The sequence below is a fragment of the Lissotriton vulgaris genome, chromosome 1_1 (assembly GCF_964263255.1).
Source record: "Lissotriton vulgaris chromosome 1_1, aLisVul1.2, whole genome shotgun sequence".
NCBI classification, from domain to species: Eukaryota; Metazoa; Chordata; class Amphibia; order Caudata; family Salamandridae; genus Lissotriton; species Lissotriton vulgaris.
The window spans coordinates 170,350,489-170,494,667 of NC_141685.1; the positions used below are offsets into that span (position 1 = coordinate 170,350,489).

General features: G+C 49.4%; 3 protein-coding genes across 3 annotated transcripts; 2 read left to right on the forward strand and 1 right to left on the reverse strand.

Annotated features, from left to right (window-relative positions):
- Positions 1 to 7,181: 7,181 nt before the first annotated feature.
- Positions 7,182 to 84,057, reverse strand: LOC147738028 (uncharacterized). The gene is made up of 2 exons (XM_086952085.1): positions 83,837 to 84,057; positions 7,182 to 12,339 (listed from the first exon to the last, which is right to left on the reverse strand). Exon 2 carries the CDS (start codon positions 11,221 to 11,223, stop codon positions 9,655 to 9,657), a length of 1,569 nt encoding a protein of 522 aa, XP_086808211.1. The 5' UTR covers positions 11,224 to 12,339; positions 83,837 to 84,057; the 3' UTR covers positions 7,182 to 9,654.
- A 46,980-nt stretch (positions 84,058 to 131,037) lies between these two features.
- LOC147738029 (uncharacterized) lies at positions 131,038 to 133,731 on the forward strand. Its single transcript, XM_086935720.1, is given in 1 exon segment — positions 131,038 to 133,731. A coding segment is annotated over 1 exon segment (2,694 nt).
- Positions 133,732 to 134,465: 734 nt separating this feature from the next.
- Positions 134,466 to 137,532, forward strand: LOC147738030 (uncharacterized). The gene is given in 2 exon segments (XM_086925017.1): positions 134,466 to 134,501; positions 134,503 to 137,532. Coding segments are annotated over 2 exon segments (3,066 nt in total).
- Positions 137,533 to 144,179: the final 6,647 nt, after the last annotated feature.

Sequence of the window (144,179 nt, forward strand, 5' to 3'; positions counted from 1 at the left end):
GGTACCTCTCTTACTTAATCTAGTGGATATTCGTATTTTGCTAAAACTACGGTAGATAAAAGGGATCTAATACTACTTTTCTATTTGATCAGGAGGAGATACACGTATTCTGGAGGCCGCTATACAACTGTGGAGACATAATTTGGTGAGCAATAGGGAGATATGATTTAGCTACCTTCGCATATTCATTATTTCCATTTCTGAATTCGGCATTACTATTTTCCAGCGTACTTTTTGATATTAGGATGATAGCGACCTCCAACTACAGGCTGCATATAATCGGACTGTAGGTGAGTGTACATAACTCTTCTCACGAAGAGATCGAATATGAGGAAAGGATTGGTTTTGATTGATGAATCGCCATTAGGAACGACAAATAATACGAGAGATATAAGTTATCACATTCCCATACCTAAGTGATGTACGTTATAATGTTATGATGGGAAGACAAAAATACATTAAATATGAGGCCAATATTCTAAATCTTGCACTTACTTTTTACTGGATTTATGGTGTTCTAAATACTGGGAGAATCAGAAGAGATATGTTACAGATCCCTGTTAAAGTTAAAAAACAGAGAAATACAATTTATTTGATTTAAATATGTATCCAAGAGTTTAAGAAACCGCGAATAGATAGCCCTGAAGAAGCCAGTGTGTTATATTGTACACGACGAAACACGTGTTGGCTGTTGTACCAATATTTGGTGGTTGTATCATCATTCTGAATATTGAAGCAAGAAAATAAACGACAAGAAATATTCATCTATTTTGATTTATGGACATTTCTATCACAAGTTGGTGATTCGAGACAAGTGACTCTTGCCTGGAACATTTTCTTTTATTTACAGACTGTTTTTCGATAAGAGTGCTCAGAGGTTACTGTAGAATTTTGTAGCTTTCACTTTGTTGAGAGTTGTTGATGTTGGATACGCATCTTACCTCTAGAGGCACCACTTTACAGTAACGGATATACTGTTATCCCGGATATTATACGGTTGAGCGCCCACTAGCCTGTTGGTATCCCAATCAAGTTTTTGTATTTCACAGCAAGGTGCTGCCACCCAAAGGGATTTGCATATATACTTACTTCCATGATGAATAGGGATCAGGAAGCACAGGATCTATTTAATAATCTGCAAACTAGGAGCAGACAAGACAAGACTGTCAGTGCATCGTTACCTGCTAAGAATGTAGGCTTAAGGGAGAAATTTATGAAATTGGAGAGTTTGAAGAGACAGGAGCTTAACAAATGGTGGGATGCCGCGACCCTTAAACAGTATCTCACCCTGAATAGAATACCTAGGGGTTTAAGATCTCAAATCATGCCTACTTACGAGGATTTGGAACCTGATTTATTAGTTAATTGGGAGCAAGAACTGACAAACTCTTCTAGAAACCTTATTAACATACTCATAGAAAACGCTGAGAGAAAGATCAAAAAATTACTAGAAGAGATTCAGAAAATTGAAGAGGAGATAAAAGAACTCAATATGCCTGAGGCAACAGTTAAGAATTATACAATTCTAGATAATTTCCTCGCAGACTTACAGGCAGACATAAAACGTAGGAAGGCGAGGAAACTACAAAGGGATGAAAATGATTGCAAGGCAGGTCGCGTCTTCACGTTTGCTAAGCACTTTGATTACTTGGTCAAACAAACACGGGGTTCCAAACAAAAAACGGTGAACACACCTAGCCTTAGTGCTAGTGATACAGAAGTTTCAAAAATAGTGAGCAGTGAAAATGAAGAGACTGATGTTGTACCGTCAGCCGGGGTTGGGGTACAAGGAAATACTTTTTTAGAGGAAGTGAAACGGCTCAGGATTGGAAATCGGGATTCTATAACCAGAGGCAGAGGTGGCGGGGTTATAAGACAAGGAGAGGAACAAGGGGCAAGGGGACAACAGGGCACCAGAAGAGGGATGAGAACAAGATCGTGGAAGGACTGACTGATATATCGGTCAACCCAGAAAATGAAATAGAAATCATTAATCTGTCAAATGTTGTACTTACAGATGATATGGTCAATTTGTTGAAGAGGGGACTAGGCTTTTGTCCTAATGTAGTACCGGATTGGTACATGACCAAAATTGATTTATACAAGTTTGTAAGACTACTTAAGATTAAGAAATTCTTTGTTCATGCACCTATTAAAGACAAAAGAACTGAACAATTGAGACACATGAGTGACCTGACTATTGAGGGGGCAAATGCAACGAGACTACTACTCTCATTAACTGAGAGTGAAGACGACCCTATCACAATTGCGAAACTACTAGAAGACTTGGAGATCAATAGATTTTTGAGCGAGAGCAGCGGTCTCAAACTAAAATCTAAATGGACTCCGCAGTTTGGTACTGGTAATACCATTGATGCATTCCACAAGTCAGTGGAATTGGATATAAATAGACTTATAGATAACAAATCCAAGAGTGGATATTGTAGGAAATTGGATAACTTGACGCAGGGAGAGAGATCAGCATTAAAAATATTGAAAACTAACGACAGCATTACCATACGCATGGCAGACAAGGGTTGTAATGTTGTCGTTATGGATACTGAGAAATATAATGCAGAAATTAAATCACAACTTGAGGATCGAAGATACTATCAACCCTTAGAGAATAACCCATTAGAAAAATTGAAGTGTACTATCAATGAGAAACTAAGAGTATGGTATGATATGACAATATTAGATGTTGATGAATATAATTGCATGACCTTATCGACACCTAAAGCTCCCTGCTTATACACCTTGCCCAAGGTACATAAAAATCGAGAACACCCACCAGGTAGACCGATAATTTCGGGGATTGGGGGACCTACAGAGAGGATTTCTGAGTATATTGATATTTTTATGAGACCGTATGAAGAAAGTCTGCCCTCATATATTCAGGACACTAAACATGTATTGAACATAATGTCAGATGTTACATGGCAGGAAGATATGTATCTTGTCACATTAGACGTGACCTCCCTTACGCTGTAAGAGGCGGCCGCTCACTCGCTCTCTGCCGATTCCCTGCTCTCTGACTGATTCCCTGAGTGAAAACTGACGGCTGGTATCGTAGCGCTTCTCATTAGCACTGCTCTTCTTTGCTTGTATCGCAGCGCTTGTCCACATTGTTACCGCCCGCATTTGACTGCTCACATTTGCATAAATCATTTAGCACTGCGCTCGCTTTGTTTGGCTTCCACCTTATATTTTACTGTTCGTTTTACCTGTGCCTTCTCTCCATTGCATTATTCACTTTTTGGCCCCAAGCTCGGCCAGCTCGTATTTACCTCTGCTGCCATTTTGTTTGTTGTGCTTTCGAGCGAGCCCCTCCTCTCCGCCCCGCACCCACCTCCCCAGCTGCTCCTCCCTCCCAAGGATTGATTAGCATTGCCCCGTAGACTAAAGCGTTGTGACCTCCCTTACGCTGTAAGAGGCGGCCGCTCACTCGCTCTCTGCCGATTCCCTGCTCTCTGACTGATTCCCTGAGTGAAAACTGCCGGCTGGTATCGTAGCGCTTCTCATTAGCACTGTTCTTCTTTGCTTGTATCGCAGCGCTTGTCCACATTGTTACCGCCCGCATTTGACTGCTCACATTTGCATGAATCATTTAGCACTGCGCTCGCTTTGTTTGGCTTCCACCTTATATTTTACTGTTCGTTTTACCTGTGCCTTCTCTCCATTGCATTATTCACTTTTTGGCCCCAAGCTCGGCCAGCTCGTATTTACCTCTGCTGCCATTTTGTTTGTTGTGCTTTCGAGCGAGCCCCTCCTATCCGCCCCGCACCCGCCTCCCCAGCTGCTCCTCCCTCCCTCCGCCCCCCCCTCTCCATTTATGTCGGATGTCCACACGCGCAGCGTCCACGCGCTATGGCCGCGCCGAAGGTGCGCCAAAGGTAAGCCCGTCTACGCCCGTCCGCGCCTGGACCGCGCCCAGAGCCAGACCCCCTGGTCCCCGCATCACCCATCCTCCCCGCATTACATACGACGCCTCCTCCCTCCTTGCACTCAACCCCCGCCGACTCACTAACTGCGTCCAAGCAGCACCAGGACACACCCATGGACCCTTCACCTGCCACTCCTGCAAATTTACCTGCGTCAAGTCCCAAACCAATTCCACAAACACCAAACAGATAACCAACACCAACCACCTAAAATGCATCCTTCTCAACACCCGCTCGGTTCACAAACACGCCATCGACCTTTGGAATCTACTCGACACCATCTCTCCGGACATCGCCTTCCTAACAGAAACCTGGATGAATGCCTCTTCAGCTCCAGACATCACCATAGCCATCCCGGACGGCTACAAGATCATCCAACACAACCTCAACATCATCTCCTACGCTGATGACACTCAGCTGATCCTCTCACTCACCAAAGACCCAACCACCGCCAAAACCAACCTACACGAAGGGATGAAAGAAGTAGCCGAGTGGATGAAGCACAGCCGTCTGAAACTGAACTCGGACAAAACGGAAGTCCTCATCTTAGGCTCATCCCCTTCCGCCTGGGACGACTCTTGGTGGCCGACGGCCCTAGGAAAAGCCCCCATACCGACGGACCACGCACGGAACCTGGGCATCATCCTGGACTCCACACTCTCGATGACCAGACAAGTCAACGCCGTCTCATCTTCATGCTTCAACATCCTACGCATGCTCAAAAAAATATTTCACTGGATCCCCACCGAAACAAGAAAAACGGTCACCCACGCACTGGTTACAAGCCGCCTGGACTACGGAAACACCCTTTACGCTGGTTCCACCGCAAAACTACAGAAAAAACTTCAACGCATCCAAAATGCGTCAGCCAGACTCATACTAGACATCCCCCGAACAGACCACATTTCCGCTCACCTGAAAGACCTTCACTGGCTCCCCGTCAACAAGAGAATACCGTTCCGTCTCCTCACCCACGCACACAAAGCCCTATACGAACTTGGACCGGACTGTCTCAACACACGCCTTTCCTTTTACACCCCCACCCGCCAGCTGCGTTCGTCCAACCAAGCCCTCGCCGCTGTTCCGCGCATCCACAAAGCCACCATGGGAGGAAGATCCTTCTCCTACTTAGCGGCTAAGACCTGGAATTCCCTTCCCATCCACCTCCGCCTTACTCAATATCACCTAGCCTTCAGAAAACAACTTAAAACATGGATATTCGATAAGTAAACCTCCCCCCCTCCCTCAAGCGCCTTGAGACCCAATGGGTATGTAGTGCGCTATATTAATTTTGACTTGACTTGACTTGACTTGACTTTATATTCCAATATAGACCATACTTTGGGGACAATCGCAGTTGAGTCCTTCTTGAACAAATGACCGGCTGAATTACTGGAACACACGAGGATGATACTTGATATGACGCTTATTGTACTGAAAAATAATGTTTTCATGTTTGATCGGAAATGGTATAGGCAATGCCTTGGGACCGCGATGGGTTCCAGATTCGCTCCGTCCTTTGCGAACCTCTTTATGGGGTGGTTCGAGGCGGAGTGGATCTGGGGACGTCGCGGTCAAAAATGGATTGAATATATACATTATTGGGGTCGCTACATAGACGACTGTCTCATGATCTGGACTGGTACCCTAAATGACCTGATGTGCTTCTTTGACTATCTTAATGATAATGATGTTAATTTGAAGTTTACTACACAGTATGATAAGAAAAGGATAACTTGTTTAGATTTAGAACTGTACACCAAAGATGATAAATTATGTTTGAAGATGTATAGGAAGGAAACTAGTTGTAACTCGATCTTGCACGCGACTCGCTGCCATCCCAGCTCTCAGATTAGATCTATCCCTTATGGGGAGATGGTAAGAGCCAGGAGGAATTGCTCAGAGGATGAGGAATTTGAGAATAACATCGAAGACATGACCAGTAGATTCAGAGCTAGAGGCTATGACAAGGCAGTGATAGATAAAGCAAGGAGACGAGCATCTAAACTTAGGCGTTCCCAAACTCTGACACATAGAGCACATACTGATAAGGATGAACAGAAAGTACGCCTAGTGACTTGTTACAATACTGAGTCTCATAGACTTTATTCTATTATTAATCGTCACTGGCATTTACTTAAGGCTGACAAGGACTTGTGCCCCTTTATTGGAGAGAGACCATCCATAACTTTTAAGAAAGGAAAAACTTTGGCAAATGACTTAAGCCCTAGTTACCCAGTTAGGACCAGTACATTTTGGCCCAGGAAGACATTAACAGGATTTCATAAATGTGGACGCTGTAATTGCTGCAGATGGGCCAGAAAGAAAGTACAGAGTTTCAGTTATAATGGATCTGAATCTTACAAGATTGACACTTATATTAACTGTGAGACCACCTTTGTAATTTACGTGATAGCTTGTACATGTGGACAGATCTATGTGGGCAGCACTATACGTAGGCTCAGAGATAGAATTATGGAACACATCAGAGCTTGGAAAAATGGAGACACAAGGTATCCCATTGCTGCCCATTATATCCAAAATAGTGAAGATCCAGATGGACACCAATTCAGCTACCATGGGATTGAACATGTGATGTCTGACCCAAGGGGAGGTAACAGGTTACTGAAACTCAGACGCAAGGAGCGCCCACTAGCCTGTTGGTATCCCAATCAAGTTTTAGCCCTAGTTTGTGATTACCTTACAGTGCTCAGATTATCATCCGCGCTAGAAGAGATGGGAGCCTGGGGTGTCTGGTCACAGTAGCTCATTTACATACAAAGGGGGTGACAACCTGTTCACAACGCACAGCACAACTTGTTTACGTAAAGTGCTTGTACACAGAAAACGGGTAAAGTCTTGTGTCTCTTTTTTCATTTTCTTTAATACATCCTGCACCTCGCTCTCTTCTTCTCTTTCTCTCATTTCAATTCATCATAAATTACTCAAATTCACTATTGCTTTATCAGCACGGCACAAGTCGGGGGTAGCCACAGTTTGAAGGGGTCCCCGTACTATTATCTAGAAACGGGACTCAAAACCACCTAGCTCCTTAGCCTGCGACTGATGATTGTTACTTTGTGCCCCAGCACTGCAGACACAGGCCTCTGAGTGTTTGTGTGAGTGGCGCAAGAGAGGAACAGAGAACTTGACAAAATTAGCCATTCTATTGCTTAATACATTGTAAATGTGAAATACTTTGGGGCTGGATAAAGAATAACATCAGGAAACAACCGCAAATTAATGCACATTTTATTTATTCACTGAAAACTGTTTAAAAATGTAAATTCCAAGTTCCACATATCTGTTTAAAAATATTTACACTTTCAGTCATTTTCGAGTTTAGTTACAAACTAATATGGGAAAAACACATGATGTATAAAAACTGAAACCAAAAACGTATTTTTACATTATTTTATGTTTCTTGTTTTTTGTTTTTGAAGTGATGTCACTACATGTGACGTCACTGTGCTTTGCATATGATAATGGGCTCCTTCACTATTTTCCTTACTTGTGCAATGTTTATTGGCATGACATGGGTCTATAGGTATTAAAAATAAATATATAAATTCACAGGGGTTCAGCCCGTTTCTCTGGTGATGTCACACATTGACATGTATTTGGCTGCTTCTTCTATTTTTAGGTGAGTACAAATAACGTGCCGTTCCCCCTCCTTCCATTTCTCTCATGAATGTCACTGCCACTTCTGGAATTCATATGACGAATCATTTAGAACATTTGTGGACAAGGGACAATCTAGTGTGGAAGACAAGTTGCTGGGAGTGCAACGGATTGTCCCGGCACATATATGCTTTTGATGTGGGATTTCGCTATTTTGCTTCATTCTTCAAACAGAGTCTACTGCTTACAATGGCTCAATTCTGGTAAAAAGTAGAGTTTGGCAAGTCACAAAATGAATAGGGAGAGCCAAGTCGGAGAGGAACAACGGGTCACACTTAATTATAAGGCCTGAGGCACGAGCTGATCCATCAACCGATAACAGTCAAGGTATATGCTCTTTTATATCTAAAAATAGGTTATTTCTTGAACACCTGTGCTTCGCTTTAGTTCATTACATATGCTGCAGTGGCATTTGTTAATAGTAATACATGCATTTTACCAATGACGTTTCCCATCTCCAGAGCCCTGACAACATGTCCACTCTGGGTGTGTTGGGTTTATAGGTTTTATCACTAATCCGACAAGTTAGCTGAAAATACTGCTGTTAGTCCCAGTATTGTTCAGTGTTGCTTTTACAGGTAGTGTGGTCAGGTGCGATTGAATGTTTTTCTTTGGATCTCGTCTTCACCAAATAAAAATCAACAATGTTTATTTTCTTTTAATCCACATTGTGCTTGTCTCCCACTGTGTATCCTGGTGCATCATGTCACTTTACTATGTGTACAGAAGTGAACAATCACTGGAAACAAACACTTTTATAATTCTGCAAATACTGTTATCTGTTTTTCGTCTTTACTGCTTGTCGGGTTTTCTATCATTTGCTATTTCAATGTCCCACATAATTAGAATTTTATCTTTTTCCTTAATCCATTCCTCTCACAATACCTGCACTGTTCTGCTCTTGTCTATGTCCGCACACAAGTCTCTCCACGACCTGGGCCCCAAGTACCTCAACGACCGCCTGACCTTCTACACGCCCACCCGCAAGCTACGGTCCACCAGCCTCGCCCTCGCAGCCGTACCACGCATCCGAAGAGCCACCGCCGGAGGAAGATCCTTCTCTTACCTGGCTGCCAAGACTTGGAACTCCCTCCCCATCCACCTTCGGCTGACCCAGGACCATCTCGCCTTCAGGAAACAACTCAAGACCTGGCTCTTCGAGCAGTAGCATACCCCTCCCCCCAAGCGCCTTGAGACCCTCCCGGGTGAGTAGTGCGCTATACAAATGGCATGATTGATTGATTGATTGATGGGCCAATATTATTTTTGTCTGTTCTTAAGTTCATTCCAGAGTCCCTGCATCTATAGGATTATTTTCATGTGAGTTAAATGAAGGAGTGTATTCACTGAGGGCTGTGTGGGATCAAAAATTGACAAAAGCCCTTCACACTTTCAGTGCCTTCTATGTTTTCTCCCTGTGTGTTCGCTGATGGCGTTGTAGCTCTGATATTTGACTAAAGCTCTTCTCACATTCATTGCACTTGAATGGTTTTTCCCCTGTGTGTGTTCGCTGATGACTTTGAAGGTGTAATAACTGACTAAAGCTCTTCACACATTCACTGCACTTAAATGGCGTTTCCCCTGTGTGTGTTTGCTGATGTCTTAGAAGGCTTGATAAATGACTGAAGCACTTTGCACATTCATTACACTTGAATTGTTTTTCCCCCGTGTGTGTTCGCTGATGACTTTGAAGGTGTGATAATTGACTAAAGCACTTTGCACATTCACTGCACTTGAATGGCTTTTCTCCTGTGTGTGTTCGCTGATGTCTTTGAAGGCTTGATAAATCACTAAAGCACTTTGCACATTCAGTGCACTTGAATGGTTTTTCTCCTGTGTGTGTTCGCTGATGACTTTGTACCTTTGATAATCGACTAAAGCACTTTGTACATTCACTGCATTTAAATGGATTTTCCCCTGTGTGTGTTCGCTGATGTCTTCGGAGGGTTGATAACTCACTAAAGCTCTTCCCACATTGATTGCACTTGAATGGTTTTTCTCCTGTTTGAGTTCCCTGATGATACCTTAATGCTCAAGAGTCGTGAAAACTAATGTCACATTCACTGCAATGATAGGGTTTTTCTCCTGTGTGTGTTCGCTGATGACTTTGTAGGTTTGATAATCGACTAAAGCTCTTCACACATTCACTGCATTTAAATGGCTTTTCCCCTGTGTGTGTTCGCTGATGACTTTGAAGGTTTGATAACTGACTAAAGCACTTTGCACATTCAGTGCACTTGAATGGTTTTTCCCCTGTGTGTGTTTGCTGATGACTTTGAAGGTGTGATAACTGACTAAAGCTCTTCACACATTCACTGCACTTAAATGGCTTTTCCCCTGTGTGTGTTTGCTGATGTCTTAGAAGGCTTGATAAATGACTAAAGCACTTTGCACATTCATTGCACTTGAATTGTTTTTCCCCCGTGTGTGTTCGCTGATGACTTTGAAGGTGTGATAACTGACTAAAGCACTTTGCACATTCACTGCACTCGTATGGCTTTTCTCCTGTGTGTGTTCGCTGATGTCTTTGAAGGCTTGATAACTGACTAAAGCACTTTGCACATTCAGTGCACTTGAATGGTTTTTCCCCTGTGTGTGTTTGCTGATGACTTTGAAGGTGTGATAACTCACTAAAGCTCTTCCCACATTGATTGCACTTGAATGGTTTTTCTTCTGTGTGAGTTCGCTGATGATACCTTAATGCTGAAGAGTCGCGAAAACTATTGTCACATTCACTACAATAATAGGGTTTTTCTCCCGTGTGTGTTCGCTGATGACTTTGTAGGTTTGATAATCGACTAAAGCTCTTCACACATTCACTGCACTTGAATGGTTTTTCCCCCGTGTGTGTTCGCTGATGACTTTGTAGGTGTGATAATCGACTAAAGCTCTTCACACATTCACTGCATTTAAATGGCTTTTCCCCTGTGTGTGTTCGCTGATGTCTTCGGAGGGTTGATAACTCACTAAAGCACTTTGCACATTCAGTGCACTTGAATGGTTTTTCCCCTGTGTGCATTCGCTGATGACTTTGAAGGTTTGATAACTGACTAAAGCACTTTCCACATTCACTGCACTTGATTGGCTTTTCCCCTGTGTGTGTTCGCTGATGTCTTCGAAGGCTTGATAACTCACTAAAGCACTTTGAACATTCAGTGCACTTGAACGGTTTTTCCCCCGAGTGTGTTCGCTGATGGCTTTGAAGGTTTGATAACTGACTAAAGCACTTTCCACATTCACTGCACTTGAATGGCTTTTCCCCTGTGTGTGTTCGCTGATGACTTTGTAGCTCTGATAATTGACTAAAGCTCTTCCCACATTCACTGCAGTTGAATGGCTTTTCCCCTGTGTGTGCTTTATTATGTCTTTGAAGGCTTGATAAGTGACTAAAGCACGTTGCACATTCACTGCAGTTGAATGGTTTTTCCCCTGTGTGTGTTAGCTGATGACTTTGTAGGTCTGATAATCGTCTAAAGCTCTTCCCACATTCATTGCACTTGAATGGTTTTTCCCCTGTGTGTGTTCGCTGATGATTCCTTAATGCTGAAGAGAAGCGATAACTCCTGTCACATTCATTACAATGATAGGGTTTTTCCCCCATGTGTGTTCGCTGATGACTTTGTCGGGCTGATAATCGACTAAATCTCTTCACACATTCACTGCATTGAAATGGCTTTTCCCCTGTGTGTATTCGCTGATGTCTTTGAAGGCTTGTTAAGTGACTAAAGCACTTTGCACATTAAGTGCTCTTGAATGGTTTATTCCCCCTGTGTGTGTTCGCTGATGTCTTTGTAGTTCTGATAATTTACTAAAGCTCTTTACACATTCACTGCACTTGAATGGTTTTTCCCCCGTGTACGTGTGCTGATGAAGCTTGAGTAGTGATGTCAAACTAAAGCTCTTGCTGCATGTGTATGATTCTTCTTTCTTGGTTAGTGTCTCTGGGTCGGGTATATATTTGTCTACATCCCATGACTGTATTTCCTGATGGGCCAACCTGGATGATAAAGCACTTGTTTTTTTCTTACACACTTCATATGTGCGCAGTATTATGCACGTTTGATTTCTGTTTTAACAATAAAATGCAATAGCCACCAAATATTTGCCACACTCCTAATACGTAGAAGGTGTCTTTGTAGGCGATTGTGCCTTTAGATTAGATTATGGCTATGCACGATTGCGGGTAAAGATGTATCTTCCTTTTGGCCGGTGCAAATCGGGACAGTCTGTTGTATTGTAGATATAAGAACTCCTCTTTCCTTTACCCGTCAGTTGTCCAGCTCCGCTCTGTTGTGCTTGTATCTGGTTACTGTGGTTTGGCCAGAAAGAATTTACAATTCACCTAGAGCAGGGAATGATGGCTTGTCATCATTTTAGAAAACAGAGCACTGCGGTAATCACATCATACCGATACCATGAACAAAGTTGGTATTTGACACTTGTTTATACAGGAGGCGGTTTGTTACTGTTGTTTCCTTGATTTTCCTAAGGTCATTTCTTCGTCTTGTGGCGTGGAGGTGCACAGCTCAGACTCTTACAATCACTGAACTGCCCTTGATACTTGATCCGGGATCTGTCAGTTTGTGTGCAGGTTCCTCTGTCGCCGACTGCGCTGATGTTTTCCTGAATACTGAAGCTCATTAATTCTGCTATTATTGAAGATTTACAGCCTTCGCTTCATTATTGATGGTCATTTCACACATTCAAGGTTTGTTTTCTGTTGGATGTAAAGATATTTAAAATTACTAAATTGAAACATAATGGAATGAGAATTCACAATATTTAACTGGTTGTAAAATACATTTTGGGGGAGATTTACCAAATCTCCACGCAATGCAGCGCAGCCCCCCGCTGGAGGCTGCATTCTGCGACAGGGAGGGAGCAGGAGAGCACCATATTTTCAAAGATATGGCTCTCTCCTTCCCTTTCCCTTGCGCCGGCACTGATTACAGCAGCCGTGCTCCATGCACACACCTTAGCACAAGAGCTCTAGGGTGTGTGTGAGCCCAGCATAGGTTTTGTACAGAAAGGACACCCTTGCTGTACTAACTACTATGCCAGACACGAGGGAAAGCTTTTCCCACTTTGTATGCATGTTGCGCCGTGCAGCACGCATGCAAAGTCATAAAAGGAAGGAGAAATTAAAGAATTTCTCCTTCCTTGCACCTAGTTTAGAAGGGTGCAGTTTTCTCATGCTAAACCCAATCTACTGTATTTGGTAAATTGGGTTTAGCGTGAGAAACCATGGGTGGTTGCACGGGAACGCCCATGCACCACCCTTGGCAAGTCCCCATGGTGCAAGGTAATGCGAAGCTGTGCTATGCAATGCTTCATATTACTTTTACGTTATTTGCTGGAAAGAGAATTAGGAAAAAAAGATTTTGCACTGTTTTGTGCCACTTTTGTGACACAAACACGGAGCAAAATCTTAGTAAATCTCCCCTTCTTCTTTACCGCCTTTGAAACTTAGCAAGGAACATTTCATCACACACAGATATTTTACTAAAAGTTCTGTTGATCAGGTGATATCTTATTACTGTCTGAAAAGAAGGTGATTCACCAGTGTTCACAGAGTACCTTAGCAAAGTAAAGGCGCTCACGGAGCACCCAAGTGCTTGAGGTTTTGCTTAAGATAGACGCATATGGTCAAGATTTCTTTGAAACAACAATAGATTTTAGAAAAAGAGATGATCAGGCTGGGCTGCAAAATTTTCAGTAATCATTATGAAGTATACAACAAAAGTAACTCCAGTCACACACTTCTTATTGTTTCTTTCCTATCCACTTAAGAACATCTCAAATGCCAACTCCTGTCTTTAACTCGCTTTTCATAAGTCACCTCTGACACTTTCAGCAGCTCCCTTGGTTCAAGCATTTCTGGTTTCTTCTAACCTGGGAGATTGGAAGATTATTGTGAGTAGAGGGGGGTTTCCTATCGCCATAGCATCTGTCCATCTCCCTGAAACTAACACAGCTTACAGAGCCTGGTTCTGGCCCTGAAAGACAACTTTAAAAAGCAAGTTTTTAGTTCTTCCTAAAGTAAATAAAGTTCTGTAAGATACAGCTCCTTCCGGGGCTTTTGTTTAAAACAGAGAGAGGGGCCTGTCCTTTACATTATACGCACAGATAAGGCAAACAAACGTTGATTCATAAAATTTAATAATCAACAATATCAGTCATTTAGTACTTCTTGAGAATCCATCACAACCAATAATTTACCGGACATATCCCCGCATCAGATGTGTGCATATTACTCTTTTTTCCCCCTCTTCCACCATTACATGGGATCTGGCATGATATTGTCCGTTTGGGGTTCAGGATGCCACTTTGTGACTGGATCGCCATTTGGCAGAGCGGGAGGAGTTGTCAGTTATCCACAGGTGATTCCACATTTCTACCTTTCCATATTTCTCATATTCAAGTTTACTAATTTCTTGTCCTAGACCCCCCTACTGCCCTCTGACTGCGCACTCACTCTGTGGGGCTCATAACCCACCGAGACCAGGAAGACCGTCACCCAGGCACTCGTCACCAGCCGACTGGACTACGGGAACACCCTCTACGCCGGAACCACAGCCAAACTGCAGAAAAGACTCCAACGCATCCAGAACGCCTCCGCATGACTCGTCCTGGACATCCCTAGACACAGCCACATCTCCGGCCACCTGAGAGACCTGCACTGGCTCCCCATCAGCAAGAGGACCACGTTCAGGCTCCTCACCCACGCACACAAGGCTCTCCAGGACCTGGGCTCCAAGTACCTCAACGACCGCCTGACCTTCTACACGCCCACCCGCCAGCTACGATCGACCAGCCTCGCCCTCGCTGCCGTACCACGCATCTACAGAGCCACCGCCGGAGGAAGATCCTTCTCCTACCTGGCAGCCAAGACTTGGAACTCCCTCCCCATCCACCTTCGGCTGACCCAGGACCATCTTTCCTTCAGGAAGCAACTCAAGACCTGGCTGTTCGTGCAGTAAAGTACCCTCCCCCAGCACCCTGAGACCCTTCCGGGTGAGTAGCGCGCTATACAAATGTCATGATTGATTGATTGATTGATAAGAAGTCAGATAACGGCCTGATAGTCACAAGGCCATGGATCTCACTTCTTGTACAACACTTATTGCCGACTTAGGGCCTAGTTTAGAGTTTTTCCAACAGATTATTGCCTCAAAACTAGGAGTTGGTGAAGAATTTCACTCTGCCGGCGTAGCTCGTGATGCAGAACAGAGTTTTTTTCACGGAACGCAAACAATGCAATATCACAGGCCAGGCATTAGGAGAATCCGACGCAAACAATGTAATAACACCGGCCAGGCACTAGGTGAATCTGATGCAAAAAATACAATAACACAGGCCAGGCACTAGGGGAGCAAGCTATCTTATCACCAGCAAGGGACACAACAAGCTCTGTGCAACACACTGGTGGCCAACGGTAAGGTGGAGAGCGCTTGTGAGAAAATATAACGTGCTAGACCTCCTGCTGGTAATAGTTCTCAATGCGGGAGGTCACGGTAGGTCGCGACCACTCGAGGGTAGAACTCTGTCATTCTCGTTGATGAAGCTGCCACTCGATTAGAATGTCAATTAGAGAGGCAGAGGCAGCAGCGCCCTCTGGCACAAAGGGAAGTGCTGTTTGTGCTGATTTTACAGTACGGGACAAACTCCTGGCACTAAAAATCAGTGAGAGCAGCGCAGCTTAACAAACTCTGCCACTAGCGGAAGTAAGCGAGTACGGCAGAGTTTTCCTGGTGCTTTCTGGAGTTGCGCGGAGTAAAACTCTGCGAACTACACAAAGGCCTAATCAAAACGTGACACATATCCTGTCTGCCTTATTATTATTGCCACAGGATGTAATGCATTTTTAATGGGGCGGGCAGGATACCTGTCACCTTTGTGATGGAATAAACCATTAGCTGAAATCTAAATCAGGCATTTGGTGTACATGGTGTCCAGTGTGGCTAGCAGGGCTTGAAGGATCTTGTGGTTTGTGGGTCTCTCATTGATTTGAGGTCACAGCCAGGCAGAACTTCTGCCAGCGGTGCCTTGTGCAGATCTTCCTTTCTAGGCAGGACTTTTGTCAGCTGCGCCTTGTGCGGATCTTCCTTCCAGGCAAGGGCTTCTTTCCTCAATGATTAGTTCAAAGGTCAGTAGAGGTAAAACTGGTCCGGGTCCTCTTCTTTATTGGAGTTCAACTGGTCAAGCAACATAGCTCGAGCTCTGAGATGAAGGAGAGTCTGGATTTTCTGAGCTCCGTAGAACATTAAGACAGTTCTTCCGCATCTAACACATACTACAAGACTCCAAGAGTCCACGCTACAAGTGCTGCTGCATGGTTTAATTAACCCACTGTATCTGAACATCCCCTGGCAAATGCCAACTACAGAATAAACATCCTACCTGCACCAGCAGAGTGCAGAAAGCTTTTGAAGCACCCCGAGGTACATTGACTTTCTCTATCTGTCGTAACTGAAGATGTTAATTCTTGGTAACATCTATCCCCTTTGGACATGGTCCTCCATTTTACTATCAGAATGTAACTCATCCTGCGCAGACACAAACCCTCAAGTCTGTATTGCACGAAGCTGGGTGGTTCTCACGCAAAAGAGGGCCCTCCACAAATTGCTGAAATTTTCTTACACTCCCTGGACAGCCGTGGCAACACACAGACTAACTACAACCCCTCAGGGATCACCAGTCCATCTACCAGGATGAAGACTCAGATCTTTCAACCTTCTCTGTTACCGTCTTTGGACCGGCCCATCTCTGAGATTCGTGCAAGCTCCACACTCAGTGAGCTCAGATTTGCCTTGTAAAACCATCTCATGAGAGTGGAAGAAAAGAACATTAAGTGACACGCACTGCACAGAAGTGTAAATATATCTACCATTATTGTTCCATGTACTATTGTCCTAATGCTGATGTTTTGACATGAATTTTTTGCCGTCTATCACAGCAGCTTCTTCGTTTAAAATGTTACCCAATAGTTTGTTTTCCATCATACCTACTTACCTATGTACTGTTTCTGACCTTACAACATCTCTTGCAGACATGTTGTGCTGTCTGTTGCCACATAAATAGGAAGTAGATTGTTACTGCAGGAAGTGTCCTTGCAGTCAGATGCACTTGATTGAGATAAAAGGTACCATGTTTGTTAGAAAAGCTGCAACTATTGGAATAATAACATACCAAAAGCCGCACATACAGTGCAATAACACAGACCAGGTACTAGAAAAAAGTGATGCAAACAATGCAATAACACAGGCCAGGCATTGCAAGAATATGACACAATCAGTGCAATAACACAGGCCAGGTACTAGGAAAACGGGACTCAAATAATGCAATATCACAGGCCAGGCATTAGGAGAATCCGACGCAAACAATGTAATAATACAGGCCAGGCACAAGGAGAATCCGACGCAAACAATGCAATAACACAGGCCAGGCACAAGGAGAATCTGATGCAAACAATATAATAACACAGGCTGGGCACTAGGTGAATCCGAGGCAAACAATGCAATAACACAGGCCAGGCTCGAGGAGAATCTGATGCAAACAATGCAATATCACAGGCCAGGCATTAGGAGAATCCGAGGCAAACAATGTAATAACACGAGCCAGGCACTAGGTGAATCTGATGCAAACAATGCAATAACACAGGCCAGGCATTAGGGGAGCAAGCTATCTTATCACCAGCAAGGGACACCACAAGCTCTGCGCAGCACCCTGGTGGCACAGGAGTTCCAGGGTCCACGTCGGAAACGCCGCTAGTGCCATCAGCCTATCCAGGCGCTCAACCTCAGTGTGAGGACTGCCTGCCCCAGCATCCCTTGATGTCACGGCGCTTATAGCGCTGCCTCTCCCCCCACAGTGCGGGACCCGCGCGGGCGAAGCCCGGGCCAAGGGCTGTCCCGTCCTTGCCCTCATTGCCAGGAAGAGGCAGGGCAGGGCTACCCCCCTTTCCACTGGCATTAGGCATCTTGCCTTCTCAGATTCGCTGGACATTCAAGAACTGTCGTGGACTAGTCAAGGTACTGTTAACGCGGTTATCTCCCAGCATTGCCCAAACTACTCTCTTTGATTCTAAATAATTACGCTCTCTCTCCTGAGGGGTTTGTGGGGCCGGTATACGGGTGGCCTGCTGGTTCTCATTGTCCACGGGGCCAAGAGGCCTGTTCATTGCTGATTGTGTAGACAGGTTGCTTTAGACTTAACTTGCACTATAGAGGTAGCATGGGGAAAGGGAAAAATATGGAGGGCAGTGGGGGAGGGGCGGGAGGGATAGTAAAGGGAAAAAGGCTAGGAAGATACAGAAACATGCAGGGAGTAATTGTGTACTGGATAGGATAGACACCCGCATTAGCGAGTGCGAGGACATATTAGTGACAGATACAACCACCCATGTAGCAAATACTAAATCCCCACAACGCTCTACCCAACCAGCTAGTTTAAACAACCCTACTACGGCCCGCCAATTAGCTATTCCAGCTATGTTTCATAACCCCCTAAAACAAGCTTTGTGATAGCCAATGGGTCTCGCCTTTGGGACCTTATGTTTTTAGCCAGAACTTTTGGCTATGTTGTACAGCGTTGTGGCTGCTGTGAATTTTGTTGAAAAGTTATAATAAAAAGTGTTAAGCATTTTTGTTAAGTTTATACAAACGAAGACAACATTATATACAACTGAAAAACCTGATAAAAAAGATTTTAACATAAAAAATGTCTTCTATTTTTTTTGTACTTGCACGGCTGGCAACATTTTCCTGCCTGTTCTCATGCTTGTTTGTTATAATTTTTTTATTATGGGAAAGCAGGACATAAATAACGGGGGAGTGCAGGTTGGAAAACAGTAATTTAATTAGAACACGAGCAGCGGACGGACACTAGGGGAGAATCAACAGATTCCAGGGCAGACTGACGTGATGATTAGGTGATGCACTGATACAAAATGGTGGTGGTGAATGATGACTGGTGCTCAGGAGGTGACAATATATGGTGTGGATTGGAGGTATGTTGTGGATTGTGGAGTTGAAACATGTTCTTTGGTGTGTAATTAAGCAGTGTGTTTTGGAAATGTGGAGTTTAAATGTGTGGCCTGGAACTGTGGTGTTGAGTGAAATTATGCTTAGGAAAATTGTGTCATGGTGTGGAGTGTATTTATGCTAATTGGTGGTATGTGGTATAGAGTGCATTTATGTGGAGTGTATTTATGATGCATTGAGTACAGTGCAATTATATGGCGTGTAGTTATCTGGCACTGAGTGGTATTATATGGAATGTATTTATGTTGCATTGAGTAGAGTGTTATTATGTTGGTTAATTATGTGGCACTGAGTGGTATTATATGGAGTGTATTTATGTTGCATTGAGTAGAGTGTTATTATGTGGTGTTTAATTATGTGGCACTGAGTGGTAATATGTGGAGTGTATTTATGTTGCATTGAGTAGAGTGCAATTATGTGGCTTGTAATTATGTGGTACTGAGTGGTATGTGGAGTGTATTTATGTTGCATTGAGTAGTGTAATTATGGGCGTGTAATTATGTGGCACTGAGTGGAATTATGGGGAGTGTATGTTGTATTCAGTGGAGTGTAATTTTGTGGCATTAATTGGAGTGTATGTTGCATTGAGTGCAGTGTAATTATGTAGCATATAACTATGTGGCACTGAGTGGTATTGTTTGGAGGGCATGTTGCATTCAGTAGTGTAATTATGTGGTGTATAATTATGTGGCACTGAGTGGTATTATTTGAAGCATATGTTGCACTGAGTGAAATTTAATGTGTAGCATATAAGTATGTGGCACTGTGTGGTATTATGTGGAGTGTATTAATGTTGCATAGAGTAGAGTGTAATTAAGTGGCGTGTAATTATGTGGCACTGAGTGGTATTATGGGGAGTGTATATTTTATTCAGTAGAGTAATTATGTGGCACCGAGTGGTATTATTTGGAGTATATGTTGCATTGAGTGCAGTGTAATTATGTATCAAATAATTATGTGGCACTGTGTGGTATTATGTGGAGTGTATTTATGTTGCATTGAGTGGAGTGTAAGTATGTTGTGCGTAATTAAGTGGCACTGAATGGTATTATTTGGAGTGTATGTTGCATTGAGTGAAGTGTTATTATGTAGCATATAATTATGTGGCACTGAGTGGTATTGTGTGGAGTGTATGTTGCATTCAGTAGAGTGTGATTATGTGGTGTGTAATTATGTGGCACTGAGTGGTATTTGGAGTGTATGTTGCATTTAGTGCAATGTAATTATGTAGCATATAATTATGTGGCACTGAGTGGTATTGTGTGGAGTGTGTTTTATTCAGTAGAGTGTAATTATGTGGCGTGTATTTATGTGGCATGTAATCATGTTGCACTAAGTGCTATTATTTGGAGTGTATGTTGCATTTAGTGCAATGTAATTATGTGGTATCTATTGTGATACCCCAAAGCGGACTCCATCTATGCATGCACCCAGGATCTGGGGACAACACCCTTAATTCTGCTCGAGTTTAGCATAGTGCAGAACACAAGTCACCTTAAAAAATAACACTACATCACAATGCAATAACAATAGACTTCTGTTCTGTTCCCTGAACCCAGTCACCCCTCCGATCACTCATGGATTTTCCTTTACCTTTGCCCGTGTATAGTGCTCAGCTGCCTTTAGGGTAGGTTTGCGCTCTACAGATACCACATAAGTACATAAATATTGAACCAAAGCCAATCAGGGAGGTTCAGTGCTAAATATGTCAGACAATGAGTGCATTTCACTTGTGCGAGCATTGTGCGCAGCCTCTCGTCTGTTGGATGGGGTGACCAATTCTCTGTGTTGTTGGGTTTATTTCATTTACTGAACTGACTGTGTTCTTACAGAATACTAACTCTGGTGTGTGACTCCTTCTGCGGCACAGTGACTGAATCGAATCATTTGACTCTATTTACAGTGAATTAAAACCAAATGCGTCTAATTAGTAAACGTGAGAACTAGAGAGAGGGGGGGCTTAGTTCGAATAAAGGACAAGAGATGGGAAGAGATAATAGAACATTATAAGGAACACAGAAGAGCAGGTTTAAGGAACAGGGTGGAAGAAAGGGTGAAACCAGGGTAAGAAAGATTGCCCCTTGAGCGTCAGTTTCAGGAGCAAACTCAGAACTTTTAGAAGCTGCAGCGTCCCGCGAGTGGTGCGCGCACTCGTGTGAAATCTGACTCAAAACAGATGGCACACTGCGTGCCGCTGCTCGTAACCGCAAGCCGTAGGCCTTTTCACACGCTTCCAGAGCGATTCCAAGAGGTCATTTTCCTAGAGCAGCGCATGCGTACATGGTTTCAAAGGTCAACGCACATCCACTGGTTAATGGTTGACAGGGTACCAGTGGATTGTTTTAAAACCAACAGCGTCGAGGAGGAGCTACGCAACGATCCAAGATGGCCGCATAAGCTCCCGGCTCCGTCGACCTCCGCCGGCGGCTCGTATATCCTGCTATTCATCCTGTACCACCACCGGGAGCCTGGGTGTGTGAAGTCTGCCTGACACCGTAAGTGCAAACCCGGTCTTCCTAACTGCTTGGGTGACAGAGTTCTGTCGTGTTTTGTTCTTGGCCTATTCCAGGGCTGCCGCCGGGACCTCGATTTCCGGCCCACCCGGGTTGCAGTAGATCGACAGCGGCTGTGAGTCCGGGGTCTAGTCCGGTCCTCCGACTTCGGATTTTGAGACTTTGCATCGCAATCCAGTCTTTAATAGGCGACGAAGATATGTTATCGTGACGGACGGCGATCATCCTGAACCACGGTCCGGGGACGCCGCCCGGAGACCTTGCTGGGGAGACGGGGTCGAAGGGCTGTCCCCCGCGGCCGAAGAGGGTGTAGTGTTTGCCGGTGGTGAGAGCGCCCGCAGTTTACATCTGCTCTGTGTGTGCCTAGAGCCTCCGAAGTGAGTCCGGGGCTCGAGTCCTGCTTCGTCCCTGTGGCCCGGGGGATGGAGGGGACGGATGGCGCACCATTGTTGGGGTCCATCATGGCCGCCATAGGGGCGCTCCATATCCAGCTTACCGTCACGTATTTCCGCCTCGCGGTAAAGCTGGAAAACATTTGCCTGGGACCGGACGACGACCCTGTGACATGTGACCTGCATCCGTTGATACCGGTGGAGGACTTGACCCATCGTTCTGAGGTTCCCGAGCGGTGGCCTGCCTTGGCTCATTTAAGATTCTTTTGGCCCGATTTATGCTACACCCGCAACTACCAATGGTTTTCCCTACGTGCTCCCTGCCCGGCGGACCTTCGCTGCCTATGGTCCTGATCGCAGTAAAAAGTCCTTCCGAGACTATTTGAGAAGTCGGCATTTCCTTTCCGTTTTGCCCTGCTGGCTCTGTGGACTCCGCCATTTTGTATCTTAATTAACAAAATAAGGAGTACCACCAGAAAAGGTGCTCAAAGAGCGATTCCGGCGGGATGATTCAATATCAAAAAGAAGAAAAGTCCTTCTTTGGTTATTAATAACCCCTCACTCACCGACCTGGTCGGTGACATGCTTCATCATCGGGGCCACCTCGATGACCGAGTGCCATCAAGGTGTGCTACAACACCTGAACTACAGTGGAGCTGGTATGTGAGTGATGGGTGTGAAAAAGAAAAAAGTAGGTGAGTTAAAAATTGTCCTGGTATGACTTATTGGAAAAAACTTTATTCTTAAGACTACTGGACAATAATAAAATGTGGGTGTAGATACAATAACAGGTATGTTTATGACCAAATGTATCTGGAGAATATGTGGTGGGTCTACATGTTTCAAACCGTAATGGGAATTACCGTTTTTTCTTCAGGACCAAATCAAAGAAACGGGTGGTCAGGGTACACTAACACCCTGCCGTGCCGACATTCCTTTGTGCCTAGGTAACAAAATTTGTGGTACCACGCAGAAAAAACAAACAAATAAAGGTATAACCCGGTGGTGGTTATCCTAAAAAGACCTGTGGAGAGAGAAAGGTAATAATCACAATAAAACTCGTTACAAGCCTGCAACGTAGTGAAGTGACGGAGTCTCCTGTCTTTGTGCTTCATGAATCATCCCATACTGAGTTCATGCGGACTATTATAGTGCATTATTCCTGGGGTGCACAGTGCAGCTCAAAAAATATCGTAATCAATTATTGGCGCAGAAAAGCCTCAATGTCTTCCTAACACACCTATCAATCGTAGTGTGCTTTGTGGTAGTAATCTGAGATTAATTAGTCATTCACACGCATCCGAAATCTATAGGTGCGTGACTATGCAACAATCATGTCATTATAGGTGAAGGACATAGCGAAGTGTGATAATTGTCTCTTGATTCAACACATGACAATACCGAACAAACACAACATCAAACACAAAGTAGAAAGGCTTACTCCTAATGAGGGGTCATTGGGCAGCACGGGATAAGGGAGGGAAGGCCTGTATTTGAAGACATATTCTGCAAGATAAGGCGTAGAAAAATGCTGAGTGCCTGATCAAGGGATTAAAGGCACTCGAAAAACTCGAGTCAAGAGGCATAGGGTTTCATGTTGCCTGGAGGTGCGGAGGGTCTCTACTTACAGTTTCCGCAGGTCTAACAAGGCAATGCACCTATGGAGTCCCTCCACGCGCCCGTAATAGGACTGAAGACGGGGCCGGTGATAAGGCGGCCGCCATCGAGGATGTGATGGGCGTGGCCGGCCTGGCGTGATGACGCCACGCCGAAGCTCAGGCGTTTACTACGGAAGCCTCGCGGGTGCCGAATTTTGAGTTGCCATAGTTACGTCACCAGGAGGACGCTCGTACTCCGGTGTATGCATTAGTATAGGGGGAGTAGCGCCACAAGTAAATGATTCCGAGGAGATCTAGGGGGTGACGTTTGTACTCCGATGTATGCGTTGGATTGAATTTAGTACAGGGGGAAGTAGCGCCACAAGTAAATGATTCAGAGGCGATCTGGGGGGTGATGCTTATTACTTCTGAGAGACTCTCATTTGAGGAGGCACAGTCAATAAAGCACATGACGTGTCTCAGTTCAAGATAGTAAAGCTTTTCATGTGAGGAAAAACAGACGTAGCAGAACAAAAGCCTATATCAGACAAGGGAAGTTAATAAGCGGCTGCTAAGAGGGCTAAGAATTAACAGTCCTGAAGTGCCTGGAGTGTAAAGGCATGTTGTAAACATCTGGGAAGGGAGTGTTTTACAGGACATTAGCCCATTGTATGTTATCGTTGAGACCATTGATATGTGTGGACAGTCTGTACACCCATCTTTGTTCTTTTTCATACAGACGTTTCTGTAGGTTTGGCCCAGTAGGTAATTGTTCAATGATAGTCCATATCATGTCGTTTGGCGTGTGATTTTTCTCTAGAAAGTGGTCAGTCAGTCTGGTTGCACTTTTTTTTACAGCGAATGGTGCTGCGGTGTTCGCAGATTCGTTGCTTGATCTTGCGGGTGGTCATTCCTACATATTGTTTTTTGCAGGTGCATTCAATTAAGTAAACAACATTGCTGCTGTTGCAATTTGTGTGTGCAATTTGTCTCCATTCTTTCCCTTCTTCCAGGTTCAGTGTCTTTGTATTCCTCCGCCATTTTGTGCCTGGTCTTTGTTCGGATTTAGCTGCCCCGCACCTCCGCAGACATTTTGACTGTCTCCTGCCTATAGTGATTCGGAGAACATGGGGCTCTATGCGGAGTCGCACTGGCCAGGGCTGACTTCATCTGGTATCCTGCATTGACACGTCACCATTGCTTCGAACGGACTGTTGTATTTTTTCCCTCGTAATTGCTGTCACTTGGGCGATATGTGTCTTAATGCGGATTTGAACTCGCCTGGGCTTCACCGGGAGATGGGTGGTCTTGGCTGATGTCCTCCCCAGTTGGACACTTGTTTCTTGCTTCTAATGGTTGGTTGATATGCTTTGGGGAGGTCGCCAATGGTGGAGGGTATGGGTGTCCGGGAGTGTGTTTGTCGCTCTCCTCCTCCATTTTATATTTTTCCCTTCTGTGGGGCAGTTTCTGGGCGACAGGCACGCTGTTAGTGGGGTTAGCCGTAGCCATTACATGTGTGCAGGGTGGTGGGTGTGGGGGGGGATTTGTTGTTTTAGTTTGTTTTGTTCTATGGTCCTTTTTTCTTTTCTGTCTGTTCTTGGGAGGGTACTCTGTCTCTCCAGTAGGGTTGGCGGTTTCTTTTACCTCCTCTCCTTTTTCTATCAGGCGTCTCCACTTGCCTATGCCTTTCTGTCATTAGAGGGTGGGTTTATGGGATGGTGCTCTGCTACATTGCTTGCTGCCGTAATGCCTGTTGCCCTGTGGCTGCCTCGGCGACCGTATTGTTCGCATGGCTGTGTGGGTTCTCACCTGATTTTGATTGCTTTGCGGGGTATGTCCCCCTCATCTCTTCTTTCTCAAACTGAATGGTGTGATGCCTTAGAGATAGCCGCCGCTACTTCTTCTTTATAATTAAAAAAAGAAAACCTAATGTATCCTGTTGCCCTGAGGTGCCCATGACCACGTGTGGTAGTCGTACTGCTTATCCTTTTTTAATTGATTTTTGTCTGAATCCTGGTTTCTTTGATTCGTTTGCAGCCGGCCCCTGTGGTTGTGGGCCTGCGCATGTAACAACTTGCATATCTCAATAAAGGTTTTTAAAAAAACAAAACAAAAAAAACCCAACAGCGTCCGTCCCAAAACCGGGGTGACCCAGTAAGATAACTCCAACATTTATTACCCTTTGCCCATCACTGTTTGATACTTTAATTTAAGTAGGGAACAACATGAGATATCCCTGAAAATAATGGTGCATATTACTCTGATGATCAAACAAGCTGTGAAGGCGTGCTTGAAGCAACATTTTCTGTCACACTCTACTGACTTTGAAAATAGTGAATAAGAAACACCTTAAGTCAAACTCTAGGACGAAAACAAAGGGTGTGACTGGCACCAGAATTTTAGCTAAAAAGAGAAAGGAATGAAGCACATTGGCTGCCACCAGGGCCTGATGTCATTCCATGCTCTTGGCTTATGGGCAACATCAGAGGAAGAAGCTCCGAAATACTTGATGGCCTAATGATGCCCGGACAATCACTTCCAAGCTTGTCAATCCAGCAAGCAGGACAGGAGGAAAGGGCAAGCAAAAATCACCCTCCACCAGCCAAAGTGATAAGGGCAAATTAGTAAAAGAATGATTGGCCACCAGAGGATGAACGCCGACTCACTGTCCTGCCCCATTTCCATTGACAGAAGGCTATGGATAGCCTCTTCCACATCAGCACTTCAGACACTGTCCTGTTGTGTTTGTTTTCCTATGAGACTCTGGCTTAGGTTGCCCTTTTAGTGAATTACATTTCAAAAGGTTCAGCTATTTATTTAGTACGGAATAAAAACCCACTAATAAAGTAAAAATCGGTATCAACCAAATACTCCCTTACAATGTATCCCTACACTTCAAATATACAATTTTAATGGATTTAAAGTACAGAAAAGTGAAAGTTGTAGATGTTTGAAGTGGGGCACTTTCCTTTTTAGGTCTCACTTACCAGACATTGCTGGTGCGAGTCTATTGCGAGTGGTGCGCGTGCGCTGGTGTGAAAAGTGACACAAAACAGATGGCACACTGCGTGCCGCCGCTCGTGACCGAAAGCCGTAGGCCTTTTCTCACGCACAAGGGCGAGAAAAGTCCACAGCAATTCCAAAATGTCGTTTTCCTAGAGCAGCGCATGGGATGCTCTAGGCTTGACCTAAAAAGGGTGCCCAGACATAGGCTGTGAGGGAAACCTAGATGCTGGAAGTGATAGCCAATCCTCAAATAAGTCATCTGGGAGTGACCTACAGAAGACAGAGTCGGAAATCCCGTACACTAATAGGTTTCTACCACTGGTTGAGTTGCTGGAGGAGGACACCGAAACGGGGCCTAGGTGTCAACCACCTCATCAAACACAGCATCCCGAGACATGTATCCTAGAACCAGATTGTAGATCTACCAATGTTCCCCAAGAAATACACCTCATTAATACTCTCAGACTAGAGGTCAAGGATATGAGAACCATAATTAAGGGTCTTACTTCCCTGGTAAATCAGATATTGAATAAGGCCCCTTCCCCACTGACTCTACATCTCATCAGGTGGTTTATCCAGAGCGGGAGATACCCACTGTAGGTAAAGCTCCCAAGTTGGCATCTTTTTGCAAGCTAGCCCCCGCAGCCATGCCACGTATAGTGGTTCCAGCACCCTCCAGGACCGAGCGCCCTATAGCCCCTAGTCATGCCCAATACATGCAAATTGCAGTAGTGTACCCCCAAAGTTGGCACACCCACTGGTCACTGGACCCACCGAACCACCCCCATCACAGCGCTTTACACAAAACCATAACGCACGACTACCTGCGCTGTCTAATATCCATTTTCCTCCCAAAATTTACATGATTAACGTACCCAAATATGACCCAAGCAAGGGCCATGAAAATAATCATTCCCTGACCAGCAAGGTCATACACTGGATACGCCATGTTAGAGGCTGTCGCTCTGTAATTCGCGAAGACATCTCAAAGGCTTCCAGGTTTACCTCCCGAACCTAATCACTAGATTGTATCGAGCTTACACTGAATGAGATTAATGTTGCAGAAAATCTTCTTTCCCTGGAATATCGTACTTTCCCCCAGATTGTTCCTTGATCCCATTCAGACGGTTCTTACAGAACAAGTACGTGCCACTAAACACTAGAAAATACACTTTCGAGGTTAAGAGTTTTTTTCTTTCTTGAGGCTAATGATTGACTGCTTTGTAATACCCAGAACAAACTAGATGGTCTTTTTGCTCCCCATATGATTATGGAATCCCCTCTCTTACCCTTAGCTGGTACTCAACTCCCTTGTCTTCATCCAGGAAGGGAGGCTACTGCCTCTCGGGAAGCGCCCTCCTAACCTGTAAGAGAATCAGGCCCAAATGATGTACTTATTGATGTTACAAGCGGACAGCGGCTACGTTCACCTGCTACCCATGGGACATCCATGTTATCCTGGAATGTAGCAGGATTGAAGACGAAGACCGTCTCCCCTGATTGGTTTGCTTTTATTGATCAGTTTGATGTCTGTTGTTTTCAAGAAACCTGGGAAATAGACCCCCTATACTGCTTAGGTTGCTTAAATTACTATACCCCTGCAACATGTGGGGGTAAGGGTCGACCCTCAGGTGAATTGGTTATCTGGGTGCGCCAAGCTGGCGGTTTTAATATTGGGGCCTTGAAACACAGAGTAATGATATTGTTGCGATCAGGTTGAAGTGGGGCCAACAAGGGGCTGTGGACGTTTCTAACGTTTATGCCAGGGGCTCAAAGGGGAAGAAGTCTAAAGTTATAGCGGCTTTAGACAACTTATTAGATCTACCGTGGTTCAAACATTCTGATTGCGGGGGATTTTATTGTGACTTTTGAGCCCCTCACTCTTGAACATTATTGTAGGAAGGTGTCATCTGACTGCATGGTTGCCCCCACTTTTTTCCTGGTGTTTTGCTGGTTTTCGACTTAGTTTGGCTGTGATCCTGCAATTCAGGACCCCAGCCTATCTGCCTTCTCCCTAAAATTGATTCCATGTACTATGGATATACTCCAGTTTGGTTACTGGGATACCCTTTTGAGTCCCTAGTACATGGTACACTAGGTACTAAGGGCATAGGTACCCCAGAGGCCTACCAGGGGCTGCAGCATGTATTATGCCACCCCTCGGAAGCCTTCCAAAATGACATGCACCCCTTACTGAGATATGGGTTACGTATATCTACTTTAAATCACTACACAGAGACCTATCAGTCACCCCTATGGCAGGCCTTATCAATCTTGAAGGCAGGGTGCTTGGTTTCATGTGAGAGGGTGCCCATGCATGAGCAGAGCCCCTCTGCAGCTTTCGGAACCATTCTCTGGGGCTGCCCTGAGATGCAGCCTGACCATATACTCTGCATTATATCCTCGCGGTAAATGCTAACTTTGGGATGGCTGCACGGAAACATGTTGTGTTTGGTGTCAAACACTTTGGAATCTTACTCCCCGCCAGTCCTGGCGGCGGGGGTAGAATTCCACCCTTCTTGAGGGAGAGACATTTACACACCGGTCTACCCGGTAACCAGTTTAAAGAGCTATGGCATCACAAAATGGATGCTGCAGCCACAGACACAAGTCTGGCCTACTGCTGCTGACCGAAACTCCGGCAGGGGAGGCCTGGACAATAGGTTTCCTGTCACAGGGAGGCGTAACCACCTCCCAGACAGGCCTTGGTGGATTAGGGCTGGGTGGTTACACTCCCGGAGTGCTTGAAGTCTGCACTGGGGGCACATTTGGTGTCCCTGTGCATAGTCCAGCTCAAACCAGTTGCAGGGGCTACCAGCCCCTGCTCTGGCACGAAACTGGACAAAGGAAATGGGTGTAGCCATCCCTCTTTCCAAACCCTCCCATAGGTGGGTCCCCAGAGTTAGTCCAACCCCATTCTTAGGTATAAGTAAGGAACCCCTGGCAACAGGACTTTAGATATCCCTGGAGGAAACTCTGCAACTGAATCCTGGAACTTTGACGCTCTACTCAAGACTAGAGGACTAAAGAAATCTCCCTTGGGGTCAAGGAGTAACTCCTCTGCTTGGCAGGCACCAACAAAGCATTTGCCGGTCTATATCTCCCAAGCTCCAGACGGACTCTGAAGTATCTGCAGCCCAGGAAGAGGATTTCCAGACTTCTCAGAGGCTGACCCGAGTCCCCAGCAAAGCTGAAACCCACAGCCCTCGTGAGTGACGTGGAACTAGAACTCCTGGACACCCTGCACATTTGCAAGTGCATTGACTTCTCGACACCTCTTGCTTTAGATGTGCCCTGACTCCCCACCAAGTGGTGAGTCCCTCGGACCTTGCTGGCCCACACTGAAGCATCTTTCTCTTTTCTGCGTGGGTTGCTGTTGCCAAGGCTTGTTGGGTCCAATCCAGGCACCGATACTGCAGCACTCTACATACTTCGTGGGTCAGCTCGTATCTAGCTCCTGGTTGTCGTCGACGCCTCCTGGTCCTTGTGGCTGAAGAGTCAATCTTCACCTCCTTCACCTGAAATCACCCGACATCGGTGGGCATCTGCCTATCGTGTCCCTGGTCACTGGCAAGTGACCCAGACTCTGTCCCCTCTTCTTTCAGGTTCTTCTCATCTTCGATCCAGACTTGGATCACTGTGGACACTTTCCACTCTGACAGCAGTAGCACTTTGCAGCAGATCGCCATTGGAAACAGCGACGATTCCCAACACCAAAAGACACCTATGCACCCGGCTTCCCTGGGTGAGGTAACTCGAGTACTATATTGCTCCTGTGGGTGTTGGCTCTAGAACCCCTTAAGTCTAAAGGGGTTTGCTCAAAGTCCTCCTCTAAGTGTCCATTTTCTTTAAATTTCCAACCGCGACATTCCCATTTGAAGTTTAACGGTGATCAGACTTATTTGCCTGCTACGCGCCGCTATTACCTGCTGTTTTAAATATTTTAAATAACTTGTTAGGCTTAAATCTGTTTTTGCACTATTTTGTTTCGTGCTTGCGCTGTTAGCGCTAGAACGCCGTTGCTCTCTTCTTGTGTGTGGGGCTCTTCAGCTAGGACTTACCCGCATATTAATTGTTTGGCACCCGCACTTGCTGGGATAGAGGGATAGCTGGGGGGCTCATCAGGAACTCGCCGCTTTTGGCCGCCATATTGGGTTGGGCTCACGAAGGTCAATACCATCTTTAGGCGCCTTCTTGTGTGAGGGGCCAGTGGCTTGCCCTCACAGGACTTTTGTATTGGAGGAGGAGCCTACTTAAGCGAGCCGCCTCCCCGTAGTCAGGTAGACTTATTTGCCTGCTACGCGACGCGCGACGCACGCCGCTATTACCTGCTATTTTAAATATTTTAAATAACTTGTTAGGCTTAAATCTGTTTTTGCACTATTTTGTTTCGCGCTTGCGCTGTTAGCGCTAGAACGTTGTTGCTCTCTTCTTGTGTGTGGGGCTCTTCAGCTAGGACTTACCCGCATATTAACTGTTTGGCACCCTTGCTGGGATAGAGGGATAGCTGGGGGCTCATCAGGAACTCGCCGCTTTTGGCCGCCATATTGGGTTGGGCTCACGAAGGTCAATACCATCTTTAGGCGCCATCTTGTGTGAGGGGCCAGTGGCTAGCCCTCACAGGACTTTTGTATTGGAGGAGGAGCCTACTTAAGCGAGCCGCCTTCCCGTAGTCAGGTAGACTTATTTGCCTGCTACGCGACGCGCGACGCACGCCGCTATTACCTGCTGTTTTAAATATTTTAAATAACTTGTTAGGCTTAAATCTGTTTTTGCACTATTTTGTTCCGCGCTTGCGCTGTTAGCGCTAGAACGCCGTCGCTCTCTTCTTGTGTGTGTGGCTCTTCAGCTAGGACTTACCCGCATATGAATTATTTGGCACCCTTGCTGGGATAGAGGGATAGCTGGGGGCTCATCAGGAACTCGCCGCTTTTGGCCGCCATATTGGGTTGGGTTCACGAAGGTCAATACCATCTTTAGGCGCCATCTTGAGTGAGGGGCCAGTGGCTTGCCCTCACAGGAATTTTGCGATACTTCGGTACATAAGATGGCCACCCCCTTAGCGCGCAGCGTTGGCGCGCAGCGGGCGCGACGTAGGCGCGCCGGAGGTGCGCCAGAGGTAAGCCCGTTTGCGCCTGTTCGCGCTACGGGCGCGCGTAGGGTCGAACACTCTGTCTCTTCGACTAGCCCACGCATAGTATTCTCCAGGACAGATCTTTTGCAGCTTAGACCCCAGCAGGCTGCTCCTTCGGTCAAACCAGAGCAGCTGTTATGTGGACTACTTAACGTCCGGTCCCTCTGTAAGCACCATATGGAGATTGTTTTTCTTATTGAGTCCTGTGGACTCGATGTGCTTTTCCTCAAGGAAACATGGACTCGGGCGGACTGTGAGGTAGAATTGGGTCTGGCGTGCCCCCAGGGCTATACAATCAGGCACACTCCTCTCTTGAAGAACAGAGGTGGTGGTATAGGCTTCATTTTTCGGGAAACTCTAGCTCTTTCGCAGCTACAGATCAAGGAGGTGCCGGGCTTTGAGCTTATGGGCTTCTCCCTTAAAGGGCAGGAGAAAACGCTATATTCAGGGGTGCTTTGCTATAGACCACCAGGCAATGCCCCTTCTACTCTACCGGATTTTATTGATCTTATTTATGATCTTTCTAACTCCCACAATAGACTGCTAGTTCTGGGAGATTTTAACCTATGGCCAAACGGGCCTTTAGACTCTGCCGACCATGACCTCTGCCAGGCCTGTAATAATATTCAGCTGCAGCAGCTGGTTCTCTCTGCGACCCACCACCAGAAAGGCCATGCTCTGGACCTGGTGTTTGCTGACGCCCAGCATGTAGTGGTGAATGACATCATGCCTCAATGCAACAGGTTCCCCGCAGAAGCTGGAACAAGATCACAGCCGACCAGCTCGCGACTTCCCTGAGCAAGAAGCCTCCCACCAGCACAACGAACCCCAGCCAAGCGGCCACCAACCTCACGAAATGGATCAGCGACTGCGCAGACGACCTCGCCCCTCTGAAGACCCCACCGAGCAGACCCGGCAGCAAGAAAGCCCCATGGTTTAACGACGAACTCAAGAGCTCCAAGAAGAACTGCAGAGCACTCGAGAAAACCTGGCGCAGAGATCCAACACCGGACAACATGACTGCCCTCAAGCTCGCCACCCGAAAACACCACCAACTGATCCACGCCACCAAGAAAACCGCATTCAAGGAACGACTAGACAACAACGCACACAACAGCAAGGAACTCTTCAACATCGTGAAAGAGCTCTCCAACCCAAACGCCGGAAACAACGACATCACCCCTTCGCAAGATCTCTGCAACTCCCTCGCCTCCTACTTCCACAACAAGATCGCGGACATCCACAACAGCTTCAGCACTCAACTGACGCACGCAACGACAGAACCACCGTCCCCCACCACCACCCTCCGCGCCTGGACCCCGATCAGCATCGAAGACACCACCCGCACGATGAACTCCATCCACTCCGGATCTCCGACAGACCCCTGCCCTCACCACGTCTTCAACAAGGCCGACACTGTCATCGCACCCCACCTGCGGGACGTCATCAACACCTCCTTCGACACCGCCACCTTCCCGGAGAGCTGGAAGCACGCCGAACTCAGCGCTCTACTCAAGAAACCATCAGCCGACCCCACCGACCTTAAGAACTACCGCCCCATCTCGCTGCTCCCGTTTCTGGCTAAAGTCATAGAGAAGACCGTCAACAAGCAACTGGCCGCCTTCCTCGAGACGAACGGTTCCCTCGACCTCTCGCAGTCTGGCTTCCGGGCCAACCACAGCACCGAGACCGCCCTGATCGCAGCTACCGATGACATCCGAGCCCTGCTCGACAACGGAGAAACGGCGGCCCTCATCCTCCTGGACCTCTCCGCGGCCTTCGACACCGTCTGCCACCGTACCCTAGTACAGCGCCTCAGCAACGTCGGAATCCAGGAGAAGGCACCGGAGTGGATCATCTCCTTCCTCGCCGGAAGGACACAGAGAGTCCGCCTCCCCTCGTTCAGATCGGAGGCCACCGAAGTCATCTGCGGCGTTCCTCAAGGCTCCTCGCTCAGCCCAACACTCTTCAACGTCTACATGAGCCCCCTCGCAGCCATCGCACGCCAGCACAACCTCAACATCATCTCCTACGCCGACGACACCCAGCTGATCCTCTCCCTCACCAACGACCCCACCACCGCCAGAGCCAACCTGCACGAAGGGATGACAGACGTAGCCAAATGGATGTCGAACAGCCGCCTGAAACTGAACTCGGACAAGACGGAAGTCCTCATCCTAAGATCCTCACCCTCCGCCTGGGACGACTCCTGGTGGCCCCCCGCCCTGGGCAGCGCACCCAAACCAACAGACCACGCACGCAACCTGGGCTTCATCCTGGACTCCTCCCTCTCCATGAGCAGACAAGTCAACGCCGTCTCCTCGTCGTGCTTCAACATCCTGCGCATGCTACGCAAGAACTTCTGATGGATCCCTTCCGAGACCAGGAAGACAGTCACCCAGGCCCTCGTCACCAGCCGTCTGGACTACGGCAACTCCCTCTACGCCGGAACCACCGCCAAACTCCAGAAGAGACTCCAGCGGATCCAGAACACCTCAGCACGACTCATCCTGGACATCCCCCGCCGCAGCCACATCTCCGGACACCTGAGAGACCTGCACTGGCTCCCGGTCAACAAGAGAATCACCTTCCGGCTCCTCACCCACGCACACAAAGCCCTACACAACCAAGGCCCAGGATACCTCAACAGCCGCCTCAACTTCTACGCTCCCAAACGCCAGCTTCGATCGACCAGCCACGCCCTCGCCGCCGTCCCCCGCATCCGAAGAGCCACCACAGGAGGAAGGTCCTACCTGGCCACCAAGACTTGGAACTCCCTTCCGACCCGCCTCCGCCTGACCCAAGACCACCTCGCCTTCAGGAAGCAGCTCAAGACCTGGCTGTTCGAGCAGTAGCGGACCCCCCCCGCCGCGCCTTGAGACCCTCCGGGTGAGTAGCGCGCTATATAAATGCTCTGATTGATTGATTGATTGATTGAATGCTGGACGGATCATGCGCTTGTTTCATTCCATCTTTGCCTACCTGCAGTCCGAGTGATACAGGGCAGAGCAATATCAAAATGGGTAGATCTTGGTCTAGACTTTTAAAATCTTCAGTCCTGCCCACCCTTCTCCCTGAAGGTTTTGCACTTGGAAACAATGTCGATGAAAGCTACGCCAGTTTATGTCGGCAGATTTCCGACTCCCTGGATAAGGTGGCCCCATTGCGCTGCTCAAGGAATAGACAGAACCGCGCCATGCCTTGGTTCACTCCTGACCTCTTGCAGCTGAGGTTGAGATGCAGGCGGGCAGAAAGGGTGTGGAGGAGGCACTATCTGGAGGCTGCAATAACTACTTTTAGATTGACACTACAGGAATACAAAGCACAGATTAAGTGTGCCAAAGCAGTATATTTGGAGGATACGTTAAACCAGGTGACTAATAAGTCTCAGTCCCTATTTAAGATTGTGAATGATCTTTCCCATCCAGCTGGTGCCATGAATACTATTCCAATCTCACAGGCCTTGTGTGATTCCCTGGCAGCCGCCTTTGAGGATAAGATCGCCACGATTCTGAGTGGACTTGCTGGGGAGGCTTTGTCTCTGTTGACCCCTTTGGACAGTCTACCTAGTCAGTCTACCTTGGGAGTTCCGGAAGAACCTTCCAGTCGACCCCGGCCTAGTCGCTTGCATTCCGGCCTGGGAGCTCCGGAAGAATCCTCCAGTCGACCCCGGCCGAGCTGCTTGCACCTCGGCCTGGGAGCTCCGGAGGAGTCCTCCAGTCGACCCCGGCCGAGCCGCTTGCACCTCGGCCTGGGAGCTCCTCCAGCCGACCCCAGCTGAGCCGTCCCTCTTTTAGTCCGGGAGCTCCGGACGAATCTTCCAGTCGACCCCCGCCGAGCTGTTTTTCTCTCGGTGTAGGAGCTCCGGAAGAGCCTTCCAGTCGACCCTGACAGAGCTGTTGGCCTCTCAGCCTGGGAGCTCCGGAGGAGCTTTCAGCTCTTTCCAACTGAATGATTTTCCTCCTGGCCCAGCTGCGCCGGGAGTACCATCCAATGGTCTCCTGCTGAGTTGCCCTCCCTCTAGTTGGGAGGTCTCGGAGGAATCTCCCAGCCATCCCCGGCGGAACTGTCTTCCTCTCAGTCTGGGAACTTTGGACGAACCTCCCAATCATCCTCAGCTGAGTTGTTTCTCTTTGCCATCTTTTAAGGAGTTCTGTAAACTGGCACAGACTGTATCATCAGGCTCGCCGCTGGATCCTCTTCCGCATAAATTCTGGAAATTATTCCAGGACGAACTCTTCCACCCTCTGTACTCCAACTGTCAGCAGTCGCTTGCTACTGCGACTGTCCCGGAGAGCTGGAAGCTGGCGGTGGTTTCCCCCCTCCTGAAAAAACCCACACTTGACCCGACCTGTTTGTCAAATTATAGGCCTATTTCCCTGCTTCCTTTTCCGGTTAAGATCTTGGAGAAGTTGATTACCCGCTCTCTATCCAGTTTCCTAGAGGATGACACCTGGCTGGATGTGGCCCAGTTTGGGTTTCGGCCAGCGCACAGGACGGAATCGGCGCTGGTGGCCGTGTTAGACAATCTTCGTTCGCGGGTCGACACAGGACGGGCAGCCTTTTTAGTGCTGGTCGACATGTCGGCCGCGTTCGACACGGTCAGCCACTCCACCCTCATTAAGAGACTGGAGGAGATCAGAGTTACGGGGTTGGCAAGGGACTGGTTAGTCTCTTACCTTAACAACAGACAGCAGGTAGTGGCTTTGCCACCTTTTAAGTCGGACGTGCGGAAAGTTGGGCAGGGGGTACCGCAGGGCTCGGCCATCAGCCCCATATTATTCAATCTATACCTCCATCCTTTGATCCAATTGATAAAATCTTTCGGTATCTCGGTGTTTAATTACGCCGGCGATACCCAACTGGTCTTTTCCTTGGAGGGCAAAGACGCTGTCTCTTTAGAGACTTTCCACCGCTGCCTGACTGCCACATCGAACTGGTTGTGTTTCAACTCCCTCCAGTTTAATGGATCTAAGACGGAGGTGCTGTACTGCTCCAATGACCGTGTACCGCGTGCTCTTCCGGATGATTTCTGGCCTCCTTCTTTTTCTGGGACAGTGACTGCTGCACCTGGACCTTTTCGTTAACAAAACCGTAGCCACTTGTATGATGTTGCTTCGGATGTTGCGGAAGGTCCTACCACTACTCCCAGCACAGGCTAGGCCAGAGGTAGGGCGGGGTTTGATCCTAAGCAGATTGGACTACTGCAAAGCACTGCTCCTGGAGGCGCCTAGAACGCTGGTGGGCAGGCTGCAGCGGGTCCAGAATATGGCAGCCAAGCTGGCACTTTCTCGACTGCGCACTGCCTCATCTACCTTGGCACTACAGGATTTACACTAGCTGCCGGTTCATCAGCGGATCCTTTTTAAAGCATCCTGTCTGGTTTTCAGAGCTATACATGGGCAGGGCCCAGTTTTGTTACAGAATCTTTTCTCCTGGTACTCTACATCTCGGAGCCTTCGCTCCTCTTCTGCGTGTCTGGTGTCGGTCCCCAGAGTCCAGAGGGTAAGGATGGGAGGGCGGTCGTTTAGTTTTGCGGCCGCCAGACTCTGGAACTCTCTCCCGCTCTTGTTAAGGAGTCAGGGTGAATTCCCAGCTTTTAAAAAAGGGCTGAAAACTCATTTGTTCCCTAGAGTAGCCTAAGCTCCGCATTGGTGGTTCGGCCTACTGAGTCAAAGCGCCAGGATGCCCTCTGGGTGACAGAACAGCGCTATATAAGTATGCAAAATAAATAAATAAATAAATAAATCCGCGGCTGTGTTCAGACACTTGGGTGGTTCCTGGTGGCCCCAGCACTTCTACAGGCTCTAGTCCTTGTGTCTATCAAAGTCGTGGTTCTTATACGACTTTATTGATATATGGTTTGGTACGCCCCTAGGGCTCAGCATATATTGTGGTAATTTACTGTGTGCTATTACGTTTTCTGTATGTACTTTTGCCTCTAGCCTCATAAAGGGACTAGAGAGATGTGTTAAGAATAAATACATATATTTTATATATATTCCTTGAGTGGTTCTCCTTTCATTTGGTCATTCACGAGATTATAGACTGGTAAAACAAGCTGCTTCACATTCCTCCAATACATAGCCTGAAGGCTGCTCCATAGTTACCACAAGGATAGCTTTCAATAAAGGTTGCATGGAACCTATCATCAATAAGGGTTGTTTGGTCTGGTGCAAGGTGCCCACTAGAATAGTGGACAGCATATGCCAGGCCAACTTCTCAAATATTAATTCAAGTCTTACTAAAGCAGGCACGACAAAGTGCACAGCATTGGCGCCCTTCTTCTTTGTATTTGCAGCAGCGTGCCATGCGCCCTTCCACTTTAATAACGCCTGTCGCTTATTTGAAATGCAGCCCACACAGCATTCGTGAGACGCCGCTCGTTTGTATTTGCAGCGCCATGCAGGATCTCACTTTGGGAGCGGCTGCCGCCCCACACAGCATGCGTGTCCTGCAAGTGCTGTGTGGGGCGGGGGCTGTTCTTGCAGTGGGAGCGTGCAGGGCCCGCTGCAAATGCAAACAAGCGGGCACCATTGCCCAATTAATGGATAACTTATCCTATGGCTTCATCAGGACCTTAAGTATTGCTACTGCTCTCCGTCAGTACCTCTGGCGGTTCCAAAAGCCGTCTGGGGCTTTTGGAACCGCCAGAGATACTGACGGAGAGAGCGGTGCCTCCCATGTCCTGATCAGTGGCCAGGTGAGGAGAGGTCTTATCCTCTCAAAAAACGGGAAATCGTCATTTACAGAGGAACTGTTATCTTTATTTACAGATAAAGAGGTTGTATCAGTTCCAACTCTTTACACACATTATATATTGTGTATTTATAACACTCACTTGCAGTAGCAATACTTAAGGTCCTGACGAAGGCATAGGACACGTTATCCATTAATTGCTGAAACATGTTGACCCTTCACATCTAGACAGTTACTTGTTTAAGACTGTCGTTTTGCACTGTTTTTATGTCTTGATCTCTGAGAGGCACGAATAAATAATTTTGCTTCCCATTGGTAATTTTAATTCACATCACATACACACTACTGCACTGCATTCACGATTCCCACATAATCGAGTACTCGCATCTAGAGGTCCAAATACAGCGTGTTTTATCAAAATAGGTCAAAACATCTACGAGCTCCCCTTTCCTGAAGCAAGGGTTGCAGCCCTTAGTGCCACTAGTGTGGCATTAGAAGGAGACACAGATGATGAAGCATGTCACCACTAGTGAGTTATGGGAATCCGTCCTTTTAATAGAATTTTCCTTCACTGAGTTGTAGAAACCCGATTAGTCCTGTTGCTAGTTTCTTACATTTATCTTGCTTATCAGACCCATGGATATTTGTGTTGTTTAGACAACAACCCTAGGCCAGACAATGGAAGAGGCATAGTCTCTGAAAGGGGGGCGAACAATAGAGCACAGGGTCTGCATATGATTTTAAACCAGCCGAGACTGCTTATTAATAACAACAACAAAAACACCCACCCTGCAATGGAAGAGGCATGGTCTCTGAAAGGGGGCGAACAATAGAGCACAGGGTCCGCATATGATTTTAAACCAGCCGAGACTGAATATTAATAACAACAACAAAAACACCCACCCTGCAATGGAAGAGGCATGGTCTCTGAAAGGGGCGAACAATAGAGCACAGGGTCCGCATATGATTTTAAACCAGCCGAGACTGAATATTAATAACAACAACAAAAACACCCACCCTGCAATGGAAGAGGCATGGTCTCTGAAAGGGGCGAACAATAGAGCACAGGGTCCGCATATGATTTTAAACCGGCCGAGACTGATTATTAATAACAACAACAAAAACACCCACCCTGCAATGGAAGAGGCATGGTCTCTGAAAGGGGGCGAACAATAGAGCACAGGGTCTGCATATGATTTTAAACCAGCCCAGACTGATTATTAATAACAACAACAAAAACACCCACCCTGCAATGGAAGAGGCATGGTCTCTGAAAGGGGGCGAACAATAGAGCACAGGGTCCGCATATGATTTTAAACCAGCCGAGACTGATTATTAATAACAACAACAAAAACACCCACCCTGCAAACAGCCTCCTCTAACAGGCACCTTCCATTCCTTTGATAATTAAAACAACATATAATGCACATGTGTTTAGGTGTTTCCCTTTCTTTATTTCATAATAATACTGAGTGGGATTTCTTTTCAATTGGACTTGGTAGTGCAGTGTATTGGTCTCTTGGCTTGGGGAGTCAAGTTAAATAAATAATGTAATTCATTCAACGGCTTGTGTTTTGCTTCAGATGAGTAATCAACAGATTGTGCGTTTCCGATACCCCAAAACAAAGTATATTTATCACATAAAAGTTATACCCTCTTATATTAGGGCACAGAATACAAGTTCCCGAATAAAAAAGGCAGGATTTCGTTTTGTTTGGAAGCTACGTTTATTTAGCTGTCAGATGCGTTCTCCCAGTACTTCATTAGCCGTGGACATGACCATACTGTATAGAAGAACATAGCCCATGCCAAAGCATGTTTTTGCCACATGTTTGTCTTTCCGGGGTCAGTCATGTGTATCATTTTGAATGTGCCATTAATGCAGTGAAATCATAACATGTTTGAGGGCAGTGTCCCACTTGTATCTGTGAATTACAACTAGAGTCCCTTCCTCATTTCCCCCTCACCATCAAAATAATTTTTGGCATGTCATCTTGTAGTGTTCTTTAGTATCTTGTGACCGATCCGCTCGACATAGGCAGATCCAGCATGTCTGTGAGGGTGCTTGTGAACCAGGTGTCCCTCAATGCTTGTGGTTTTTCCTGCCTGTGACTGGAAGCATTTAACCTGTTGAATTGTGAGATTTGCAGTCCAAACTCTGTAGTTTTTCCCTCTCATTCCCCGCGACTATCAGTTTTTCCCTCCAAATGTCTCCTTTGCTCTGTGCTAAGACGTGTATGTTAAGCAGTGGACCCCCAGTAACCATTTTGTGATAACAAGTAAGTGAAACCAGCCCCCCTTCCCCCATGAGACAGCAGTAATCTGCCGTAAGATGTTTAAACTGTGTTTAATAGGGACTGTGCACTTTGTTTTTTGGCCAGGAGAGGGAGTCCAGTTTTATACAAATAGTGTTGTTAGAGGACAAGTTTGTTAGGGCCTTACCTGCAGAAGTCCAAAGTGTGGATTGAGCCTGTCTGTCTCCTAGGAGATTTCAGAATAGAGGAGCAGCTTCTAACTCAGCAAACCTTGTCTGAGGTATCTGGGACCTAATATAGTCTGATAATGTTTGATACATTGGACACTGATTGGTGGTTGTATCTGATGTTTCTATTGGATTAGGGTTAGTGTCTTCATTGGTTGGGTATTTGAGGGTTCTGATTGGTTTCTGGGTCTGTGATTCAATCAATGTAGGGTTGGGGCTAGGGTTAGGATTTCTATTGGAAGTAGGGACTAGGGCTTCCTGTGTTATTGGTTGTTGGGACTAGGGTGGGACTAGGGCTAGGGTTAGGCCTTTAATTGGAAGTAGCTATTAGAGCTTCTGGTGTGATTGGTTCCTGGACTAGGTGTGGGACTAAGAGTAGGGTTAGGCTTTCTATTGAAAATAGGAACTAGGGCTTCCTGTGCCATTTGTTGCTTGAACTAGGGTTGAGACTACTGGTAGGGCTAGGGCCTCTATTGGACGTAGAGATCAGGGTTTTCTAAACTGATTGGGTGCTTGGACTCGGGTCATGATTGGCTGTAAGGTCCTGGTTCCAATTGGTTCCAATTGGTTCTAGGGTTTAGGGTTAGTGTTGTGATTAGATAGTGTTTGGGCTAGGGTTCCCAATGGCTGAAGGGGTCACCTGACTACTAGGGTCATAAACAACCAAGGCTTAGGGCATCGCCGCTTGGGAGTCGGAGCTAAGGGTGAAGAGGACATGGGTGAGTGCCTGTTTAAAGCTGTTAGAGACTGGCCGGGACCAGTGCCAGGAATGCTGGCCATTCATTAATACCCACCCTACGTATTTGTCACTCTGTATATATACATTTATTTTCACTATAGATATGTGCCTATCTTTGTGTATTGCTTTGTATAAACATGTACAATACTTATGTTATAAAACAACAAAAAAGACAAAAATCATCTTTGGTCTACATGTACTTGCTTCCATTGTGCATCTATGTACCGCCATGTACTTGGATCTATGTGTCAGTTACTTTTCTCCTTAAAAAGCATATCCAATGCACTACCCTATTTCTCATCCTATACCTCTATCAATATCTTTAATCTGCATATACTTACCTCCTTTATGCATCTATATACTTTCAATTTACTTATGTATCTATATATTTATCACTTTCTTCTAATTTAGCATTTTCAATGCACTACCCTATTTCTCAGCTTATACTTCTCTCAATATATCTTCTAGCCCAACTTTCTGACTCATTTCAAACTTCTTTCTACTACTCTTTCCAATTCACTACCCTATGTCTCACCCTATATATCTATCAATATATCCTCTACACCCACTCTCTTTTATCCCAAACCCCACACCACTATGTTTCACAAAATAATCCTCTCTCCTACTCTGTCCCACCTTGTATCAACAGACATCTCTTTTACTATACCGATCCCCCAAAAGAAACCTTTTTAAACTCTCCCCTCTGACTCTTCCCCTCCAAAAACACTTTTTACTCATCCAAAGCCTCCTCCTACTGCTATGACCTAAATTTTCCCTCATTTGGGATTTTCACACAAGGTCCAAGCTACGATCTCCCTTGTTCTGTCCAAACTCGATTACTCCAATAGCCTCTACCACGGATCACATTTAACGACCATGAAAAGACTACAACGGATTCAGAACTCGGCTGCCAGACTACTCTTGCATATCAAACCGGGAGACCACATCTCACCTGCCTTGAAAGCCCTGCATTGGTTACCAGTTGCCAGAAGATCCACGTTCAAGCTACTTTGTATCACCCACAAAGCACTACATGGAATGGGACCGCTCTTCAACAGGAATAAAATCACCAAACACATTCAACAAAGGAACCTCTGCTCTAAAGGGGCATCTTGCCTCAAAATCTTAAGATACCAGAAAAAACATGGGTGGCTCATCCTTCTCTGTTCAAGCAGCCAAACTATGGAACTCTTTACCCCCAACATAAGATCCACTGACAACCACCGTATCTTCAGAAAACTACTCAAGAATTGGCTCTTACCCACAAAAGCACCATATACAAACAGACATTTACAGCATATCTCACTGTAAATAAGCATTTATTTCACCATAGATATGTACCTATCTTTGTGTATTGCTTTGTATGGACATGTACAATAATTATGTTGTTAATAATGAAATGTAAATATGATCTTTGGTCTACATGTACTTGCTTCCATTGTGCATCTATGTACCTTCCATGTTCTTGGATCTGTGTGCTATTTACTTTTCTCCTGAAAAAGCATATCCAATGCACTACCCTATTTCTCACCCTGTACCTCTATCAATATCTTTAATCTACACATACTTACCTCCTTTATGCATCTAAATACTTTCAATGTACTTATGGATCTATACATTTATCACTTTCTTCTAATTTAGTATTAATGCACTACCCTATTTCTCAGCCTATACCTCTCTCAATATATCTTCTAGCCCAACTATCTGTCTCATCTCGACTACTATTTCCAATGTGCTACCCTATCTCTCACCCTATACTGCTATCAATATATCCTCTACATCCATTCTCTCGTTTATACCAAACCCCATACCACTTCTATGATCCCCAAAATAACCCTTTCTAGACTCTCTCCTACTCTACCCCTCCCTGCATCATCTGACATGTTTTACTATACCGATCCCCAAAGCAAACCTTTCTAAACTCTTCCCTCTGACTCTTCCCCTCCAAAACCCTTTTACTCATCCAAAAGCCCCCTCCTACTGCTATGACCTAAAAAAGAAATCCTTCACTTTTCTATCCCTCCACTATCCTTTTCAATCAAAATAACAGACTAACATGTTCATTTCTCTAATTCCATATTCCACCATATTAATTCACCACTAATCCTTTATGGGTTCCAGAGTAGCGTGCTACTGGCCATTAAAGCATTTCAACACCTCATCAGGCTTACAAGCGCTATATAAATGCAAACCTTTTTTCCTTTTTTACCTCTCCCCAACCCTTCTCAATCCAAATAACTGACTAACATATCCACCACTCAAATTACTTCATATTTCACTATACTAATTTTCAACACTAATCCTTTATGGGTTCCTAAGTAGCCTGCTACTCGCCAGAAAAGCGCTTTAACACCCCATCAGGGGTAACGGGCACTATATGAATGCAACCCTTTCTTTCCCTTCTATCCCTCCGCTATCCTTCACACTCCAAATAACAGACTAATATCCCACACTCAAATTACTTCCATGTTTCACCATACTAATTCACCACTAATCCTTTATGGGTTTCCGGAATACCATGCTACCCGCCAAAAAAAGCGCTTCAACACCCCCATCAGGGGTTAGAAGCGCTATATAAATACAAACCTTCTTTCCTCTTCTATCCTTCTGCTATCCTTCCGAATCCAAATAACTGACTAACATATCCACCACTTAAAAGTTACTTACATGTTTTACTATACTAATTCAAAACTAATCCTCAATAGGTCCCGGAGTAGCTTGCTACTCGCCGAAAAAGCGCTTCAACGCCTCGTCAGGGGTAGTAAGCGCTATACAAATGCAATTACAATACAATACAATACAATATTGTGATTTTATTGCAGATGCTGATGAGCAATGGGGGATCTTAAAGTTAGAACTGCCACCAATTAAAAAATGGCCTGAATTGGCAATCCAAATCAATGCCACTTATCTAGAGAAGGGACCACGGGCGGCGAATGTCAGATCCACATTAGATAGGCAAGGAGCAAATACTTTCAACAATGGCAATTGAGCCAGTCGCATAGACTACTTATTAATCAATCTGCGACTGTGGCATCCCTTAAGGGATGTGGTAGTAAGAGAGCGGCCAGAGAGTGACCACAAACCCCTGTGTGCAACTCTTGATTTGTTACCACAACGGGAACACACGCGATCAGAGAGTAATTTTCTCACCAGTGATGCGGTTCCATCAAACGACATAAAACGCCTAAAATGGGCTAATATACTCAAGCACCGCGAACCTTTAGCTTCAATATCCCAAGACTTTGAAGGGCGATTTCAGAGTTGGAAGTATGCATGCTAAACTCAGCGGCTCTTGACCCGGTGATCGGTACCCATGTTAGCTTTTTTGCGAAGCTACGCACTTATTTCATTAGATGCCATAAGGCCAAGGGAGTCTATCCTAGGAAAGGCCCACAATGGTTCAATATGGAATGTAAAGAGGTGCGTAGACAACTAGGAGCTGCAATTAAAGAGTGAAATCCCAGTGCTGTACGGCAACTAAGGTATAAATACCGAAGAGCACAAGTTAAGGCAAAAAAATCCTGGGATGAGAATAGATGGCAGGAACTCAAACTAGCATGCGTAAACAAAAATCCCAAACAGTTTTGGAACATAGCTAAGTGGGACAGGGGTGGTCTGCCAACCCAGCCGCAAAACCACGTTTCACAGGATCATTGGGTCACTCACTTTAAGCCTCAAAATGAACGTAGCTCAGGGGAAGGGACGGAAGAGAAGCCCCCGTGCCGATACTACACAGGCACAGTTTTTGAAGATGCTGAAGTTAGTCTAGCCCTAGGGGCAGTAACAGGAGGTAAAGCACCGGGCCCAGATGGCATTCTGCCGGACACATTTCTGTATGAAAAATCTAAATGGTGCCACTACAACGCGATGGTGGCTAACGCAATTGCGCAGGGTGCTCCAGTTACTGATTCGTGGAAAGGGGCGGAGATTATCCCCGTTTTTAAAAAGGGGTTAAATCCCTGTCAGGCAACTATGGGCTTATCAGCCTGATAGACTCACTCCAAAAGATAATTCTGCATCTAGTTTTGAACAAACTGCAGGATTGGGTGGGAGAGACAGATAGCTTATCTCCTCTACAGGCAGGCTTTAGGGCATGTACTAGTACCATTGATCAGGTATTTCGTTTTATTATGCTCTACTGGAAGACTGTGGTCTTGAACAAGAGTAGCCTTTATGCTGCATGCTGAGGTGTGACGGAGGGCAAGAACAAGAAAGATGGGCTTGGATGTGTCCCAGAGTAATTACCAGTGGCAGAGATGAACTCAAACGATCCACCCATCATTTTCCATATTCATAAATATGCCAGGTGTGCCCAGATGTGGGTCCCGTGCTCGCTGCAATGCTGGAATCAAGCCGCACCCTCCAGTCAGGACCCAGATGTGGGTTCAGTATTCGCTGCACCGCTGGAATCAAGCCGCACCCTACAGTCAAGACCCAGATGTGGGTCCTGTGCTCGCTGCACCACTGGAATGAAGGCGCACCCTACAGTCAGGACCCAGATGTGGGTTCAGTGCTCACTGCACCGCTGGAATCAAGCCGCACCCTACAGTCAGGACCCAGATGTGGGTCCTGTGCTCGCTGCACCACTGGAATGAAGGCGCACCCTACAGTCAGAGCCCAGATGTGGGTCCCGTGCTCGCTGCACAGCTGGAATCAAGCCGCACCCTACAGTCAGGACCCAGATGTGGGTTCATTATTCGCTGCACCGCTGGAATCAAGCCACACCCTACAGTCAAGACCCAGATGTGGGTCCTGTGCTCGCTGCACCACTGGAATGAAGGCGCACCCTACAGTCAGGACCCAGATGTGGGTTCAGTGCTCACTGCACCGCTGGAATCAAGCCGCACCCTACAGTCAGGACCCAGATGTGGGCCCTGTGCTCGCTGCACCACTGGAATGAAGGCGCACCCTACAGTCAGAGCCCAGATGTGGGTCCCGTGCTCGCTGCACCGCTGGAATCAAGCCGCACCCTACAGTCAGGACCCAGATGTGGGTCCTGTGCTCGCTGCACCACTGGAATGAAGGCGCACCCTACAGTCAGGACCCAGATGTGGGTTCAGTGCTCGCTGCACCGCTGGAATCAAACCGCACCCTACAGTCAGGACCCAGATGTGGGTTCAGTGCTCGCTGCACCGCTGGAATCAAGCCGCGCCATACAGTCAAGGCCCAGATAGGCTGAAACCAGTCTTGGGTTGGTTGAGTTCTGGTTCAGAAAAGATCTGCATTGGCTCTTCAGGCTGGACTGCTTCTATTGGAATGAGTCTAAAGCTGATTTGCATATGGTGCTTCCTGTTTGAGGTGGCATTGTGGGCGTACAACCAATTGATCTCCCTCTTCTGCTTGGCCTGGGGAGGACCTGGACGTGAGCCAGAGTCTAGTGAGGATGAGGATGTGATACGTGCCTGGTGAGGACCAGGGCTTGAGTCGGGCTTGTGAAGCTCAGGATATATGCCAGGGCATTGTGAGGACCAGGACTGAGCCAGGGTCTTGTGAGGACCAGGACATGAATCTGGGCCCTGTGAGGACCAGGACGTGAGCGGGAGCCTGGTGGACCAGGACGTGAACCAGGGCCTTGTGAGGACCAGGACGTGAGCCGAGGTCTGGTGGACCAGGACGTGAACCAGGGCCTTGTGAGGACCAGGACTTGAGCCGGGCCTGGTGAGGACCAGTACGTGAGCTGGAGCCTTGTGAGGACCAGGACGTGAGCCGGTGCCTGGTGGACCAGTACGTGAGCTGGGGCCTTGCGAGGACCAGGACGTGAGACGGGGTCTGGTGGACCAGGACGTGAACCAGGGCCTTGTGAGGACCAGGTCGTGAGCCGGGCCTGGTGGACCAGGACATGACCTGGGGCCTGGTGGACCAGGGCCTTGTGAGGACCAGGATGTGAGCCGTGGCCTGGTGAGGACCTGTTATGTTCCATATAGGTACCCATATATAGGTCCGGGTAATATCATATACTTTCACCTTTTAGGATTGAACCTTTACCTAGTTCAAGTCCTGGGTGCAGCAGGAGGGTTTTTCCCTGAACAATAGCCTCCTATAACTTCATCAATGGACTCACACAGTATGAATGAATATTCATGAGGGTTCTTGGAAACCAGGTAGAAGCTAAACCGCCTGCATAATATCTACGTACAAGGTTCATCCCCTACGTCATGCTCAAATCCAAACATGGCTAATACACGGGACAAGGGACAAAGAAACACTAGATCATTTTTGTATAAATACAGCACATCTTACTGAGTTAAGAGAGAGGAGATCAGGACTTCCATGCCGACACACTAACGTGAGACGCTGAAGTTCCTGCATGCAGACACTCCAGCTCGCAGTGGTCTGAACATCCCTTGCGGGTTGTCCAGTTCGAGACCAGAACGGGGGTCCCACACTCTCTCAATTCAGGTAATGGGGTTTGACTTATCCTAGGAGGATTCTTGGCTTAACACCTACATACATGCTTGGTACACTTAGGTACATCTAGCTAGGATTACATCGTAGGAGTACGCATTTTACTGTAATGTATTTTATATGCTGGCATGCATTCATTATTTTAGCAGAATGGTAGAAATCTATCATCCTTTTACGTTTCTAGTGCTTCTAGTTATGTATATCCTCTACTGTCTATTGATTGTCTCAGCACATCTATTTTACACTAGAATAACGACTGTTCATAAAATACACATTGAAAACATCCCAACCGTATATTCTGTGTATCTATCTGATAGGATCAGAGTTGTCATGTTTGATAGTTGCCAGAAACTCTTCCCTCCTTGGTAAGAGGAGTTTCCATTGGCACTGTGAGCTAGGTGGTATACACGCCAACATACCAGATAGAAGTATCCAGAATCAGTCTAACACCAATCCTATAGTCTATGTTGTCTAAACGCACAGAACCCATGTGACAAGCCAGGACAGGCCTCTATGTCTACACGCCTGGACAGACCTCCCCTCCTCTGCACCCCTGGACAGGCCTCTCCTCCTCTGCACCGCTGGACAGGCCTCACCTCCTCTGCACCCCTGGACAGGCCTCTCCTCCTCTGCACCCCTGGACAGGCCTCACCTCCTCCTCACGCCTCTGGACAGGCCTCTCCCCCTCTGTACCACTGGACAGGCGTCTCCTCCTCAGCACCCCTGGACAGGCCTCTCCTCCTCACGCCTCTGGACAGGCCTCACCTCCTCTGCCCCCTGGACAGGCCTCGCCTCCTCTGCACCCCTGGACAGGCCTCGCCTCCTCTACACCCCTGGACAGGCCTTTCCTCCTCTGCACCCCTGGACAGGCCTCGCCTCCTCTGCACCACTGGACAGGCCTCACCTCCTCTGCAACCTCTGGGCAGGCCTCGCCTCCTCTGCACCACTGGAGAGGCTTCACCTCCTCTGCACCACTCCCAGATATGCCTCACCTCCTCTGCACCCCCAGGACAGGCCTCACCTCCTCTGCACCCCTGGACAGGCCTCACCTCCTCTGCTCCCCTGGACAGGCCTCTCCTCCTCTGTACCCCTGGACAGGCCTCTCCTCCTCTGCTCCCCTGGACAGGCCTCACCTCCTCTACACCCCTGGACAGGCCTCGCCTCCTCTGCACCCCTGGACAGGCCTCACCTCCTCTGCTCCCCTGGACAGGCCTCTCCTCCTCTGCTCCCCTGGACAGGCCTCTCCTCCTCTGCAGCCCTGAACAGGCCTCCCCTCCTCTACACTCCTGGACAGGCCTCTCCTCCTCTGCACCCCTGGACAGGCCTCACCTCCTCACCACCCCTGGACAGGCCTCTCCTCTGCACCCCTGGACAGGCCTCACCTCCTCTGCTCTCATGGACAGGCCTCACATCCTCAGCACCCCTGGAAAGGCCTCTCCTCTGCACCCCTGGACAGGCCTCTCCTCCTCTGTACCCCTGGACAGGCCTCACCTCCTCAGCACCCCTGGACAGGCCTCTCCTCTGCACCCCTGGACAGGCCTCACCTCCTCTGCTCCCATGGACAGGCCTCACCTCCTCTGCTCCAATGGACAGGCCTCACCTCCTCTGCACGCCTGGACAGGCCTCTCCTCCTCTGCACCCCTGGACAGGCCTCGCCTCCTCTGCACCCCTGGACAGGCCTCGCCTCGTCTGCAACCTCTGGACAGGCCTCACCTCCTCTGCTCCCCTGGACAGGCCTCATCTCCTCTGCACCCCTGGACATGCCTCTCCTCCTCTGCACCCCTGGACAGGCCTCTCCTCCTCTGCACCCCTGGACAGACCTCTCCTCCTCTATGCCCCTAGACAGGCCTCTCCTCCTCTGCACCCCTGGACAGGCCTCCCCTCCTCTGCACCACTGGACAGGCCTCACCTCCGCTGCACCCCTGGACAGACCTCACCTCCTCTGCAACCCTGGACCGGCCTCAGCTCCTCTGCACCCCTGGACAGACCTCATCTCCTCTGCACCCATGGACAGGCCTCTCCTCCTCTGCACCCTTGGACAGACCTCACCTCCTCTGCACCCCTGTACTGGCCTCGCCTCCTCTGCAACCCTGGACCGGCCTCAGCTCCTCTGCACCCCTGGACAGACCTCATCTCCTCTGCACCCATGGACAGGCCTCTCCTCCTCTATACCCCTGGACAGGCCTCACCTCCTCTGCACCCATGGACTGGCCTCGCCTCCTCTGCACTCCTCTGGACAGGCCTCTCCTCCTCTGCACCCCTGGATAGGCCTCACCTCTGCTGCACCCCTGGACAGACCTCACCTCCTCTGCAACCCTGGACAAGCCACACCTCCTCGGCACCCCTCAACAGGCCTCACCTCCTCTCCTCCCCCTGGACAAGCCTCACCTCCTCTGTACCCCTGGACAGGCCTCCCCTCCTCTGCACCCCTGGACAGGCCTCTCCTCCTCTGTACCCCTGGACAGACCTCACCTCCTCTGCACCCCTGGACAGGCCTCACCTCCTCTGCACCCATGGACATGCCTCTCCTCCTCTGCACCCTTGGACAGACCTCACCTCCTCTGCACCCCTGGACAGGCCTCACCTCCTCTGCACACCTGGACAGGCGTCAACTCCTCTCCTCCCCCTGGACAAGCCTCGCCTCCTCTGCACCCCTGGACAACCTCACCTCCTCTGCACCACTGGACAGGCGTCACCTCCTCTGCACCCCTGGACACACCTCATCTCCTCTGCACCCCTGGTCAGGCCTCCCCACCTCTATACCCCTGGATAGGCTTCACCTCCTCTGCACCCCTGGACAGGCCTCATCTCCTCTGCACCCCTGGACAGGCCTCACCTCCTCTGCACCCCTCTGGGCAGGCCTCACCACCTCTGCACCACTGGACAGGCCTCCCCTCCTCTGCACCACTGGACAGGCCTCACCTCCTCTGCACACCTGGACAGACCTCACCTCCTCTGCACCCCTGGACACGCCTCTCCTCCTCTGCACCCCTGGATAGGCCTCACCTCCTCTGCACCCCTGGACAGACCTCACCTCCTCTGCAACCCTGGACAAGCCTCACCTGCTCGGCACCCCTCGACAGGCCTCACCTCCTCTCCTCCCCCTGGACAAGCCTCACCTCCTCTGCACCCCTGGACAGGCCTCACCTCCTCTGCACCCCTGGACAGGACTCACCTCCTCTCCTCCCCCTGGACAAGCCTCGCATCCTCTGCACCCCTGGACAGGCCTCACCTCCTCTGCACCCCTCTGGGCAGGCCTCACCACCTCTGCACCACTGGACAGGCCTCCCCTCCTCTGCACCACTGGACAGGCCTCACCTCCTCTGCACACCTGGACAGACCTCACCTCCTCTGCACCCCTGGACACGCCTCTCCTCCTCTGCACCCCTGGATAGGCCTCACCTCCTCTGCACCCCTGGACAGACCTCACCTCCTCTGCAACCCTGGACAAGCCTCACCTGCTCGGCACCCCTCGACAGGCCTCACCTCCTCTCCTCCCCCTGGACAAGCCTCACCTCCTCTGCACCCCTGGACAGGCCTCACCTCCTCTGCACCCCTGGACAGGACTCACCTCCTCTCCTCCCCCTGGACAAGCCTCGCATCCTCTGCCCCCTGGACAGCCTCACCTCCTCTGAACTCTGGACAGGTCTCACCTCCTCTGCACCCTTGGGCAGGCCTCCCGATGAAGGATTCTCATTAAGGACAGAGGAGCCCAGAGTTCATTCCACCCCATACAGCGCCTCTGACTCCACTCAGAGCCTCGGGGCGCTATGCACAGGCCCCAGAGGGACACTGCTTCCACGGACAGGCCTCGCCTCCTTTGCACCCCTGGACAGGCCTCACCTCCTCTGAACCCCTGGACAGGCCTCTCCTCCTCTGCACCCCTGGACAGTTCTCTAGACAGGCCTTACCTCCTCTGCAACCCTGGACCGGCCTCAGCTCCTCTGCACCCCTGGACAGACCTCATCTCCTCTGCACCCATGGACAGGCCTCTCCTCCTCTGCACCCTTGGACAGACCTCACCTCCTCTGCACCCCTGTACTGGCCTCGCCTCCTCTGCAACCCTGGACCGGCCTCAGCTCCTCTGCACCCCTGGACAGACCTCATCTCCTCTGCACCCATGGACAGGCCTCTCCTCCTCTATACCCCTGGACAGGCCTCACCTCCTCTGCACCCATGGACTGGCCTCGCCTCCTCTGCACTCCTCTGGACAGGCCTCTCCTCCTCTGCACCCCTGGATAGGCCTCACCTCTGCTGCACCCCTGGACAGACCTCACCTCCTCTGCAACCCTGGACAAGCCACACCTCCTCGGCACCCCTCAACAGGCCTCACCTCCTCTCCTCCCCCTGGACAAGCCTCACCTCCTCTGTACCCCTGGACAGGCCTCCCCTCCTCTGCACCCCTGGACAGGCCTCTCCTCCTCTGTACCCCTGGACAGACCTCACCTCCTCTGCACCCCTGGACAGGCCTCACCTCCTCTGCACCCATGGACATGCCTCTCCTCCTCTGCACCCTTGGACAGACCTCACCTCCTCTGCACCCCTGGACAGGCCTCACCTCCTCTGCACACCTGGACAGGCGTCAACTCCTCTCCTCCCCCTGGACAAGCCTCGCCTCCTCTGCACCCCTGGACAACCTCACCTCCTCTGCACCACTGGACAGGCGTCACCTCCTCTGCACCCCTGGACACACCTCATCTCCTCTGCACCCCTGGTCAGGCCTCCCCACCTCTATACCCCTGGATAGGCTTCACCTCCTCTGCACCCCTGGACAGGCCTCATCTCCTCTGCACCCCTGGACAGGCCTCACCTCCTCTGCACCCCTCTGGGCAGGCCTCACCACCTCTGCACCACTGGACAGGCCTCCCCTCCTCTGCACCACTGGACAGGCCTCACCTCCTCTGCACACCTGGACAGACCTCACCTCCTCTGCACCCCTGGACACGCCTCTCCTCCTCTGCACCCCTGGATAGGCCTCACCTCCTCTGCACCCCTGGACAGACCTCACCTCCTCTGCAACCCTGGACAAGCCTCACCTGCTCGGCACCCCTCGACAGGCCTCACCTCCTCTCCTCCCCCTGGACAAGCCTCACCTCCTCTGCACCCCTGGACAGGCCTCACCTCCTCTGCACCCCTGGACAGGACTCACCTCCTCTCCTCCCCCTGGACAAGCCTCGCATCCTCTGCACCCCTGGACAGGCCTCACCTCCTCTGCACCCCTCTGGGCAGGCCTCACCACCTCTGCACCACTGGACAGGCCTCCCCTCCTCTGCACCACTGGACAGGCCTCACCTCCTCTGCACACCTGGACAGACCTCACCTCCTCTGCACCCCTGGACACGCCTCTCCTCCTCTGCACCCCTGGATAGGCCTCACCTCCTCTGCACCCCTGGACAGACCTCACCTCCTCTGCAACCCTGGACAAGCCTCACCTGCTCGGCACCCCTCGACAGGCCTCACCTCCTCTCCTCCCCCTGGACAAGCCTCACCTCCTCTGCACCCCTGGACAGGCCTCACCTCCTCTGCACCCCTGGACAGGACTCACCTCCTCTCCCCCCCCTGGACAAGCCTCGCATCCTCTGCCCCCTGGACAGCCTCACCTCCTCTGAACTCTGGACAGGTCTCACCTCCTCTGCACCCTTGGGCAGGCCTCCCGATGAAGGATTCTCATTAAGGACAGAGGAGCCCAGAGTTCATTCCACCCCATACAGCGCCTCTGACTCCACTCAGAGCCTCGGGGCGCTATGCACAGGCCCCAGAGGGACACTGCTTCCACGGACAGGCCTCGCCTCCTTTGCACCCCTGGACAGGCCTCACCTCCTCTGAACCCCTGGACAGGCCTCTCCTCCTCTGCACCCCTGGACAGTTCTCTAGACAGGCCTTACCTCCTCTGCACCCCTGGACAGGCCTCTCTTCCTCTGCACTCCTGGACAGGCTTCCCCATATCTGCACCTTTGAACAGGCCTCTCCTCCTCTGCACCCCTGGATAGGCCTCTCCTCCTCTGACCCTTGGACAGGCCTCTCCTGCTCTGCAGCCCTGGACAGGTTTCACCTCCTTTGCACCCCTGGACAGGCCTCACCTCCTCTGCACCCCTGGACAGGCCTCTCTTCCTTCGCACCCCTGGACAGGCCTCACCTCCTTTGCACCCCTGGACAGGCCTCGCCTCCTCTGCACCCCTGGACCGGCCTCAGCTCCTCTGCACCCCTGGACAGACCTCACCTCCTCTGCACCCCTGGACAGGCCTCTCCTCTGCACCCCTGGGCATGCCTCTCCTCCTCTGCCTCTCCTCCTCTGCACCCCTGGACAGACCTCTCCTCCTCTATACCCCTGGACAAGCCTCTCCTCCTCTGCACCCCTGGACAGGCCTCTCCTCCTCTGCACCCCTGGACAGGCCTCCCCTCCTCTGCACCACTGGACAGGCCTCACCTCCGCTGCACCCCTGGACAGACCTCACCTCCTCTGCAACCCTGGACCAGCCTCAGCTCCTCTGCACCCCTGGACAGACCTCATATCCTCTGCACCCATGGACAGGCCTCACCTTCTCTGCACCCTTGGACAGACCTCGCCTCCTCTGCACCCCTGGACAGGCCTCACCTCTGCCCCCTGGACAGGCCTCTCCTCCTCTGCACCCCTGGACAGGCCTCTCCTCCTCTGCACCCCTGGACAGGCCTCACCTCCTCTGCACCCCTGGAAAGGCCTCTCCTCCTCTGCACCACTGGACTGGCCTCGCCTCCTCTGCAACCCTGGATCGGCCTCAGCTCCTCTGCACCCCTGGACAGACCTCATCTCCTCTGCACCCATGGACAGGCCTCTCCTCCTCTATACCCCTGGAAAGGCCTCACCTCCTCTGCACCCCTGGACTGGCCTCGCCTCCTCTGCACTCCTCTGGACAGGCCTCTCCTCCTCTGCACCCCTGGACAGGCCTCACCTCCTCTGCACCCCTGGACAGACCTCACCTCCTCTGCAACCCTGGACAAGCCTCACCTCCTCGGCACCCCTCGACAGGCCTCACCTCCTCTCCTCCCCCTGGACAAGCCTCACCTCCTCTGCACCCCTGGACAGGCCTCTCCTCCTCTGCACCCCTGGACAGGCCTCTACTCCTCTGTACCCCTGGACAGACCTCACCTCCTCTGCACCCCTGGACAGGCCTCACCTCCTCTGCACTCATGGACAGGCCTCTCCTCCTCTGCACCCTTGGACAGACCTCACCTCCTCTGCACCCCTGGACAGGCCTCACCTCCTCTGCACACCTGGACAGGCCTCCCCTCCTCTGCACCACTGGACAGGCGTCACCTCCTCTCCCCCCCCTGGACAAGCCTCGCCTCCTCTGCACCGCTGGACAACCTCACCTCCTCTGCACCACTAGACAGGCGTCACCTCCTCTGCACCCCTGGACAGACCTCATCTCCTCTGCACCCCTGGTCAGGCCTCCCCTCCTCTATACCCCTGGATAGGCTTCACCTCCTCTGCACCCCTGGACAGGCCTCACCTCCTCTGCACCGCTGGACAGGCCTCACCTCCTCTGAACCCCTCTGGACAGGCCTCACCTCCTCTGCACCACTGGACAGGCCTCCCCTCCTCTGCACCCCTGGACAGGCCTCACCTCCTCTGCACACCTGGACAGACCTCACCTCCTCTGCACCCCTGGACAGGCCTCCCCTCCTCTGCACCACTGGACAGGCCTCACCTCCGCTGCACCCCTGGACAGACCTCACCTCCTCTGCAACCCTGGACCGGCCTCAGCTCCTCTGCACCCCTGGACAGACCTCACCTCCTCTGCAACCCTGGACCGGCCTCAGCTCCTCTGCACCCCTGGACAGACCTCATCTCCTCTGCACCCATGGACAGGCCTCACCTCCTCTGCACCCTTGGACAGACCTCACCTCCTCTGCACCCCTGGACAGGCCTCACCTCCTCTGCCCCCTGGACAGGCCTCTCCTCCTCTGCACCCCTGGACAGGCCTCTCCTCCTCTGCACCCCTGGACAGGCCTCACCTCCTCTGCACCCCTGGAAAGGCCTCTCCTCCTCTGCACCACTGGACTGGCCTCGCCTCCTCTGCAACCCTGGACCGGCCTCAGCTCCTCTGCACCCCTGGACAGACCTCATCTCCTCTGCACCCATGGACAGGCCTCTCCTCCTCTATACCCCTGGACAGGCCTCACCTCCTCTGCACCCCTGGACTGGCCTCGCCTCCTCTGCACTCCTCTGGACAGGCCTCTCCTCCTCTGCACCCCTGGACAGGCCTCACCTCCTCTGCACCCCTGGACAGACCTCACCTCCTCTGCAACCCTGGACAAGCCTCACCTCCTCGGCACCCCTCGACAGGCCTCACCTCCTCTCCTCCCCCTGGACAAGCTCACCTCCTCTGTACCCCTGGACAGGCCTCTCCTCCTCTGCACCCCTGGACAGGCCTCTACTCCTCTGTACCCCTGGACAGACCTCACCTCCTCTGCACCCCTGGACAGGCCTCACCTCCTCTGCACCCATGGACAGGCCTCTCCTCCTCTGCACCCTTGGACAGACCTCACCTCCTCTGCACCCCTGGACAGGCCTCACCTCCTCTGCACACCTGGACAGGCCTCCCCTCCTCTGCACCACTGGACAGGCGTCACCTCCTCTCCTCCCCCTGGACAAGCCTCGCCTCCTCTGCACCCCTGGACAACCTCACCTCCTCTGCACCACTAGACAGGCGTCACCTCCTCTGCACCCCTGGACAGACCTCATCTCCTCTGCACCCCTGGTCAGGCCTCCCCTGCTCTATACCCCTGGATAGGCTTCACCTCCTCTGCACCCCTGGACAGGCCTCACCTCCTCTGCACCCCTGGACAGACCTCACCTCCTCTGAACCCCTCTGGACAGGCCTCACCTCCTCTGCACCACCGGACAGGCCTCCCCTCCTCTGCACCCCTGGACAGGCCTCACCTCCTCTGCACACCTGGACAGACCTCACCTCCTCTGCACCCCTGGACAGGCCTCTCCTCCTCTGCTCCCCTGGACAGGCCTCACCTCCTCTGCACCCCTGGACAGACCTCATCTCCTCTGCACCCATGGACAGGCCTCTCCTCCTCTATACCCCTGGAAAGGCCTCACCTCCTCTGCACCCCTGGACTGGCCTCGCCTCCTCTGCACTCCTCTGGACAGGCCTCTCCTCCTCTGCACCCCTGGACAGGCCTCACCTCCTCTGCACCCCTGGACAGACCTCACCTCCTCTGCAACCCTGGACAAGCCTCACCTCCTCGGCACCCCTCGACAGGCCTCACCTCCTCTCCTCCCCCTGGACAAGCCTCACCTCCTCTGCACCCCTGGACAGGCCTCTCCTCCTCTGCACCCCTGGACAGGCCTCTACTCCTCTGTACCCCTGGACAGACCTCACCTCCTCTGCACCCCTGGACAGGCCTCACCTCCTCTGCACTCATGGACAGGCCTCTCCTCCTCTGCACCCTTGGACAGACCTCACCTCCTCTGCACCCCTGGACAGGCCTCACCTCCTCTGCACACCTGGACAGGCCTCCCCTCCTCTGCACCACTGGACAGGCGTCACCTCCTCTCCCCCCCCTGGACAAGCCTCGCCTCCTCTGCACCCCTGGACAACCTCACCTCCTCTGCACCACTAGACAGGCGTCACCTCCTCTGCACCCCTGGACAGACCTTATCTCCTCTGCACCCCTGGTCAGGCCTCCCCTCCTCTATACCCCTGGATAGGCTTCACCTCCTCTGCACCCCTGGACAGGCCTCACCTCCTCTGCACCCCTGGACAGGCCTCACCTCCTCTGAACCCCTCTGGACAGGCCTCACCTCCTCTGCACCACTGGACAGGCCTCCCCTCCTCTGCACCCCTGGACAGGCCTCACCTCCTCTGCACACCTGGACAGACCTCACCTCCTCTGCACCCCTGGACAGGCCTCCCCTCCTCTGCACCACTGGACAGGCCTCACCTCCGCTGCACCCCTGGACAGACCTCACCTCCTCTGCAACCCTGGACCGGCCTCAGCTCCTCTGCACCCCTGGACAGACCTCATCTCCTCTGCACCCATGGACAGGCCTCACCTCCTCTGCACCCTTGGACAGACCTCACCTCCTCTGCACCCCTGGACAGGCCTCACCTCCTCTGCCCCCTGGACAGGCCTCTCCTCCTCTGCACCCCTGGACAGGCCTCTCCTCCTCTGCACCCCTGGACAGGCCTCACCTCCTCTGCACCCCTGGAAAGGCCTCTCCTCCTCTGCACCACTGGACTGGCCTCGCCTCCTCTGCAACCCTGGACCGGCCTCAGCTCCTCTGCACCCCTGGACAGACCTCATCTCCTCTGCACCCATGGACAGGCCTCTCCTCCTCTATACCCCTGGACAGGCCTCACCTCCTCTGCACCCCTGGACTGGCCTCGCCTCCTCTGCACTCCTCTGGACAGGCCTCTCCTCCTCTGCACCCCTGGACAGGCCTCACCTCCTCTGCACCCTTGGACAGACCTCACCTCCTCTGCAACCCTGGACAAGCCTCACCTCCTCGGCACCCCTCGACAGGCCTCACCTCCTCTCCTCCCCCTGGACAAGCCTCACCTCCTCTGTACTACTGGACAGGCCTCTCCTCCTCTGCACCCCTGGACAGGCCTCTACTCCTCTGTACCCCTGGACAGACCTCACCTCCTCTGCACCCCTGGACAGGCCTCACCTCCTCTGCACCCATGGACAGGCCTCTCCTCCTCTGCACCCTTGGACAGACCTCACCTCCTCTGCACCCCTGGACAGGCCTCACCTCCTCTGCACACCTGGACAGGCCTCCCCTCCTCTGCACCACTGGACAGGCGTCACCTCCTCTCCTCCCCCTGGACAAGCCTCGCCTCCTCTGCACCCCTGGACAACCTCACCTCCTCTGCACCACTAGACAGGCGTCACCTCCTCTGCACCCCTGGACAGACCTCATCTCCTCTGCACCCCTGGTCAGGCCTCCCCTCCTCTATACCCCTGGATAGGCTTCACCTCCTCTGCACCCCTGGACAGGCCTCACCTCCTCTGCACCCCTGGACAGGCCTCACCTCCTCTGAACCCCTCTGGACAGGCCTCACCTCCTCTGCACCACTGGACAGGCCTCCCCTCCTCTGCACCCCTGGACAGGCCTCACCTCCTCTGCACACCTGGACAGACCTCACCTCCTCTGCACCCCTGGACAGGCCTCTCCTCCTCTGCTCCCCTGGACAGGCCTCACCTCCTCTGCACCCCTGGACAGACCTCCCCTCCTCTGCAACACTGGACAAGCCTCACCTGCTCGGCACCCATCGACAGGCCTCACCTCCTCTCCTCCCCCTGGACAAGCCTCACCTCCTCTGCACCCCTGGACAGGCCTCACCTCCTCTGCACCCCTGGACAGGACTCACTTTCTCTCCTCACCCTGGACAAGCCTCGCATCCTCTGCACCCCTGGACAGGCCTCTCCTCCTCTGCCCCCTGGACAGCCTCACCTCCTCTGAACCCTGGACAGGTCTCACCTCCTCTGCACCCTTGGACAGGCCTCTCGATGAAGGATTCTCATTAATGACAGAGGAGCCCAGAGTTCATTCCACCCCATACAGCGCCTCTGACTCCACTCTGAGCCTCGGGCGCTATGCACAGGCCCCAGAGAGACACTGCTTCCACGGACAGGCCTCGCCTCCTCTGCACCCCTCGACAGGCCTCACCTCCTCTGAACCCCTGGACAGGCCTCTCCTCCTCTGCACCCCTGGACAGTTCTCTAGACAGGCCTCACCTCCTCTGCACCCCTGGACAGGCCTCTCTTCCTCTGCACTCCTGGACAGGCCTCCCCATATCTGCACCTTTGAACAGGCCTCTCCTCCTCTGCACCCCTGTATAGGCCTCTCCTCCTCTGACCCCTGGACAGGCCTCTTCTGCTCTGCAGCCCTGGACAGGTTTCACCTCCTTTGCACCCCTGGACAGGCCTCACCTCCTCTGCACCCCTGTGTGGTAAATAAAATTACCTGGTACTTAATTTCTATGCAGTAAAGTTCAATAAAATAGCTTAATCAAAATAAGAGACACAGAGTCCGTGGCATCTGAGTTTTAAGGGGTTTTATTCCATAAAATGGAATTAGTATGGTCCGGACCAGGATATCATGTTCCTTTCACCACTGGGGTTCAGGAAGGGACAGAGCAATGCTTTATTAACAAGGTACAATATTTATAGTTCATTCATGCAGAAGGCGTAACAGCTGAGAGAAGCGAGATAGGAAACATGTGCGTAGCAATACGTAATCAGAAGGCGTGCACTAGGGCGTACACGGAGGTGGGTACTAGAAACGTCACATAAAAGTGTCACAAGTGGGTGGATACATAATGAAATCTTGCAGTGTCAGCAGGAATCTGTAGCAAGGATGCGTGCGCAGCAGCATGACGTGTGACTAACGTAAACAGGAGGGTGCAGGGGACTTGACATTTAGCCTTAGAGGGGAGAGACAGAAGTCTGGTGGGTCAGATCAACTTGTTCCTAAATCATATCTGGTATCTTGTGTTTGGAGTACATGTTGCTGGAAACTAAAGGCTATCGGGACAGAGGTTACTTGTCACTAAGGCTAGGAGATGCATATATTTCTTTAAGTAACTGGAGTTTTCTATGGAAATTGGTACAGTAATACACTTGCATGGAGACGGAAAGACTGGACTGTATCTATTGCAGGCAGGATATGTTTATCCTACTCGTTAGCTAGGAATGTGGATTCACGGAGCAGAACTGATAACATAAAGGCAAAATACCATCTTGGCAGGCAGGCCGGACTGAGCCAGGCCCCGCGCTGCTTGGCAGGAAGGAAGGCAGAGTTCAGAGATGCAGGTGGGGGCTGCCGTTTTCAGAGGCAGAAAACAGAAATGAGCTTGATGGCAGAAATCAGGAAAAGGCTCGATGGCAGGCCTTCGCCAGAGCCATGAAAACATGAAAGTGCACCATGTAAAGACGGTGGCACGGCATACTTAGGAACTGAATTATTGATCCATTCATGGCGGATCTGAAAGAGGACATGTTAACGTTGGACGCAAATGTATTTGCGTCTTCATAGCTGGCACAGGAGGGAAGTTACATGCACTTTAACTCGTACATGGAGACGTTGGGGTCTACGATAGGGAACATAACTTGACCATAAAATTTATATTTCCTCATTCCCTCCTTGTTCCCTACGGGACCCTTCATGATATATCAATCTTCATTAATCCATCTATCTGTTCATATAACATCATTTGTTCTTCTTTCTTTAACCGGGAACTAGAACGTGAACTTGGACTAGAACGTGGAATACAGGATGTGGCGCACAATCCGCAAATCGATGGCCCACATTGTAAACATAGGCAACTACTGAATACTATGAGCAATATGATACCTAGAAATGACAGTACTTTCCATCCCCATGCAGAGATTACATTCCAGAACCAACCGGACCATGTCCAGGAGCCTGGATTCTGATGTATCAGATGAACTATTTCGTGAAGCCTAGTGATGGCTTTGTAAACCGATGGTGCGTTGTCTGGAATGAAAACGCAACAGCTCGAGTGGATGACGGTACAAGCCCCGCCCCTATCGGCCAGGATGACGTCAAGAACAAGACGATTTTGAAGGACAACAAGTCTCATAGCAGACTGTTCCTCTGTTAAGTTGCCTAGGGTGGAAGTAGTTTCATTCACTACAGCTTCAAGAGTTCTGGTCAATCTACGTATCAGTTTACTATTCGAGACAGTACCTAAGTAAGGAAAGAAACCTTTATTGAAATCTGTATATTGTTCCCATGCCGTTTCAGTATAATCGGGAGTTCTCTCTTGGGTCCAGTATATACTAGGTGGGAGTTCCTATGATAATCAGGTGGGGCTAGAAAAACAGGTGGCAGAAGGAATGCAATGTAACAGGTGCCATCCCAATCTAGAGGTAAGCGTATATATGCGGTATGACCACAAACGAAGTAGGAATGACGTGAAGCTTTAAAGGTAGACTATGACCCAGGTGTACTGAACCATTCTTTCTGACACATAATTCACCCTTAACTGGTAATACTGACATAAAGGGCAGGACTGATTCGGCTTCGGACTGAACATTCAGAATCATGATGTTAAGTGTAAAGTTACCTAATCCTTATACTTCGTTTTCTAGATCGGTCCCTGTCCTTTTGGGAAGACCCTCCTTGTCAGGGAAACATACTTTGTGCAGAACAGTGTTCAGATTTCCCCATACCCAATTGCCTTGGTAAACTATGGAATCAGAATCTACGGAATTAATTAGACTAAACCATGCACCTCAGGTGCCATTGTGTGTGAACGGGTACGGAAAGAGGGGCAGAACTCCCTTGTACTTCTGATAGGGAGGGAGTCGGCCACATATCCAACAATTGGTAGCATTGCTGGTCTGATGGGAATGGTGTAACATACTAATGAATGTATTGTTGCGCAGCGCAAGTCTGTAGGAGAGTTCATGTGGAGGTAACTCGCTAAAAGTGTGTTCAGCAGAAACATTGTAAGCAGATTGTTCACGCTTGAAAATAGGGTAATATATAGGGAGAAGTACACTTGCAACTATTATCAGAAGACTTAGGAAAAACATTATTAACAATGTCACTATACAGTGACTACGCAGTGATTTGCAGTATGTACGTTTCTTGAACTCTTTCTTTCTATCTCTCTCTCTATTGGGGTCTAACGGGTACATGTCAGAATCAGGTTTAACCGATTCACCTAGGGGAGGACTTAAACAATTAAACTGTCTGACTTGCTAGACCGTAATTTGGATTAATACTCCTGATGCAGAGTTTTTCTCGAAAAGGGGGTTTTGAGTCACTAGTTTCAAGGCAGTCTTTTAGGTGTTATCAAAGATTTGGGCAAAGAGAAAGTTCCAAATTGTCCATAGAATTTCCTTTTCGTCCTTCGAGCCGGATAGCAGTCCTTGTGGTGTGTAGCACAGGCTTCGGCGTCCTCCAATGCGGCTTAAGGGGGCTTGATCGGTCCAAAGTTCCGCTCATAGATAACATCTCCAGGGACTATGGCAGGCTCCTGGACTTGGATGTTGTCAGGGAAGGCGGTGGCAACCTGTGAATGAAGAGAGAGTAGTGCAGATATCAAGGAAGCTAGGTAATCTGTCAGCATGTTATTGTCAACATCAGATATTATCTTGGCATAGGAGATAGGCCTGTTCTGGAATGGACTGTTCTGGAATGGTCTGATTATGGCTTTCTACAAGGCTTGCTGTAGTATAATCTGGGACTGGGTTCGCTTCTGTCCGTCTGGTTAGTGCACACACTACTAAAACATACTTATAACCTTTACATCTGTCTATTTGGATATAATCCATCTGGAGGACTTCAAAATGATGGTCAGGAGGATGAAATCCACCTTGCTCTACGGGAATGCCTTTACCTGGGTTGAACTGACAACAGATCAGGCAAGTACGCACTTTCTGTTTTGCTGCTGCTCGTAAATGTTTATTGAACCAAAGGTTTTGAATACTGTCTAAGATGGGTTTTTCTCCTAAATGTGCAGGACTATGTGCTGTCTTAATGATAACTTGAACCATAGAGTCGGGGAGAAACCATGTGGCTTTTCCCTTCGTCATCCATCCCTGTTCTGTCTGGATCCCTCCTAGTTCAGTCCATTTCTTGATTTCGTCTGGTGTAGTATGTGTCTGTATGTCAATTACATCTAGGGCGGGATCCTTAACTGTCATGCAATGAGTTGGCGTCGGGACTATTGTCTTTGTCAAGTCAGGTGTGTGAGTCTGTGCTGTAAGCTTGGCTGTTCGGTCTGCCAGGTCGTTGCCCTGGGAAATGTTGTCAGTGACTTTAATATGTGCTTTACACTTCATAATGGCTATTGCTGTAGGCAAATGTATTGCTTCTAACAGAGCTTGAATGAGGGGACCGTGCTGGATCTTGGCCCCATGTGAGGTCAGGAAACCTCTTTCTTGTCAGAGTACACCGAAGTCTTGTACGACTCCAAATGCATAACGGGAATCTGTATATATGTTAACTTTCTTGTTCTTGGCTAGAATACAGGCTTGGGTCAGAGCAATGAGCTCTGCTGCTTGGGCTGACAGGGTGTCAATATGATGTGTTTCTATGACATCAGTTTCTGTTGTTACTGCATATGCAGCCACTAACTCTCCTGTACTTGTTCTCATACATGAACCATCCACATAAAGTGTCAGGTCTGGATCTGGTAACGCGGTGTCTGTCAAGTCTTGTCTGGGTTTCGTCGTGATGGTAACAACTTCAACACAATCATGTGCCAAAGGGTCTATCATATTTAATGGCAAAAGTGTAGCTGGATTCAAGGTGTTACAGCGTCTGATTTCTATGTGTGGCTGAAATAATGTCAATTCATAACCTGTCAATCGTGCTATAGTCAAGTGTTGTGTCTGGGTTCTGTTTAAAAGAACTTCCACTGAGTGTGGAACTTGTACTGTCAGAGGGTGTCCTAACACTATGGAATCACTCTGTCTGATTGCTAAAGCTGTAGCTGCCACTGATTTTAAACACGCAGGCAAGGCCTGTGCTACTGGATCCAATGTACTTGAAAAATAGGCACACGGTTTGTGTGACCCTGCTTGGTCTTGAGTGAGGACTGATAATGCAGTTCCCTCACGTTCTGTGACAAAAAGTGTAAAAGGTTTGCTGTAACATGGTGTCGCTAAAACTGGTCCTTGACATAAAGCTTTCCTTAATTCGTCAAAAGCCTGTGTATGTTCCTGAGTCCAAGGGAGGACAGTCGATGACGCTGCCTCCTGTGTTGTCAACTGTAAAAGTGGCTTGGCTAGAAATGCATACTGACGGATCCATTGTCTGCAGTAAGAAGTGAGGCCTATAAAAGCTTGTACCTCCTTCTGTGTTCTGGGCTGTGACAGGCTAGTAATGAGCTGTATGATTCTTGTGTTAGCTGTCTACCGTGTTAGCTGTATACCCTCCTTGGAAAGCAAGTGTTGTACACCACTTGCTTTACACAGAAAGTGCAAGACTGTCAGAGATGCAATGTCACAGTCTGGTTCTGATCCTGCTGTAGTTAGAATGACGTTTATGTTGGTAGGCATGTAAACACCGTCTAGCTGTCTGTAGTGTCTGACTGTAAATGCTAGGGATCACTGTCATAAATCCAGCGAAAATAATTATGTTAACATAAATAAATAAATAAAAATGACTTCTCAATTCAAAAGCACTATTTTATATTGGGGAACCTCTTTCCAAAACCTCTGCAAATTTACAATAAATCCTACTCTAGATCTTGTATGACCATACTACCTACAATACGCTCTCTAAATGTATTTGAATAAACCCAAACTAAACTTGTCATAGACAGAAGGCTGGAGCCTCGATACTCCTTTGAGAAACAGCCCCTCCCTCTAGAATTATGTTCGCGCTCGGAGCTTGAATCTGATCCAAGCATAATCAAGTAGCAGCCGAGCTTCATTGCGATCTAAAATTGAATGACTGCCAAATGTTGATCTCATCGCAGGAGCAAAGCTTCTGCCAATTATCCTGTTTACACTACTGAGGGAAAAACTATTCATTTGCAAGCATGCTCTTATCTGGAGTCAATGAAGCTTTTAGTACTGACTGTGAGGAAGAGCCTGACTCAGCTGGAGAACAGCCAATAATTGTCCGCGGAAAAGAATTGGAGGATGGCCAACAAGACAGGCACTGCTTGCTTCAAGAGGGAGTAGCCCTCCCTTTATATAAACATCATTTACTGGGAACCAGGGGACGGACTGTCTCAAGGTTAAAAAACACATTCCTTGTACGTCATAACATATCTCTTCCCAGGCCAGAGCTTTTCTAACTTTAACTGAAGCAAACCTTTAAAACGTGTTAAAAAGTAAATTAATAAAGACATATATTTTTCTGTAACTGAGTGACATGCTAGCATTTTAAAAATAATTCTGTACTGCTACTAGCTGCAAGGGAAACAAAACATTCATGGCATGGAAACACACCATATTTTACTCTCTTTTTTTTTTTTTTGAAAATAACATGTCGAACTCCTTAATTCTGCATTGCGTAACCAATATTTTCATAAGTAAGTGTGCAAACTTATCTATTCTACCTATTAAGAGGGCCAGGATTCATACTTTTTCAAAAGGCCATGTTTTCTAATTTTAGTGGGGACGGTTCTCTGCACACATCAATTGAAGCAGCCTGTCAAAGTACATAGGTCAGTCTTAAAACTAAATGCAAATTAAACTAATGTAGGGGACACATTGGGAAAAAATATTCTGTAGAAACATTCCTATTTAAAAAACACACTGTTCATTCACACTAATAAAAACGCATTCTATGAAGGGTCTGATTTATATTTTCTTGTCAACCCTAAAAAAACATCTAAGCACCCTCTGTGCAAAACCCTTATCTCAATTCGACTGGTCTATTTACAACTTTACCGTCTTCTGAGCTAAACACATTATATCAAGTATTCCAAGACAAAACCCTTCACAAAAACACTCCTTTACCCTCCATGCAACATTTTACCATTCAATCTGCAAACTGAATACGCCCATTGGATAACATGGCAAATCGCACCCCCGCACAAAACATGCTTTTTCCACCACTTCCACAGCTCGAATCCTTTTCAAACTTTGCATCACAGTAGTTCAAGCTATTCCCTAAATCCTCACCAAAAAGCAACCAAATCCCTCCACTGGAACGGGTACGAATTTCCGCTCAAAAACACGCCCCCCCCCCCCCCAAAAAAAAACGCTAAAATTCCTCAACACCTTGTCAAAACAAATACCGCCTTCTCAATCCAAGAAATTAACCTTTCTTCAAAACATTTTTTCCAAGCACTTGAAAGAGATCCAGCTCTCTCCTGACTGACGTAATGATAACATGCTCTGTACAAGCCATATCCACATGGCGCTATTCACAAGCCATATTTACAAGAAAGTCAACAAGTCCAAAAATGACATGCTCTTCACAAGGCATATTTCCAAGGCGAAATTGCACAAGGAACACAACAAGTCTAAATGAGAATATGCTCCTCACAAGCCATATTTACAAGGAGCTATTTACAAGAAACTACACAAATCTTCCTAGTCTTAGTGAAATCACGAGCATTGAGCCCTTTCCTGGTTCTGGATCGTATATACAGTGGGGAATTGCTTCTTTCTACATACTCTAAAGGGTACAGGTGGTGGCGCTCGTGACCTACGGGGTGTTTCTGAGGGGGTCACTTTAGCTAGTTCTTCTGAGAGGACCAGTAACAACGGCATTTCTTTCTATCAGCCTGTTCTGCCTTGACCTTGTCTAGTTCTCTCTGTTTGATGAATTTCTTTCTCTGTTCTCCTATGTGACTCTTTGCGCCATAACTCAATGGCATCTTTCTGTGAGGGTCTTGATTTCTTTTTCCATAGAGCTTCTTCTACTCTCATGATGCACTCGGCATCCCATGTTCCTGAAACAGGCCATCTATATTTCTCTTCTAACTCCTTGGTGTAGTCCACCCACAAGTCTAAGTACAGTATGGCATCTAAGCCATGTTTGTGGTACATAAAGTGCCCTGGAGTGTCCCTAGGTGGAACAGGCACTGCTTCTTCTAGAATCCCTTTTCTAGTTCCTATCTGTCTTAATTTACTGAACAGTGGCATCGTAATATTTTTGACTAGACTTTTACTTGAATTTTGAACACAATTATTACATAAAAGAACACAGTAACATATATCAAACAGTCACTCATACCACGACATTAATCACAAAAATCCTATACATATATTGACTATACTTGATTTCTATAACGAAAATACTCACTAAAATACTTCTTGATATACTGCTAAACAGTACAGATACACCGCTAAACAGTGCAGATACACTGCTAAAACAGTGCAGACTGGAATTCTTGATGCACTGCTAAACAGTACAGATACACTGCTAAACAGTGCAGACTGGATCTGTGTACCCAAACCCATCTTTACCGGATGCATAGTAACACACCCGTCTAGATACTCCCTCAGCAACGGTACTCACCGGGAAGCACAGAAAACGGAAGGCCTCAGAAACTGGACTGGACTGGACTGAACCCTGGACTGGACTGGACTCGCGACGTAGATACTTCGGAACTTCGGAACTGGTGGGCCTCAAGACACCTCGGACCTTGCACTCTCTGCTGGACTCGGGTTGGGATCCTCCGCACTCCTCACCGCCTCGTCTGGGTGTCGATCGCAGTCTCAGTCACCTCCGTTGGCCTGAGGGAGATACAGGAAATCCTGCAGATGCGCATGAGTGTCCGTCCGGCTGTGGCAGGGGACTAGGCCTGCAACGCACCGCCGGCGCGTAAGGTGGGGGAGGGTCCCATCTGGGGTGCCAATTTATGTGGTAAATAAAATTACCTGGTACTTAATTTCTATGCAGTAAAGTTCAATAAAATAGCTTAATCAAAATAAGAGACACAGAGTCCGTGGCATCTGAGTTTTAAGGGGTTTTATTCCATAAAATGGAATTAGTATGGTCCGGACCAGGATATCATGTTCCTTTCACCACTGGGGTTCAGGAAGGGACAGAGCAATGCTTTATTAACAAGGTACAATATTTATAGTTCATTCATGCAGAAGGCGTAACAGCTGAGAGAAGCGAGATAGGAAACATGTGCGTAGCAATACGTAATCAGAAGGCGTGCACTAGGGCGTACACGGAGGTGGGTACTAGAAACGTCACATAAAAGTGTCACAAGTGGGTGGATACATAATGAAATCTTGCAGTGTCAGCAGGAATCTGTAGCAAGGATGCGTGCGCAGCAGCATGACGTGTGACTAATGTAAACAGGAGGGTGCAGGGGACTTGACATTTAGCCTTAGAGGGGAGAGACAGAAGTCTGGTGGGTCAGATCAACTTGTTCCTAAATCATATCTGGTATCTTGTGTTTGGAGTACATGTTGCTGGAAACTAAAGGCTATCGGGACAGAGGTTACTTGTCACTAAGGCTAGGAGATGCATATATTTCTTTAAGTAACTGGAGTTTTCTATGGAAATTGGTACAGTAATACACTTGCATGGAGACGGAAAGACTGGACTGTATCTATTGCAGGCAGGATATGTTTATCCTACTCGTTAGCTAGGAATGTGGATTCACGGAGCAGAACTGATAACATAAAGGCAAAATACCATCTTGGCAGGCAGGCCGGACTGAGCCAGGCCCCGCGCTGCTTGGCAGGAAGGAAGGCAGAGTTCAGAGATGCAGGTGGGGGCTGCCGTTTTCAGAGGCAGAAAACAGAAATGAGCTTGATGGCAGAAATCAGGAAAAGGCTCGATGGCAGGCCTTCGCCAGAGCCATGAAAACATGAAAGTGCACCATGTAAAGACGGTGGCACGGCATACTTAGGAACTGAATTATTGATCCATTCATGGCGGATCTGAAAGAGGACATGTTAACGTTGGACGCAAATGTATTTGCGTCTTCATAGCTGGCACAGGAGGGAAGTTACATGCACTTTAACTCGTACATGGAGACGTTGGGGTCTACGATAGGGAACATAACTTGACCATAAAATTTATATTTCCTCACCTGGACAGGCCTCACCTTCTCTGCACCCCTCTGGACATGCCTCACCTCCTCTGCACCACTGGACAGGCCTCCCCTCGTCTGCACCCCTGGACAGGCCTCACCTCCTCTGCACACCTGGACAGACCTCACCTCCTCTGCACCCCTGGACAGGCCTCTCCTCCTCTGCACCCCTGGACAGGCCTCACCTCCTCTGCACCCCTGGACAGACCTCACCTCCTCTGCAACCCTGGACAAGCCTTACCTGCTCGGCACCCCTCGACAGGCCTCACCTCCTCTCCTCCCCCTGGACAAGCCTCACTTCCTCTGCACCCCTGGACAGGCCTCACCTCCTCTGCACCCCTGGACAGGACTCACCTCCTCTCCTCCCCTGGACAAGCCTCGCATCCTCTGCACCCCTGGACAGGCCTCGCCTCCTCTGCCCCCTGGACAGCCTCACCTCCTCTGCTCCTCTGGACAGGCCTCTCCTCCTCTGCACCCCTGGACAAGCCTCACCTGCTCGGCACCCCTCGACAGGCCTCACCTCCTCTCCTCCCCCTGGACAAGCCTCACCTCCTCTGCACCCCTGGACAGGCCTCACCTCCTCTGCACCCCTGGACAGGACTCACTTTCTCTCCTCCCCCTGGACGAGCCTCGCATCCTCTGCACCCCTGGACAGGCCTCTCCTCCTCTGCCCCCTGGACAGCCTCACCTCCTCTGAACCCTGGACAGGTCTCACCTCCTCTGCACCCTTGGACAGGCCTCTCGATGAAGGATTCTCATTAATGACAGAGGAGCCCAGAGTTCATTCCACCCCATACAGCGCCTCTGACTCCACTCTGAGCCTCGGGCGCTATGCACAGGCCCCAGAGAGACACTGCTTCCACGGACAGGCCTCGCCTCCTCTGCACCCCTGGACAGGCCTCACCTCCTCTGAACCCCTGGATAGGCCTCTCCTCCTCTGCACCCCTGGACAGTTCTCTAGACAGGCCTCACCTCCTCTGCACCCCTGGACAGGCCTCTCTTCCTCTGCACTCCTGGACAGGCCTCCCCATATCTGCACCTTTGAACAGGCCTCTCCTCCTCTGCACCCCTGTATAGGCCTCTCCTCCTCTGACCCCTGGACAGGCCTCTCCTGCTCTGCAGCCCTAGACAGGTTTCACCTCCTTTGCACCCCTGGACAGGCCTCTCTTCCTTCGCACCCCTGGACAGACCTCGCCTCCTTTGCACCCCTGGACAGGCCTCACCTCCTCTGCACCCCTGGACAGGCCTCAGCTCCTCTGTACCCCTGAACAGGCCTCTCCTCCTCTGCACCCCTGGACAGGCCTCTCCTCCTCTGCACCCCTGGACAGGCCTCTCCTCCTCTGCCTCTCCTCCTCTGCACCCCTGGACAGGCCTCTCCTCCTCTGACCCCTGGACAGGCCTTTCCTCCTCTGCACCCCTGGACAGGCCTCGCCTCCTCTGCACCTCTGGACAGACCTCATCTCCTCTGCACCCCTGGACAGGCCTCACCTCCTCTGCACCCCTGGACAGGCCTCTCCTCCTCTGCACCCCTGGACAGGCCTCTCCTCCTTTGCACCGCTGGACAGGCCTCACCTCCTCTGCACCTTTGGACAGGCCTCACCTCCTCTGCACCCCTGGACAGGCCTCACCTCCTCTGCACCCCTGGACAGGCCTCACCTCCTCTGCACCCCTCTGGACATGCCTCACCTCCTCTGCACCTCTGGACAGGCCTCCCCTCCTCTGCACCCCTGGACAGGCCTCACCTCCTCTACACACCTGGACAGACCTCACCTCCTCTGCACCCCTGGACAGGCCTCTCCTCCTCTGCACCCCTGGACAGGCCTCACCTCCTCTGCACCCCTGGACAGACCTCACCTCCTCTGCAACCCTGGACAAGCCTCACCTGCTCGGCACCCCTCGACAGGCCTCACCTCCTCTCCTCCCCCTGGACAAGCCTCACCTCCTCTGCACCCCTGGACAGGCCTCACCTCCTCTGCACCCCTGGACAGGACTCACCTCCTCTCCTCCCCTGGACAAGCCTCGCATCCTCTGCACCCCTGGACAGGCCTCTCCTCCTCTGCCCCCTGGACAGGCCTCTCCTCCTCTATACCCTTGGACAGGTCTCTCCTCAGCTGCACCCCTGGACAGGCCTCTCCTCCTCTATACCCTTGGACAGGTCTCTCCTCCTCTGCCCCTCCTCTGGACAGGCCTCTCCTCCTCTGCTCCTCTGGACAGGCCTCTCTTCCTCTGCCCCTCCTCTGGACAGGTCTCTCCTCCTCTGCACCCATGGACAGGCCTCACCTCCTCTGCACCCCTGGACAGGACTCACCTCCTCTCCTCCCCTGGACAAGCCTCACATCCTCTGCACCCCTGGACAGGCCTCTCCTCCTCTGCCCCCTGGACAGCCTCACCTCCTCTCCTCCTCTGGACAGGCCTCTCCTCCTCTGCAACCCTGGACAAGCCTCACCTGCTCGGCACCCCTCTACAGGCCTCACCTCCTCTCCTCCCCCTGGACAAGCCTCACCTCCTCTGCACCCCTGGACAGGCCTCACCTCCTCTGCACCCCTGGACAGGACTCACTTTCTCTCCTCCCCCTGGACAAGCCTCGCATCCTCTGCACCCCTGGACAGGCCTCTCCTCCTCTGCCCCCTGGACAGCCTCACCTCCTCTGAACCCTGGACAGGTCTCACCTCCTCTGCACCCTTGGACAGGCCTCACCTCCTCTGCACCCCTGGACAGGCCTCTCTTCCTTCGCACCCCTGGACAGACCTCACCTCCTTTGCACCCCTGGACAGGCCTCTCTTCCTCTGCACTCCTGGACAGGCCTCCCCATATCTGCACCTTTGAACAGGCCTCTCCTCCTCTGCACCCCTGTATAGGCCTCTCCTCCTCTGACCCCTGGACAGGCCTCTCCTGCTCTGCAGCCCTGGACAGGTTTCACCTCCTTTGCACCCCTGGACAGGCCTCACCTCCTCTGCACCCCTGGACAGGCCTCTCTTCCTTCGCACCCCTGGACAGACCTCGCCTCCTTTGCACCCCTGGACAGGCCTCACCTCCTCTGCACCCCTGGACAGGCCTCGGCTCCTCTGTACCCCTGAACAGGCCTCTCCTCCTCTGCACCCCTGGACAGGCCTCTCCTCCTCTGCCTCTCCTCCTCTGCACCCCTGGACAGGCCTCTCCTCCTCTGACCCCTGGACAGGCCTTTCCTCCTCTGCACCCCTGGACAGGCCTCACCTCCTCTGCACCCATGGACAGGCCTCTCCTCCTCTGCACCCTTGGACAGACCTCACCTCCTCTGCACCCCTGGACAGGCCTCACCTCCTCTGCACACCTGGACAGGCCTCCCCTCCTCTGCACCACTGGACAGGCGTCACCTCCTCTCCTCCCCCTGGACAAGCCTCGCCTCCTCTGCACCCCTGGACAACCTCACCTCCTCTGCACCACTAGACAGGCGTCACCTCCTCTGCACCCCTGGACAGACCTCATCTCCTCTGCACCCCTGGTCAGGCCTCCCCTCCTCTATACCCCTGGATAGGCTTCACCTCCTCTGCACCCCTGGACAGGCCTCACCTCCTCTGCACCCCTGGACAGGCCTCACCTCCTCTGAACCCCTCTGGACAGGCCTCACCTCCTCTGCACCACTGGACAGGCCTCCCCTCCTCTGCACCCCTGGACAGGCCTCACCTCCTCTGCACACCTGGACAGACCTCACCTCCTCTGCACCCCTGGACAGGCCTCTCCTCCTCTGCTCCCCTGGACAGGCCTCACCTCCTCTGCACCCCTGGACAGACCTCCCCTCCTCTGCAACACTGGACAAGCCTCACCTGCTCGGCACCCATCGACAGGCCTCACCTCCTCTCCTCCCCCTGGACAAGCCTCACCTCCTCTGCACCCCTGGACAGGCCTCACCTCCTCTGCACCCCTGGACAGGACTCACTTTCTCTCCTCACCCTGGACAAGCCTCGCATCCTCTGCACCCCTGGACAGGCCTCTCCTCCTCTGCCCCCTGGACAGCCTCACCTCCTCTGAACCCTGGACAGGTCTCACCTCCTCTGCACCCTTGGACAGGCCTCTCGATGAAGGATTCTCATTAATGACAGAGGAGCCCAGAGTTCATTCCACCCCATACAGCGCCTCTGACTCCACTCTGAGCCTCGGGCGCTATGCACAGGCCCCAGAGAGACACTGCTTCCACGGACAGGCCTCGCCTCCTCTGCACCCCTCGACAGGCCTCACCTCCTCTGAACCCCTGGACAGGCCTCTCCTCCTCTGCACCCCTGGACAGTTCTCTAGACAGGCCTCACCTCCTCTGCACCCCTGGACAGGCCTCTCTTCCTCTGCACTCCTGGACAGGCCTCCCCATATCTGCACCTTTGAACAGGCCTCTCCTCCTCTGCACCCCTGTATAGGCCTCTCCTCCTCTGACCCCTGGACAGGCCTCTTCTGCTCTGCAGCCCTGGACAGGTTTCACCTCCTTTGCACCCCTGGACAGGCCTCACCTCCTCTGCACCCCTGGACAGGCCTCACCTTCTCTGCACCCCTCTGGACATGCCTCACCTCCTCTGCACCACTGGACAGGCCTCCCCTCGTCTGCACCCCTGGACAGGCCTCACCTCCTCTGCACACCTGGACAGACCTCACCTCCTCTGCACCCCTGGACAGGCCTCTCCTCCTCTGCACCCCTGGACAGGCCTCACCTCCTCTGCACCCCTGGACAGACCTCACCTCCTCTGCAACCCTGGACAAGCCTTACCTGCTCGGCACCCCTCGACAGGCCTCACCTCCTCTCCTCCCCCTGGACAAGCCTCACTTCCTCTGCACCCCTGGACAGGCCTCACCTCCTCTGCACCCCTGGACAGGACTCACTTTCTCTCCTCACCCTGGACAAGCCTCGCATCCTCTGCACCCCTGGACAGGCCTCTCCTCCTCTGCCCCCTGGACAGCCTCACCTCCTCTGAACCCTGGACAGGTCTCACCTCCTCTGCACCCTTGGACAGGCCTCTCGATGAAGGATTCTCATTAATGACAGAGGAGCCCAGAGTTCATTCCACCCCATACAGCGCCTCTGACTCCACTCTGAGCCTCGGGGCGCTATGCACAGGCCCCAGAGAGACACTGCTTCCACGGACAGGCCTCGCCTCCTCTGCACCCCTGGACAGGCCTCACCTCCTCTGAACCCCTGGATAGGCCTCTCCTCCTCTGCACCCCTGGACAGTTCTCTAGACAGGCCTCACCTCCTCTGCACCCCTGGACAGGCCTCTCTTCCTCTGCACTCCTGGACAGGCCTCCCCATATCTGCACCTTTGAACAGGCCTCTCCTCCTCTGCACCCCTGTATAGGCCTCTCCTCCTCTGACCCCTGGACAGGCCTGTCCTGCTCTGCAGCCCTAGACAGGTTTCACCTCCTTTGCACCCCTGGACAGGCCTCTCTTCCTTCGCACCCCTGGACAGACCTCGCCTCCTTTGCACCCCTGGACAGGCCTCACCTCCTCTGCACCCCTGGACAGGCCTCAGCTCCTCTGTACCCCTGAACAGGCCTCTCCTCCTCTGCACCCCTGGACAGGCCTCTCCTCCTCTGCACCCCTGGACAGGCCTCTCCTCCTCTGCCTCTCCTCCTCTGCACCCCTGGACAGGCCTCTCCTCCTCTGACCCCTGGACAGGCCTTTCCTCCTCTGCACCCCTGGACAGGCCTCGCCTCCTCTGCACCTCTGGACAGACCTCATCTCCTCTGCACCCCTGGACAGGCCTCACCTCCTCTGCACCCCTGGACAGGCCTCTCCTCCTCTGCACCCCTGGACAGGCCTCTCCTCCTTTGCACCGCTGGACAGGCCTCACCTCCTCTGCACCTTTGGACAGGCCTCACCTCCTCTGCACCCCTGGACAGGCCTCACCTCCTCTGCACCCCTGGACAGGCCTCACCTCCTCTGCACCCCTCTGGACATGCCTCACCTCCTCTGCACCACTGGACAGGCCTCCCCTCCTCTGCACCCCTGGACAGGCCTCACCTCCTCTACACACCTGGACAGACCTCACCTCCTCTGCACCCCTGGACAGGCCTCTCCTCCTCTGCACCCCTGGACAGGCCTCACCTCCTCTGCACCCCTGGACAGACCTCACCTCCTCTGCAACCCTGGACAAGCCTCACCTGCTCGGCACCCCTCGACAGGCCTCACCTCCTCTCCTCCCCCTGGACAAGCCTCACCTCCTCTGCACCCCTGGACAGGCCTCACCTCCTCTGCACCCCTGGACAGGACTCACCTCCTCTCCTCCCCTGGACAAGCCTCGCATCCTCTGCACCCCTGGACAGGCCTCTCCTCCTCTGCCCCCTGGACAGGCCTCTCCTCCTCTATACCCTTGGACAGGTCTCTCCTCAGCTGCACCCCTGGACAGGCCTCTCCTCCTCTATACCCTTGGACAGGTCTCTCCTCCTCTGCCCCTCCTCTGGACAGGCCTCTCCTCCTCTGCTCCTCTGGACAGGCCTCTCTTCCTCTGCCCCTCCTCTGGACAGGTCTCTCCTCCTCTGCACCCATGGACAGGCCTCACCTCCTCTGCACCCCTGGACAGGACTCACCTCCTCTCCTCCCCTGGACAAGCCTCACATCCTCTGCACCCCTGGACAGGCCTCTCCTCCTCTGCCCCCTGGACAGCCTCACCTCCTCTCCTCCCCTGGACAGGCCTCTCTTCCTCTGCACTCCTGGACAGGCCTCCCCATATCTGCACCTTTGAACAGGCCTCTCCTCCTCTGCACCCCTGTATAGGCCTCTCCTCCTCTGACCCCTGGACAGGCCTCTCCTGCTCTGCAGCCCTAGACAGGTTTCACCTCCTTTGCACCCCTGGACAGGCCTCTCTTCCTTCGCACCCCTGGACAGACCTCGCCTCCTTTGCACCCCTGGACAGGCCTCACCTCCTCTGCACCCCTGGACAGGCCTCAGCTCCTCTGTACCCCTGAACAGGCCTCTCCTCCTCTGCACCCCTGGACAGGCCTCTCCTCCTCTGCACCCCTGGACAGGCCTCTCCTCCTCTGCCTCTCCTCCTCTGCACCCCTGGACAGGCCTCTCCTCCTCTGACCCCTGGACAGGCCTTTCCTCCTCTGCACCCCTGGACAGGCCTCGCCTCCTCTGCACCTCTGGACAGACCTCATCTCCTCTGCACCCCTGGACAGGCCTCACCTCCTCTGCACCCCTGGACAGGCCTCTCCTCCTCTGCACCCCTGGACAGGCCTCTCCTCCTTTGCACCGCTGGACAGGCCTCACCTCCTCTGCACCTTTGGACAGGCCTCACCTCCTCTGCACCCCTGGACAGGCCTCACCTCCTCTGCACCCCTGGACAGGCCTCACCTCCTCTGCACCCCTCTGGACATGCCTCACCTCCTCTGCACCTCTGGACAGGCCTCCCCTCCTCTGCACCCCTGGACAGGCCTCACCTCCTCTACACACCTGGACAGACCTCACCTCCTCTGCACCCCTGGACAGGCCTCTCCTCCTCTGCACCCCTGGACAGGCCTCACCTCCTCTGCACCCCTGGACAGACCTCACCTCCTCTGCAACCCTGGACAAGCCTCACCTGCTCGGCACCCCTCGACAGGCCTCACCTCCTCTCCTCCCCCTGGACAAGCCTCACCTCCTCTGCACCCCTGGACAGGCCTCACCTCCTCTGCACCCCTGGACAGGACTCACCTCCTCTCCTCCCCTGGACAAGCCTCGCATCCTCTGCACCCCTGGACAGGCCTCTCCTCCTCTGCCCCCTGGACAGGCCTCTCCTCCTCTATACCCTTGGACAGGTCTCTCCTCAGCTGCACCCCTGGACAGGCCTCTCCTCCTCTATACCCTTGGACAGGTCTCTCCTCCTCTGCCCCTCCTCTGGACAGGCCTCTCCTCCTCTGCTCCTCTGGACAGGCCTCTCTTCCTCTGCCCCTCCTCTGGACAGGTCTCTCCTCCTCTGCACCCATGGACAGGCCTCACCTCCTCTGCACCCCTGGACAGGACTCACCTCCTCTCCTCCCCTGGACAAGCCTCACATCCTCTGCACCCCTGGACAGGCCTCTCCTCCTCTGCCCCCTGGACAGCCTCACCTCCTCTCCTCCTCTGGACAGGCCTCTCCTCCTCTGCAACCCTGGACAAGCCTCACCTGCTCGGCACCCCTCTACAGGCCTCACCTCCTCTCCTCCCCCTGGACAAGCCTCACCTCCTCTGCACCCCTGGACAGGCCTCACCTCCTCTGCACCCCTGGACAGGACTCACTTTCTCTCCTCCCCCTGGACAAGCCTCGCATCCTCTGCACCCCTGGACAGGCCTCTCCTCCTCTGCCCCCTGGACAGCCTCACCTCCTCTGAACCCTGGACAGGTCTCACCTCCTCTGCACCCTTGGACAGGCCTCACCTCCTCTGCACCCCTGGACAGGCCTCTCTTCCTTCGCACCCCTGGACAGACCTCACCTCCTTTGCACCCCTGGACAGGCCTCTCTTCCTCTGCACTCCTGGACAGGCCTCCCCATATCTGCACCTTTGAACAGGCCTCTCCTCCTCTGCACCCCTGTATAGGCCTCTCCTCCTCTGACCCCTGGACAGGCCTCTCCTGCTCTGCAGCCCTGGACAGGTTTCACCTCCTTTGCACCCCTGGACAGGCCTCACCTCCTCTGCACCCCTGGACAGGCCTCTCTTCCTTCGCACCCCTGGACAGACCTCGCCTCCTTTGCACCCCTGGACAGGCCTCACCTCCTCTGCACCCCTGGACAGGCCTCGGCTCCTCTGTACCCCTGAACAGGCCTCTCCTCCTCTGCACCCCTGGACAGGCCTCTCCTCCTCTGCCTCTCCTCCTCTGCACCCCTGGACAGGCCTCTCCTCCTCTGACCCCTGGACAGGCCTTTCCTCCTCTGCACCCCTGGACAGGCCTCACCTCCTCTGCACCCATGGACAGGCCTCTCCTCCTCTGCACCCTTGGACAGACCTCACCTCCTCTGCACCCCTGGACAGGCCTCACCTCCTCTGCACACCTGGACAGGCCTCCCCTCCTCTGCACCACTGGACAGGCGTCACCTCCTCTCCTCCCCCTGGACAAGCCTCGCCTCCTCTGCACCCCTGGACAACCTCACCTCCTCTGCACCACTAGACAGGCGTCACCTCCTCTGCACCCCTGGACAGACCTCATCTCCTCTGCACCCCTGGTCAGGCCTCCCCTCCTCTATACCCCTGGATAGGCTTCACCTCCTCTGCACCCCTGGACAGGCCTCACCTCCTCTGCACCCCTGGACAGGCCTCACCTCCTCTGAACCCCTCTGGACAGGCCTCACCTCCTCTGCACCACTGGACAGGCCTCCCCTCCTCTGCACCCCTGGACAGGCCTCACCTCCTCTGCACACCTGGACAGACCTCACCTCCTCTGCACCCCTGGACAGGCCTCTCCTCCTCTGCTCCCCTGGACAGGCCTCACCTCCTCTGCACCCCTGGACAGACCTCCCCTCCTCTGCAACACTGGACAAGCCTCACCTGCTCGGCACCCATCGACAGGCCTCACCTCCTCTCCTCCCCCTGGACAAGCCTCACCTCCTCTGCACCCCTGGACAGGCCTCACCTCCTCTGCACCCCTGGACAGGACTCACTTTCTCTCCTCACCCTGGACAAGCCTCGCATCCTCTGCACCCCTGGACAGGCCTCTCCTCCTCTGCCCCCTGGACAGCCTCACCTCCTCTGAACCCTGGACAGGTCTCACCTCCTCTGCACCCTTGGACAGGCCTCTCGATGAAGGATTCTCATTAATGACAGAGGAGCCCAGAGTTCATTCCACCCCATACAGCGCCTCTGACTCCACTCTGAGCCTCGGGCGCTATGCACAGGCCCCAGAGAGACACTGCTTCCACGGACAGGCCTCGCCTCCTCTGCACCCCTCGACAGGCCTCACCTCCTCTGAACCCCTGGACAGGCCTCTCCTCCTCTGCACCCCTGGACAGTTCTCTAGACAGGCCTCACCTCCTCTGCACCCCTGGACAGGCCTCTCTTCCTCTGCACTCCTGGACAGGCCTCCCCATATCTGCACCTTTGAACAGGCCTCTCCTCCTCTGCACCCCTGTATAGGCCTCTCCTCCTCTGACCCCTGGACAGGCCTCTTCTGCTCTGCAGCCCTGGACAGGTTTCACCTCCTTTGCACCCCTGGACAGGCCTCACCTCCTCTGCACCCCTGGACAGGCCTCACCTTCTCTGCACCCCTCTGGACATGCCTCACCTCCTCTGCACCACTGGACAGGCCTCCCCTCGTCTGCACCCCTGGACAGGCCTCACCTCCTCTGCACACCTGGACAGACCTCACCTCCTCTGCACCCCTGGACAGGCCTCTCCTCCTCTGCACCCCTGGACAGGCCTCACCTCCTCTGCACCCCTGGACAGACCTCACCTCCTCTGCAACCCTGGACAAGCCTTACCTGCTCGGCACCCCTCGACAGGCCTCACCTCCTCTCCTCCCCCTGGACAAGCCTCACTTCCTCTGCACCCCTGGACAGGCCTCACCTCCTCTGCACCCCTGGACAGGACTCACTTTCTCTCCTCACCCTGGACAAGCCTCGCATCCTCTGCACCCCTGGACAGGCCTCTCCTCCTCTGCCCCCTGGACAGCCTCACCTCCTCTGAACCCTGGACAGGTCTCACCTCCTCTGCACCCTTGGACAGGCCTCTCGATGAAGGATTCTCATTAATGACAGAGGAGCCCAGAGTTCATTCCACCCCATACAGCGCCTCTGACTCCACTCTGAGCCTCGGGGCGCTATGCACAGGCCCCAGAGAGACACTGCTTCCACGGACAGGCCTCGCCTCCTCTGCACCCCTGGACAGGCCTCACCTCCTCTGAACCCCTGGATAGGCCTCTCCTCCTCTGCACCCCTGGACAGTTCTCTAGACAGGCCTCACCTCCTCTGCACCCCTGGACAGGCCTCTCTTCCTCTGCACTCCTGGACAGGCCTCCCCATATCTGCACCTTTGAACAGGCCTCTCCTCCTCTGCACCCCTGTATAGGCCTCTCCTCCTCTGACCCCTGGACAGGCCTGTCCTGCTCTGCAGCCCTAGACAGGTTTCACCTCCTTTGCACCCCTGGACAGGCCTCTCTTCCTTCGCACCCCTGGACAGACCTCGCCTCCTTTGCACCCCTGGACAGGCCTCACCTCCTCTGCACCCCTGGACAGGCCTCAGCTCCTCTGTACCCCTGAACAGGCCTCTCCTCCTCTGCACCCCTGGACAGGCCTCTCCTCCTCTGCACCCCTGGACAGGCCTCTCCTCCTCTGCCTCTCCTCCTCTGCACCCCTGGACAGGCCTCTCCTCCTCTGACCCCTGGACAGGCCTTTCCTCCTCTGCACCCCTGGACAGGCCTCGCCTCCTCTGCACCTCTGGACAGACCTCATCTCCTCTGCACCCCTGGACAGGCCTCACCTCCTCTGCACCCCTGGACAGGCCTCTCCTCCTCTGCACCCCTGGACAGGCCTCTCCTCCTTTGCACCGCTGGACAGGCCTCACCTCCTCTGCACCTTTGGACAGGCCTCACCTCCTCTGCACCCCTGGACAGGCCTCACCTCCTCTGCACCCCTGGACAGGCCTCACCTCCTCTGCACCCCTCTGGACATGCCTCACCTCCTCTGCACCACTGGACAGGCCTCCCCTCCTCTGCACCCCTGGACAGGCCTCACCTCCTCTACACACCTGGACAGACCTCACCTCCTCTGCACCCCTGGACAGGCCTCTCCTCCTCTGCACCCCTGGACAGGCCTCACCTCCTCTGCACCCCTGGACAGACCTCACCTCCTCTGCAACCCTGGACAAGCCTCACCTGCTCGGCACCCCTCGACAGGCCTCACCTCCTCTCCTCCCCCTGGACAAGCCTCACCTCCTCTGCACCCCTGGACAGGCCTCACCTCCTCTGCACCCCTGGACAGGACTCACCTCCTCTCCTCCCCTGGACAAGCCTCGCATCCTCTGCACCCCTGGACAGGCCTCTCCTCCTCTGCCCCCTGGACAGGCCTCTCCTCCTCTATACCCTTGGACAGGTCTCTCCTCAGCTGCACCCCTGGACAGGCCTCTCCTCCTCTATACCCTTGGACAGGTCTCTCCTCCTCTGCCCCTCCTCTGGACAGGCCTCTCCTCCTCTGCTCCTCTGGACAGGCCTCTCTTCCTCTGCCCCTCCTCTGGACAGGTCTCTCCTCCTCTGCACCCATGGACAGGCCTCACCTCCTCTGCACCCCTGGACAGGACTCACCTCCTCTCCTCCCCTGGACAAGCCTCACATCCTCTGCACCCCTGGACAGGCCTCTCCTCCTCTGCCCCCTGGACAGCCTCACCTCCTCTCCTCCTCTGGACAGGCCTCTCCTCCTCTGCAACCCTGGACAAGCCTCACCTGCTCGGCACCCCTCTACAGGCCTCACCTCCTCTCCTCCCCCTGGACAAGCCTCACCTCCTCTGCACCCCTGGACAGGCCTCACCTCCTCTGCACCCCTGGACAGGACTCACTTTCTCTCCTCCCCCTGGACAAGCCTCGCATCCTCTGCACCCCTGGACAGGCCTCTCCTCCTCTGCCCCCTGGACAGCCTCACCTCCTCTGAACCCTGGACAGGTCTCACCTCCTCTGCACCCTTGGACAGGCCTCACCTCCTCTGCACCCCTGGACAGGCCTCTCTTCCTTCGCACCCCTGGACAGACCTCACCTCCTTTGCACCCCTGGACAGGCCTCTCTTCCTCTGCACTCCTGGACAGGCCTCCCCATATCTGCACCTTTGAACAGGCCTCTCCTCCTCTGCACCCCTGTATAGGCCTCTCCTCCTCTGACCCCTGGACAGGCCTCTCCTGCTCTGCAGCCCTGGACAGGTTTCACCTCCTTTGCACCCCTGGACAGGCCTCACCTCCTCTGCACCCCTGGACAGGCCTCTCTTCCTTCGCACCCCTGGACAGACCTCGCCTCCTTTGCACCCCTGGACAGGCCTCACCTCCTCTGCACCCCTGGACAGGCCTCGGCTCCTCTGTACCCCTGAACAGGCCTCTCCTCCTCTGCACCCCTGGACAGGCCTCTCCTCCTCTGCACCCCTGGACAGGCCTCTCCTCCTCTGACCCCTGGACAGGCCTTTCCTCCTCTGCACCCCTGGACAGGCCTCACCTCCTCTGCACCTCTGGACAGACCTCATCTCCTCTGCACCCCTGGACAGGCCTCACCTCCTCTGCACCCCTGGACAGGCCTCTCCTCCTCTGCACCCCTGGACAGGCCTCTCCTCCTTTGCACCGCTGGACAGGCCTCACCTCCTCTGCACCTTTGGACAGGCCTCACCTCCTCTGCACCACTGGACAGGCCTCACCTCCTCTGCACACCTGGACAGACCTCACCTCCTCTGCACCCCTGGACAGGCCTCTCCTCCTCTGCACCCCTGGACAGGCCTCACCTCCTCTGCACCCCTGGACAGACCTCACCTCCTCTGCAACCCTGGACAAGCCTCACCTGCTCGGCACCCCTCGACAGGCCTCACCTCCTCTCCTCCCCCTGGACAAGCCTCACCTCCTCTGCACCCCTGGACAGGCCTCACCTCCTCTGCACCCCTGGACAGGACTCACCTCCTCTCCTCCCCCTGGACAAGCCTCACCTCCACTGCACCCCTGGACAGGCCTCACCTCCTCTGCCCCCTGGACAGGCCTCTCCTCCTCTGCACCCCTGGACAGGCCTCACCTCCTCTGCACCCCTGGACAGGCCTCACCTCCTCTGCACACCTGGACAGGCCTCACCTGCTCGGCACCCCTCGACAGGCCTCACCTCCTCTCCTCCCCCTGGACAGGCCTCACCTCCTCTGCACCCCCTGGACAGGCCTCTCCTCCTCTGCACTCCTGGACAGGCCTCTCCTCCTCTATACCCTTGGACAGGTCTCTCCTCTGCTGCACCCCTGGACAGGCCTCTCCTCCTCTATACCCTTGGACAGGTCTCTCCTCCTCTGCCCCTCCTCTGGACAGGTCTCTCCTCCTCTGCACCCCTGGACAGGCCTCTCCTCCTCTGCCCCTCCTCTGGACAGGCCTCTCCTCCTCTGCACCCCTGGACAGGTCTCACCTCCTCTGCACCCCTGGACAGGCCTCTCCTCCTCTGCCCCTCCTCTGGACAGGCCTCTCCTCCTCTGCCCCTCCTCTGGACAGGCCTCTCCTCCTCTGCCCCTCCTCTGGACAGGTCTCTCCTCCTCTGCACCCCTGGACAGGCCTCTCCTCCTCTGCACCCTGGACAGGCCTCACCTCCTCTGCACCCTGGACAGGCCTCTCCTCCTCTGCACCCCTGGACAGGCCTCTCCTCCTCTGCCCCTCCTCTGGACAGGTCTCTCCTCCTCTGCACCCCTGGACAGGCCTCTCCTCCTCTGCCCCTCCTCTGGACAGGCCTCTCCTCCTCTGCCCCTCCTCTGGACAGGTCTCACCTCCTCTGCACCCCTGGACAGGCCTCTCCTCCTCTGCCCCTCCTCTGGACAGGCCTCTCCTCCTCTGCCCCTCCTCTGGACAGGCCTCTCCTCCTCTGCCCCTCCTCTGGACAGGCCTCTCCTCCTCTGCCCCTCCTCTGGACAGGCCTCTCCTCCTCTATACCCTTGGACAGGTCTCTCCTCCTCTGCCTCTCCTCTGGACAGGCCTCTCCTCCTCTGCACCCCTGGACAGGCCTCTCCTCCTCTGCTCCCCACTCAGGCTCAGCAGGAGGAAGATCCATGTATTAATAAATTGCAGCCAAGTAAGTTAGCAGCTCTCCTACCTGAGCAGAAACCTGTCCAGGCTCTCTCCTCCTCCTGGGGGGCCATGGGGGGCAGATCTGGGGTCTGAGAGGGTGGTGGGGGGCAGATCTGGGGTCTGTGAGGGTCTGCAGATGAAGGTCGCTGCACAGACAGACAGGGCTCCTTCCTCCTCTGCAGCAGGCTGAACACACAAGGAGAGGCTGGAAGTGATGTCACCACCGCTGCTGGTGCTGTCTCTGCCGCCGCTGACCCGGAAGAGGAAACCCTTCTCCCTTCCATCTAATGTGCAACTCAGTGGGCTTTATTGGCAGGCGAGGACCGCCCTCTGGTGGCCGCTGACGGAACCGCCGCCACCAGGCTCCAGCAGGGAAACAAGCTTTGGTGACTGTAAAGACCTGGGTTTTTAAAAGTCACAGAGGTGTGGACATTCACAGTCCATGACAGGGTCTTGTATAGGAATCAAGCATTGGCGCCTGCAATTGAACAGACATGACATTCATGAGTGAATTTAAATGACGACTTGTATTTCATTCAATGTGTGCAATGTAGACACAGCTGCTGCAATGAGGCTGAGCAGCGTTTCTAATGTTCCTGTTCCTGGCGGTGATTTTTTATATTTTACAGGGCCGTGAATCCCCAAACCATAGCTGCCAAGGTTTCAGACTGCTATGTGTGACATTTTCATAATTTCAGTGAAATTATGAGTGACATTTCAATGACTATGAGTGACACTGACTTGCAGCGGGCAAAATCAAGTAATGAAGATTAGGGAAACAGATAAATATCAGAAATTACCCCCATTTGAGCAACAAGAAACTCTAACAAGGTCTTAAAACTGCAGCAAAGCAGCAGAAATGGAAGAAAGGGCACTAACCGGAGACAGCAGCATGACTGCAGCTCTCAGAGACAGAGACGTTTTCCCCCTGAAATAAAACCAAACACATAAGTCCATGGAAAAAGCGAAATATCAGAAATTGCTACGCCATTTAAAACAGTAATAAGCTTTGGAAAGACGTTCAAGCTTCTACATAGCCCCTGAATTGCAAACTTACTAACCTACAGTCCCTTTCTAAGATGAATGTTACTGGAAGGGGGCCTGCTACAAAAGGCATATGTTTTAAAACTCACTATTCACAAAGAAGGGGAGAGGGTCAAAGAAATTATACAACTCCACCACTCCGAACCCCCTAAGGCAAAGTATACACACAAGAAGGGGTGGAGAGATTAGAGTACACGTGTAATAACACGAGACAGAAAAAATAAATCTGTTTTGAAAACTGCCCTCACCCACACACAAAAGTGTGTGACATGCTTCATCATCGGGTCTGCTTACAAAACGCCCTGGTGTAGCCACACTCAGGGCGGAGCATAAGGGAAGGGGAAAAACTAAAAATATTTTGAGAACCTAGTCTTCTCTTCTAACACAACCCATCCTCATTCTTTTTAACCCCTTCCATGCTGATGACGACCCCCAGCCGTCATACACTACGGGGCTCGTGTGCTGATGACGGCTGGGGGCCATCATAAACCCGCCCACTCGCGATTCTGCCGCACAGGCGCTGAATCGCAGCCGCATGGAAGGGGTTAATCCTGGTTGTGGAACCTATAAATAAAGGTTTCATTGGTATCCACAAACCAGTTTTAAAGCACTTTCCCATTAACTGCACTTTGTCGTATCACCATTCCCAGTCACAGGGTGATATTCACTGTTCTATCACTTGGTTTGTTACATTTGTGTTTTGTCTTGTCATTTCTCAATATTTTATTATTTTTTCCCCTTCCCTTATGCTCCGCCCTGAGTGTGGCTACACCAGGGTGTTTTGTAAGCATATGTTTTAAAACTTCATGGGATATAAATTGCACACAGATGATCAATCATGGTAATTAAGGAATCATTTTAGAAGCATTAAATGTGAACTGTAACGCGTCCAAGCATGTTTTTTTTTTTTAAGGGACCACTTCTCCCTTTTCCGTCTTCATACTGCTTTTCAAAAAAGGTTTTTGTTTTGGCATTTATAAAAACAGAACAGTTCAGGTCTTACAAGCATTATTCTGCCTAGGCCGCATGTGGAGAGCAGGGCACGTGCACACTCCAGTACGGATGACAGCACACGGTCAGGTGTAACATGAAAACAAAGTACAGAACTCCCATGATCGCTTTTAGGTGACCCCGAGACGCCACAATGTACTAAAATAACAGCCCATGGAAAATAAAATGCAAAAGTTTAAACAAAAACACAGTCATGTAGATAAGAACCGGAGTTTGTGCAAAACAAGAGGGGTTCGGTATTAAATACACTCGTATCACTGCTAAACAATTCCCAAGCAGGCCTCTGCAACAGGTTATGAAATAATTGCATAACATTATGATGTGAATGCAGAGCCCGCACACTGCCCAGATGAACAGAAGGGCCCTGCACACATTTGTTTTCTGAAGTTGCTGTCACGGAGAGCTACAACATAGATACTGAGCACGTGAGCTGTGCTGAATTAAGTTCGCTAGAAGAAACCAAGAGAACCCGTTTACTAAATAGATTAATTCAGTCTAAAAACAAAGCTACATAGGCACAACTAAGCTGAATAGCTTAGACAATTGTGACAAATGAGGCCTCTGTCTTTACAACAATGGAATAAGACACCTACAATGAATTCTCATGTCTTGTAAAAAAAAGAACTGTCACACACGCTAGTTACATGATGAAAGAGAGCGCACAACGGGAACGTCGTACCACACATAAATCAAGGACAATTTGCAATTAAAGAAACTTTTACTACTTAAGGAACGCTACAAATTGAAGATATTTTCCATTCTTATTGAACGATGCCACTCCAGTAAGCAAAAACAAAGCCAGGACTGCATAGAAGAGGGTTTCGCTGTGAATAAGCAGCACAACCTTTTACTATTTAGTACAAACAACTCAGGTCACAAACTGGCACTGAAAGTATTAGGAATGGCAGAACTGGCAGCGCGCTAGCGCTATTAATAAAATGTAAAGTACACTTTGAAGAAAACCGATACCTCTCGAGGAGCAGCAAATGTACGGGCCGGACTTCGCCGCAATGACTACCTCAGACAATCAACTCTCTCCCGCTGCTTTACTTCACATCAGGGTTTGCATTTCTCTGCTGCTTTCTTGTCCACCTCCCCTTTCAAGGATTCACTCATAAAACAAGGAATGAAGCAAGTTGTAGTCACAATAAATTCATGAGACAGAACCATCAGCTGTGACCCACACTGGGGTTTCTCACTCAGTGGATGGGGTCTGAGGACAGAGGGGTATCTCACCCACACAGGGGTCTCTCACTCAGTGGATGGGGTCTGAGGATGGGGGGTATTTCACCTACACAGGCGTCTCTCACTCAGTGGATGGGGTCTGAGGATGGGGGGTATTTCACCTACACAGGGGTCTCTCACTCAGTGGATGGGGTCTGAGGATGGGGGGTATTTCACCTTCACAGGGGTCTCTCACTCAGTGGATGGGGTCTGAGGATGGAGGGGGTATTTCACCCACACAGGGGTCTCTCATTCAGTGGATGGGTTCTGAAGACGGAGGGGGTATTTTACCCACACAGGGGTCTCTCACTCAGTAGATGGGGTCTGAGGATGGAGGGGGTATTTCACCCACACAGGGGTCTCTCGCTCAGTGGATGGGGTCTGAGGACGGAGGGGCATTTCCCCACACAGGGGTCTCTCACTCAGTGGATAGGGTCTGAGGAAGGAGGGGGCATTTCACCCACACAGGGGTCTCTCACTCAGTGGATGGGTTCTGTTTTTTTTCTTATGGACTTAATCTGGGGAGCGGGCCACAAGAGAGTCGTGCTTCGCAAACTTTACTCTACCTTTAAAAAACCAACAAAGAACTACAAACTACTGTGTGACTTGGAAGACGATTATTTCTCAATGCAGCCCTTGAGGGGGTGACAGCCTGTTCATGAAGCACAACCCAACTTATTTTTGTAAAAGTTTGTACATTACACAGGGAGTGTGATTCAGGTAACAGTGTGAGTGTTGTATGACAGGAGAGGGCAGTCTAAGTTGCTGAGACATGAATGTCTGAAGGGTGCATCTTTAGCTCTTTTAACCGTTTGAAAGAGGGTGACAGTCTCAAATTCTGGGGGCACAGATAACAACAGCTTCCCCATAATCTTTGATTTTTGCATCTACAGTTGGTGCAGATGCCACCTAAGAGAGTAACCTTTCCAGCTAGGTAGTGTGCGTTCTGGAGTCAGCCTTTCTTTTCCCAAACTTTGGTCAGCAAAGCTAAATGTGTCTTCTACTCAAGTGTTCTTAGCTCGCTTTTGGTAACGTGGCTTGAGCAGTATGGCCTAAGGCACGCTGAAAGCTAAAGCAAAACAGTGGAAGTCACAAATTTCAATACAGTTTATTAAAAATAGACAAGGAACTGTAAGATTCAAACCAAGTTTAGATAAAAAACAATATTTAATAATTATTCAGAAGCAAATTCTAAAGGAGGGCTGTGATTTAAGGATTATTAATTAGCAAAAACAACTGTCAAAACTAAACAAAAGGTAAATGAATTAAAAAAAAGCAGATCCACTAAATCAATCAGGTAGTCACCTACAAAATTGTAGCTGACTTCGCTAGCTATGCTTGAGGGGACAAAGGTAAGTTTAGTCTCTGGTGATGATCAACACTTGAATTTGATGTGAGGTTTTTGGCTGAATCAATCTCAGAGGTGACGAGCTGCACAGAAGTGGTTTGAAGTGCCAACATTCCCACAGAGTAGAGTTGGGTCATCACATTGAACCTGAATCTACAGCCATCAAAATCTATGAAACTTCAGGCAGTTACAACAGCTGCAAAGTCTTCGGAGCTTCCAAGTTGTGGAGATGGTTCAAGGTTGATCATATGAGCCAAAGCATGGAACGTGGTGTGAGACAAGCAGCGTACTGGAGCTCACGCTGGAGGTTCAAACATGAAACTTGTAACCGTCAAGGTGTATCACAGCAGGTTCAAAGGTTGTTCAGTGATTCAAACCCATATCTCACTTATCCAAGTGGAAAGGTAGAATACCAATAAAGGCAGATCAAGGTACAGGAATCTCAGGGTTAGGGCTCTCGGTGCTTACACTGTAGTCGTACAGCGAGGGTAAAAACTGTTCATCGTATAAACATTTACACAAAGGATAAGACCTCAGAACCAATTAACAGCAAAATACATTTCTGTGCTAATGTTGTGGTAAAACCAACAAAATCAGGTAAAAGGAAGAGGAGAAGGGAAAAACAAAAGCAAATCATGATAACATGGCTAACAACACACAGATATGACCTGATCCTACTACGATAATGATAAATCGCTGCTACACGAGTCCCTTAGGAGGCCCAATGATGTAGCAAATCCAGGAAAATTACTTCAAGATATTTGTTGCCGCTCCCCAGCTAAACAGACACATCGGACGAGTGCTCTGGTGTTCGTGCAGGATCATCCCATTCGCTCTAATAACAGCCCAAGTACCCGCGTCCACTTTAGAGTTCCCACAAAAATGAAACACCCAGGCGGAGTTGGACACCTCAAAGGCTATTCACAAAGGTACCTTACACCTGTGAGTAATCTGTACATGCAAGGATGCTCGTAGAGTAACTTTGCTACTTGTATCTATTCACTATTACGATAACGTTACTCACAAGTGTGGACTTGCACGTCTGCACACCCTTAAATAGATGTAGAGCAAAAGGTACAAATGTAACTTACTGAAGCATAAATGGAGCACTAGAAAGTGCAGTACTACCCCTAACCGGCCACTGATAATGCCTTCTAAAACTGCATATACATTCAAAAGAATGTTACAAAATTACCTATATTTTAAAAATATTTATTGCATGATATAATATGTTGAGCTTTTAATTAATAATGTTGTTTAAACTATTAAGTACATTTCAATTAATTCTATCTATAACTTTTTGTAAGGCAGTTCCGCCTCTGAACAGAGTTGCGAAAGGAAATGTAGTAATTATGAGTACATAAAAAAAAAGAATGATTTTACTTTAGGTGGGATTTCTCATACAAACCTTTAAAAAAAGATGTTTAAAATGAATTAAATTTCAAGTTAATAGTGTTGCATCATTTGTATTTGTTATAAAGTAAATTTACATTCATATTTAACATACAAATATTTTATTTTTTTCAAGTTTGATAAACTTGTAACATGTTCCCTACATTTTTTACACAGGGAAAGCTTCACCCAAGTTGAATATATATAAAGTTGTATTTTTTCTAAAGCCTAAATTAAAAGTAAGCAACATTTTTATTATGTATTTATAATTATTCATTGTGAGGTAGAGAATTAATTGTAACAAGTGTAATTAAACCTTACTAAAAATGAATGTTATATCTGTGTTTAAATTAAATAACACTTTTTATTAAAATAATCAAAAGTTTACTTTTGAGATATTTTTTGTCATTGAATTTTTTATTTTTTATTTGTAACTAGTTGCAGTTCCAGTGGATGGCCATGTGTGATATTGGACTTACTCCGGCTCTGAGCAGGAGTACATTTATGACTCTTTAGGTACATTATGGCTGTAGTGACTTTATAGTTGTGGTTCATAAATAGAAATGGGCCTACTCCCTAGTGAGTGCCTGTCCTTCCCTAAACCCCTCCCTATACTCCTCTTTTCTCCTGCCTTACCCCTCCCCTTTATTCATAATTATTTCACATTTCAAAGCCACTTCCCTCTGTCACTCCCACATTTACTACTAAAACTATACTAACTTGTGCGGAAACTCTGCAGTCAAGGCAGATAACTCCACAAAGAAAAAGATAGGAGAGGCAGAACGACTGCACGTAGTTTGTGACTCGCATTTTCTTGTATTGTAGTCGTCCTATGGTAGTTTCTGAATAGGCCTGATTATCTGTGAGACTCTCTTGGGTGTGTCTGATGTGATTGTAAAGCTTGTGGAACTGTCCTCAGCAGATGGGAAGCAGGTTCCATTAGTAGCAAAAAGAACATGGAAAGAGGCAGCTAAAGTGGATCTTTGTAATATGAGGCCATGTCTCCTCGGAACAGAAGTCATTAGGACTATCTAGGGTGGCCCAAGAATGGTTTGCATATGGTTGGCCTTGTCTTTAGTGGCACAGAGACTGGAGAATGATGTGGCGGGATGTTGCAGTGATTAACTACCAGTCCATCTATCACCTTTAGCTTTCAGCCCTACGTGGCACAGAACAGATGTTGGTCCCATAGAGACCTATGACACAGGGACTCCTGCTGCAGCCCCCTGGTGAGGCTCATTAATGCTGGAAACAGTTTGAGGTTACATTAATTCCTGAATCTAGCAGTGTGGCCTCAAAGTTCAGGATCACATGGCCTTTGTGGGTCAGAGCTCTGCTTATAAACACTCAGGGAGCAAAACACACTGAATGTTTACAAAGGATTGAGTTTAATTCAAGCATTTCCATCCCTCACTGTGTGTTTTTCCCAGTAGACGGTTTGTTGGACAATCAATGGAGCGGTGTCTTTGTGGCTGCTTCATGTAGATGTTTTGTGATGCTGAAAGCTCCTCCTCAGGGTTCACAGTGAGCACCTTTTATTCTCCCACATTGTCTCTCTTATGTAGAAAGATTACAGTTACAACTGAAGTTTTTGTCACATTGATAGCACGGGTCATTTTCTCTCTCATTGTGCGTTCTCTCTTGTTGAATGAAATTGAATCTCCAGCTGACGCTTCCCAGGCATTCAGAACAATGACAAGGTTTTTTCCAGGTAAGTTCTCGCAGGTTGAGTGAGACCAGATTTCCGACTTTTTCAGCATCCAGAGAGCTAATCAGGTATTTTCCCAGTGTGAGTTCCCTCGTGGTGAGTGAAAGTTATTTTATGACTGAAGCTTTTCTGGGATTCAGAACACTGATACGGTTTGAGCCCAGTGTGGGTTCTCTCATGTACAGTAAGGTTGGATTTCTGCCTGAAGCTTTTACAGCATTCAGAGCACTGATACAGTTTATACCGAGTGTGGGTTCTTTCATGTGAAGTGAGATTGGATTTGGTTCTGAAGCTTTTCCGGCATTCAGAGCACTGATACGGTTTGAGCCCAGTATGGATTCTCTGATGTAGAGTTAAACTGGATTTGTAATAGAAACTGTTTTGGCATTCAGAGCACTGATACGGTTTATGCCCAGTGTGGGTTCTTTCATGTACAGTAAGGTTGTATTTGCGAGTGAAGCCTTTCTGGCATTCTGGACACTGATAGGGTTTTCGTCCAGAGCTAGTTTTCTCATGTTTAGTGAGGTGGATTTGATGGCTAAAGCTGTTCTCACAGTCATTGCTCTTATTCGAGTTGTTTGTTTCTTTAAGTTGGGTTTGTTCCTGGATACATGCCATCTTAAGACTGACTCTGATTTCTGATCATGTACTTGTTTGTTACAACTCAGCATTAACTTTTAAAATACATTTCAGATGCTCTTCTTAACATATGTATTTAACTAATTATAGTTTTTTCCTGGAGATCATTTTCCTACCTTTAAAGGCACCGATCTAACTTGTCTTATAAACTTTCACTGAGGAACCCCTTGTATTGATTAAGAGGCCCCTCATGGATTCATTTTCTCCAAGTTATGCCCGGGTGAATTCTATCTAGTTTAATTTGTCTCATTTAGTTATTCTAGTTTATCACATTTGATTTAGGAGTTTTAAAGGCACTGATAAGGTCTTTGGGCTTTAGTGTTTGCCAGTTAAGTATGTTTGTTCATACAAGTAATGGCAGGTAATTAGGGCATGCCAGGGTGGTTTATGAATTATCAATAGTGTAACACTGGCCTCTTTTATACTTTCTGTGCCAGTATATGCTTTTTTTGTTCAGTGGTTAAGACAGGTACATGATCCACTTTGGAAGTTACAGGACAATTTGAAACTACTCGGATCAACCCAAGAGACAGAGTTGGTGGGGGAAAATCTTCCTATATTGGAAATGATAATCCGGCATCTTTGCAGAAACAACATCTAAGAAAGAGCATTTACAATTTGTTTCTTTTAAACAATCTTTAATCTCCTCTGAATCACAGGAGACGGAGTCAAAAGCTTGCACTTGTAAATCGGGGATATTAGTCTTTTTGACAGTTCTGTCACATCACAACACGTCTACGGATGCTAATCTGTTGGGGAGGGTTTAAGTCTCCAATGACTTTCTCATAAACCATCAAACAGAATTTACAACACTGAGTTTTCTCAAGTGCTCTGTGTGGGTATCAGTTGTGGCCAATGTTCTCCTTACTCTCAGTTACTGACACTTGGTAAACATTTATGATCATTTTCCTTTAGGGATTTGACAACTTTCACATTCACCAGTTTCTCCCGCTCCAACATCCTCACCATTCCTGGCACATAGAATGTGTTTCTTCTCTAGAGCTCGAGAATGTTTTAACTTTCCTTGAAATAATCCTTTTCGTTGTGTTTCACTAAATTTAAACCTTCTTTTTTCTGTTCATGCTTCTGTCACCTGTAGAAATGGAGTAAAAAATTGTAAATGAACAAAAAGACAAAATATTTGTGACTGTATACTTTGCACAAAGAAAGCATTAACAAAAACAAGATAGGAAATCAGTTTGAGTTGCATTTCTGATAGTGGTGAAACAGTGTTGATCGGAAGCTTGGGATCACTAGAAATCAAGGATGTGAGAGCAAAAGAAGTAAATATTTAAGAAAGAAACACAGATTCTCAGAAGCAGCCACACTATCAAATTGCAATTTCTGTGGCAACGGCTGGGAACATAGTGAGATATTTGTCATTCTTGTAATAAATTACTAGATGTTATTTACTCCCCTGCCCACCTAGACTGTTAATCTAATCCTTTTTCCAGTGACCTAGGAAGGGACATTTTATTGAACAGCACAACAGCAAAGGAAACCAAAAAGGGTAAAAAAAAGAAAAACACAAAACAGAGGAAAGAGAAAAAAGGCTATCTTCCACTTTCACCACAGGGGTCAGGCGTAGGAAACTCCGCAGTAAGCCTGGGTGGTAAATTCTGCTCGTGGAATTTGCGGAATCTGGGTAATTTCGCGTTCTGCGGAGAACACGGAATTGCCAAAAATTCTGCGATTCGACGGTTTCGAGGAATTTTTTGCTTGCTCGCGCTTTCAAAATGCTTGTTTGCGAGATATTTCTCCCCGAGCACGCAAACAGCATTCGCGAACAGGAAAAAAGCAACGCGAACGGGCGGAACAAGCAATTCCTTGTGTTTGCAGAACTTTTTCGTGCTCGCAGAGATTTTTTACCGTTTCGCCAAGCTTTGTGTAGCGCGACTACTCAAATTCCTCCCACCCCTACTCTTCAGCAGATGCTTGTGAACCCATAAGTTACTTCTAAATACAGTGCCCCCAAGGTCAGCAACAGGTGCAGTTCCACCGGTCGCACCACCCTAAAGCAAGCCCTGTGTGCATGTGTGTCCACATACATGTACTGTGTCTTTTGCTTGTAGTAGACAGGACAAAAAAGGGAAGGATGGGAGGACGCCAAGAGATGGAAGTCAGATCCAGAGAGAAAATACGCAGAAAGAACAGACAGAGGGAGGATGGTATCATATGGTCTGGAAGAGGAGACAGATGTGCCAATTGTTAAGGAACTGGTGGGTAAAACTGACCTAAAATGAACTGGACCTGCACTACACTCCCAACATGTTCCAGGAGGAATGTGGCTCCATCAGGTGATTATCAGAAGTTTGATAACAACAAGAATAGTGCACAGAGGGAGTCAAATGTGGAAGCTGAAGAGACAAAAAAAACAGAGATCAAGAAAGGGAATAGAGAAAGAAGAAACAGGGGTAGAGGAAATGTAGAGTTATAGGAATCCTTACCTGACAGTTATATTATATTTTGTTCTTCCGAAGGTGGCAGCCACGCTGCACTGCCTGCTCATCCCAGAATAACTTGAAAGGAAGGAAATAAATGTTTTTGTATCATTCGACAATCACACTTCATCCCATTTTACAAATAACCGTCCTGAACTTACAAAACATAAGAATCTCTTGTTCTCTGGATGCCATTGTCAAGCAACTCTGGTTATGAATACATATTTTTTTTTTGGTTCAAGAGCCAAGATCCTTTGCTGGAAAAGGTCTCTGTGAATATAGAGTGCACCCACAGTCTCAGAGAACAAACCCTAACAACCCAGTCCACGTCTTCATAACCCCCATCTTTCCATTTACAGACCATGAAACTTGCAAATCAAAACAATCTGATTTGCAAAGGTACCTTAATGCCCTTGTACATAATTCTGCCCACCGTTTATTTATTTTATTTTATTTCGTGTATTTTGATATATTGCACAGAATCCCCAACGGGGTGTCCCGGCGCTCCTGTGTGGTCTTATGCTGGCTAAGGTATTATTTAGAAAAGAAATGGTCAACAGAACAGGTGAGTTTTTAGGGCTCTCCGGAATGGTTGTTCTTCCTGAATCAACCGGATGGAATTTGGTAACTTGTTCCCGAGGGCAGAGGTAAACACTTGGAAAGTTTTTCCGCCTGAGCGAGTTTTCCTAAATCTGGGAATAGCGATGAGATTATTTTGAAGAAGAACGAAGAGTCCTAGTGTTGTTGTAAGGGATCAGACAGGTGGAAAGATAGGCAGAACCCTTGCCTCTCAATGCACGGTGAGCCAGTACCAGTGCCTTGAATTCTGCCCTTTTTTGTATCCGTAGCCAATGAAGTCTACGACGGTGGGGCGAGATGTGCTCACGTAAGGGAATACCACCAACCAGTCGCACTGCAGCATTCTGGACTGTCTCGAGGCGATGACAGAGACCCGCAGACAGGCCAGTATACAAGCCATTGGCGTAGTCCAGGTGCGAGGTAATCAACGCCTGGACTACAATCTTCCTGGTGTTACTGGGCAAGAAATTGATAAACTTTTTTACCATTCCGATCTTGGCGAAGCATGCAGCGGAGACTGTGTGGACTTGATGATGTAGTGTGAGGTTGGAGTCCCATCTTACCCCTACATTTTTCACAGAGTCTTTGGGCAGAGGTGGAGCACTCAAATCAAGAGGCCACCAGATGTTAGGGTCAAGTGGAGACGGCTGGTGAAAGAAAAGTACCTCAGTTTTTCCTGCGTTTAGCCTTAAAAAATTATTGTCCATCCACTGGGAGTTTTTTAGGGGATCAAAGGGGGTAATGCTGTTGAATGAAAACAAAAGTTGAATATCATCGGCGTAAGAGGTGGCCTTTATTCCAGTTTGGGCGATGATATCAAAGAGGGGTGAAAAATAAACATTAAATAGGAGGGGACTCAGCGAGGAGCCTTGGGGGACTCCCCACCGAAGAGGGCGGCTATCTGAGGTGTATGGGGGAGTGAACACTGCCTGCGTACGGTTGGACAAAAAAGATGCAATCCATTTTAAGGCCGTACCCTGGATACCTCTGGATTGGATACCTTTGGATTGGAGGCGGTCTAGGAGGAGGGGGTAGGAGACGGTGTCGAATGCTGCTGACAAGTCCAGCAGCACCAACACCGCTCTTGATCCCTCGTCCATCCTCCAGCGTACTGCATCTGCCATCTCGATTAGTGCTGACTCAGTGCTATACCCTGGCCTGAAGCCGTGCTGGGAGTCATGGTAAGCACCTGATGTTTCTAAAAAACCCGCTAGTTGTTGCTGAGCAAGTCTTTCGAGCACTTTAGCGGGAGCTGGTAAAAGAGAAATTGGCCTATAGTTGGAGGGTTCACTCGGGTCGGCGTTGGCTTTCTTGATTATGGGGACTAATCGCGCATGCTTCCAGGAATCTGGAAATACTCCCATCTGTAGCGAGTCATTCCAAATCCCGTTCAGGGTATGGTTGAGAATGGGTGCTAGGGACTTGTATTGCTTGGCAGGCCAAGGGTCAAGAGGAGTACCGGATTTGCTTTTAAGGAGTTCCATAAGAGATTGATCCAAAGCAATCTTTATAAAGTTGGAGAACGTACACTCAGGTCCAGTGATGATAAAGTTAATGGTACTTTTGTTTGCGTGGGTATTACTGGGAAAGGAATCGTAAATGGTGGCTATTTTGTTCTCAAAAAAATCAGAGAGGCTATTGCAAAGAGTCTGAGACACCACAGGTGGGCGTTTTAAAGCCAGGGGATCGGTGAAAGATCTGACTGTATCAAATATTTCCCTAGAGGAGCCTTGTGAACGGTTGATTTTTTCTTCTAGAAAAGTTATTTTATGTTCAATGATCTTTTTCCTATATTTTTTTAAGGCAGATTTATAGAGAGATTTACGATCAGGTGAGTAGGTTATTCTCCAGCGTCTCTCAAGGCGTTTACATTCTGATTTAAGATTTCGGAGGTCATTGGAGTACCACGGGGCCGATGGAGCAGAGCGGTAGGTTTTGATGGGCCTGATAGGGGCGAGGAGGTCGATTGCAGAAGAAATCTTGCCGTTAAAGTTGGTCAAACGAGTGTCTAGGTCAGAAGTCGTGTCTAAGAGATCAATAGATTGGAGATGGGCAGCAAGGCTGTCAGGGGAGATCTTGCTCTAATTTCTGCCCTGTAGTTTGGCCGGGCAAATATGGCGATCTTGACGGTGCCAAGGGAACGAGAAAGGGACGAGGAGGTGGTCCAACCAGATCACCGGAAGGGGATCACTAATGGCCAGACCATCCAAGTTGGTACAGATCAGATCAAGGGTATGGCCCGCTTTATGTGTAGGGCAACTAATAAGTTAATTTAGCCCTCCATCTGATAATGTAGACAAAAAGTTAAGGGAGGTAGAGTCCGAGGTATTGTCAACGTGAAGATTAAAATCCCAAAGAAGAGTAAAATTAGCATATCGCGATGTGGCTTGTAGAACATAGTCTAGGAATACGGGGAGATGAGATGTTTCAGAGTTAGGGGGACGATAAACCAGAAGGCCAGAGAAAGTAAAATTGGCCGCTATTTTAATACAAAAGGGAAGTGCTTCAATGCGTTCCAATTGGTTGTAAGGAAAAGAGGATATAGTCCAATGAGATCTGTATATTATGGCAACACCGCTTCCAGGGTGTGAGCCCTGTCTATTAGCGCAGAATATACTATAGCCGGAGGGAATGGCTAAGTGTATCGCGGGATTAGTATAATCTCCTAACCAAGTCTCGGTTAGAAATAAAAGATCCCATTTGTCCTCTTCCAAAGTCTGGGCGATATCGAGGGTATGTTTTACTAGGGAACGGCAATTTATCAAACCAGATTTTATTCGTGCCAAGTTAGGAGTTGTCTGCAGGAAGAAGCAGTTATGCTTTAGGTCGTCAGGTTGTCCTGAGAGACATTTTATGAGAGGTAAATGGGGGCTAGCATCCTTGGATGTAATAGGAGGTAAAATGCAGTGTTTAGGCTTCAAGGACTTGAGCGTGGCACTATCATAGGAGATGGAATGTGGGGGATTACTGGTTCTGGTCGCGGACGGGCACAGACAGGCAGGACTCTGGCACAACTCCGGCGCAGGTCTGGCGCGTCCGCTGATCGCGTCCGCTGCGCGGAGGCATAGCCTTCCTTTTTTATACTGTACAATCGAGTGCCTTCGAAGGCTACCCCAATCAAAGATGGCCGCGGAAGTAATTCCGGCCGCCCAAGACAGCGCTAACTCAGCGTCAAGATCGGCTGAGGTAGGTGAGAGTCTTGGGGACGGAAGAAACATTTTTTAAACGAACGAGCAGCGAGGGGGGCGAGGGGAGGATATAACCACCGCTTTTTAGTCAGGCGGGGAAGATCACATTAAATGCAAAATACAGTGCAATGATTAAGCTTCGTATTCAAGCAAAAGCGAGTGAAATTAAAAAACTGGATGAACAGCTAGTAAAAACATGCAAAGTAACATAAATCAGAACACAAAATACAGTAACCTCCCGGCTCACGCCTCAGGAGGGGGTATCAATCACAACAGGTTAGAGAGCCAATCCAGGAATGTCCTTTTATACTGGCCAATCGAGTGCCTTCGAAGGCTACCCCAATCAAAGATGGCCGCGGAAGTAATTCCGGCCACCCAAGACAGCGCTAACTCAGCGTCAAGATCGGCTGAGGTAGGTGAGAGTCTTGGGGACGGAAGAAACGTTTTTTAAACGAGCGAGCAGCGAGGGGGGCGAGGGGAGGATATAACCACCGCTTTTTAGTCAGGCGGGGAAGATCACATTAAATGCAAAATACAGTGCAATGATTAAGCTTCGTATTCAAGCAAAAGCGAGTGAAATTAAAAAGCTGGATGAACAGCTAGTAAAAACGTGCAAAGTAACATAAATCAGAACACAAAATACAGCAACCTCCCGGCTCACGCCTCAGGAGGGGGTATCAATCACAACAGGTTAGAGAGCCAATCCAGGAATGTCCTTTTATACTGGCCAATCGAGTGCCTTCGAAGGCTACCCCAATCAAAGATGGCAGCGGAAGTAATTCTGGCCGCCCAAGACAGCGCTAACTCAGCGTCAAGATCGGCTGAGGTAAGTGAGAGTCTTGGGGACGGAAGAAACGTTTTTTAAACGAGCGAGCAGCGAGGGGGGTGAGGGGAGGATATAACCGCCGCTTTTTAGTCAGGCGGGGAAGATCACATTAAATGCAAAATACAGTGCAATGATTAAGCTTCGTATTCAGGCAAAAGCGAGTGAAATTAAAAAGCTGGATGAACAGCTAGTAAAAACGTGCAAAGTAATATAAATCAGAACACAAAATATAGCAACCTCCCGGCTCCGGTATCAATCACAACAGGTTAGAGAGCCAATCCAGGAATGTCCTTTTATACTGGCCAATCGAGTGCCTTTGAAGGCTACCCCAATCAAAGATGGCCGCGGAAGTAATTCCGGCCGCCCAAGACAGCGCTAACTCAGCGTCAAGATCGGCTGAGGTAGGTAAGAGTCTTGGGGACGGAAAAAACGTTTTTTAAACGAGCGAGCAGCGAGGGGGGCGAGGGGAGGATATAACGACCGCTTTTCAGTCAGGCGGGGAAGATCACATTAAATGCAAAATACAGTGCAATGATTAAGCTTCGTATTCAAGCAAAAGCGAGTGAAATTAAAAAGCTGGATGAACAGCTAGTAAAAACGTGCAAAGTAATATAAATCAGAACACAAAATATAGCAACCTCCCGGCTCATGCCTCAGGAGGGGGTATCAATCACAACAGGTTAGAGAGCCAATCCAGGAATGTCCTTTTATACTGGCCAATCGAGTGCCTTCGAAGGCAACCCCAATCAAAGATGGCCGCGGAAGTAATTCCGGCCGCCCAAGACAGCGCTAACTCAGCGTCAAGATCGGCTGAGGTAGGTGAGAGTCTTGGGGACGGAAGAAACGTTTTTTAAACGAGCGAGCAGCGAGGGGGGCGAGGGGAGGATATAACCACCGCTTTTTAGTCAGGCGGGGAAGATCATATTAAATGCAAAATACAGTGCAATGATTAAGCTTCGTATTCAAGCAAAAGCGAGTGAAATTAAAAAGCTGGATGAACAGCTAGTAAAAACGTGCAAAGTAACATAAATCAGAACACAAAATACAGCAACCTCCCGGCTCATGCCTCAGGAGGGGGTATCAATCACAACAGGTTCATAAATCAGTCAACCAGACTCTTAGATTTAAACAACCCATGCTCCCGGAGCAACAGCAATTCAAGCTCAAGCTGATGCAGAGTTTGAATGCTGAGCAATGGAAGCAACAAGGCATCAATGTGTTGGTGCTTTTTATTGATAAATTATCTGAAGGGATGATGCAGAGGGTCAGTATAAATAAATCCTTCACAAGACAAAGCTTGGAACATTGAAATGTTTAGACCTCCATTGAAGACAACGGAGCAGCAGCAGCCTATACAACCTGATATAGGCCCGCTGCTCTCAACATTACAATGTCCTAATACACAACCTCTGCCTCTCTCTTTCTTCTGCCTCTCTGAAATATATGGATTGGGCCGGAGAAGGCAGTAGTTAGAGCCTGCAGCAGGGCACACAGGAGCCTCCCCTCTTCCTCCTCCCGTAGGTCGCAGTGTCACTGGTATCTAAGAAGGAAGAAGGGGATTCTGCTCATCTCCTGCATCTCCCCGGCTCAACTGAATGATGAAAAGCTGTTTAGTCGAGCCCAGGGAGAATCGAGGGCTGACTTCAGCCTCCTTTAACAGCTATTGCTGTGAATGTTCAACAATTAACCACTGTGGTCCTGCATGCGGCTGTTAACTGTTCAACATTCACAGCAACAGCTGTGAAACAAAGATTCAGGAGTACCAGAGGTGTTTCAACCTCCTCAGTCTTTGGGACACCTTTGTTTTATTAATTAACACATTCTGCCCTCATAGGGCAACAGTGTAATGAAGTTATAGTCAACCATAGCAGGCTATACTGCCCATTAAAGCACCGCTCCCTTGGTAAAGGCACTTGCATTTAGCTTTGGAGCTACAGCAAGCAGTAAGCTCATATTAAAGATATAATGGTTACTTAGTCAGAGAAATAATCATCTTAATATTTGCAGAAGGATCACATACAGTTAACCTCAAATGATATCAAAAGCCACACTCTGATATAACTCAAGATGTAAAGTCAATAGACAGACCACCACAACAAATGCGTGCTAAGAAAAAAGAAAATATTTTTCTATAATATCAAATAGCAAACTGACATAGAATCTGACTAGTTCAAAATCAAGGAAAAGTTTTACGTACAAAATCAGTAAGAGGAGTGACTTGTAGTCTGCATTTTGGAAAATTGTAAAATAAAACAATTGCAACAAATATCCCAAAACAGTACATTTCATAGGTTTTTAGACAGAGAGAACACATTATTGACATGGTTCATGATGAGGTAAAAATGACAACAACCAATGAATGTTCATGAAAACATAGCACAACAAATGTAATTTTATAAAAACACACCTACAAAATGAATATTTAATTATGACTCTTCACCTTAAAGCAGGATATTGGCATTGGACCTTGCATGCTCTACCATACAATACAGCAACATGGGACAACAATAGTATTAATTCTTCTTAGGTCCTTTACTATCCTCCTTTGTAGGTCTCGGCCTAGCGTTACACTGCGCAGCAGTGTTCGCGCAGCCGAGATTTAATGTTTACAGTATTGGGGGCTTAAACCCGCCCCTCTTCTCCATTGGCTGGTCTCGTAAATGCTGGCCAGCAATTGGAGGATAGGGGCGTCACTCCATTTAAGCCCTGTCTTTTTTGGACTCGGGTGTGTTTTTTAGGTTCTCTCTGTGACGTCTTCAGTTACTCAAAGCTAAAAAGACACACCCCCAAGTCTGAAAAGGACAGGGCTTTGTTGTGATTGCATGTGTCCCCTATCGGACACCGTACTCTTGTCTTGGCGAGCGCTTCTCTTCACGATCCCTCCCCTGGTGTCCTCTCCTGCCCCGTCTTTTCCCACCTCTTCTCTTTCCCCAGATGCCTCCCCCTTCCTCCCTCCCTCCCCCTCCTCTCGTCGGAGCCTGCCGAAATCCAGGATCTGCCTGATCGGCGCCTCGCGGACGCTCTGCGGACCCGGCGATGTCTTGTTTACAAGTACAGCAAGATTTAACGTTAGTGGCCGCACCCCTTCCCTTCTCTTTCTGTTTTGTTTTTTTGTGGGTTTTTTTAGACAGCATTGCAGCTTACTCTGCATTGCCTTCCCGCTCCCAGGCACGTGCAAAACTTTCAGTATTAGCAACAACACAGGTGCCATGCTTAATATTTCAGCAGGCTCCTGATTGACTTGCTGACCTTGCCAATGCTTGTTTTTGAAGTTTGGGGTGAGGAGAGGAGCACGCAGGAGTTTTGGCCGCTGTCTCCTGCAGTTCAGCCAGTCCGATAGTTATCGTTTTCGACAAGGGGTCAGTCAGCGAGCGAGTGGCCCGGTCATTACTGGTTGCCGGGAGCCGGGTCAGGTAGGCGCTGGTTATTGCAACATCCGTGTTATGTACACATGAGGGCAGGGCTTTGCTAGTTTCAGGCATCCCTCCGCATATCCATGTTTATGTTTTTGTCCTAGTGAAACTTAAGAAACTTTCATGGTTGCCCTCCTTTCCTAGGTTTCCTTTCTTATATTCCCCTCTCACATTCCCCAACGGTCGCTCTTTCCTCTCTCCCAAGTATCTTTTACCTGCCCTCTTTCGGTCTTCTCCGTCCCTCTCTTCTCCCTTCCGTATATTTCCTACGTTCGTATTACATCTCCCTGCCTAGCCTGACAACTTCTCCCCGCCCCCATCATGCCCCACCATCTCCTCTTTTCATCCACACTGTCTACTTATGTCTTTATCCATCTGAAGATAATCTGCGCTCCGAGATTCCCCAAACCGCGAAGAGGCAAAGGGATTGGTGAACTATGCGAAATATATAAGCAACAAATTCTCTCAGCCTTCTATTTCTCTATCTATAATCTTTTCCAATTTCTTTCATTTTCCTCCTTTCTCCCTTATACATTTTATTCTTCTTCATGTCCACATCTCCTGTCTGTTTCCTCCTTCTCAGTCTCCTGCTCGTTGTACATGTTGCACAGTGCCACTGAGAACAGATGCTCCTTTCATCCGCTTATTGCTGAGTGGGTCACTACCTGCCAGCTATGTTTGCACAATGGAAATACTACTGGACGTGCCTTTCTCAAACATTTGTAACGTGTTTTCGGTCCTTGTGGTTCAGCTGAAGTGCTCAAAGACTACTGAGGATGTAGCTGCCATTTACAAAGCAGGAATGGTGATGCCACGGCTCTGAAGAACAGACTTCAGGTGGCCACCTCACTCTGTGCAATCACATTGTTTTCAGTTACTAGTATTTCATATGACAACCTAATGCCTTCTGGGTATTGTAGTTTAATTTTGCTAACATTGCACTAATTGTACAGAAACATTTGATATCTGTCATTTGTTAATCAAAAGTTCAAGAGTGGAAACGCTGTCTCCGGTGACATGGAAAAAGAGGGCTACCCTTCGCGTACTGCACATCAGCTATGCCTTTTACTCCTCAACCAGTCGGGCAGTGTGCCCATTTTCCTTCGCTGCAATAGGACCCAAGGCACTCGCCTATCTAATGTTCTCTTGCTCATCCTTGTCCCACCTTTTTCAAGCAGTCTCCAAAAAATGAAGCAGAGGTTTTCTCCATCACATTTTTGTGGACTGTTGTTGTCTTTTTTCCTTCCTTTTCCCATGTAGTTTTGCCTCCTACAAGTCGTTTTATTTATATTCTTTCTATCCCCTTCTCTGGTTACCAACCTTAATTCCTCTATAATTCCATCTCTATTTCTGCAGTTTTGAACATGTGGTTTTCATTGATTTCTTCAATTTTTCCTGACTTTTTCTTTTCACTCTTGTCTCTCGGCCGCTTCTATTTTGCAGTTTTTTTAAAAGTCTCCTATCATCTTCTTGTTACTGCTTTACGCACCCTTCATGGCCTCTTTGCTTCCTCACCATCCCTTTTGTCTACTTGTCCCTCCTGATTTTTTAATATATCACCAACCTTTCCTGACAAGCGGTGAGGGGCAGGGGGGGGGGTTAGCTAAATTCCCTCCAATGTACACGATTTATAATCCCAAACATTGCCGCTTGTGTAGCCCACACATCACGTGCATGAACTGGCTTTTCTTTTGCCACCAGAGCTCTCCGTTCTTCCGGAACAGACCGGAAGGACGTGTGTGTGTGGGGCTCTGTGTGTGTGTGTGTGGGGGGCTCTGTGTGTGTGGGGGGGCTCTGTGTGTGTGTATGCCTCTGTGTGTATGTGACTCTGTGTGTGTGTGGCTCTGTGTGTGTGTGGGTGTGTGTGGCTCTGTGTGTGTGTGGCTCTGCGTGTGTGTTGGGCTGTGTCTGTGTGTGTGTAACTGTGTGTCTGTGTGGCTCTGTGTGTGTGTGTGTGGCTCTGTGTGAGGCTCTGTGTGTGTGGGTGTGGCACTGTGTGTGTGTGTGTGTGGCTCTGTGTGTGTATATGGCTGTGTGTGTGTGTGTGGCTCTGTGTGTGTGGTCTGTGTGTGTGGCTCTGTGTGTGTAGCTCTGTGTGTGTATGGCTCTGTGTGTGTGTTTGGCTCTGTGTGTGTGTTTGGCTCTGTGTGTTTGTCTCTCTGTGTGTGGCTCTGTGTGTGTGTGGCTCTGTGTGTGGGGGGCTCTGTGTGTGTGTGTGTGTGGCCCTGTGTGTATGTGGGGCTCTGTGTGTGTATGTGGGGCTCTGCGTGTGTGTGGGGGGCTCTGTGTGTGTATGTGGGGCTCTGTGTGTGTGGGGGGGCTCTGTGTGTGTGTGTGTGTGGGGGGGGCTCTGTGTATGTGGGGGGGCTCTCTGTGTGGGGGGGGCTCTGTGTGTGTGGGGGGTTCTGTGTGTGTGTATGGGGGGCTCTGGGTGTGTGTGGGGCTCTGTGTGGGGCTCTGTGTGTGTGGGGGGATCTGTGTGTGTGTGTGGCTCTGTGTGAGGCCCTGTGTGTGTGTGTGTGGCCCTGTGTGTGTGTGTGTGGCTCTGTGTGTGTGTGGCTCTGTGTGTGTGGCTCTGTGTGTGTGGCTCTGTGTGTGTAGCACTGTGTTTGTGTGGCTCTGTGTGTGCATTTGACTTTGAGTGTGTGTTTGGCTCTGTGTGTTTCTCTCTCTGTGTGTGGCTCTGTGTGTGTGTGTGTGGCTCTGTGTGTGGGGGGGCTCTGTGTGTGTGTGGCTTTGTATGTGGGGCTCTGTGTGTGTGTGTGTGGGGGGCTCTGTGTGTGTGTGTGGGGGGGTCTCTGTGTGTGGGGGGCTCTGTGTGGGGGGGTTCTGTGTGTGTGTGTGTATGGCGGGCTCTGTGTGTGTGGGGGGCTCTGTGTGTGTGGGGGGGCTCTGTGTGTGTGTGTGTGTGTGTGTGTGTGTGGGTCTGTGTGTTTGTGTGTGGCATTTGCTAGAGATTACGCTATTGACATTGTAAATGACAATGCCATTTATTTATGTTTTCAAAACCAACACATAAATACAAATGTCGTCATTTACAATGCCAATATCTCTAACTTTTGCAAAGGTGAGACCGTAGCATTGTAAATGCTTGTTCTACCTGTTTCTTTAATTCCTGTGATAGTAGAGTTACATGGGCTCCATATCTCTTCTTTTAGAATGCCTGCTTAAAATTTTTATCAATGACAGGTATATGCCCTCCTCTGCTTCACGTGTACGGTTGTACTGAGGAGTGTGTGGATACACTGCATTCGTTTTCACCGTGATTTAAGCTGGCTCTGCACTTTCAATCAATTCATATTTCTTTCCTGTAAAATTCCAAGCCTCTTGATTTTTCGAGCAATTTAAATCTGGAGTTAAATACTCTTATGTAAAGCCTGGAAACAAGTTAACTCAGAAGTTGCCGAATGTAAGTTAGAGTCTTCACATTGTGTTTGAATACCAACACCATCCGGTGTACAGTAATTTACACAAGTCATTTCACAAGGTTATTCCCTAACAGTATAACTGGATCTTAATCACAGTTTAAGTTTGTGGCCATTCATCATTGACACAATTTGTACGGGAACATTTGCTGACAGCATATTAGTTGTTTATTAGAAATGCCTACAACTTGGACTCCTTTCCCAAGAGGGGTGGGTTGTGAGCTCCCGTCAGTCTGACTGTGGAACCGGAGGCACATTTATTGATTAAAAGAGATGCTGGATTCCCATTTACTTCCTCCACAAAAGGGCCACTCTGGGTGACCTCTAGGACTGCACCAAGCATGCAATCATTCTCCCGTCTCAGGCACAGTCATTGTGTCTGATTCAGTCCAGTAGAAACTCCTAGTGTAGATGCAAGTTGTGGAAAATCATTATTAATCACTGAAGAATTTTGTTGAAATCCTGAATTTGTCAAGAATTTGGCGTTCTATTCTGTATTGGGCTGTGGGGCCATCAGGACTGAAGGCATGTTCCAATTTAACTGCCTTTGATTCTGCATGCTCGGCACAGAGGCCAGTTGGGCTGGGACCATTGGCTGTGACATCCCATTCTGTGCCATCTGATTTAAGTTCTAGTTTCCCAGTTTGATGCAAGCATGGCAAGGGGCGTGTCTTATTCTGCACATTATTAATATTTTAGGTATTTATATTGTCATGGTTAGTAAAACCAATACTTTGAGAAAAAACATTTCTGGATGCAACGCTAAAAGACAGGCAGACCCCACGTACCCTCTTCTGTCCGGTCTCTGACTTTGCTATATTGTGTAAATCTGCACTAACTCGCGATGGTTGGTACTCGCTCACTATGCTTGCAGAAACTATGTGTGGTAATTGTGATATAGATTAAACATGGTACATTTCTGAAAGTTCATTAAGTCCATCTACTGCTGTGTTGAATTTGATAATTAGTGTTGCTTCTCTTTTGGTTAGCGAGGCTAACGCTTTAGAGAACAGAAGATACCATCCTTTGCTGAGTACCCATGTTATACAACAGTAAAGTGACAGGAAAGGCTGAACTGCGCTTGTATAATTGTGACAGACATCTTGAGAACACAATCCAAGTTCCCAGAGAAATTATGAGATCAACACTATTATTCCTCTTTTAAGAGCAATGTTTAACTTGAATAAGACAGGATTCTCATCCGCTGCACTCTTCAAGAAAGAGGTGAAAACCATCCTTCTGGCCAAGATCTCCTGAACATTATAGGTATTGGTTCAGAGACTCTACATTGCCTGGTATCAGTGCTCACCTTGTCCTTTGGCATTATACCTCTACCTGATGGTGACACTACTTCGCCTCATTCGTCCTACCGACCAATATATGAGATACATTGGTCACAGATTCACCCTCCCGATGCCCTCACCCAGTGCGCTCTCTATACTAAAACACTGTTATAAGCTTGCCACACACCCAAGGTGTACCTCAACACCTATATAATGTGATCCATGACTTGTGCAGTTTTATTACCTGTTCACCTGACTGTATATTGATTTGTTTATGTATGTTGTTTTCTTATTATCCTTCATGTTGTGACTACTACATTGCTCCCATTACCACTGTTCTTTCCTACTGCCACTACCCTGCCATTGTGAAGCGCTCTGATATCTGTAAGGATCTTGTTCGCGCTATATAAAACTTTGAATAAAATAAAAAATAAATAAAATAAAAAATATACAAAAAAGTGCTTGGATTCTATCTCGCATGTTCACTTCATTTTTATTCCAACCATGAACTAGATTGGTATAGTTTCACTTATCTATTAGAGTAGTAATAGTGCTATGTAATACATCGTGGCAAATGATTGCACGAATGATTCCCCCCCTTTTTAGGTTTTGCTGGCAATGCGTACGAAGTACGCATGCGCTAGCAAAATCCTTATGTTTCTCTGTTGGGTCGGGTATCCCGCCCCCTCCTCGCCCCCTCCTCCCATTGGCTAGCTCCATAAATGGAGGCTAGCCATTGGGAGCCGGATCTGTCCGTCAAAGGCCGGACCAGATTCGGGGGCGTTCCCGTGATTTTTTCCCTCTCCGCCCCTCTGTGCGCTCATCTCGGCGGTGGGCGTGTTGTTTTTTTGTTTTTTTTTGTCAGGGCGTGTTCTCTCATTCCGCCGAAGATGGCGCCGGGGGCCCGTCGACTTCTCTTTGCTCCACGAAGTCCAGGTCAGTGCTCTGCATTTTTATTTGATATCCCGCCCCCCTCCCGCTGCCCGTGTGTGCCCCGTTCCCGCCCCTCCCCCCCCCCGTGTTTCCGGCCGTAAATGCTTCCGCTGCCCGTGGCCAGGTCCCGCTGTATGCACTCGTCACTCCTCTATCCGTCAGGAGTTTTTTTTTTTTGTTGTCAGGGCGTGCCCGTTCCCGCCCCCCCTCCCCTTTCACTCTCTGTTGTCTTTCTTGAAACCACAGGTTGGAGCGGTGCACGGGTTTCCCGGAGCTGCGCCTCTCCCATGCCATGGAGTTGGAGGGGCAATGGTGGAAGGGGCAGCTGGCTCCCACGAGGCAATCAGGTAAGTTTATGTATTTTGTCCGCCGTTCCCCCCCCCCTGTCCGTGTGTCCGATCCGCCCCCCTCCCGTGTGCCCGTTCCCGCCCCCCCTCCCCTTTCACTTTTAATTTTAGGACGGGGTACATCCATCAGCATGTGATTAGAGAGGGGCAGCAATGCCTTGAAACGCTACTTGTGTGTTGAGGTGCTGTGTTTATGGTATGTGTTGGTTTATGGGACTTTTGCTGCTGGAATTTACTTGGTCATAAGAGATGTCATGTGCATTTCGACTCGTAGGATTAGCCAACGCTTTTTTATAATTATTTTTTTGTCATCATATATAATTAAATATGCTTTAAATTCAATGCCAATGCTTGTAGTTTGTAAATTGTGCTGTTGGGGGTTCTGCGTGTAGGATCGCATGCTGGCTGCAAAGGCAAAACCGTTGCATTGTAAATGCTTGTTTTTATTGGACTTCGGGAGAACTAACTATGGGCAAACAATGTATACGGGAAATCGTATGACAGCTACATGATGATCCATTGTGTCAAATATGAGAGATTAAGATCACAGACGTATTTATGGAACAGCCTTTTCGCAAACAAGTATTGACTACAATTCCCAGAATTCAATGCATATTACTCACGTTCAAGTACCGAGAGGATACGTCCCAAAAAAATAACAAACAAGACAAGCAGAACTCGGCCGAGACAACAGAGGTAAACGCCAATTTCTAGAAATTATGATAACGCTGGCTGCAGTCTTTAAGCATTTTAATCATGTCCCTGTAACGCCCAGTAGAGCCCACAACATTTGACAACAGGTTAGACAGCAAAACAATAGTCACGCTTTAAGTATTTACAAGCCCCGGAGGTAAATAGTTCTGCTGTTCGCTTGCCTATAATACGACGTCCCCTGTAATTCGTTAAGAGTTTTGTATCAGTAGCACGAAGAAAAAAATATATTACCCCATCCAGGACCTTGCAACGCTAAGCAGAGCCCAAAACAATACGCGGAGCTTTAAACACTCACTAGCTCCGGATAAAGATAGCTTTGCCCACCGCGTAGACATAACACGGCGTTTCCACTAATACATGAGGCATTTGCTTGAGCAGTATGTGTTTATTATTCCCACACTCTACATTTTTGGACAATTGGAAAGTTTGAGTTTAAGGACAAAATATCAAAACCAAAAGAAGCACATTCTGCCATATTATGCTCAGCCCGGTTACTGGAAAGCAATAGAATTTGTTGTTCTATAACTAATACCACCTTATAAACAAACAATTCTTTCAGCACGTGTGAGCAAAATTCATTGCGGCCATGGCACGATAGAACGACCCCATTCCAATGCAGAATAATACCATCCGAAAATAAGCATAATACATTTGGTCCCTTTTTCATTTTCAGAAACCCGGCTTACTCTACATGGAGAGAATTCCTCCCAGAAGAACATCAGAGCTAAACAGGTACGAAGATGCAACCTTAACTGTTCTCAATTACTGCTACCGTTTTTGACATCTTGGTTACTGATAGACCCGATCCTCACTTTTCAGAACATCAGCACATTGACTACAACAACATTTGGGAAGACTACCCAGATTCAGGCGCTCCACGCCTGGACGGTTTGAAGTAAGCAACTTCGGTTTTTCAGACTAGCAATGTATGCCATGACATATTTAAGAGGGAGACTGTGACAAGTGTATTCAATTTTTGTTTATAGATAAGACATGAGAAAAAATCCATGAGAATCTGCCGAATGGTTGAAAAGGTAAGAAGTCCCAAGCTGTGGACAGATATTGGAGTATTAAGCCACAAAACAGCAGAGTAAGAAAAGGTCTAGCATGTTTTTCAGAGACACTTGGTCCATAGGAGAATCCCTTGAATAAAGGGATTCCAAATACGTCGACCACAGTTTTTTTAGGCCAATCAAGTCAAATCATCATTTCAAGAATTGTATGGTTTTGTTGAATCACGGATGGCCTATTTTGAAATTTGAAATGTATTAGCCTTTGTTTGTATTTTTGGAAAAATGTTTTGTTACACTTGCATTGAAAAAGATTTGTTGTTGGTACCCCAGGGTGGGTTTAGAGTGAATGAAAGAAGGATGTATGTACGAATTTGGTAATGAGTCCAAACACACGTATGAATGTGACACTATATGTGAGTATGAAAGAGAGAATGCTGATGGAAGATTGTTGAAAAAGGAATACTAATTAGGTTCCAAAAAGGGTGACATTTTCTGTGGGGAATTTTGTATAGTTTTTATTGAGTATGGAAATGTTGTAATGAGTTGTATTTTGAAAAAAGAAAAAAAAATTGGTAATTGAAAAAATAAAAAGATTAATTTAAACTGAAAGAGTGGTTAAGAGGGACTGGTTGTATTCTTTTTCCTCGTTCTGAAGTAGAAAAACAAGTGGCAGTATTGGCGGTTGTAGTTGTTTATTGTTATCTGGAACTACAGCCCTTTAAATGTACCTTGTTTCAAGAGGAATAAAGAGTGGGCTCCGTGCAAGCTACAGGTTAACAGAGCTCACCTGCATCAACTCCACCAAGAGTCCCCTACTTAGAGTGAATCCAGTGGACTTTTAAGGGTGTTGTCCAGGTGCACTTTGGGAATTGTGGTCCTAACCTTTCAAGGACCATTTTTTGCGATTCCAGACCTTTAGGTTGTGTTTTGGACACTTTGGACCATCAAGAGGAACTTCAGGAAGAAGTTCCAGACTTTTGGGAAAGTTTGGTGAACTTTTGTGAAAAAGCTACATAGGGAGACAGGACTCTCACAGAAAGGCAATCCGGCGAACCTCACTGAATCTGGCCTGCTGGAGGAGGTTGCGAGTCGTCTGGTGAGAAATCCTCCAGAAAAGGTTCTTAGTGTAAAGGTAAACTCTTGACAGGGCCTCCTGCTTTGTGTATCCACCAGGGATCGATCTCGTCGGCCTCAAACTTGGACCTTGTCCCAGTCAGAGGCGACCAAATGTCTAGAAGTGATTCTATTGGTTCCTAAGCACTAAAAAGTGCTTAATCTTTAAAAAACCATATCTCTGGTACCCTACATTGGATTGTTTTTGTTTTGATGTTATTTAAAAGATAAACATATTTCCTATTTTCATAAATTGGTGTTGGATTTTTATATTGGGCTGTGTCTTAATTAGTTACTGAATTGGTGTTTTTAAATGCTTTACATACCTGTTTCTGAAGTTAAGCCTGCCTGCTCACAGCCAAACTACCATTTTGAAAACTTTGTTTATTGGTGGTTTTGCAACAAAAGAGAACAAGACAATACACACAGTGCAACATTACAGTGGCTGGGGCACAAGATTCACGAATTCTTATCCAAGTGGAATACCGAATCGCAGCAGAGTATAGTACATCGAGGCGTCCAGAGCATCAACAGTGCGACAGAAAGCAAAGTTCATACCATGATCAGAGGCAGTACAGTGGTGTTCATACATAGGGCATAAGCAAAAGGATCAGGTACATTACATCAAGGGGTCAACAGATGCACGGAAACACACATGTGCAAAAATAGGAATAGTTAATAGCGGAGCGGTAGGGAAGCATAGTAATACATGCAGTCGTGAGGCAGCACAATAGTAATAATAGCATGGACAGTACAGAATCATTAGGTGATTGAATTACCCTAAACCAGGTAACCATTACCGTCCCCAGTGGGATACACCTAAGGCTCGTCATCACGAGCCGCCTGGGCTTGAAGATAGGTAACCAGGGGCTGCCAAATGTCACCCGGCCTGCTAGACATTGGGAGCAGGTCAGCAAAAGTCGTGTGTTGGTCCTGACTATATGTCATATCAGCAAGCCATTCTTTGAATTTGGGGGCCCTGCCACGACCCCATCTGCATGCTACGCGCCTTTTTGCCAGGAGGAGCGCGACATCTACAAACTTTCTGCATTGTGATGGAATTTGTGGTGAGTGTCCCAGCAGCATCAGCAGTGGGTCCGACGGCATGGATGACCCGATCATGGATGTTAGGGCGGCATGTACCTGTTGCCAATAGATCTGTATGGAGGGGCATTCCCAGGCTAGATGCAGGAAATCGGCATGTTCTGCGTGGCAGCGGTCGCAGCGGTCTGTGTCAGATAATTGAAATTTATATTTTTTCACGGGGGTATAATACAAGCGCTGTAGGTATTTATAATGAATGATTTTGAGCCTACTGCTCGCCGATATTCGAACCGTAAGAGTACAGCAGTACATCCATTGGTCATCAGTGATATCAATAGCTAGTTCGGCAGCCCAGCGCGTTTTTGCTGGGGCCATCGGTAACGGGCAACTCGCTCTTATGTGACGGTACATTCCTGAGACCAAATGAGAGCCATCACGCGAGCTCAACAGGAAGTGAAGCGGGGGCGTAATGGCAGGCTCTGTGGGGTAGTCAGGAAGTATAGCGCGCATGCCCTGGCGAAGTCGCAAATAGTAAAATACCTCGAGAGGGGTACGGGCATGCTCATTGAAGAAAGCATCAGCAGATTTAAAGCAACCCGCAGCGAAGAGGTCACCCCAGCAAGTAATCTTCAGGGCCGCGCACACCCTCTGAAAGCCTTTCTCCTGCAGGAGGGCAAGCTCGGGATGATACGTCAGTGGCAGTAGGGGAGAATACAATAGGTCGCAGTGCAGCCTTTTAGCCAGTCGGCGCCACGCATCAACTGTACATGTGACCGACGTATGAGGTGTCGTTATGGCCGAGGGCTGACAGTGCAGTAGGCCCTTCAATGGTAGGGGGTTGGCAATCCAGTCCTCCACTGCCAACTGAGGCATAAAGGGAGTAGGGAGAAGCCAGTGGTACGCATAGTGCGCCTGCGCGCATAGATAATAGGCTTCGAAATCCGGGAGGTCAAACCCCCCTTTATCATACGGTAGGATCAGCATCGACCATTTAAGCCGCGGGCCTTTGCCTCCCCAGAAAAGGCGGCAGAGTTCTGATCTCAGTGTTTTGAAGAAAGAGGCTCCCGGGTGAAAGGGGATATTGAGAAAAAGATAGAGAAAGCGCGGGAGCACAACCATTTTGATAAGAGACGCTCTCCCTGCCATGGAAATGGGTAGAGAAATCCAGCGATCCACAAGGGCAATAAGTTTGGTCACAGCCACGCCATAATTGGAGCGGAGAATCTCATCCTTGTCACGTGAGATCTGTATGCCCAGATACCGAAGGTCAGACCTGCACCACTCCAGAGGGTAATCTAGGGGGAAGTCAGGTACGGCATCTGTGAGTGGGAAAAACTGGGATTTTGTCCAATTGATCTGCACCCCCGACATTCTTCCAAAGACCACAAAATCCCGGAGCAGGGGGTTCAGGTTGTGCACTGGGTCCTTAACGAACAAAGTCATATCATCTGCATATAGGGACACATCGATCTGGCGCTGGAAACAGCGAATCGCTCCCTCGCCATGGAGCTGGCGGAGCCGACACGCAAGGGGTTCGATGGCAATCGGGAATAACAGGGGGGACAGTGGGCACCCCTGCCGGGTGCCCCTGGAGATGTCAAGTGGCGTGGAGAGATGTCCGTTGATCAGGACTCTCGCGGTAGGTTGAGTATATAGTAATCGGACCCAGGAGATGAAGATGGCGGGGAACCCCATGCGGGCCAAGACGGTGAACAAATAGGGCCATTCAACAGAGTCGAACGCTTTTGAGGCGTCCAAAAAGATCGCCGCAACAGGGAGGTCAGGGTGAATTGTATGAAGCAGGGAGAAAAGAGTGCGCAGATTATGTGAGGTGGAGCGGCCCGGGACAAAGCCAGATTGGTTGGGTAAAACTATCCGGGTCATGAGGAGTGACAACCTAGTGGCTAGGACTTTGGCCAGAATTTTGACATCACAATTCAGGAGTGACAGGGGCCGATACGAATCACAGGATGAGGGATTTTTGCCGGGTTTTAATAAGGAAGTGATAACGACTTCGCGCATGGAGCATGGGAGGACGCCGTCCTCGAAGGATTCCATGAACACCTCTCGGAGGACCGGGGCCATGACATCTATATAGGTCTTGTAGAATTCGGCGGGAAGACCGTCCAGTCCGGGCGCCTTCCCGTTACTAAGCGACATAATGGCATCCCTAATTTCGTCCAGTTCGAAAGGAGCGGCAAGGAATTGCCTGTCAACATCGCTCAACCAGCATAAGGCCAGCTCACTTAGAAAGTCGTCGTAATGCATATCAGGAGTAGTGACTGTGGTATATAGCGTGCGGTAGTGGGAAACAAAGGCATCTAACAATTCATCTGAATCCCTGACAGTGTGACCTTGGCGAGTAACCACCTCAATGATAGTGTTGTCTATGCGCGGCGATCTGGTCAGTATAGCTAGCGCCTTGCCGGGCCTATCCCCCTCACAATATTTCCTTGCCTGCCAGTGTTTACTCCTAAACCTAGTTTCCCTGTTTGCTTCTTCTTCATAGTGTGTAAGCTTATCCCTGAACTCAGCATGAGCGGCAGTGCTATCGCCCTTCACCATCCGCGCCTCCAATGCCCGTAGCTCATCCTCGAGCTTCCGGATCGTACGCTGTATGTCGCGCAATACCCCAAAGCTCTTAGACATGCAGTGGCCCCTGACAGTGACCTTAAACGCCTCCCAAATAGTTTCGACAGATGCGACAGAACCCTTGTTCCTTGGGAAGAAAGCAGTGATCTCATCCTCCAACTCAACACGGAAGACCTCGTCCAGCAAGGCCGCCGGTTGCAGGCGCCAGCGTGGTCTAGAGCAATCCCAGCCGGGAATCAACAAAGACAGCAGAACCGGGCTGTGGTCCGAATACATTCTAGGAAGGTGTGTCACATTAGTCACCCCAGGTAGCAGTGCTCGGGTCAGAAAAAAGTAATCTAGGCGCGCCCATGTACCAGTCTGTGATGTAAAGTGGGTGCCCTCCATGCAGCCAGGGTGCAGCTGTCGCCAGGCATCCAATAGGTTACCCTCCGAGAGCACACCCGCCAACGCCTCCCTCGATCTAGGCTTGTAAATGGTCGCGCCATCAGCTCTATCTAATGGAGGCACTAACGCTATGTTGAAATCACCCCCCCAAATGATATGGCGGGACCCCACATCTAATATTTTACCCCACAGTGTGGTAAAAAAACATGGCACATCAAAATTAGGGGCATAGCAGTTAACCAGTGTGACTGTATCGCAACCCAGCCGCCCCCAGAGTAACACAAAGCGGCCATCTAGGTCCGCCAGCTCACCACATACCTGAAAAGGAACATTACGTTTGATCAGGATGACAACACCCCGTGCATATGAAGAATATGACGAAAATGACCGAGTAGCGGCCCATTTACAGCCAAAAGTAGGGCGCCCCTGTGGAGCCAAGTGCGTTTCCTGTAACATAGCGATTTGTACCTGTTGGCGATCTAAATATGCAATAACATTTCTGCATTTTTTGGCATCGTTGAGCCCTCGGACGTTCCAAGACAAGCATTTCAATTGTACAGTAGATCCAGAACTAGCCATAACCCGGACATGAACTGACTAAAACATTTTTCCACTGCAGAGTCCAAAGCTGCGGCATCTTGTATATGAAATCACAGAATGCTACCACCAGCCAGCCAAATGTCGACGTCAACAAACCAGACATTTCCGTAACAGGTCCCACCCCCCCACCCACTACTGCATCCCAATCATGCCAGCAGCCATTCAGTCCCACACCCACCCACCTCCCATTCCCCAGAATCTCCCACAACGTGACTAGAACAGCGGGGTACTCCCGTAGGGGGAACATCAGCAAAGGCGCACAGCCACCCCCCTTCCCAATAGCCTCACATTCGGTGCCGTCCATGGTAGAGGCAGGGATAGCGGGGCGGTTCCTACATATCTCGCACCATCAGGGGGCTCAGTGAGGCTCAATGCTTAGTATACACATCAACGCCAATGTAAGTAGCAGGTGCAAGTCAATGATACCAAGGTAGTCCCAAGACTGATACTTGCGGGGAGGGCAAAGTTCGTCAATCTTCATTGACCACCGGGGGCAACTCCTCCTCGGGGTCCTCATGACCCTCTCGTCGATCTCTCTGTGCCCTGCGATGCTGCTTCAGATAATCCTCAGCTTTACTCGGATCCGTGAAAAATCGTTGTTTACCCTGGTGTGTCACCCTCAGCCTTGCTGGATATAACAGAGCATAATCTATCTGAGCCTCTCTCAGCTTTTTCTTGACAGCCAAAAACTTCCGCCTTTCCTCCTGCACAATGGGGGTGAAATCGGGATAGATAGAAAAAGCAACGCCATTATAGTTCAGGGTACGTTTGGTTCTAGCAGCTCTTAAGGCAACATCCCGGTCACGGTAATTCAACAGTCTGGCAATGATAGGCCTTGGTGGCAAGCCAGGCTGTGGCACAGGTGCCAGGGATCTATGTGCTCTTTCCACAATGAACTGAGGCGAGAAGGCATCCTCCCCTATGGACGCCCGGAGAAGTGACTCTACGTATATTTCCATCCTCCCAGTGGCTGTAGACTCCGGAATACCCGTGACGCGGATGTTATTGCGTCGGCTACGGGCTTCCAAGTCCTCATTCTTGGCTGCTATGACCCTGAGAAGGTTATCCATACGAGCAAGTCGGGAGGTGTGGGTCACAGTGAGGTCGTCGTTGTCCGATATACGTTGCTCCGTCGCGGTAAATCTCTCCTCGTGTTGGTCAACCTTGTGAACCAGTGCGTCCAGGCGGGAGGAAATCCTGTCCACCTTCTCCACCACCGTGGCAAAGCCTTGGCGCATTTCTTGAAACAGGCCCTGAAGATCAGAAGCAGTCGGGGGGGAGGGCGCAGCAGCAGGGTCCGCGCCGCTAGGCCCAGGATCCATCACGTTCGACTTTGTTCCCTTTTTGGCGTTCTCAAAGCTGAGCTTTGCTTGTCGGTGCTCTGTGCGCACCATCGTGCCCCTGCGCCTCTCTTGCGCCACCACTATAGGATCTAGCCAGGAAGGGTAGGGCCGCAATGTGATCAGGCAGGTTAGTCAATTCCAGGCCCCGAGAACCAAATGCCGTCGTAACTGGTCGGCCAGGCTAGGGCCACAGGCAGGACGATGCGGAGGGGAGGTGGGGAACAGTAGTACCAATGGTGCCTGCTCACTGCACACAGGTCGGATAGCCCCAGGCCAGTCAATGCACCTCCAGGACCTCCAGCAGACCTGTGCAGCAATCTCCCAATTCAACCCGGTTCAAGTATATGTGCAGGCCAGGCCTCCGTGAGGGCCGAACTCCAACAAAAGCAGTAGTGGTGGGACAGCACACCTCTCGGGGAGCAGAGACAACACCGCCGCCAGGGCACCCGCACGTGATAATGAGGTCCGCTATGAATTGTCAGCGTTAGCAAGTCAATGCCCAAAGTATAGCCAGGTACTCACTGCGCAGCACGGAGGGCCATATCGACAGCGGGATCTCAGCAGGGGCAGGGCACCTCAGACTTGCCGTGGTCGGCGGCCGCCATGACAGGGCGGCCGGTCCCGCCGTGTATCGCGTCCCTCTCAGCCAGTTCCCGCAGCGAGGCGGCGCGCAGGAAGGCAGGCGCGCGCGAGCCCGCGAAGGCGTCCGCTGTAGCTGACGGCAGAGTCGGGGGCTCAGCCAGCCCGATTAAGCGCGGTGGATTTCTGCGACGAGCCCCTAGCCAGGGGCCTTCTACCTCGCGGTCAGCACCGGCCTCGCGTGGGTGCCAGAGGCCGAGTCGCGCACCTCCGCGGGGCCTGGGAGGATGCCGGTGAGAGTCACAGCTCCAATAACTTGACGGAGGCGGCCCCCAGCAGTCCGCAAATTGGACCGGGCGTAGAGAAGGCTGTGAGAGGTTGATTCCGCCGATTCAGGGAGAGGCAGCCCTCCAGACGGTGAGGATGATTGCAGGATCAAGGTCGTAGGAAACGGGAGCTGCTTAATTAAGCGGCCATTCCGTTTGCGCGCTAAGCCACGCCCCCTTCCACAGCCAAACTACCATGGGATGAGCATGGGAATACTTTTCTGAGACCTATTCTGATCCCTAAATTGTGTCCGTGGTATTACTGTCAGTGGTAGATATATATTGACCACAACTAATAATCCACTTTCCAACAATGGGCCTCACCTCTCCTGCCTGCCCTGGACAGACCTCCTCTTCTCTGCACTCCCTCCGAATTGACCAATCTCACCTCCTCTGCACCCCTGCACAGGTCTCACCACCTTCGCAACCCTACTGGACAGGCCTCATATTCTCTGCATCCCACCTAGAGACTCCCCACCTCCCCTAAACTCTTACAAGCACAGGACATCTTCTTCATCTCCTGAACAATGCTTACCTCCTCTGCACCTCATTGGATAGGCCCTACCTCCTCTGCACTCCCCTGAACAGGACAGGCCTCACCTCCTCTGCATCTTCTGGACAGGCCTCATCTTCTCTGCACCCCCCCTGGACAGGCCTGACCTCCTCTGCACCCCTGGACAGGTCTCACCTCCTCTGCCCCTGGACAGGTCTCACCTCCTCTGTATCCACGGGCAGGCCTCTCCTCCTCTGCCCTCCTGGACAGGCCTCTCCTCCTCTGCACCCTTGGACAGGCCTCTCCTCCTCTGCACTCCTGGACAGGCCTCTCCTCCTCTGCACTCCCTGGACAGGCCTCACCTCCTCTGCACCCTTGGACAGGCCTCTCCTCCTCTGCACTCCGGGACAGGCCTCTCCTCCTCTGCACTCCCTGGACAGGCCTCTCCTCCTCTGCACTCCCTGGACAGGCCTCTCTTCCTCTGCACTCCCTGGACAGGCCTCTCCTCCTCTGCACCCCCTGGACAGGCATCTCTTCCTCTGCACCCCTGGACAGGCCTCACCTCCTATGCACCCGTGGAGAGGCCTCACCTCCTCCGAACCCCTCTGGACAGGCCTCACCTCCTCTGCACCCCTGGACAGGCCTCACCTCCTCTGCACTCCTGGACAGGCCACACATCCTCTGCATCCCCTGGACAAGCCTCACCTCCTCTGCACCCCAGGACAGCACTCACCTCCTCTGCCTCCTGGACAGGCCTCAGCTCCTCTGCACCCCTGGACAGGCCTCACCGCCTCTGCACCCCTGGACAGGCCTCACCTCCTCTGCACCCCCTGGACAGGTCTCACCTCCTCTTCACCCCTGGACAGGCCTCAGCTTCTCTGCACCCCTGGACAGGCCTAACCGTCTCTGCACCCCTGGACAGGCCTCACCGCTTCTGCACCTCCAGGACAGGCCTCACCTCCTGTGTACCCCTCTGGAAAGGCCTCACCTCCTCTGCACCCCTGGACAGGCCTCACCTCTTCTGCCCCCTGGACAGGCCTCTCCTCCTCTGCACCCCTGGACAGGCCTCTCCTCCTCTGCACCCCTGAATAGGCCTCACCTCCTCTGCCCCCTCTTGGACAGGCCTCAGCTCCTCTGCACCCCTGGACAGGCCTTACCTCCTCTGCACCCCTGGACAGGCCTCTCCTCCTCTGCGCCCCTGGACAGGCCTCACCGCCTCTGCCCCTCTTTTATACAGGCCTCTCGGTGAAGGATTCTCATTAAGGACAGAGGAGCCCAGAGTTCCTTCCACCCCATACAGTGCCTCTGGCTCCGCCCTGAGCCTCGGGCGCTATGCACAGGCCCTGAAGAGAGACACTGCTCCCCTGGACCTGCCCAGAGGTGCCTCCCAGGGTCAGGACTGTGGCTCGGAACGAAGCGCTTTAATACCACACCCCAGACTCAAGGCGCTACACACGAGGCACGTGTTCATCCCTCAGAATGAGGGAAATGAGAGAAATGTCCTGATCCATTTCCATCTTTCAGCCCCGGGACCTGGTTCCGGTGATGCTGCTGCCCCCCCTCGTTCAATGATCCATCTCCAAACAGGTGACCAAGTCAAGTCAAGTCAAGTCAGAATATATATAGCGCACTACATACCCATAGGGTCTCAAGGCGCTTGAGGGAGGGGGGGGGGGAGGTTTACTTATCGAATATCCATGTTTTAAGTTTTTTTCTGAAGGCTAGGTGGTTTTGAGTAAGGCGGAGGTGGATGGGAAGGGAATTCCAGGTCTTGGCCGCTAAGTAGGAGTAGGATCTTCCTCCCATGGTGGCTTTGTGGATGCGCGGAACAGCGGCGAGGTCTTGGTTGGATGAACGCAGCTGGCGGGTGGGGGTGTAAAAGGAAAGGCGCGTGTTGAGACAATCAGGTCCAAGTTCGTATAGGGCTTTGTGTGCGTGGGTGAGGAGACGGAACGTTATTCTCTTGTTGACGGGGAGCCAGTGAAGGTCTTTCAGGTGAGCGGAAATGTGGTCTGTGCGGGGGATGTCTAGTATGAGTCTGGCTGAGGCATTTTGGATGCGTTGGAGTTTTTTCTGTAGTTTCGCGGTGGAACCGGCGTAAAGGGTATTTCCGTAGTCCAGCCGGCTTGTAACCAGTGCGTGGGTGACCATTTTTCTTGTTTCGGTGGGGATCCAGTGAAATGTTTTTTTGAGCATGCGTAGGATGTTGAAGCATGAAGATGAGACGGCGTTGACTTGTCTGGTCATCGAGAGTGAGGAGTCCAGGATGATGCCCAGGTTCCGTGCGTGGTCCGTCGGTATGGGGGCTTTTCCTAGGGCCGTTGGCCACCAAGAGTCGTCCCAGGCGGAAGGGGATGAGCCTAAGATGAGGACTTCCGTTTTGTCCGAGTTCAGTTTCAGACGGCTCTGCTTCATCCACTCAGCTACTTCTTTCATCCCTTCGTGTAGGTTGGTTTTGGCGGTGGTAGGGTCTTTGGTGAGTGAGAGGATCAGCTGAGTGTCATCAGCGTAGGAGATGATGTTGAGGTTGTGTTGACGTGCGATGGTTGCGAGGGGGCTCATGTAGACGTTGAAGAGGGTGGGGCTGAGTGATGATCCTTGCGGGACGCCGCAGATGACTTCGGTGGCCTCTGATTTAAAAGGGGGGAGGCGGACTCTCTGAGTTCTTCCAGCGAGGAACGAAATGATCCAGTCCAATGCTTTTCCTTGAATTCCGATATTTCTGAGGCGATGTATCAGGGTGCTATGGCAGACTGTGTCGAAGGCTGCGGAGAGGTCAAGGAGGATAAGGGCGACTGTGTCTCCATTGTCCAGTAGTGTTCGAATGTCGTCTGTTGCTGCGATGAGGGCGGTCTCGGTGCTGTGTTTGGCTCGGAAGCCAGACTGTGAGGAGTCGAGTGATTTGTTAGTTTCGAGGAAGGTGGCAAGCTGATTGTTAATGGCTTTCTCAATGACTTTGGCGGGGAATGGGAGGAGCGAGATGAGGCGGTAGTTTTTGAGTTCGGTGGGGTCAGCTGTGGGTTTCTTCAGAAGGGCGCTGAGTTCGGCGTGTTTCCAGCTATCTGGGAATGTGGTGGAGTTAAGGGAGTGGTTGATGACATCTCGGAGATGGGGTGCGATAATGGCGGCCTTGGTGGAGGCTTACGGGGCCCAGATCGTCTCCTATGCCGACGACACGCAACTCCTCTTCACATGCGGGAAAGAACAAGAGTTTGATGGAGAGAGAATCCGGGACTGCCTTTCGCTGGTCTTCGACTGGTTCCAGCGGAACAGTCTGAGGGCCAACTCGGGCAAGTCCGAGATTTTATTTTTTGGTTGCGTTGCCGATCCGGCGTGGCAGCACTGGTGGCCGACCGGCATGAACCCTCCAGCACAGTCCTCCCTGGTGGCCAAAAATCTGGGCGTTAAGCTAGACAACCAGCTGTCACTACAAACTCATATTCTTGGCCTGGCCGGCACCTGCTACGGAATCCTAAAAATGCTCCGCAAATTTTTGCCTCTGCTGTCGGAGGAGCATAGGAGGATTACTGTGCAGGCTCTTGTCGGATCAAGGCTAGACTATGTCAATGCCCTCTTTCTTGGCCTCCCTGATTATCTGGTCCAGCGCCTTCAGGTGGTGCAGAACTCTGCTGCCCGGGCGATTTTTGGCCTAGGCAGACGAGCTCGAGCTTCCGGGTTGCTTCAGACGCTCCACTGGCTCCCCATCAGGAAGCGGATCCAGTTCAAATCCTTGACCCTGATGCATAAAGCTTTGCATGGATCAGGAGCTGGATATCTGCAGCGGAGACTGACTTTCTACCGTCCTGTCCGTTCCCTCCGTTCGGAATCCCTTTTCAAAGCTGTGGTCCCGCGGGTGAGGAAGGCCCGCGTGGGAGGACGGTCTTTTAGTTGCAGAGCTCCCCAGCTTTGGAATCTGCTTCCACTTCCACACCGCAGCACTGTCAACTTGCTCCAGTTTAGGAAGGGCCTGAAGACCTGGCTTTTTAACTCTTAGTTTGTTGTACTGCTTTCTGTTTTTATTTATTTTCTCTGATGTCTTCTGTTTTTAGCTGTGTTGTGTTATTTTACTCTGATCTGTTGGTGGAAAGCGTCGGGACACTCTAACCGAGTAGCCGTACGCTATATAAAAGCTATATAACATAACATAACATAACAGTCTGCTTTGTTGAAGATGTGATGGGGACATGGGTCTGTGGGGGATCCTGAGTGGATGGAGTTCATCAGGCGAATGGTCTCTTCTGTGGTGATTGGGTTCCATTCGAGAAGGATATTCGGAGGAGGTAACGGTTCGGAGGTGAGTGGGGTGGATTGGTTTACAGGTGTGTTGTCAAAGCTGTTATGGATGTCGGCGATTTTGTCATGAAAGAATGAGGCAAGGGAGTCGCAGAGGACTTGAGAGGGGGTGATGTCGTTAGAGCTGGCGGTGGGGTTGGTGAATTCTTTGATGATGTTGAAAAGTTCCTTGCTGTTGTGGGCGTTGTTGTCTAGTCGATCTTTGAGTGCTGATTTCTTGGCTGTCCGGATTAGTTGGTGATGTTTGCGGGTGGCGTTTTTGAAGGCGGCTTGGGTGATAGTGTTTGGGTCTGTTTTCCAAGTTTTCTCAAGGGAACGACAGAGCTTCTTGGATTTCTTAAGGTCATCGTTAAACCAGGGGGCGTTCTTGCTTCCTTGCTTGATTTGATGTTTTTTCAAGGGTGCTAATTTGTCGGCGGTTTGGGTTAACCATTGTGTGAGGTTAATGGCGGCTTGGTTAGGGTTCGTTGAATAGGCAGGGGGTTTTTGAAGGAGCGATGTGGATATCTGGTCTATTGTGATTTTGTTCCAATTTCTTCGCAGAGTTGGTTGAGGGTGGTTGTGGGTCGAGGTCTTGTTGTAAATGAAGTGGATGCAGCTGTGGTCCGTCCAGTGGAGGGGTGTGGTATGAGTAAAGGAGATATGATTGCTGGAAGTGAAGATAGGGTCAAGTGTGTGTCCTGCGTAGTGTGTGGGGGTGTTAACAAGTTGTTTGAGTCCGAGATTGGCGAGATTGTCCAGAAGGGTGGTAGTGTTACTGTCGTTGCTCTTTTCCAGATGGAAATTGAGGTCTCCCAGTAGAATGTATTCTTCCGAAGGGAGGGCGTGTGGGGTGATAAAGTCAGTGATGTCTTCGCTAAATTTTGTACGGGGTCCTGGTGGCCTGTAGAGGAGGGTGCCTCTGAGTGTGGTCTTGGGGTCGGTGTGGATCTGGAAGTGAAGGTTTTCGGCGATAGCGAGGTTGTCATCTGAGCTAGTTGAGGGGCGGATGGTGTTCTTGTGGACGATGGCGATGCCTCCTCCTGTTTGGATGGGGCGGTCCTTACGGATGATCTTGTAGCCGTCCGGGATGGCTATGGTGATGTCTGGAGCTGAAGAGGCATTCATCCAGGTTTCTGTTAGGAAGGCGATGTCCGGGGAAATGGTGTTGAGTAGATTCCAGAGGTCGATGGCGTGTTTGTGAACCGAGCGGGTGTTGAGAAGGATGCACTTGAGGTGGTTGGTGTTGGCTCTCTGTTTGGTGTTTGTGGATTTGGATTGGGGCTTGACGCAGGTGAATTTGCAGGAGTGGCAGTTGAAGGGTCCATGAGTGAGTCCTGGTGCTGCTTGGGCGCAGTTAGTGTGTCGGCCGGGGTTGAGTGCTATGAGGGAGGAGGCGTTGTATGTAATGCGGGGAGGATGGGTGAAGCGGGGACCAGGGGGTCTGGCTCTGGGCGCGGTCCAGGCGCGGACGGGCTTACCTTTGGCGCACCTTCGGCGCGGCCGCAGCGCGTGGACGCTGCGCGTTGGAACATCTGCCTCAAATGGTGGATAGGGGGCGGAGCGTGGGAGGGGCAGCTGGGAGGCGGTATCGGGGAGGGTAGGCGGGCCAGGGGAGTGCACACCAAATGGAATGGAGGAATGGGAGTGGAACGTGAGACGGGGCAGAGGGCACAGAAGTTCCAGAAACAATAAACAAATAGTGATAATGCAATTGAAAGCAGCAGTACCAAGCAGCACCTTGTGTTCAACAAAAATAACACAAATTAAATTGCAATAGCTCGCGCATGCGCAAATCAGAGGGCGAGACTCGGGGCTAGTTATGGTAGAAAGCGCCAGCAATTACAAGCCAAACAATACCACACAGCAGTTCCCAACAGCGCTGGAAGGAGGCTCACGCTCGGGGTCTGGAAGCAGGAAGCGTGTAGGAGCGACCGCAATGGACAGGGTCCAGACGGTCACAGCGTTGGGAGGGGGAGGTCAGCTAGGTATTCGTGGGTGGGAGGGGCAGCTGGGAGGCGGTATCGGGGAGGGTAGGCGGGCCAGGGGAGTGCACACCAAATGGAATGGAGGAATGGGAGTGGAACGTGAGACGGGGCAGAGGGCACAGAAGTTCCAGAAACAATAAACAAATAGCGATAATGCAATTGAAAGCAGCAGTACCAAGCAGCACCTTGTGTTCAACAAAAATAACACGAATTAAATTGAAATAGCTCGCGCATGCGCAAATCAGAGGGCGAGACTCGGCGCTAGTTAGGTAGAAAGCGCCAGCAATTACAAGCCAAACAATACCACACAGCAGTTCCCAACAGCGCTGGAAGGAGGCTCACGCTCGGGGTCTGGAAGCAGGAAGCGTGTAGGAGCGACCGCAATGGACAGGGTCCAGACGGTCATGGTGACCCAGGACAGTGTCCTGCCCTATCTCAGCCTGAAGCGCCCCGAGGTGAGCGCCTCGTGACTGCATGAATCCAGGCACAGACTGCAGAGGGTCACACAGCGCGTTGGGTCAGACGGTAGAAGCTCCGCCCGGATCTGAATGTGTTGCTGTGACTCGAGTCTGATTTTTATTAGGTCGAGGCCTGACCCATCGCGAGCCAGACCTATTGTAAGAAGGGCTTCAAAAAATGCAACCGCCAAAAAACGCTGCTGGCGACAGCTTACAGTGCATGTGAGCGGGCGCGCGCTTTAGCATGGCATTCCTCATGCTCATTAAGCGCATCGCTCTCCTCCCGCTCGCCGCCCACTTGAGCGCAATCACGATCACTTTCACTTTCGCTGCCGCGCGTTTGAGAGGGGCTTTAAAAATAGACCTGCAAATTCCACACGCTCGTGCGTATGATTTTCTTTTTGTGGCCTGCTATTGGCCTTTCACTGCTTGCTGTTTTGTAAGATAGATACCAATAGGCCAGAGGCGGGTGCATAGCTCTGTCCCTGGCCTATTGGTGTCTATTACGCGCATTTCCTGACATATGCTTTAAATTATTGCGGCCAAAGCATATGGCAGGAAAGGTGCGCGCACCACTCGTTATCCACGTTCTGCAGCTGAGAGGGTTGAACTGTGAGCTCCCCTCTGCCGATTGCTCTCCCCTGTCTGCCCTTTGCCCCCTCCTTCACAAGGCAGCTGGTCTGATCTTGTTACTATAGCGATCGCGAAAACGATCGCTTTCAGTGCTGCTTGTGTTTTTTTCCCACTTTGACCACTGCACTGAACACTGAGCAGCAGGCCAGAGTGCACGTCTTTGTGCTTTTCCCTCAGCTATTCCTCGCCCGACCTGCCTGCTTAGGGACAAGAAAGAGGCAGTTCAGTTTACAGGAGCAGTGTGTATAACGAGGCCAATGTACAGCTTACTTACAGCTTGCAGCAGTCTGCAAAACACAGTGTTGACGTTGCATACGAAATGAGCATGTATTGTTTCTCAAATGATGCAACGCTAAAAACAAACCGCAATGTCTGATTTCGATGTAAGAAGCCATGCACTGCTTATGCAGGAAATTGAGAAACTAGGGCAATATGGCTGACAGGTATTTTGGCTGATTTTGCAAATCACACAATGACGTTGTTTTGCTGTTGTGCGCCTGGAATGCTCTCAGGCAGCCCTGGAACGTCCTCGAGCAAACGTATAATTTGTAGCTTGCCGTGCCGACTGATGCCCGATACAAACATTTCTGTGCCCCATTTCTTGTACTATGGCCAAGGCGTACTTGAGGTGTGCAGGATAATAGAAAATGTCACTGAAACTCATCTCACACTACCCGGTGTGGAGGACGTACACCTGTGTCACATTCACAGGCGAGTCTATAGGGTCAGTGTGTTGGCTTGTCTATCGTCCACAAAACATTAACAACAAACAAAGAAGTAAACTTTTACGTTTATTGCTTGTCTTACCTTGATGTTTTATATATCCAAACCTGCCCTCTCTAATGACAGTATAATGATGCTACCCAATGCTTGTTTCTAAATGCCTCGAATCCTATGTGTCATGTCGAAAGTGTCACCAGTTGGTAGGAAGACCAACAAGCATTAACAATGAAATAGGTCTCACATTTACGTGCGTTTGAGCTATTGACATTGCAAATAACAATACCTTTTATTTTTATTTTCATTTGTGAAACCAAAATAAAAGGCATTATCATTTACAGCACCTTCAAGGCGCCAAAGCAAATGAATTATTCCCTCATAATTTGGCAAAGCCAGGCAGAAAATACCAGTGTCAGTTTGCTTGGCAAGTATAGCTCTGCGTCCGTGTAGCACATCCCTGGATATTACCTGTACATAACTAACCAAGTAACAGTTGAACAACAATTTAGATGAGACATTCCAAGAGTGACTGGGATACAGGCTGGAATGAATTGTATGTCAGAATACCAAACACAAAAATATTGTGATGGAAAAATATCATTCTGACAGGGTCTAGAGTAAACTGAGGTGAATGGTGTGCAACATAACGATGGGCGGGGATGACGTTAGTGCAAAAATATAGCCAGAGTATCAGACCGCCAAAATACTGGGAAGGTAAGTTGACATAGGGCAATATAGATTTACTATAGTTAAGCCCACATTTACGTGCCACAAAGGTATGTAAATCGTCATGGTACCAGTGGTTAATTTGTGAAAAAATAAGTGCTTGGGCTCTCGTCAGAAGGCAGCTTCCACTAGACCATTGCTCCTATTAGCGAATAACAGATCTAACCGAAACCCTACAAGTGGGGAGAGAATGTGGCATAAGGGCCTGATCAACTGACTTTGACGCTGTGATGTATTCCTATAGGTTCTATATCGATCCCCCCTATTCCTGACCCTATTCTGGTTAACAAACTAACAAGTTAACTAGCAGCCATCCCATGAGGCAGAAAACCCCCATGATGCAGGAACCGTTATCTGATAAAGCCACACTACGGCACAGGAACGTGTTATCTGATTAGGTCATAACGCTTGCCATCTAATTAGACAAGCGATATTCCTCCAGCCCCTGATAAGGCATACGGAGTTCTCTAAACAAATCAAACCTATGACAGACCTGGGAAAAACCCTGCGGCCATTGTTTTGATTTCACCGAGAACTTCAGCAAAAGAATGCGCTAACGACCAAGTCGTATGACATCCTTATTGAGGTATCTATGTCCATCATTACGTCAATCTCGGCACCTTAAAGGTATAAATATTACCGATATTGCACTATGCAAAGACACGCGGTGGTGACGAGACGGAGCAGCCAGACTTGCCGAAGCCCAGAGCAGAGCAGACCCCGCTGGCGCAGCCCCGCCTTCCTGACGCGCTGAGAGAAGCTGCCTTTCTCCTGCCGAGAAATCCAGCACCGGCGTTTCCGGGTAGCCCTCGCAGGCAGCCTGGAATATCGAGACCAGAGACGAGAGATACCATCCCTCATTCCTAGATTCCAGGTACAGAACTGAATAACCCCTCACAGAGAATTCTTTAGTCAGTCACTTGGCAAAACAAACTTAACTTAAACTGTAACTTTCTATTCCCGCCCAAGTATTAGGCTTAGGTCAGGTACACGGGGTAGGCGTATTTAGAAACACCAGTTGAGTACGTTTAGTCAAATGTATATATGTATGTAATCTATCTTATTCATTTTAAACCTTCATATGGCTTAGAAACCATATCAATGTTTTTACAGTATTATTTTATACTTCTGCTTTTAATGTATGCACTTTACTTAACCATAAGTATTGCAATAATATCGATCCATTTCTCTTGTATGAGAAAAGAGACTGATCAATAAATAACATCTTTTATTGAACACGCCCGTCTCTTCCTTTTCTCTACAATCTGATGAGACTAAGAATGCACGTACTGACTGAGTAAAATAAATTGCCTTTTGTTCACACGACTCTAGAGATAGACTCTTGATTAGGGGAGAGCAAAGTTGTCATGTTCTATGGTTGTCAGAAACTAAATCCCTTCTTGTCTAATCAGGGAAGTTAATTCCTCCCTGAACATTCGAGAAAGTTTCTAGTGAACTCTGAGCTAGCTGGCAAACCCAAAACTTTAAGTCTAATATCGACAGTAGTAGACCTAGTTAACGTCTGGCCTAGGCCTATACTATTGAAGGTATTATTCCAATGCGCAGAGCCTATTGGGATAATAGGAACTACACTACATGGCGCCCAACGCGTTTGGAAAGGGCGATAAAACTAACGTAAGAAATTTAGAGTAACTCAGTCGTGCTTTCTCACTCAGACCCCTTTTCCCATAATACTCCAAAGACGTCTGGAGTGGGTGAAAGGTAATATATCCGCCAGACCTCGCAGGAGGGTACTCCTATGTATGGTTCTTGGTTTAGTCAACGTTGAAGGATACACTGTTCCAAAATATTGTGCATCTAATCTTTGTTTCCATAAGAAACCTGATCTGCAAACAAAAGAAATAAACTTCCTGTCAGTAAAATGGTAGACAGTGATGATGAAAGAGAGGCGGTTAGATTAGCAACTGAACTCGCAGAAGCTGATGCTACTATGCAGGAAGCAGACCCGAATATAATACTCATTCCGGTCATCAAAAGGAAATCTATAACCTTAAAACTTATAGAAAATGGACTGACACCTAGAGGTGGCACAGTCATATTCGTAATTGAGGCACACGGATATCGGCAGACAGAGGTATACTATTCATGGATAAACTTTCCAGCAGCAAATCCTGTAACAAAGTACTTCCACTATTACAAGATAGAGGAACCTCCTGAAATGTACACTCCTTTCGAGGAGGTGGAAGTACCACTCAAATTTCAAGAGCACCTGCTCTTATTTGATGGCGCCCTAAAACATAATAATCACATCACCAGGCTCGGTCCCTTAGGTAGACCAGGAGCAACGTGGCCAGTCCTAGCCGGATACACACCACATCCAGACATCGACGGGATGTCTGCAGCAGAGCTTTTAACACAGCTAAAACAATTAATAAAAGTACATAGACAACTAGTCCAGTATGTGATGCGGACTTCAACAATTCAACCAGCAATTAAAATTCCACAGCTGACCCCTCACCAGGGGAACACAAATAAAATTACGCCACAGAACATATAGTCCTGCCTAGCAAAGTACCGACTAAACAGGAACAAATACCTTTCTGGCTAGCACAAAAAATCACCCAAATAGAGGCGGTGTTTCCAGACACCACCCCGTTAGAAAAACATAGGATTCTGACTATCTGTCTTCCAATGGGAATCGCACCACACATTGAGGACTGTGACACTTGGGGTACAGTCTTTGCTTCCATCTACACAAAAACGCACGGTGTTCCATCCATTTCGGTAATACCAGATGTGCTAAAACAAATTCAAGACGAATACGGTCCAGAACCCGCTTTAACTCTTGGTATGAAATTACTAAAAGACTTCAAGCAGGTCTCGGCTATATTATTAGCCAACATAAAGGGAGAAGCAGCAAACGTGGCGATCCGCCAGAGGTTAAAAGAGACAGATATAGCAGACCAACCAGCTGAAATTGCCAGAATCATAGAAAAATCCTATGAGGAACTAGGTAGAGATAGTTTAGGTGGAATACCAGTAAAACCACAACTGATTGAAAGTCCTGAAAAAATATTTTTTAATAATAATTCAACATCACCAAAAAAGAACTGGGATGGAAACAAACACTCCAATCCTAAAGAAAGGAAATTCCAGTCCAGAGGAAGGTCTCCTAGGCGGAGAGAAAAATCTCCGAACCAAAGACACAGGTCACCCCAAAGTGACCCCTCTGGGAAAAGATATAACCTTAGAAATAGGGATAATATAAAAAAGCCTGATAGATATCAAGACATTGATACACGTCCCTCTCAATCTTTTCAGACTTCCTCGCAGAAATCGGAAAGAAGAGGACGATCAGAACAAAGAGAAGAGCACGCCAAGTCCAAAGACAAGGAACCTGCTCAGCTAAAAAAGAAATTAAAATTTCAAAAAAAGAAGGTAGCCAGCATTAAAATAGTTAACAATGCCGAGAATTCTGAGGACACAACTGAAAAACGGAGAATGGGCTCAGACAATGCTAGACAGCTCAGCAGAAGTGAGCATAGCTTGCAAAGTCCTTATGAATCATCTGGAGACAGTGGACACGAATGAATATCTTCAAGTGGAAACTGCCGACACCAGAGTTAGCAAACCTCACAAAATATATGAAATAACATTACGTATAGAGGGGGATAAGACTAGAAAAATAAGGGGACTATTTTGGGATAATCTCTCCAAGGGCTATGACATCCTTCTAGCTGAAAAAGACTGGCCACCAGAGTTTGTCAGGGATTGCCCTCATGGCGAAGAAATAATTATGCCTGCCTTCTCAAATCATATCCCAATTCATAAAAAATATACACTTGCTAGAAAGTGGGCAGTAGCTCTAGCTCCTGCTTTATATAAAAATCACGTTGGATGGGATGAGGACTCTCCTCCTCACAAAATCCAGTAAAAGTCACAACCTACTGCACAAAGGCAGTACCCAATTAAGCAAGAAGCTAAAAAACAGGTAAAAGAAATACTAGATCAATTAGAATACCAGGGGGTGATTGAAACTTGCACCTCACAAATGAACAACCCTTTGTTTCCGGTCTCCAAACCAGACAATTCATATCGTCTAGTTTTGGATTACCGACACCTTAACTCATGTTGCAAAACTTTTGCAGTGCAAAACTCACATAGTGCTGCACTAATGAATAACATAGTGCGCAAAAAATACAAAACAACATTAGACATCTCTAATGGATTCTTTTGTCAAAACATAGCACCAGAGAGCAGATATTTGTCTGCATTTTCAATAAACGGCACTCAAAAACAATTCTGTCGGTTAGCCCAGGGGTACAAGAACAGCACGGGGGTATTCTCAGCGAGAGTAACAGAATTACTACAAACATATGATGACGAAGCATTATCTTATGTCGATGACATTTACTTAACAGATGATGACTTGGAGACTCACTTGAAAAGAGTGAACACCATAATACTTGGGTTCGCAGCAGAGGGTTACAAATTCAACTTTAAAAAATCCAGAATTGCCCATCTGACAGTCCTGTTCTTAGGATATGAATTATCAAGTGAAGGCAAAAGCCTGGCTGACAATTTCCTAGAGAAATGTGCCGTACTCCAAGCACCTAGAACACTAAAAAACCTACAGTCAATTCTAGGCTTCCTAAATTTCGGAAGAACATACATTGCAAATTACGCAGAAAGGGTCAAACCCCTTTATGATCTAATTAAACCAGATTTTAAAAGAACGAATTGGACTCAAATACACACAGAAATTCTGAGATCCTTACAAACAGACATGTTAATTAAAACAAAATTAGAAACACGTGATAACACACGCAATCTTGTGATTCGAGTCATCCCAGGAAGATGCGGATTCACATACCTGACCTCTAATGAGGGAGAAAAGGTACCAATTGCATTCAAATCACACTTGTACACAGAAGCTGAAAAGAAGTTCAGTATTAAAGAAAACATTGTTCGTGCAGTTCAAACCGCAATAGCTAAAGAAAAAGACAAAGCTGACGGTAGACATATCACAGTCAGAACAGCGGAACCAGCCTTTGAAGCACTAACAACACCGTGTAATTTACCAACAACATCATTGAATCCGGAATGGATACAATGGGTGAGTTCAATTACAACGGACAAAGTATACTACTACTTTGATCCAGAACTAGAAGAATTAAAAAATCTAGAATATGAAAGAACATTCCCTCTGCCAATCGACATTCTGCCCTTACGACACTACGCCTGTGTAATCTATACAGACGGACATGCTCAACCCCCCGTTTGGGGAGAACAAGCATACAACCCCACATGTGGGATTACAAAAGAAGTGTGGCGCGGAGGTAAACTAAGACCTCTATTAACAAAAACACACTCAGTTGAAACTAATTCAGAACAACAGACTGAAATATTAGCATTGAAAATGGCGCTAGATAATGCGGATCGCGAATTCCCGACACTTATAGTGTCTGATTCATACTACTGCGTCAAATCATACAACAAGGATTTGCAGACATGGATTCAAAACGGTTACAAAGATGACACAGGTGCAACAATAAAGCAAAAACTGCTTTGGGAACAAATAGTTCTGTTACAAAAAGAACTACCAAAGACTCACGTGACACACTCACTGAATCATCAGCGTGATGGCGTTCACGTTGCAGGGAATTCATTGGCTGAGACAGCCACAGCGGCAGCCACTAAATCGGCTTCCGTAGTTCGAAAAAAGCGTACAGCGAAGTATATTGACGGTGAAACAGTGCTGGCGGTGAAAACGTCATCAAAAGGCGACTGCTCAGCGCTACCGATCAACTATTCACTCAATTATACATACATAATCGATGAAAACTCCGTCCCTTTTGCTCGAATCCCTGGAGTGGGGGATAGAGTGATTCCAAACATGGACAGGAGAAACTTGTTAATCGCAGACGCACATATGGGCGAGGGTCTCAGACACCTCAAACTAAAAGATTCTCTGGAAGAATTACAATCAAGGTACTGGTGGCCAGGCATGAGCCTGCATCACACCGTGTTTGTAAAAAACTGCCCCAACTGCAACAGGAATCGCAGTGGTGAGAGAAACGGTGTAACACCGTGTCGTTTCACTCCAGAAAAAATCAACAGCAAAAAGCAAGGCTTGCGATTAACATATACAGGCTAGTTTCCACTTATAATGCAGATCACCAGCACTCAGCTGACGTCTGGACTGTTATACAGAGATTTGCGAGTCTAAATGGCATATACGCTAAGAGCATGCTACGTTTGACCATTGTTTTCACTCTAGCCCTACAGCCTGAGGGGAAACATGGCCAAATGAGCATAGCACAGCGGGAATCTTCTCACTTCCTTCCTGAGGGATACGGGATGGTGTAAAGAAAAAACCAAGGCATAAAGCAATCTATAACGGAAAGGATATTAGGTTGGGGAGCTGGGTGGGTCTAACATCTAATAAGTGTCCAACGTAGTCTAAATAACCTGCCAAGAAATTCTCTGAAGGGATTCAGTCCGTACAAATTATTATTTGGAACTAGGATGTTAATCTCTGACCTTGATAGTCAGACTTCAGTGGTGAAGGAAAAAAGCTTTGATATCAAAGATTGTTTGGCTATTTTACAGGACTTAAACGAAACAAGAAAAGACCTGAGCAACATAAAGTTGAAACAACAGCCAACAACCACTGAAGAACCACCACCTGTCCCAGCAAGACCTGTCTGGATTCCAAAAGTCGGGCATCTAGTCAGAGAAAAGATCGCGGTAAAGAAGGAATTTTGGGCCTTCTTACAGAAAAGCAGTTCCTGTCTTGTCTGTCAACGGGACAAGATCAGTTGTACTACCGCCACTTGCTGGTAAAAAGGAGAACCGAGTTGTATCCATCGACCTGGTAACACCACAATCATGTGGCCGATAACAAAGAGTAGGCCAAGTGGACTTCCCAATAAGTAGCAGAACACCAAGGTTTGCTACCAGTACAGAGGTCCTAACAAAGAGGCTCATCACATTCGAAACGCCTACAGAAGAACAACAAGGACTATGCAACAATGCAATGGAACTTAGACCTCTGAAAACCCAAATAAAAACATTTAGCAGAGACACACCAATCTATAATGAAGTACCAAGTGAAAATGCAAGAAACAGTAATCCTGAAGCAATTGGAACAATTGACAGAACTGCATCCGGCTACTTCATAAACTTCGATGATTCCTCTGAAGGCTTCAGTGAATCAAAGACACAGCCACCATCAAAAACCTTTAAGGATAAAGCTAAAGAACTTTCGAAACAACTGAAAGAAACATATCTGATTTCTCCATGGATTGAATTTTGGGTGGGTTTTGGTGCATTTATCCTCATACTTTGGCTCATCATGGTACTAACTTTGGGACGCTTCATTGAGGGAAAATATGCTAAAATGGACACAGCAAGTCAGAAAATCAACTTGATCCTCAAACCACACACATCTTCACACGTCGAGAAAAGAGAACTTTCTTCAGTCAACTTCACAGCCAATCCTATACCGGGTGGGGTAGCATGGGACAACACTGACTACGAAATCTATGGTCCTGTTGAAATCCTGAAATATCCACACCAAATTAAGATTTCATTGAGTGACTTTGTAAAACCAAGCTCATTTGCTGATGATTGGGACTTCAAAAGTATAAATAATATGATGTCTGACTTAGTAATGTCTGCTAAATTTACCAAACATGATTATTTGCAGGGTTCTACAAATTATGATAGTATGTATTGCTACAACCACTATGGTAACCATTTTTTACATAAATCTGCACAACCTAGAAATGTTTTAAATTATAATCAATGGGAACATTGTGCAACCCCTCCAAAAGGAAGCTCAAGAACCGTTTATGACAAATATTCATACTTTTCAGGTTTTAACACAAGTAATGCTGAAACATTTTATTTCAAATTGTCAAATAAGACAGGGACAAAGACCATGATAACAAACACAAAATTGATATATTCAGACTAATTTTTTGAACAAATGAATACTTTTGGTTTTGATTATTGGGACAAAAATGTTGAATTGAAAAGTGTTTGGGGTACAAAAGAATGGCAAGTACAGGGTATAGAATCTTTGTTTAGAGCCTGCATGATCCCAGAACAAATTATATTTTTAAATGACACTGTTCAACAAACTACCTGTCTTGGCCTAGCCAAAATCAAAGACTTAAATAAACCGTCTATTCCAAAACCAACAATGAACAGCAAGAGCTCTACAGATGAAGAGATAGACGTAAACTATGTATTAAACCAAAACAGAACACATCCTGATTGGAAACAGTGGTTGATCTGGCCCACAGATACTAATAACTGTCAAGACAGATTCCTGAACAAAACACAGGGGTTCAAAATGACCAGGCCAGACCCTAGATATTCCCAAAGACATCACCCAGGGATAATAACCACCTACAGTGTGGGCAAATTATGCCTTCAATGGCTACAAACTTCCACACTGGCAGAAATTAAGCAACACCTAACTTTACTTACTGATGGTGCTGACTTGCGTGATTTCATTATGGGACCACGCAAACAGCGTCAAAAACGTTTCATAGCAGCCTCTGTATATGCAGCATACAACGAGGCCTGGAAGGTGACTCAAATTGAAACAGCAGAAAGAATACGGGAAATTGACTGTATTAATTTGGAAAAATCACTTTCTGTAGTGGACAATGGGTTAATGACTCTGTCCTCCAGAATTTTTTCTCTGGACAGCATTGTGTCTTCAGCAATCGACATAGTATCGCAAGACTTACTGTTGTTACAACACGGTCAGTCTCAATTGCGTTCTATTGTACAGCTTGGCTGGACGTTACAAAATCTGCGTTCAGGCTATGTGCCTTGGCGTTTAATCAACACAACGTCACTATTCCATATCTTTAACCTTACTGATAGACAGATTAGTATGGCACAAAAGGGTGCTGATTATACAATCCTGAGCATTGAGAAACTCGAAAGATTACCAGTGACAATGTCAGAACGACCTGTCAGTGAATGGATAATACATGGGATAATTAATATTCCAATATCAACCTTCAGGTTTCAATACTGCCAAAAATATATACAGGCTGGCATCTACGAAAAATTGGGGAAAGGGTACATTAAAACAACATGGAACTTGCCCTATTCACATGCATGTGTCAGTAATAAAGGACAGAAAGTGTTTCTTAGTGGCAATAATTGTGCGATGTCACTAAGCGGTACACTACTGTGTAACGGAATTAGTTTGCATGGAGCCTGTGAAGGGAATTCAAACAACCTTTCATGTCACCAGCTAGGCGCACCTGCAACAGAGATAGAACCATTCTTTCAAAGACTCTATAATGGGAGTTACATTCTAATTGTAGATCGCAGATGTTGTAGTCTTATGCCCGGGACTCCTTATCTCGTAACTACGACTGCGAAGGTCAAGTGCTGTGGACACTCATTGTACCCCAGCTCCTTTCCAGACAGGGAGGCAAGGGCATGGCCCAACTTGAAAATTACTTCTATTCGAATAGATACTTTAAGCAGAATGAAAACAGTGCTTCTTCAGACGCCGACCAGGCTCAAGTCATCAAAAGAAACATATGATCTCCAAGTCGCAAGGACGACTGCAGAGATACACTCTTTATTATCAACTAATTCCCCCATACATTTCGCAGAAATCCTTAATGAAATCTTAAATATTTCTGATACCAGTGGGGTCTCAAATGTATTTAAGACAGTATTTTCGATGGCATTAACACCATTCAAAGCCATACTGGGTATTTTTCCAGATTTCGTCCACTCGATTTTTGGCGGACTTCCCCTCATCTTGGGACTAATTGCAGGAATCCTATTCTTGGTCCTAATTTTTCGTTATGGCAAACCGTGTCACAGACAAAACACCTGCGACAAGGGAAGAAACAATCCGAGCCATTGGATACCGGGACCGGATATCAAAAATCCTGGGACTATCCCGGCTTAGATACCTGAACATGACTTGGTTTCTATCATTTCGACCAATGTGGCAACGATGTGTTTTACCTGTATTAAGGTGCCTGCTATGCGGAGAAGAATGCGTGTTAGACACCTGTCTGACGCTACAATCGGATGCGCCAATGGATGCAGAAACATTGTTGAGTCCAATCAAGGCTCATGCTTTGTGCTGCCCTCAACGGCTACCAATCCTGATGACGGCATTCGTGGAAGCTTCACCACTACGATTGAGGGGTAGTGAAGTTCAAGATGAAAGCAGCATCGATCAGGTACGACCTTCTGTCAGCAATCCAAATCAGAACGTCAATGGAGACAATCATGCGCACGAATGCATGGTTACACCTATTTCCGAGTTAGTGGAACTTTCCCAGGAAGCTGTTGACAGCTTTTTCGAAAGCCTAAATGATATGATGTTCTCACCAGAGCAGAAATAGAAACTTTTGAGCAAGCTCGCACACGGCGTTCCCTGAATTTGGCCTTCAACTTTAATAATAAAGTCACATGAACAATTTTCCCTCCAGTTCACGTACAGCAATTTTTTCAGCAGCCCCAAAATATTTTTTACGAATTTTTCGGGACACTTATCTTCTGCTTAAAGTAAGAACTATTCTTAGAGAACTAAAATTTCTATTTTTAGATACTTTTATAGACATTAGCTGCCCGCTGGAATGTTCATTATTAATATATTCTGTGATGAAATGGTCTCGAACCTTTTTCTTCTGTATTAAGAGCCATTTCATGTGTAAATTCTCATATACCGAATAAGCAATAATGTATACAAATGCGTGTTACTTTAGCATTATTCTACAGCTTGAGTGCATACAATACATATGACTGCATTTTTTCCGTATATTTGATAATTTCAAAATGCATTTATGTATTTTGGGGTGGTAAGGTATACACTATACTCTATAGTATGTTGTACTATGTTTACTATGCCTAGATTAGTAAATATGTCCATAGTTATCGTGGAGTGGGTGTGATGTATTCCTATAGGTTCTGTATCGATCCCCCCTATTCCTGACCCTATTCTGGTTAACAAACTAACAAGTTAACTAGCAGCCATCCCATGAGGCAGAAAACCCCCATGATGCAGGAACCGTTATCTGATAAAGCCACACTACGGCACAGGAACGTGTTATCTGATTAGGTCATAACGCTTGCCATCTAATTAGACAAGCGATATTCCTCCAGCCCCTGATAAGGCATACGGAGTTCTCTAAACAAATCAAACCTATGACAGACCTGGGAAAAACCCTGCGGCCATTGTTTTGATTTCACCGAGAACTTCAGCAAAAGAATGCGCTAACGACCAAGTCGTATGACATCCTTATTGACGTATCTATGTCCATCCTTACGTCAATCTCGGCACCTTAAAGGTATAAATATTACCGATATTGCACTATGCAAAGACACGCGGTGGTGACGAGACGGAGCAGCCAGACTTGCCGAAGCCCAGAGCAGAGCAGACCCCGCTGGCGCAGCCCCGCCTTCCTGATGCGCTGAGAGAAGCTGCCTTTCTCCTGCCGAGAAATCCAGCACCGGCGTTTCCGGGTAGCCCTCGCAGGCAGCCTGGAATATCGAGACCAGAGACGAGAGATACCATCCCTCATTCCTAGATTCCAGGTACAGAACTGAATAACCCCTCACAGAGAATTCTTTAGTCAGTCACTTGGCAAAACAAACTTAACTTAAACTGTAACTTTCTATTCCCGCCCACGTATTAGGCTTAGGTCAGGTACACGGGGTAGGCGTATTTAGAAACACCAGTTGAGTACGTTTAGTCAAATGTATATATGAATGTAATATATTTTAATCATTTTAAACCTTCATATGGCTTAGAAAACATATCAATGTTTTTACAGTATTATTTTATACTTCTGCTTTTAATGTATGCACTTTACTTAACCATAAGTATTGCAATAATATCGATCCATTTCTCTTGTATGAGAAAAGAGACTGATCAATAAATAACATCTTTTATTGAACACGCCCGTCTCTTCCTTTTCTCTACATTCTGATGAGACTAAGAATGCACGTACTGACTGAGTAAAATAAATTGCCTTTTGTTCACACGACTCTAGAGATAGACTCTTGATTAGGGGAGAGCAAAGTTGTCATGTTCTATGGTTGTCAGAAACTAAATCCCTTCTTGTCTAATCAGGGAAGTTAATTCCTCCCTGAACATTCGAGAAAGTTTCTAGTGAACTCTGAGCTAGCTGGCAAACCCAAAACTTTAAGTCTAATATCGACAGTAGTAGACCTAGTTAACGTCTGGTCTAGGCCTATACTATTGAAGGTATTATTCCAATGCGCAGAGCCTATTGGGATAATAGGAACTACACTACAACGCTGGGGACCCAGGTTCGAGTCTCAGCATAGGCTCAACATCCTGTGATTCTGGGCAATTTACTTAACCTCCCCGAGCCTACAAAAATGAAAAAGAAATGTGTCCTTTGGGTGTTGATTGCGCTGTAGGTGCCTGTGTTGACAATTAAGTGCCGTTGCTGAGCACCGGAAAACCACTGCCTCATGCGGTGCTTTCGCCATGCAAGACCTAAAAACAGGTATCCCAAAAAATCTGTTTCTGCTGAGGACTTCAAAAGAATGGCACACAGAAACCGTCTGATGTGGTTGCCATCGCATGAAGCCCCTGTAAAACGGAAAGGGAAGTCTGATCACTGTGTGCAGGATGTCATTAGTCAACAAAATAGCTCGCCGCTTTCAGCAGTCGCAGACACCGACTGAGCCAGAAATTAAATAACCTTATTTGAAAACCATTTACGGCACAGAAGTCATTTTGCAACTAATGAACTCTGAAATGGCACTTGTTTAAAAGGTTATAAATTATCGACGTTACAGCGAGCCATGTTCAGCTCATGGGTGGTTTATTGCTAAATGTATGGCATTTTTTACATTTTTCGCTCTGAGATACACAATTGGCAATTGAGCGCTACTCTAACTTATTAGCTACCAATTTGCCAAATTATCAGCTATTTTCAAACTTAAGAGTAGCGCATATTCTAAAATATGAATCGATCTGAGCGCAGGGCAATTAGAAGAGATGTGGTCAAGTGACAAATTTGCTGATGCAGGACCTCAGCAAGCAAGTCTGTTTGCAATCCTGCCTTTGCTCCGGACTTTGGCCAAATTACTTATTACCCCCGTTTTAAATTTAGAACTATGCATTGTGTTAATTTAAATATGCGTAATGTAGAAATGTCAATAACAAAGGTTAAGTGGACTATATAGCGTCTCTGAGTTACAGGGTTTCACCAGGTCCGTCTTTAGCATTGGTGGCGTCCGGTGCAATATTTATTTTTGGCGCCCCCACACCCAATGACCGCCTCCTCAAGATTCCCTCACTACCACCTGGCAAAAGTGCCCCTCCTCAGTCAAATAAATGATTGCAAAACATAAGGACCCCCTTATGAGGCCAGCTCCCCCTCCACAGGTTAGAGCTCAGTTCGACCACACTGCCCTAAAGCCAGCCCTGGTTTTCACCCGTCTACTTTCTGTGTATGAATCCACACGCCACACTGGTCTAACTGCACTACCTCGTGTTAGAGGCCTCTGAGACATAACAAGTTTGTTCGTATTACAATGGCGACCAACTCCTGAGTCATGCTGTGAGCTACGCACGGGCACTAGTGATGACTTTTAAGAACTAGTCCCATCTCCCCACCACCCACCCGAAAGTGCCGTACCTCAGATGTAGGCGCACGTGCTCTCGTCCAGCTGGCTGCACGATGACCCGCCCATGGGGCCTCCGAGACGGGGTGCTCGCGGGTGCCCGGGTCAGAGCGGTCAGTGGCCGTCATTGGCTGTTCAGGGAGGGACTCCGCGCGGATGCTGTCCCAGCTCCTCTGTGCGAGCTCCCGTGCCCGTGTTCAGTAAAAATGAAAACTTCCTGCCAGAGGCCGTGATGTCGGGATGTGCAGCCGTGAGCGTGCACATCCCGAAACCGGAAGTTCGGGTGCATGACGCCTGTCGTGGGGCGGGACTTCCGTCTTCTGAAGCCTGCACCCACGGAGTGGCTGGCACAGAGAAGCAGTACTGACGCGGGGCTACCATGCCTGAGGGAGAGCCATGTGGTGGTGGCAGAAGTCAGGAGTGGCGTCTGAGGCCACCGATGCGGTGAGTGGGGTGGGGGCAATGCGCCTATGCGTGTGTGTGTATGTGTGCACGTGTGCGTGTGTGTATGTGTACGTGTGTGTGTGTGTGCGCATTTGTGTGTGTGCGTGTTTGTGTGTGTGTTTATGGAAGGGGGGCTGGCTGTGTGTGTGTGTGTGCGCGCCGTTAGTGCATGCTAGCCGAGCGAAAGCAAGGGCTGTGTGTGTATATGGAAGTGCGTCTGCGCAAGCGCGACTCTTTAGAAGCGCGCCCACAGACATCAATCGGCGCGTGCCCCAGTCTGTACCACTTGGCAGGCAAGACGACCACAATAGATCTCGCTGGTGACAGCGATTTCGCGCTGCATCACCAGCGAGACCTAAAAACGGGTTCCTAAATGTTGGCTCTACTTCAGGACTGGAGATCCTGGCATGTTTTGCTTGACCCGTGTCCTTGCACTGAGCTCTTCTGTCAAGCTCTTAAACCACCTTAACCACTGTGTATATTCTTCCCAGGCCCCAGCTTTAGCATCCAGGTGAATTTACTGACCGTCTTAGCACTTAAAAAAATATGAATTCAAAGCCTCTACGAACGAAATGTGCTCACTTTGCTGTTTTGCCACAAACGGGCTGTTGTATTTGTTTTTTATTTGATGGTTTTATTATTTGTGATGTGCACATTACACATGGGAAACTAATGGCGGCACTTCATTTGTTGCCATCTGGGTCTTTTCAGAGTATTTATGGCCTGATAGCAGGAATCGCACAAGTGCTTTGTCTTCATTTTTGGAAAGTGTCCTGGATGCCTTCTTCAGACTAACACTTCAATTTCCGCACTTCCCAAATCTAGCAAGAACAACTAAAGTAATTTTTTTTTAATTATATTGCTGCGTTCCCTCATGTGTTGGGACCTATTGACTGCACACACGCAATTGGTGCCACCAGCTGCAACATCACACATCTCCCGAAGCCTTCGCTCACCATCCTGCTGGTTCTAGTCCAGTTCGTGTTATGCAGTCAACCGGTGATCAGAGGTGTGGTGAGCAGAGTTGGGCGAGGAAGTGGCAGCGGCAGCAGCGGCTCCACAGTACCTCTATACCTTTACTCCTTCGTTCTGCGGTCGAGACAAGCGGCCTGCTCCTCCTTTCTGCCCTCCGCTCTGTGGCAAGCCAGCAGTGGAGGTGTGCGGCGGAGTCAAGTGCGGATCTCGGAGTCCTCGGCTCAGCAGCAGCGGAGCTGAGCGTGGCGTTGACCACGGAGTCGAGCGGAGAGGGAAAGCGGAAAAAGTTGCCCCTCTGCTCCTCCGCACCTCTGCTCCTCCGTCGACAACGCCGTAAATTATCCACCACTAATCCCATGGCTGTGGGGGGGAGGAGAGCCGGAGTGTCGTGCAAAGAAGGGACAGAAGGCAGAAAGCAACAGGCAGAAAGGTGAGAGACACAGGCTGTGAGGCACTGGGAGAAGATCTGCCCCTTCTGTGTTTCCGCCTTTAGGAAATTAGGTGTTAGACCCGGCCTTGTGGTGTGGTCTCTCTCTCCCGAAGAACGGCCCCGCGGCCGCACCCAGTACAGCAGAATTCCCGGAGCATTCTGTCCTCTACCCACCTCGCTTCCCGCAGGACCCTTCTAAAAGGACGACCGCTCCTGGACCCCAACAGCTCTCTCCCGGATACCGTGCGCCCACCACCCGCATCAACCCAGAAGGGCCCGTAGGCCTTCCCTGTCCCCCGATCCCTGACTCCATGGCCGCTGCACGACCCCAGCCCCGGCCCAAGCGCAGCCCAGACACCTTGGCACCACAACCTGACCAGGGGGCCGAAGGATTCATTTAGCTAACAGAGGGTGGAGCAGTTTCAATTGCACCTCCGGCCTCGCCCTAACGACTGGTTTCGATCACCCCTCCAGCCTCCCTGGGAGTTGGCTCCAACCCCCCGCTGGGTGTGTGGACGGCACCTAAACCCCAGCCCCGGGCACCAGACCACTGGCCGTGAGGGCCCGGACTTCAAAGGACACCCGGCCTATAACAAGGGCTACTCTGGAGTAGGCGGACAGTTGGATCCTGGATGAAGAGAGCCCCGCTGACGTGATCGCGGCACAACGAACAACGAAAAAGACGCTACCAACCTGACCTTTGGAATCTTGGTGAGCCCTGCTGACATTGTCGCGGCTCAAGCGTGGCAGAGATGAGCATCTGCCTGAACCATCCGAGCCCTGCTGACGTGGTCGCGGCTCTCTTGAACCCTCGAACACCTGAGCCCTGCTGATCGAATCGCGGCTCCCCAAAGACTGAAAGACCTCCTGTTTGTTCCGGCTCGAGCCCTGCTGTCTTGGACGCGGCTCGAAGAATATTCTGGTCCGGCTGGACCCAAGAACTTACCGTATCCCCCGGCTCGAGGATTGAGAGCTGTGCGCCGGATACGCTTTGCATTGACCCTGAACATTTAGACTGTCCTGCTACCCATACCCTTACCGAGACTTTCGAGGAACCCTTGTTCTGATTGTAAATACGTGACCCTGCAGATCAT

Bases quoted from the DNA above. Each gene is read 5' to 3' on its own strand.
- LOC147738028 (XM_086952085.1), bottom strand. From the start codon at position 11,223: ATGGGGGAAAAACCCTATCATTGTAATGAATGTGACAGGAGTTATCGC.